This window comes from Sorex fumeus, unplaced genomic scaffold (assembly GCF_029834395.1).
Source record: "Sorex fumeus unplaced genomic scaffold, SorFum_2.1 ptg000020l, whole genome shotgun sequence".
Taxonomy (NCBI): domain Eukaryota; kingdom Metazoa; phylum Chordata; class Mammalia; order Eulipotyphla; family Soricidae; genus Sorex; species Sorex fumeus.
Window position 1 is genome coordinate 3,851,190 of NW_026606077.1, and position 144,179 is coordinate 3,995,368.

At 40.0% G+C, this 144,179-nt stretch overlaps 1 protein-coding gene and 1 non-coding gene across 4 annotated transcripts; one reads left to right on the forward strand and one right to left on the reverse strand.

The window, feature by feature from the left end:
- Positions 1–4,003: 4,003 nt before the first annotated feature.
- On the reverse strand, positions 4,004–111,775 carry HERC4 (HECT and RLD domain containing E3 ubiquitin protein ligase 4). 3 transcript variants are annotated; one of them, XM_056113403.1, is made up of 26 exons: positions 111,691–111,775; positions 110,493–110,523; positions 109,561–109,865; positions 85,248–85,407; positions 78,798–78,874; positions 73,821–74,042; positions 70,837–70,928; positions 70,018–70,148; positions 65,160–65,320; positions 57,508–57,584; positions 57,139–57,263; positions 55,852–55,911; positions 55,622–55,733; positions 54,985–55,174; positions 53,504–53,676; positions 41,305–41,424; positions 34,273–34,296; positions 31,412–31,510; positions 29,776–29,943; positions 29,450–29,593; positions 28,025–28,191; positions 26,932–26,998; positions 17,144–17,226; positions 9,433–9,616; positions 6,977–7,079; positions 4,004–5,231 (listed from the first exon to the last, which is right to left on the reverse strand). In XM_056113403.1, exons 3-26 carry the CDS (start codon positions 109,784–109,786, stop codon positions 5,023–5,025), a joined length of 3,174 nt encoding a protein of 1,057 aa, XP_055969378.1. In that variant the 5' UTR covers positions 109,787–109,865; positions 110,493–110,523; positions 111,691–111,775; the 3' UTR covers positions 4,004–5,022. The 3 variants fall into 3 exon arrangements, with proteins under 3 accessions (XP_055969378.1, XP_055969379.1, XP_055969380.1); XM_056113404.1 differs by lacking the exon at positions 34,273–34,296; XM_056113405.1 differs by lacking the exons at positions 110,493–110,523; positions 111,691–111,775 and adding an exon at positions 103,667–103,798 and having other exon boundaries at positions 109,561–109,699.
- LOC130022750 (U6 spliceosomal RNA) lies at positions 81,433–81,539 on the forward strand. Its single transcript, XR_008792289.1, has one exon. It is a non-coding gene; the product is annotated as a U6 spliceosomal RNA (small nuclear RNA).
- Positions 111,776–144,179: the final 32,404 nt, after the last annotated feature.

Consider the following 144,179-nt stretch of genomic DNA (forward strand, 5'->3'; position numbering starts at 1 on the left):
ATTTACATGCTTACAGTATTAATGCCGTGCAGATTTGTATAGCTTTGAGAAAATCCAGTTAGAATAGTACTTAACACATGGATCCGTGTACCAGCTTTTCAACAACTAGTACTAATAAGAGTTGAACTTCAGTCTTTCTAGCCTAAGGGTCCAAGACTAAATCATGACAGACAACCAGCTCATTGGGATTTGGGGTCAGTTCACGCAGGCGGTGGGGGGTTGTGGGAGGGAAGAGAGAAGGGAAAAGCAGGGGCTGGAGTACAGCAGGTTAGGTTCATGTGTGCAACCAAAGTTTGTTCCCTGGCACCTCTTATGGTCCCTTGAGCCATGCCAGGAGTGATCCCTGGTGCTAAGCACAGAACAGGGAGGGGACGTAATAGGGTGAAGCCAGGTTATCCTGAAATCACCATTTCCCATGAATCTCTTGACATCTTTAATAAAAAGTGAACATTAACAAAGGGTGTCATGTGACTGCTCACAACTTCGGCTCCCGTGTCCCCCACCATCCAAATAACTTGTGAATTAGGAATGAAAAATTGTACTGTCCTGGTATATCCTGTTAACACACTTAAGGTCTGAAGGTTAGGTCACGATGTGTATAGAAAGAATGAGGAAAAGTCATACCTTAAAGTGGAGGTGATGCCAGTGTAAGTTTTTTCATTTTTTTTCATTTCATCATCCTGTTATTCGTCGATTGCCTCGAGCAGGCCCCAGTAACGTCTCTTTCGTCCTAGCCCTGAGATTAAATTCAAGGCTCTTTAGGAGAATGAGACCCATCATTGTTACTGGTATTTGGCATATTGGGTACGCCACGGGGAGTTTGCCAGACTCTGCCCTGTGGGCAGGCTACATTCGATAGCCTGCAAGTTTGTCCAAAGTAGGAATGAGACAATAAGATGTCATAAAAAGATGTCCTGATAAGACGTCGCGTGGCTGCAAATGCCGCAAAAGTAGTTATTGTCTTGATCAAATTTGAAATTGGCATATGGGTCTGGAGCAAAAGTACAGCAGGAAGGACGTTTGCTTTGCACGCAGCTGACCTTGGTTTGATCCCTGGCATCCCACATGGTCCACTAAGCACTGCCACGACTAATTCCTGAGTGCAGAGCCAGGAGTAACCCCTGAGCATTGCTGTGTGTGACCCCCACAAAAAAATGGCATGTGGGGCTGGAGAGACTATGCAGGCCACCCTCTTTCACCCCAAATGGTCTCCAAGGATAGTCAAGAGTGATTCCCCAAGTGCCTGGAGTTAAACCCTGAGCACAGCTTACCGTGCTCAAGAAACCACACACACAAACAGCACTTAGTTTGCGACCACTTCTTTTTATATACTTCACTGGTTATTCTACCCTAATAGGATATGCGTTAAATTTACGCAATTCAAATGAATACAAATATTAAACCTATTTAATATTTCTCTTAGTACATAAAGCAATATGCCTTTAATCTGTTTTTGCATCGTAACCTGCTATCTTGTGATATATTTTTACTTGAAACACGTTTCAACCTCTAGATGTGTAATCTTTAAGAGCAATGCGTAAGATTTGAGAGGCCTTTGGTCAACAAAGTGCAAGAAAAGATGGCTGAGAAGAGAGTTCCTTTCAGAGTCTGCCACCATATGCTCTGCCAAAGGCCCTCTGTGTATTACGCTTTTGATTTAAAACTTTTAGGTAAATGAAGTAATAATCGTGTACAATAAAGCCAGAAATTATTAATAGTGGGACTGAAATGAGAGTAAAAGGGCAAAGGACTTCCCTTGCATGCAGCAGACTGGGACTTGGGCCCTGGCAACCATGTGGTTCCCCCAAGCACCTTCAGGAATGATCCTTGAGCACCACCAGAAACCAAGTAGGGGAGAAAATCCTAGCAAGAGAATCTTATAAGCCTTATAAAGCAGGCTCTCTGAGAAAGCTTGGACTCAGATCTTAGGCGTGTCTCGGTTCTGCTGCTGGGGAATGGTTCAGGATCACGACCACGACCATCCTGTTGTTCCTCGATTGCCTCGAGCAGGCCCCAGTAACATCTCCTTTGTCCTAGCCCTGAGATTTTAAAAAAGTGTCATAATCAAGGCTCTTTCAGGGTTAGGATTGTTACTGGTATTTGGCATACTGGGTACGCCACGGGGAGTTTGCCAGACTCTGCCGTGCGGGCGAGATAGTCTCAGTAGCTTGCCAGGCTCTCCGAGAGGGGCGGAGGAATCGAACCTGGCTCGGCCAGGCTGGCTGCGCGAAAGGCAAACGCCCTACCGCTGTGCTATCGCTCCAGCCCCCAGATGGTAATTTTCTTAAAAAGCAAAAGACGATGAAAAACCTTCAACATTAATTCTGAATCTTCCTGCTGTTAATCTGCTATAATTCTGCATCAATATAGGGAGGGAAATAATATCAGACTTATCTAAATTAAATTTTGTATTCCTATATAAGGTGCTAGGTCCTTTTTATAAATGTCTGTTCAATAAACTCCCATCTGTATTAACCCAAGCTGTTAATTCACAGATCAGCTTCTGAGCACACACGTTATTAAGAAAGCATCTGACACAAAACATCTACAAGTTTAAAATATGAACAATTACTACCCTCAAGGAATGGTTGCATAGGGAGACAGTATGGGCACATGGGCACAAAGGAAGGATGAATGTTGCTTTTGGGGAAAAGTAGGTGAGAATGAGAACATCGTTTCTGGGCTCCCATCTAAAAAAGACATCTATGAGGTGCCATAACTTGTCTTGTTTTGGGGCCTCAAGTACCAGAGTCAAACCAGGGTCAATGGGATACAAGGCCTTAACCCCTGCACCACCTCTCTGGCCCTGTCACCGTAATTTTTTGTTGATTTATGAGCACTTAGCAGTTACTCCCAAGACAGTTCTCAGGCAGGGAATGCTCCTTCAGGAGCCTGTGATACTTGAGATCAAACCCAAGCTTCTTGCAAACAATGTGTATTAACCCTTTGAGCCATTTCCGGCCTGGTACCCTTTAAGTTAAGCTACTTACTACACAGTACAAACCCACACTTTTTTTTCTCCCCCTTTTTACGTCACACCCTGCGATGCACTGGGGTTACTCCTGGTTCATGCACTCAGGAATTACTCCTGGCTGTGCTTGGGGGTCCATATGGGATGCTGGGAATCGAACCCGGGTTGGGCGGCGTGCAAGGCAAACGCCCTACCCACTGTGCTATCACTCCAGCCCCATAACCCAACACACTCTTATCCAAAACCTTGGGCACATTTGAATTTTGGAGTTATAAGTGTTTGAGAACTTTTCAAGGTCTGTATTACACAGCATCCCACGAGGGCCTCAGGGAGCAACTATATCAAGCACAGTAAGTATTCAAACAACCCCTGGGGTCAGGGAGATGGCTCAGGTCAAGCACACGCCTTGCCACATGTGAGGCCCAGAGTTCAATCCACGACAACCCATCGCCCTCATGAGCCCTGTTATTTAAAAAATACATTTATGTCACAGTAAGATACTGCAAATACAGGCATACTTCAGGGAGAGTGCAAGTTCAGTATCAAAATACTGTAAAAAAGCAAAAAATGAATCTCTGGTTTCCCAGCGAATGTAATTTGTTTACAGAATATTAAATGTGCAATAGCATAAAAATACACATTTTTAGTTGAAAATGTTTTATTGCTAAAAAATGCTCACCATCACACGAGCTGTCAGAAAAATAGTACCAACAGACTTGTTCAATGCAGGGTCGCCACAAACCTTCAATTTCTAACAAGTGCAATACTTTTGTGAAGCTCAATAAAATGAGGCATGCCTGTAGTTCCATTTAATGTGATGAACGGCCTTACCAATTCAGATCAGATTCTGATGCAGAAGGAGGTTGTGAATTCGTTTCAGAGTTGTGGATTTAGAATTACAAATAGATGTGTATACTTCTATAAATAAAACTAATTTGTATGGGAATGGTAAGAATCCAAAATTTAAGTGACATTCCCTGAGAAATTACTCTGAAGACTTTTGAACCTTACATGAGAACCACTGAACATTAATTATTAAACCAATAATCTTTATTAAACAGTTTTCACGGCATTTTTAAAATAAATTTAAAAAATAAATATTTGCATTATAGCATAGAGTCACAGGTGTTGCATCAACTTCACTTTTACAATTTAATGACACAAGATAACTAAGCATCAGCACCATTAGATTTTTTTTAAAATTCAAGGAAATAATTCTACAGCACTGAAAATTCTGATTAAGTCCCAACCTGTGGCATGAATAGTTTTGAAAGCTAAAATCCAGTGACTGGTTCTCTTAAAAGTCAATGTTTATCCCTGGCAATTGTAGAGCAAAGTCCTCCCATTACGAAGTATTAAGCTTTCTGATAACATCCCATTTATCAGTAGCATCTCAAGATTCACAAAGAGGAGAAAGAACTGTGAAGTTATTTAGGTTTGCATGAGAACACTGATTCTAGCAAGAAAGCAAAAGACATTTTCATCATGCTAATTTTTTACTTTTATAGGTTCTTATAGTATAAGATTTAAATCATAATTTTAACCCTTATAATTATGGTCAGCTCAATTCAATTACAACCATAGAAACACTACTGGTATCAGAACATAACTATTTTATTACAAAACTTAACATTATTTACAAAATGAAAAAATAATCAAATGACTATTGCAGGTCAAAGTTAAAGACTTTTTACCCAGTGATTGAAGAAAAAAATTAAGCAACGGTTCCATGCACTTACCAGATCACTTGTGAAATATGCAAACCCTTAAAATTCATGTTAGTAAAACTTCAATGTATTCACAATACGTGTGTTTATTGGAAGATGGCAAAAAAAATTTCATGGTTCTGTACAATAAGTTTAATATTAACACAGTCTGTTCATTCATTTTCCTTTAATATTTGGCTTTCATGAATATTCTGAGTATTGAACATTTTGCAAGTAAGAATGATACTGGTACCTTTTGTCACCTTGCTGAATTCATCACCACAAGAAAAACACAAATAATTAGTTTAATGCTTCTGCAGTCAACTGAATGTTGTAACTCCAAAGTTATATTAAACTGAAGCCTTCATTGTGATCTATAGCTTGGATCAGTTTAGATCGTAGAGTTTCTTTTTCTGAGTATTTTGGAAGATCCAGAAGATTAAAACAGGTATGGGAAACAGGAAGGTATTCCTCACCGCCTCCTGTTGACTGGATGACTAGTTTCAAGCTCTTCATGCCAAGGATAGGAATGCGATCGCTACCTGTTAAAAATACTACCGAGAAGAAACAATTATGTAGTCAATCGCTCCTCAACAAAACAGAGTGAGAATCAGGGTATCTACTACACTAACTACACAAAGCTTGGCATTTGACCCTTGCTCTGAATGTGGAAGCTTATCTCAACGATCTGTGGTGGCACAGATTTTGAGACACATCAGTACACTTACACCAATTTTTCTTTAGAAGTGATTTAATTACAACAATTATAAAAGGTAAAGGCCCTCCCGTTGATCGTCGATTTGCTCGAGCGGGCCCAGTAACGTCTCCATCGGAGACTTTGTTGTTACTGTGTCTGACATGTTGAATACGTCACGGGGAGCTTGCCAGGCTCTGCCGTGCAGGCGAGATACTCTCGGTAGCTTGCCGGGCTCTCCAAGAGGGGCGGAGGAATCGAACTCGGGTCGGCCGTGTTGGCTGCGTGCAAGGCAAACGCCCTACCACTGTGCTAATCTTAATTATAACACAAGTGGTGCCTAAAAAATGTTTGATGAATGATTCCCATGATCCACCCCTCCCCCCCAAATACTAGAGCTAATTTATAAATCAAACATAAGATTCCCTTTTGATTTTTTTTCCCTTCTTTGTCTTTTTTAAAAAATTGAGTCTTGGGGTTAGAGAGGGAGTACAATGGGTAGAGAGTTTGCCTTGTATGCAGCCAACATAAATTTGGTCCCCTGATCACTGCCAGGAGTGATCCCTGAGTGCAGAGCCAGAAGCAACCTCTGAGCAATGCCAGGTGTGGCCCCCAAACCAATACACATATATAAACAATACGTATGATGTATATAAAACACACACACACACACACACACACACACACACACACACACACACACTATACATATATATACTGAAGTTCTCCCAATCGTGAACAACTTTGTAACTGGGTATTCTCATGGTGATTCAATAAACATTATTTCAAATTAAAGGAAAAAAAAACCCTAAAAATCCACAATGAATTTCAGGATGGTTTCTGTCATTTTATATAAAAATTGTATTTGGGGAACCAAAGTTCAAATTTAAAAAACTGTCATCCTTATACTATTCAAAAGGAAGCTTCTCCTATCAGTGATCAGAAGGAGACTGAAAAGAAAAAAAAACATTCTTGGCAACAAGAGAAGTATTGAATGCCATGGATGAAGTTAAAGTTCTTCACACTTTTCATTCCCTTGGCACCATCCAGGGAGATGGTAACTATCTCTGGTGCAAGAGTGGTAGTGGAGTGTGGGGAAGGAATAGACTTTAAAATTTCATGGGGGTCCCCCTGGGGAAAAATGCATTTAGAAGCATCTGATTTAAATACAAGGATTTTGAGTTCATCTTTAAATAAGTAAAATTTCAGTTAGAAGATAAGTTTTAAATACATCCAAGACATAGTTATCGATAACAAGTCCTGGAAAAGAACAGTTCTATTTTCTAGAGCAGTTCCCGAAATTCTGCTGTTGGAGTGGAGAATAAAAAGGAAATGAAGACTGAGTGCAGAGGAGCTTTACCCCAAATATTTTTCGTTTACTGTAGTGAGTACTCTAGGATTCTCATTTCAAAGAATTAATTCTACTTGGGGCATTTAGCTTTCAACATAATATGTAATGTGGATTAAGAAGTTTTCAAATTCTAATTGAAAATATAAACAGGGCCAGAGAATAACAATACAACCTATGCAAAGTGAATCAAACTTCTCTGAGAATAAGTTTCTTAGAATTCATTCTTACAAATCACAGGAGTTAGAAATACTTACACAGAAACTGTTTTTTCTTTTCCAATGGTAATTCATGAAATACTTCCCAAAAAATTTTTATTGTAGGATGCTCTGCCCAATATTCCCCTTTATATTCTGTATTCTAAAAGGACAATAAAAATTGTACTTTTATTAATATTGAGAGTTAAACAGATTTTTATATAACTTGAGAGTTAAACAGATTTTTATATAACTTTCCTTTTATTAAAAAAATGGTGAGAGAGTGAGTGAGACAGAGAGAGAGAGAGGGAGGGGACAGAGAGAGAGAGACAGGCTGGGGATGGGGTGGGGGGTGATGGGTAGGAAATTGGGGACACAGGTGCTGGGAAATGGACACTGGTGGAGGGAGGGACGGGTGTTGAAAGAGTGTATGACTGAAACCTAATCAGGAAAAGCTCTGTAGGGGTCAATCTCATGATACAATAAAAATGAATAAACATAAATAAATGATACCAGGAACAACACCCTATTTTCTGTGACAGTTCCCAAGATGACCCCCACTGCTACCTCTTCCTACTCAAATGCTATTTAAATAGTCCCTTTCACAAAGAATAGGTCTTCTGATCTCAGTATGATACTGAAAATATGAGAGATACATTATTTCCGAGTTTAAATCATTAGAAAATTCTGTGGCTTCAGTCTATGACTGAAATTCGGGGGAAAACCAGTTGCTAATTCATGAGCACTCAAACTATAAAGAGGTATTTTTGGTGAGGTATTCCAGTCTTTGACCAATAAGTGTGAATGAGCCTACTTGGAAGGGAATCTCAAATATAAAAGTTGAATTAAGTCCCAATTAATGTGTTGATTATAACCTCATGAATAAACTTCTTCACTGCCGTTCCACAGAAACTGTGAGAGAGTATTGTCATCCTTAAGTTTTAGGCGTAGTCTGCAGCAAAAACTTGTTAGTACTGGAGCAATGTATTAAAAACCACCAACAAAAAACCCTCACAACACTTTTGTAGTCTTACTGCTTATGTAGCAAGTGTATACTTCATAAAAAAATGTCAAGAGGTTTGCTATACCATTTAAATTTCCACTGACAATATATGAAGAGTTTCCAATGATTCAGATCATATATGCTAGCTTATTTATTTAGGGCCACAAACAGCAGAGCTCAGGGCTAGCTTACCAGGGGCTTTGTGTTCAAGGGGCTTTGTGTTCAGTCCTGATGGGCTCAGGGGACCATAAGGGATGCCTGGAATTAAACCCAGGTCAGCCATATGCAGGGCCAGTGACCCACTGTACCAGCTCTCTAGCCCCATGCTAGCTAATTTAATATGTGCACAGTATAAAACAATACAAAAATGCCATGAGAAGCAGATAAGATTACCAAGACGAAAATATTTATAAGTAAACTCTACATATCTTTCTCAAAAGTGAACATATCTTGAACTGTTTTGATGGGGTGCGGGGGGGGGGGGGGGGAATTGGGCCACACCCAGCAGTGCTTGGCACTGTTTCCATTGATGTCAGGGATCTCATCAGGCTTCCTGCATGCAGAGCAGGTCTTCTGCCCAAATCTAGTACTTTTAATTGTTTACTTGAAGAATTAGCAGAGAATTACTTGCATGGAAAAGAAGAGAAAAGGTATTTAAAAAGTTACAAATCTCCCTAGAATTTCCTTTATTATGGTACCAGTCATGAAGTACATAAGCATCATTTATATTCTGCTGAAACAATGGTGAAAAAGGGAAGATCAATTTTTTTAGTGTAGGTTGCCTGATTTTATTTTTTTTTTGGCTTTTTGGGTCACACCAGTGATGCTCAGGGGTTAGTCCTGGCTCTGGAGTCAGGAATTACTCCTGGTGGTGCTCAGGGGACCATATGGGATGCTGGGCCCTGAATTTGGGTCAGCTGTGTGCAAGGCAAATGCCCTGCCTGCCTGCTGTACTACTGCTACAGCCCCAGTAGCGTGCCTAAGATTTGAGGAAGAATGAACAAGCGTTCAACTTCACCAATTCAATTTTCTTCTATCCAGCCACTAATAAAAATGACATTTTCTATGTGATCACCACTACTACCACAAATAGAAAAATACTATCCTTGGTGTTGGAGAGACAGTACAGGTGACAGGGCTCTTGCCTTGCATATAGCTGACCTAAGTTTAATTACCAGCACCACAGAGGATAGGGATTTTGCCTTGAATACAGCTGACCCAAGTTTAGTTCCCAGCACCACACAAGCCTTGCTAGGAGTGACCCTCTGAGCACAGAGCCAAGAGCAAGTCCTGAACACTGCTGATTGTGACCCCCAAAACAAGCAAGCAAATAAAAAAGAAAGAAAAATGCCATACTTAATTCATCCACAAAATTCACTCATGACGGAGTAAAGAGGGACAGTACTTTCACATAAATGAGAGTTAACAGTATAAAACAAAACAGGAATTTGGGGCAAGAATTCTAGCAACAATTTTTCTTCTTAAATAATACCCCAGATTTGTTTTCCCCTACCTTTTCCAATTCCTTCCAATCGTAATTTGTATTTCCAATAACCATTGCTTGTAGCTCGTTAGGCTGGAAGAGCTGAAGCACTTTTCCTCCACAAACCTTATGAAAGCCCGCATGGAAAGCATCAAACAAGGAAGCCACTGATTTGTTGAATATGTAATCCACATAAGCATCAACAAACTCCTGCCTGGAAAAAACAACAAATAGATGCACAAAACATAAATGATAATTTTCCCTGGAGACTGCATATTATATTCCTATTAAAATTTTTCAGTGCTCTTAGCCTTTTCACTACTTATTACAAAACAAAATTTGAGAAGGGATCAAAGGAGACAGTTTTTACGGAGTTTATCATTTGTTACAATTTCAAGTCTAGTATACCTTTGAAGTATTGTAGAATTTATCATTTGCAGCCTTTGTAAGCTATCCCTAAGTAAAATGTCATTTCCTACTAGGAAAAATGATGACGTAAACATCAAAATAATTTTAGATCATCAATTATATACTGCTCTACATGCATACGTTAAGTGATGAAAAGATGAAGAATAAAACATTAGTATTGTACATAAACCTTTATATTTGATTTCTCAATCTTTCTCAGTACCGACCCGAGCCCCTCTAGTCATGTTCCCTCGGAAAGATTTTAATGCTATTGTATAGATACAGCGTCCCTCTGAAGGCTGTGTGGGTCAGTGTCTGATGGAGAAGCGTGGGATGACAAGTGTCCACTCCCTCTTGGCCTTTCTCTGGTCCCTTCCCCTAGGGCCGTAGCTGATAAACCAAGAGCACTTCTGTGGCTTGTTTGCTCTTGGGTGTGATGTGGTCGTCTTTACTGTTATTTGACGGGAGATTATAACTTATTTCTGACTTCTGAGTACCTCATAGTCAGGAGCTTGTGGTCTGATGTGGTGGCCCTCAGTCATTCGTGCTTGTTTCCCTTTAAATAAATTAAAATTAAAAAGCAAACGGTCCTAAAGTTCGTATGGAACTACAGAAGACAGTGAGTGAATAGTCAAACTAATCTTGAGGAAGAGAATAAAGCTGGTGGATACATATTCCTTGATATTTCTAGGGTTATACTAAAACAATATGGTCTTAGTGCAAAAACAAATGTTGACCAATAAAACAATAAATAACTCCGAAATAAACCTACACATCCAAAGTCATTTAATTTATGACAAAGCAATCAAGAATATACAATAAAATGGACAAACTCTGCAGGATATAGTGTTGGAAAAACTGGATGACCACATGCAAAAGAATAAAACTAGAAAATAAAGGAATTTTAGACATGATTTCATTTTTTTGTTTTTTTTGCTTTTTGGGTCACACCAGGCGATGCACAGGGGTTATTCCTGGCTCATGCACTCAGGAATTACTCCTGGTGGTGCTCGGGGGACCATATGGGATGCTGGGAATCGAACCCGGGTCAGCTGCATGCAAGGCAAACACCCTACCCGCTGTGCTATCGCTCCAGCCCCGATTTCATTAAGTTTTTAAAAAATTATAGTATCTAGCAGTACAGCATTTATTTGCCTTGCATGCAGCAGGCCTGGCCGACCCAGGTTCGATTCCTCCGCCCCTCTCGGAGAGCCCGGCAAGCTACCGAGAGTATCTCGCTCGCACGGCAGAGCCTGGCAAGCTCCCCGTGACGTATTCGACATGCCAAACACAGTAACAACAAGTCTCACAATGGAGACGTTACTGGGCCCACTCGAGCAAATTGATGAACAATGGGAGGACAGTGCTACAGTGCTATACAGATCCAGCCAACTCTGCTCTTAATTCACCAACTGTAACTGAATATTCATGTTTATACATAGACTGCTATCTCTGTCATAGAATCTCCTTTTAGCTTTTACATTTTCTTATGTAAATAAATGCAGTGAAGTTAAATGTTTAGGAACTCCACCTTTTAATTTTACTTTTTTGAGTCACACCCGTCAATGCACAGGGGTTACTCCTGGCTCATGCATTCAGGAATAACTCCTGGCGGTGCTCGGGGGACCCATATGGGATGCTGGGAATCAAACCTGCAAGGCAAACGCCCTACCCGCTACGCTATCACTCCAGGCCCCCACATTTTAATTTTGCACAAAAACTAACCATTGTGATCCCTCATTTGTTACTGATAATTTTAAACTGAATATACAAAAATAAAGAAATAAAAAGTCCATTGTAAAACAGAAAAATGGGAGAGCCTACGAACACCATATCCACTAGGTTCTGCTAAGAGTAACTTGGGGACATATAATTTTATAATTAACCTAGTTATAAAATCAAATTTATCTGGGGCCAGGTAGTTCAAGAGGTAGGGGCTTAGCTTGTGTGTAGCTGACGTGGGTTTGCGGGGTTACTCCTGAGCACAAAACCAGGAACAGTCACCAAGCATCAACAGGTTTGGTCCCCAAACCCAAACCACTCCCCCAGCAAAAAAAAAAAAATCAAATTTATCTAACTACACTAAATTATTTTTGTGTCACACCCAGCCGTGCTGGGGGATCAAATGTGACACCAGAGACTAAGCCAGAGTTGGCCTGAAGCTATCTCTCTTCAGCACATAGTTACATCTCTTAAGCAAAAAGAACTACATCATTTTATGTGGTAATACATTCTTCATGAGCAATATGTTTATTATCTAACTAGGCAGTATAAAGGTAAAAATTATTAAAATTACTTCTGATATAAATTTTTAAACTTTAAAATCACTTTATATAAATCGACTTTATATAATTAAAATTTATAATTAAAAGCAAAAATACCTAATTTTTCACATTATTTTTAAAATAGGCATTATTTTTTTTCAAAGTAAAACATGCAGTTTTTAATGTCAAATAGTAATAATTAAAAAAGCTACGTGCCGCCAGCAGATCAATCTGTACCTGTGAGGCGAGTGCATCAGCAGCCTCATGGCGCCTTCAGACCTCCAGATACCCCAAAATTGCTGCTGTGCCTTTGGCCAGACCCCAAAATCTTGGGGCAAAGTTTACCAAGAAAGTAAACGGCCAAAAGTTAGGTATGTGGGAAACACACCCACAAACCACCTCCGGCTCAGCTATATAATTGGAGACATGGCCTCTCTGGTTCCTGCTCGAACTGCTTAACTCTGGGATCTGGCCATGATCCCAGAGACTCAGAAACGAATCTCAGAACCCAGCGGCTTTTGGCAGAAATGCGTCCGGACCCCGCAGTAGATTACTGTCGCCGGGCCACTCCAGGGGGGAAAGGGAGCTGTCCCTCCGCCTGCTCCCTCTTGGTGGCTTGGTGGCAGCCATCCTCCAGAAGCACTGGACCGTCAGGTTTGGTCCGGGTGACAAGACACCCGGAGCCTCATGGGATGGGGGTGGAGCCGGCCCTTTCCCCACTCCGTCCCAATGAGACCCCAAGTCGCCACCCACGAACGGCCTGTCTGGCTCCTGATCAAGCTGCTTCACGGCCATGATCCAAGAGACTCAGGAACAAATATCAGAACCCAGCAGGTTTTGGCAAGAAATCCCCCCAGATTTGTTAAAATTTCAAAATCGCGCGGCCACTACAGCAGCCACGTGACATCATATGTTATTCATAACCAGCAACAGAAAACAAATTGTCTACTGTTGCATTTTCTGCAGATCTGAGTGTTGGGGTAAAATCCCAAATAATAATGGTGGGTCTGGTGTCAAAATATTGAATGTAATCGAAGTAGAGAGTAATATGGAAATCATCTGCCCCGCAGGTAGGGGGAGGGTGTGGTATGGGGGTATACTGGGGTTTTTGGGGGTGGAGAATGGGCACTGGTGTTTCATTGTATGACCGAGACTTAAACCCGAAAGCTTTGTAACTGCTCTCACAGTGATTCAATAAATAAAATTATAAAATATGGAAAGAAAAGGGTGGACTTCATGCACAGTTCAATCAGCCTAATCAGTGGCTGAATAAATAGCAGCACTCTTACATAAAAAAAATAAATAAAAAATAAAAAAGCCAGTATTCATTGGGCACATGTAGATGCTATTTCAACATATTAAAATTTTTTGCTTGATTTAATCCTGAAAATAATCTCACACAGTAGGTATAATTCATCTTATTCTACAAAAAGGGGAGATTGAGACATACAGAAATGAACTAATTTACTTAAAGTCATACAACTTCTAAGCAGAATCAGAATTATAATGACTGAGATCAAGTCTGTGGCAACGGTCTTATTAGTTAGCTTGATTAAAAAAAAAAATCTAACAAAATTAAAAGAAACAAATCCTAGGGGCCAGAGCGATAGTATAGTGGGTAGGGCATTTGCCCTGCACACCGCCAGCCTGGTTCGATCCCCAGCATCCCATATGGTCCCCCAAGCACCACCAGGAATGATTCCTGAGTGCAGTCAGGAGTAACATGAGCATTGCAGGGTGTGACCCCCCCAAAAAAGCCAATAAAATAAAATGAAATAATAAAAGCAGCAAATTTTGTGTCCTGTAGCAGAAATTCCCATTTGAAGATAACTATATTAAATACTTTTGCATTGTTAAGGGTTTATCTCACAGTGACTCAACACAAAATTAAAAAAATAAATCCTTTTGCTTCTTATAGTTACCTTCAAACTTTAACAGTATAATTCTACTGTTAATCACTTATCAACTTAAAATATTACCTAATCTACTGGAATATCTACTATTAAAGGTGAGGATTTACCTCTCATTGACTTGCTCCATCTCACATTATAATTTCAGGGCTGATGGTCATTGCTAACACTGTGATCGGGAGCTGGAGAGATAGTGCAGTGGGAAAGGCATTTGCCTTGCATGCTGCCAACTTGGATTCGACCCCAGCATCCCATATGGTCCTCTGAGCACTGCAAGGGGACCTAAATTCCTGAGTGCAGAGCCAGGAGTAGCCACCCCTGAGCACTGCCAGGTGGGTGGCGAAGAACCAAAACACCATGATTATAATAAATGTTCACAATTAAGCTATAGGTTATTCTGTAGTGACATGAATGAGAAGGCGGGGGTGCATCTTGGCAAACACATGGCAGCGTCCAGGGACAGGATCAGCTGGCTTAAGTGTCTTAGCCCCTGTCCTATTTCTCTAGCCCTTAGATGACCATTTCTTCTTGAAAGAACTATTAATTTCTCTTTGTTCTTGATTTCACTTGATATTTCATTCTAATTAAAATGAATAAATTGATTTTTGATAAACTTATTTGACATTTAAAACATTTTGGTATTTTTGGTACTTAAATTTTGATATTTAAAGAATCTCTTTGCAGAGGTTGACCCTATATTGCAATGATCCTCTTTTTGTTAATCCTGTATCTTCATTTTTCCACATTTTCTCAATTTATCCTCCAGTTTAACTACCTGAAAAAAAACACACTGAAAGTAAACAGCCTGAGCACATAGAGAAACCATGCAAGAACATGCTTTCTTGTTTTAAAACCATCCCTCTCCAGTTCCCTTCGATACTGCTGAAGGCTGCCCTCTCGTGGCTGTGGTGCGCACGCATTTTTAGCTGTGGCACTTGAGAGGGATGGTAGCACCGGTTCTGATGCCTCCACACTCAGCCGCAGTGCTCCCAAGGCTTATTAAATTCCTTTAGTTGTGGTGTCTGTGTGTTTCACTGTGGGTCTTACTTCTTGGCCATGTCACTCACACAGTTTTGTTCAGCTGTGATATTCGCTGGTGGTTACACCCTAAAAATATTCTTCTATACTCACATACATACATCTTTTCTTTTTTGCTCAGGGGTTACTCTCATGCACTCAGGAATTACCCCTGGCGGTGCTCGGGGGACCATATGGGATGCTGGGAATCGAACTCAGGTCGGCCAGGGCTGGCTGCCTGCAAGGCAAACGCCCTACCTGCTGTCTATCACTCCAGCCCCTCACATACATATATCTTTGACAATTTAATTTAAAATGATCGCACAGGCCTTGATTTTGATAGCTTCAGTGTCATTATTTATTCTGTTTGTTTTGCTGCAACATTCAGTGATACTGGGACCCATGCAGTGAAGGGCTCTGGAATATAAAGCATGTTTTTACATTCTTTGAAATGTAAAAAATTACATACTTTTACCAGTTCTTTGAACTATCTCTCAGACCCTTCAATGGCATTTTTGCAAACCTAATGTCAGATTCTTAATTATTATTATTATTATTTTTGCACTTTGCGTCGTACCCAGCCGTGCACAGGGGTTACTCCTGGTGGTGCTCAGGGGACCATATGGGATGCTGGGAATCAAACCCGGGTCAGCCCACGTGCAAGGCAAACGCCCTACCCGCGGTACTACTGCTCCAGCCCCTAATTCTTTGTATATTGTCTGCTCTTTGCATCCTGGAAGATTTCAGTTACCCTTCTCTTTCAGATTTCTGGAATTTTCGTGTATTTTGCCTTTGGTGTGCATTTGTTAAATGTAATATTCCCCCCACCCCTCCTGCCCCCCAGATACATACAATACAGTTTTTCATCTTAAACAGCATATCATTAAGTTTTGGAGTTTCTTGGTACCACTGTCAAATTGCCTTTAAACCATAATTTTTTTTTGTTTTAATACGTATGGTAGTCATCTGTCTGAGGATACTAATTTTTAATTTCTTTTGAAGCTTTGACTTCATCCTAGAGTTTCTTGTTCTTTGGTTTTTGACTGTTTCAGTTTTTCCATTGACCTCTGGCCATTCATTCATACTTAAGTTACTTTACAAAAAGAAAAATCCTCCAAACATACAGTGTAACTGCAGCTAACTGCAGAATCTCAGTCTTCCTCTTTTCTTCAGCCCCTGGCTGTGCATACCAGTCCTCAAATTCACAGTCTCTTTTAATTAAGTCTTTTCGGAAGGTAGATTTCTGGTTTTCAGTTCACCGTTGAGAGGTGAAATTGCTAGATTACTGGTATAAGCAAAGCGGTATTCTTTTTTCTTTTGGTTCTGTTTTGTTTGAGGACAACACCCAGCTGTGCTCCAGGCTTACTCTTGGCTCTGCACTCAGGGATCACTCCAAGTAGGGATTGGGGACCATACTGGGTGCTGGAGGATCAAACCCAGGTTCAGTAATGTGCACGGCAAGCATCTTACCCACTATCCCAGGGAAAGCAGAATTCTAACTGCTTGGACATCAATTTTTGGCTCCAGCTCCACTCATACACATTCTAGTTTGTTTTACTGTACTCAATGCCTGAGCCTTTGCTCTGTACTAAGAACTGGCTCCTTCAAGTTCATTTTATGGCTAACGGCGATCTCTGGTTGGCTACCATGGTTTGCAGTTTCTTAAAATGTTTGCGCTGTCTTCTCTTTCCCTTTACTTTATTCTTGTTTATGGTTTTCGTTGCTGCTGCTGTAGTTGTGTTCTGTCACACCCAGCAATGTTCACAGCTCAGGGGACCCCTGGCAGTGTTCAAGGAACAACACGGGATGCCGTGCATCAAACCTGGGTCAATAACATGCAAAGCAAGCACTCTACCCGCTGCGTTCCGCCAAATGGCGCCGCCAATCGCACTGTTTTCTTCTTTCAACTTTAGGTGTTGGCCTTGAAGCCAGGTCTTATACTTGCATAAGGCTTTGCCAACGAGCGAATCACTTTCTTCGTTTCTGTTTTTGAATCCCTTTATTGTTTCAAAAGGACTTCAAGGAAAAAAGGCAAATTATTCACAAGTTTTATCCAGTAAAAAAGTTGGGACCTGTTTCTAAATAACAAAACTTCCTACTAAATTCTTCTGACTCCCTTCGATTCGGGTACAATTCACTCACCGATTCTGTTTGTTAACGGCCGTGTCTGCACCATTGGGAACCAGCTCCTTCACTTCTGTCGCACCAAAGTTTTCCACTGTGATCTATTAATTTATTTGAAGAAAGTCAATGTCAGACTCAAATTTACTATGTTACTTTAATAACTTATTAAACACTATGTTTATCATTGAATATAAGAATAAGTCTGAGGTTAAATTCTACCATAAACTTAATTGTGAATTTTAATCTGTAACTAGAAATTTTCATTCTACTAATAGCTTTAAATTCTAAATGCTTTCAAATTGATTATAAATTTCCAAGTGTTTCACTAGTTAAGAACAAGAAATATGAATGCTGATTGTACAAAAACTTTACGATGATCGTTATAGTAGTAAAATATTAGAAAGGATATATTTTTAGGCAAAAAATAGAATCCAAGAGTGAGAATGCATTCACCTTAGAGGAATCATGATTTCCATATGACAACTGCTGTTTTTGTATTCCTTGTAATCTGCTTTGTAAATCTGATCCCATTTTTTAATTATGCCATTACTTTGGCTTTAAAAGTTATTTTTATTTTAATCATTAATTATTTTGCGGTTTCAAGTATAAACTCTCTACCACCGAGCCACATCCCTGGCTGGACAATTAGGTATTTTGAAACCATTTCCCTTACTAAGTCTTTCCTGTAAAATTACTATTCCCATCTTTGCATTATTTCTCTCTTCCATAAGAAAAACTTTTTTTTAATAACACTATGATTGAAGTAGGATGAAAAGAGAATTGAATCCCTGCTTTAGAGTTTACTGTCAAATAAAGAGAAATGTTGTAGATGGGTCTTCAAAAACTAGAAACTGAGCTTCCACATGACCCTGCAATACCACTTCTGGGAATATATCCTGAGAGTGTGAAGAGGTACTGTAGAAATGACATCTGCACCTGTATGTTCACTGCAGCAGTGTTCACAATAGCCAGACTCTGGAAACAACCTGAATGCCCGAGAACAGATGACTGGATAAAGAAACTATAGCACATCTACACAATGGAATACTGTTCAGTTGTTAGGAAAGATGAAGTCAGTCATAAAATCTGCTTATGAGTGGATGGACATGGAGAGTATCATGCTAAGTGAAATGAGTCAGAAAGAGAGGGACAGACACAGAATGACTGCACTCATTTGTGGAATATAAAGTAACAGAATGGGAGATGAACACCCAAAGATAACAGAGAAAAGGGCCGGGAGGATCGCTCCACAGCTTGGAAGCCAGCCTCACTTGCTGGGGGAGAAGGCAACTGGAATAGAGAAGGGATCACTAAGACAATGATGGCTGGAGGAATCATTCGGGATGGGAGATGTGTGCTGGAAGAAGATAAAGGAACCAACACGATAACCGTTCAGTTATACAGATATACAGATTTTGCAAACCATAATGCCGAAAAGTAGAGAGAGTGAGTATGGGGTAAATTGTCTGTAATGGAGGTGGGGGGAGTGCTGGAAAGGGAGGGGTATATACTGGGACACTGGTGGTGGAGGATGTGCACTGGTGGAGGGATGAGTTTTTGATCATTGTGTGACTGAAACTCAAACACGAAAGCTTTGTAAATTATTTCATGGTGATTCAATTAAACAAAAAAAAGAGAGAAATGTTGTATGTAAAGAACTTATTACACTAAAATAATGCAATAGACATAAACAAAATCAGACCAAAGAGGAAAAAAATTACTTCTAATTGGAGGAAGTATAGAAGACCTTGAAGAAAATCAGATGAAAATCACCTGAAAGAATGAGTAGGGATTTGAAAAATTAAAAAGGGTAAGACCTCTGAGCATACAGAGAGAACTAAAGAACAGATAATAAAAAAGAAACAAAAACCCAAAAACTGTGATCCTAAGAAACCATTAAGGCTACTAAATGACATGACAAAATCTAGTGTGAAAAGACAGAATGAAGTGGGAAAGAGAGTTCACAGATGGTTTTGAAGCTTATTCTAAGACTATTATTCCGTAAGCAATAAAAAGTTACTGAAAATTTCTAGTCAACAAATGGTACTTAGCAGGCTAGAGGGATACTGCAGTGGGTAAGGCGTTTGCCTTGAGCAGGCTGACTTGAATTGAATCCCCAGCATCCCGTATGGTCTGCTGAGCACTACCAAGACCAGTTTCTAAGTACAGAGCCAGGAGCAATCCCTGAGCATTGCCGGGTGTGGCCCCAAATTTTAAAAGGTACTGAGAAGAAGGGCGGACCCAGGTTCAATTCCTCCGCCCCTCTTGGAGAGCCTGGCAAGCTACTGAGAGTGTCTCGCCTGCAAAGCCTGGCAAGCTACTCCAGACATATTCATATGCTAAACACAGTAACAAGTCTCACAATGAAGACGTTACTGGGCCCGCTCGAGCAAATCGATGAACAACGGGAGGACAGTGCTACAGTGCTACTGAGAAGAAACGCTTGAATCAGTATAGATTTTGAGGATGTTAGTAGATGGTAATAAATCTGATAACTGATAACAGTTGAAACAGACTGAAATGGTTTGAAATTGAAATGATAAATGAAGACTTAAAGATATGAGGCCTGGTGTGCAAACAGCAGCCTCCCTAGTAGAATTGATAGCATTTTACTTGTATAGGTGTCCCCCAGGGACCTTGGAGAAAGCCCCTTGCGGTGGTGAACATTCCTGACTGTCCTTAGACTGTCCCAAATGAAGGGTATTCAGGGTCCCTTTGGAAAGACCCAGACTGGACATAGTGATCAGATCCACACTGGTCAAGTCACCATGTCCATTCATCCAAGTAATGGAACAAGGAGCATGTGACTGAGATTCTATGTAGGGCCAAATCCAAATTCGATACCAGAATATACAATTTCTAAGAAATTTAATATGGATGAAGACACAGTAGTTGAAAAGTTGCTTAATCCAGATGATTCTGGGTTCAAATACACTCCTAATCATGGATCCCTGGACAAATGGTGTGCCCTACACTCAAGAGAGCCTCAAAGAAACTCACTGTTCAGTCACCTGACTCATAAAATCTAGTTCCTCTGCAAAACCACAATAAAAATGATAACTAATATGCATAAAAGTCAACAGAAAAGGAAAACGGAAATTCCATAGCAAGAAGAAATAGTCCAACTGTAAAATCAATTTTTCTCATTTTAAATCTACCATTTGTTTTGTTGGCATGGGCGTCCGAAGATGGCGATTTCCACTAAATTTCTCTGTTTCATGGACACTACTTCCACTACCCAGCCGTCGCCACACTCCAGGACGCTTTCCGGACCCGCGCGGCAGCTCCGGCCGAGACCCACGCACAACTGAAGACCCACAGAACAAGGTAAGCGGAACTCTCTGAGACCTTGGACTCCAGGCTCGGCAGACCCAGGGACAGAGCTTCTCTGCTTGCTCCCACCACCACAGGTGACAAAGGGATTCTAATTAGGAGCCCCACCCTACCCTGCCCTGTCTGCTTCCATCAACCACCCAGGGATCGAATTGTGCACAGGAGACCCACCCTACCCAGATAAATATCCCACTGGCAGACTTCCACTCTCGACACTACTTCCACTACCCAGCCGTCGCCACACTCCAGGACGCTTTCCGGACCCGTGCGGCCACGACACATCATAAGACACTAAATACCCATCTTCCGGAATTGTCGTACCATATTTGATAGGGTTCAAATATGGTAACACCTACAAGGGTGATTAGAGGTCACCCCAAAAGCCTCTATACCTCTCGGAAAGACTGGCAAGCTACCGAGGGTATTCCGCCCGCACGGAAGAGCCTGGCAAGCTATCCGCTGTGTATTCGATATGCCAAAACCAGTAACTACAACTGGTCTCATTCACCTGACCCGGAAGGCTTCACCGACATGGCAGCACTGAGAAGGACGAGAAAGGAGAGGCCGACAAAATCTCAAGGCCGACCTAGGCTGCCACAACGAAGGAAGACAAAAATGATCGTCTGTACTTTCAATGCACGTACGCTAGTATCAGATGCATCCATCGAGGACCTGATGGTACAAGCGCGAATGATCAAGTACGACATCATTGGTCTGACCGAGACAAGAAGACACGAATCTCACCATGCCGTTTTCGACACTGGAGAAGAACTGTTCCTCGGAACATGCGATAAAAGAGGTGTTGGAGGCGTCGGTGTCCTTGTCAACACAAACTTAGCCAAGAGCATTGATTCATTTGAATGCCTAACAACCCGAATCGGACGTTTACATTTGAATAGATGTGGCTCACTGCCTGCAGTTTCTATCTTCGTTGTCTACGCACCAACATCTCATTATGATGAAAGAGAAATCGAGAAGTTCTACATGGAGCTAGAGAAGTTCTATAAAGAAGACCACACCTTCTACAAGATCATTGTGGGTGATTTTAATGCCAAGATAGGACCGAGAAGATCAGCTGAAGAACTTCACATCGGAACCCATGGCCTAGAATGGAACGAACAGGGTGAGAGACTGTCTGAGTTCATCATGTCGACCAAGACCATTCATGGTAACTCACAGTTCCAGAAGGCAGAATCTAAACGATGGACATGGGAGTCTCCCGGTGGACGATTCCACAACGAAATAGACCACATCATATTCAATCGACGGTTTTGCCTGACTGATGTCGCTGTTGTCCCAAAATTTCGAACGGGATCGGACCACCGTCTCCTTCGTGCAAAATTCTACTTCACAGAGCGGGGAGAAAGGGCTGCAAAGTTCAAAAAGAGAACTCCCAGAACGACCACCAACTGGGAACTCTTTGGTACTATTGCGGCAACATGGGAAGATGCCATTGTTGACAACATTGACGAGGAATACGATCGACTGGTTCAGCACCTCCATGAATGTGCGAGGAACGCCAAGAGAGAGATAGCCACAAAAAGTCGCCTATCTTCGAAAACTCTTGAGCTAATTCGCCAGCGTGGTTTGGCGCATGCCTCAGGCAACCGCAAGCTAACGTCCGAGCTTGCAAAGCAGTGCAGAGATGCGATCAAGGAAGACCTCAAAGAGAGAAGAGCAGAAGTACTGGTAGATGCGGCAGAAGCTGGGAAAAGTATTCATAACGCCCGCCTGTCCTTCGCCAACTATAAGACCAAGATGACTGCCCTCCGACGTCCTGATGGATCCATCACATCCTCCAGAACGGCAATGGAGAAGATTATCCATGACTTCTACTCAAATCTCTTCGATAGCCATGTCCACTTGCCGACATACCAAATTCCACAGGATGGGTATGTCGTTCCCAACGTTCTCCCTTCCGAAATCCGACACGCCATTTCGTCAGTAAAGAAGCAAACAGCACCCGGCCCAGACAAGGTCAGACCTGAACACCTGAAGAACCTGCCGTCAGTACTCATCAATACACTGGCTCGGCTCTTCACTCGCTACCTGTCTGAATGCAAGGTTCCATCTCAATGGAAAACCAGCAGGACCGTACTACTGTTCAAGAAGGGAGACATCCATGACATTGGCAACTATCGCCCGATCTGCCTATTGTCTGTCATCTACAAGTTGTTCACTCGAGTCATCCTGAATAGGATTGGCAGAACACTAGATGAAGGACAACCATGTGAGCAAGCAGGGTTCCGCAAAGGATTCAGCACCATCGACCATATCCACACGATAACCAAGCTCATTGAGGTTTCTCGGGAGTTCAAGATGCCGCTCTGCTTAACGTTCATTGATTTAAAGAAGGCCTTTGATTCTGTTGAGACGGAAGCGGTCATTGAAGCCCTAGCCAATCAGGGCATTCAAGCCCAATACATCAGGATCCTCCGTGAGCTGTATTGCGGATTCACTACCAGGATCTCACCATTCTACAAAGAAGTGATCGTTGATGTCAAGAGAGGGGTGCGGCAGGGTGATACCATTTCACCGAAACTCTTCAGTGCCACCCTCGAGAACATCATGCGACGACTGGAATGGGAAGGAATGGGAGTGAAGATAGATGGCCGGCAACTACACCACCTCCGCTTTGCTGATGACATTGTTTTAATAACACCAAACATCAGCCAAGCGGCACAAATGCTGGCCGACTTTGACTGTGAGTGTGGAAAGGTAGGACTACAGCTGAATCTTACGAAGACAATGTTTATGAGAAACAGCCTAGTTCCTGACGCCCCATTCGCTCTCAATGGAACGACCATCTCCGAATGCAACAGCTATGTGTACCTAGGTCGAGAGGTCAACATGACAAATGACCTGGCACCTGAGCTGCGCAGGAGGAAGAGAGCGGCTTGGAACGCCTTCAAGAACATCGAAGAAATAGCTAAGAGGACGAAGAACCTCCGGCTCCGGGCACATCTCTTTGATTCCACTGTTCTTCCTGCATTAACATATGCCTCAGAGACCTGGGCCCTACGCAAACAAGATGAGAACGCCATTCAGGTCTCCCAAAGAAGAATAGAAAGAGCTATGCTTGGAATATCACGTTTCACTCAAATGAGAGAACGAATCCGGAGTTCTGACATCCGTCGACGATCAAGGATCAGGGACGCTGTCTCATATGCCAAGGTGTCGAAAATCAGATGGGCTGGTCACGTAATGAGATTTAAAGACGACCGTTGGACTAGAGCTGTTACTGATTGGATTCCACGGGATGTCAAGAGACCGCGTGGCCGCCCACCTACCAGATGGTCAGACTTCTTTGTCAAGGTCATGAACGATCGGTTTGAGGCCCTCCATGTTCCCGGAGTGAAGAGATGCCATTGGGCTACACTAGCACGCGACAGGGACAAATGGAGACGTTACTGGCGCCCGCTCGAGCAAATCGACGACTAACGGGAAGTTAAGTGATTAAGTGATAAGTGAAATCTACCATATTTTTCTTAATATAGCAGAGCATGGGGTCATCTGGTAGAGCACATAAATCGCTTGTTTGAGGCATCAACACGTGCAGCCCTGATGTCCCCAAACCCTACTAAGTGTGGACCTATTAAAAAAAAATTGAATCATATACCACTTCTTTTACTTCACATATTTTGAGCCATTTCTGCTACTCTATTTAAAATGCCAATTCTTGAAAAAAAATTGTTTGAAAAAGAATAGCAGAATCTTTTGCTTATATTGACCACAGGATTATAAAAAGGAATGAGGTGGAACATAAACAAATGTACAAAAGTTTAAAAAAAATAAAACAGAATGTCTTACCATTTTCCCAAGAATCTAATTTATAATATTCAGGTTATATACTTGTGAAGTAATTTAGAATCATTGCTAATTTTTCCTTCTTCAATTGTACACTTGTGCCTGATGATTCTCATTTGCCAGTGGATTTTTCAAGTTACTAGTTATTCAGGATCTCTTTCAATGAATTAACAAAATTATCCACCTTCCACTTTTAATTCTGCAGGTCTAAGAATCAAATCCAGAGCCTCATTCACGTGAGGCATGCTGTCTACTGAGTTATACCCTTGGCACCCAAATTCTGTTATCCTTTGAAAGATATGCAATTTAATTTTTTAAATAACCTTCTGATGTACTGTTTATACTGTGATAGCATTTGTAATGTGGCATTTGACCCAAAAATAAGACAAAATAAACATAGATGAATGAAACAAAAAAGGATGAATGAGTGAAATCAACTTTTTAAATTTGTCTTGGGGCCACACTGGGAGTGCTCAAGGCTTAATGTTGGCTCTGTATTCAGGAATTACTTCTGGCAGTGCTAAGGGGAACTTACATGGTACTGCTACGGGGGATCAAACCCAGGTCTGCTGTGTGCAAGGCAAGTGCCCTACACACTGCACTATTTATTTAGCCTGGGAATTAACTTTTGAAGTGGTTAGTGAATATTTTTATGTTATAATAACCGTTTTTGCTTTTTTTTTTTTATTAGTGAAACACCATGAGGTACAGTTATAGACTTACAAATTTTTGTGCTTGGGTTTCAGTTATACAATGATCAAGTACCCATCCCTCCACCAGCGCCCATCCTCCACCACCACGGGTCCCAGCATCCCGCCCACCCCCCATCCCCCCATCCCACCCTGCCTCTGTGGCAGGGCATTCCCCTCTGTTCTCTCTCTCTCCTTTCGGGTTCTGTGGTTTGCAAGAGAGGCATTGAGTGGCAATCATGTTTGGTCTATAGTCTACTTTCAGCATGCTTCTCCCATCCTGGGAGGATCCTCCCAACACCCTTTATTTGGTGCTCCCTTCTCTGAGCTGCGTTTTCCCCTAGCACGTGTGGTTGGCCTCCAAGTCATGGAGCAAAATTCCTGGTACTAGTCTTGGTCACTCAAATGGGACTATCTTAAACTAAGAAATTTCTGCACCTCAAAAGAAACAGTGACCAAAATACAAAGACAGTCTACAGAATGGGAAAGGATATTCGCCTTTCGTATACACATATTTGTATACACATCCGACAAGGGGTTGATATCAAGGATATACAAGGTACTGGTTGAACTCCACAAGAAGAAAACACCCAACCCCATCAAAAAAATGGGGCGACGAAATGAACAGAAACTTTCTCAAAGAAGAAATCCGAATGGCTAAAAGGCACATGAAAAAGTGCTCTACATCATTAATCATCAGGGAGATGCAGATCAAAACAACAACGAGATATCATCTCACACCACAGAGACTGGCCCACATCCAAAAGACCAAAAGCAACCAGTATTGGCGTGGATGTGGAGAGAAAGGGACCCTCCTTCACTGCTGGTGGGAATGCCGAATGGTTCAGCCCTTTTGGAAAACAGTATGGATGATTCTCAAAAAATTAGAAATTGAGCTCCCATTTGACCTAGCAATACCACTCCTGGGAATATATCCCAGAGAGGCAAAAAAGTATAGTCGAAGTGACATCTGCACTTCTTTGTTCATTGCAGCACTCTTTACAATAGCCAGAATCTGGAAAAAACCTGTGTGCCCGAGAACAGATGACTGGTTAAAGAAACTTTGGTACATCTACACAATGGAGTACTATGTAGCTGTCAGAAAATATGAAGTCATGAAATTTACATACAAGTGGTACTACATGGAAAGTATCACGTTAAGTGAAATGAGTCAGAAAGAGCGGGACAGACACAGAAAGATTGCATTCATCTGGGGAACATAAAGCAACATAATGGGAGACTAACACTGTTTTTGCTTTCTTAAACATTCCTGTAATTATAGACTTAAAAAAAGCACAAACAAACCCTGTACTTCAAAAACGTGTACCACGAGCCACCTTCTCCCCCATGGGGATGGGACGCGCCAAGGGGAAGGCAGCAAAGTGGGAAGGTAGCGTTTCACCCCCAAACAGCACATTGGGACCCGGACAGGGGCTTTCAGTGACAGGTACAGCATGCATCCTTTATTTTATTTTTTTGATGCAAAAAAAAAAGTATACCCATGTAGTTATAAAGAAAGCAAGATAAAGCACACAGATTTTGATGTAATTAAACACTATCTTGACGTGTAATGAGTTTAGTTTGCTTTTTGGGTCACACCCGGCGATGCTCAGGGGTTACTCCTGGCTCTGCACTCAGGAATTACTCCTGGCAGTGCTCAGGGGACCATATGGAATGCTGGGAATCGAACCCAGGTTGGCTGTGTACAAGGCAAACGCCCTACCCGCTGTACTATAGCTCCAGCCCGTTTTTGATTGTAATTCAGTTTTTTATCTATAAATGAAGTTTAGCAATACCAATCTCATAGGGCTGTTACAAGGACTAAATAAAGTAACGTATGCACTGTGACTAGCATATAGTAAATGCTCAAAATGTCAAAGGGCTTATGACTTTTGCCCATGAAGATAAAACTCATAAATACAGTCATTAAATAAAATGAATGAGCGTATCAGGCTAGTCTATGTCTTTTCATCTTACCGTAAAATTAAGACAAAATGTTTCCTCTATATCATCTTCTGGATAATCTAGTAACTGCTGCAAGCTTCTGCAAAACAATATAGATACACATATTTATAGATAGAAATAAATTCTTCTAAAGCAAAACATTATCAAGTAGGCTTGACTAGTTTATGAACAAATATACACTTTTCATTCATGATAAAAATCTCTTATTAATTTGTACTTTCATATTTGTTTCAGAATGGTCAATGTACACTGTTCAATTTATAATGTTAAGAAAAAGAAATTCACTAAAGTTTCTCTCTTTTCCTCTAACTATAAAAGCCATGCATCCAACCACTTTTAACACTGTCCTTATACAGAATTTATATTACATTTTATGTAACAAAAACAAATCTTACATATCCCAACCAAGCAATAAATTGTTCAAAAGTAAGTCTAGGGGGCTGGAGCTATAGTACACCGGGTAGGGCATTTGCCTTGCACATGGCTGACCGGGTTCGATTCCCAGCATCTCATATGGTCCCCTGAGCACTGCCAGGAGTAATTCCTGAGCGCAAAGCCAGGAGTAACCCCTGTGCATCACCGGGTGTGACCCAAAAAGCAGGAGGAAAAAAAAAAAGTAAAAGTCTAAAAAAATTACTCACAGGAAACATTACCTTCTTAATATTATTTTATATTTGCAACATTCATTAAATCATTAAATATTTAGAAAATTAGCAAATTATTTTTACATAGGTAAAACTTACACTAGAAAATTTTGGATCTGAGAAACAATTAATTTTCCTGTATAAGAAGGTTCTCTGTATATAACCAAAGACAATTATTCCTAAGTAGAAACTTTTAGGGCCTGAGGGATAGCACAGCGGGTAGGGTGCTTGCCCTGTAGGCATTTGCCTTGCACACAGCCAACCCGGATTCAACTGGCACCCTATGTGGTCCCCCAAGCACGGCCAGGAGTGATTCCTGAGCACAGAGCCATAGTAACACCTAAGCATCATTGGGTGTGGCTAAACAAAAAACAAAAAAATTTTTTAAAAACTTTTAAAAAGAAACTTTTAGTAAAACCCCCATTTCCCAAACCCCATGATTGCCACTTTTTTCAACTAACCTCCCAATATCAGGCACTAGTTCTTTCAAGTCATCCAGGGATGGCTTCTTTTTCAGCAATTTTTTATATAACGCCAAAGGAAAGTGAAGGTCCACGATAGTAAAGTTATAAATTGCTAACCCACAGATAACACCAATTAGATGGAACAAATCACTGTCTTCAAATGTCTAGAAATATAAAGAAAATAAAGGTTTGTTCTCCATGTTAAAACAATTAACTATCTTTTTTAATTATAAAAGTTAGTGATCTCTTATGAGAAGGACTTAGTGTCCTCTGGGTGAAAAACAGCAATCTCCACACTTTTTCCTCCAAGGAAACTTTTTAATAGCATTTTTAGCAGTTTTTCATAACAAACAATACAAAATAAATTATTTCGGTTCTGTTTTGAGGTAGGTGTTAAGGTTCAGGCTGGAAACATCTGAAATATGGTAGTGGGATTGGTGTTTGAATATTCAATGTATCAAATATTATGAACTACAAAAAACATTTTAAAAAAGCACATACTTTATAGAAGAAAATTTATTAGACACAAAATAAGAAGAAAAAAGTTCATTGCTCCTACCCATTATATTAACAAATAAAATGATTACTGAAACTCAAAATTTGGGAAACAAAGTAAAAGCACAGAAAAAAGTATGCTTTTAAAAAGTGTGTGTGGTGACAAGGATTGAACCTAAGACCCTTTTATTAAAAAAAAAATTGTTGAATGATGATGAGCACTAGCAAAGGATAGCTTAACTTCTCTAGGAATGAATGCATAAAGTTTTTAGAAACAATAATAGGCATTTCAAACAAAGTTCTAATACTAAATAATAAAAGTATTAGTAAAATGTATTTACTATCTGTCCCCACACAGAAAAACTGTTCCTATACAGAAAAAATTGCTATAAAAGGACTGATGGCAAATACTGTAAGCTTGCTGGTCCTAAGAGTCTCGAGTTTAAATACCAAACTTTGCCTATGCCATTTGCAACCAGAATGTAATCAAAGACAAAAGGTAAATCAGTGCGCATGACTTCATTTACAAAGACGTATCAGAAAAAACTTAGCTCATGGACAATACTTTACAGAGTAGTTAACCCTGCCATAAATGATTAGGAAAAGATATCAATAATCCTTAGTGAAAAATAAAAAATTATTCCCAGAAGAAAAACTAAGCTAGTAATTATTGTTCAACTTCCAAACCAAAATCAAAATAAAGAACATCATCCTCAGGCTGCTAATAATTTTGCTTGGCTCAACTGAAGAATGGGGTGAGCATTAAGCGTTATAATGACTAAGTCTAAAAGTCTGTAATTGTTAGGTTTCAACAAAACAGGTGTCTGTATAAAATGTTAAGAATACTCTTTTACTGAGCTAACTTAATATATATGGTGTAAATATAACAGCATTAATAGAAGCAACTTAGATGATTGGACTTTTTACCTTATCAGAAAACCAAATGAGCCTGGAATCTTCATAATACCTAAACATGCCATATTTAGGATCTAGTAATTCCCTCATGATGAGCAAGAAAAATTCTTTGCGCACTCCTCCTGCATCAACAGCATCTTCTCCAACAAATATAACCTAAAAGTAGCATAATACAAACACTGAACGTAAAGGAAAGTATAGTCTGCAGACCCAATGCTGTTTATTACAAATAAGTGCTAAGCCACAAAAAGGATTTAATTTTACTTAGTTCCAAAGACATACTTCACAAACAAGGAAACTTCAAATGTCCTAACTACACAGAGAAAATGTAAAATTACCTTGAGAGGCTTTTTGTAGTCTATATTCTTGGTTTTCCTAAGGACTTCCATTGCGTCCCCTACAATATTCTCTCTACGCACTACTAGAATCAGGCAGGGATTCACAGATTCAATCACTGGGAGAAAAAGAGAGGAGACATTCTGTCTGTGGGCCTGGTCAATAGCCATCTAGAAAACAAAAGGTTAAAACTTTGATAGTAATGCTGTACAGACAGTATCATGGATAAGCTAACCTTTACCTACTACACTCTAATTCCTGTATCACCAAATTCATATAAGAGCTTAATAACTATATTCCAAACATAAAAATAATCTTTGATGAAGCATACATCAAAACCACTAAAATCAACATTAAAGCAAGCATGGAACCAAAACTACAATAATTAAACCTAAAAATGTATTTGTTAAGGAGATGGGCTATGGAGTGGGAGTAAACCTGGGGAAACGGATGGGAGGACTCTTGACAGTTGTGGTGAGATTGGAGTTGAAACATTAAATGCCCAAAACTGTCATTATTAACCGTTTTTTACATCGCAGTGCCTAAATTGAATACATATTACAATTTTGAATTTGTACTATTTGTATTATTTGTATTCAATTTTGAACATATAACAGCATTAAACAGGAAATGGAAAAATACTGCTTAATCCAAGCACTATTATTTCCCTTCTACCACTCCCTCTCTCTTTCCCTCCCCCCCACCCAGAGGTGCTCAGCACTTACTCCTGGCTCTGCATTCAGGGACCACTTCTGGTGGTGCCCTGGGAACCATAGAGGGTGCGAGGGAGCAAACCTGGGCCAGCCATATGCAAGGCAAACATCCTACCTGTTGAACTCTATTGCCCCAGCACTTGATTTTTTTTCTCAAAAAAAAAAAAATATTAAAGGGGACTGGAGTGATATAACACAGCACGTAGGGTTTTTGCCTTGCACACAGCCGACCTGGGTTTGATTCCCTGCATCCCATATGATCCCCTGAGCACCGCCAGGAGTAGTTCCTCACTGCAGAGCTTGGAGTAACCCCTGTGCATTGCCGGATGTGACCCAAAAAGAAAAAAAAATTCAAGAAAAAGAAAAATGAATTAAACAAACGTGTCTACAGAGAATAACAGCCCAGCTAGGAAGGTACAACAGAAATTCACCTGATAGAAGGGCCACCATAAGCACTACTCACAGACCAAGCACTTGGCTTTTACCAGGTAAAGACTTTGTTCTTTTCATATAATTTTTTTGATTTTATTCTAAAACGAAATATCCTTAATTAAAAGCATAAGGTTATGGGATGGAGGGGTAGTACAGTGGGCAGGAAGCCTGCCCTGGTTTGATCCGAGCATCCCATATGGCCCCCCAAGCACCACCACTAGTGATCTCTGAGCACAGTCAAGAAAAAATAAGTCCTGAGCACTGGGTTGTGGCTCCAGAACAACAGAAAAATAAAATGAAAGCACGTGGTCACAAACACTATTTTAACAAAGACTGCCCCCCCCCCCAAATTTAACACCTGTTGACCAGCTCTTAGTATAGAACCCTACAAAGGCATAAAGATTCTCCAAGCTCTCTAATTAGAGACCAATTTAAAATATTTTTTAAAACATCACAGAAAAAATTCAACAAATCAGAGTAATATAAATATTACCTGCATTTGTAAGACTGCGTCTGTTTGTAACAGGGTAGTTTTTGCTTGGGCATCAAATACAAATGGATATGTGCAAATTGTAACAGGGACATCTGCCAACTAGAAATTAAAAGTAACATATTAATACATACTGATTTGCAATTTTTTTCTTGTACATTTCTTTCACGGTTGATCACTTTTTTGTTTACTCACTTGCGTTGCTCAGGTATTACGAATTAAAAATTTTTATTCATAAGTAATATTTACTAATAATTAAGATGAATCATGGTCCTCCCGTTGTTCATCGATTTGCTCGAGCGGGCCCAGTAACGTCTCCATCGTGAGACTTGTTGTTCTGTGTTTGGCATATCGAATACGTCACGGCGAGCTTGCCAGGCTCTGCCGTAAGATGAAGTACTGACATAATTTCAACTTCCAATTTTAGCAGGGAACTGTTTACTAAAAATCCAGAAAATATAATTACAAGTATCTTATGCTTACTATAGTAACTCTCAGTTTCAGTGAATTAGGTTAGAAATTTATTCTAAAACTGGTTGCCTCTCTATTACAAACACAACTAACTTCTGACAGGTCATGGCTATGGAGATCAATGATAAGCATTCTGCTTATCCACTTAGTTCACAGACATTACTGCCCACCATAAGGGTGCCAACATTATGACAAGCTTAACCTGTTCATTCATACAAATTAAGCAACATGTTATTCTGGTGACCACTGGAGTTAGAAATATTATGATTATCAGACTTTAGTCACCTTACAAATATTTATCTTAGTAGGTAAAGCAGTGGATTTTAATGGATTTTAACAGTGAAGAATACTAAGTGCTATGTATTTTCAGTCTCAGATACTTGCAGTTAGTTGAGGGACATATTCCTACTATCTACACAACATAAAAATTTTTGTGCCAGTCCTAACAGAGAACCCTTGGACATCTCCCAGGGACGACTTAATATAATGAAACAGCATTCTCCCCTGCCAACCCAGTATCGGGGATCAAACTGAGGGTCCCCACAAGCAATGTAAGCACTACATCCCAGAGGTTAGGGATGGGGTGGGGGAAGTGCCCAATTCTTTTTAAAGCACTTAGGAGGGGCTGGAGCGATAGCACAGTGGGTAGGGCGTTTGCCTTGCAAATGGCTGACCTGGGTTCGATTCCCAGCATCCCATATGGTCCCCTGAGCACCGCCAGGAGTAATTCCTGAGCAACACTGGGTGTGACCCAGAAAGCAAAATACACACACACACACACACACACACACACACACACACAAACAAAAACAAAACAAAACAAAAACCCCAAAAATTACAAAGCAAAACAAAAAAACCCCAAAAATAATAATAATAAAGCACTTAGGAAGTTCTCTAAATCTGTATTTCCAGTTGGCATGTTCTGTATTTGTCTTAATTTTACCCTGCAGAAGAGTGTAAATTCTTTAAAACTTTTCAAGTCCCCATGTTCTCTCTCCCTAAGTTTTTTCCCTTACTCTAAACACTCCATTTTCTCCAGCCATTGACAAAGTAATAGTCACTAGCTTTTTCTCCGCTTAACTGCTTCCTCTTAAATGTTTTTCAATTTGTCTAAATTTCTTTTTAACGAAAACCAGTAAAACCAAACAAAATAACCCAATAGTGCTAATCAGTGAAGAAGACAATGATTCTTCAGCCAATGAATTCAACCATGTTGAATTCTTTGCCTCAAGGGGCCCAGGATACAGGCTCCTTGGTAATGTCTGCAGGTTGCTGCTTGGATAGGTTGCACTAAGGGTCTCCGAGACAGCCCTTGTGGTAGACATATTTCTAACTACTCCTGTGCTGTACCAAGTCTTAGGTTCTGGACAGATATTCAGGCTCCTTTTTCTTTCTCTTTCTTTCTCTTTCTCTTTCCTCCCCCCTTCCTCTAATCATATTTCCCTGGATATATGGCAGGTCTTGCATTCCTGAGAGCCTCTGAGCTTCTCCATAAGTCCCTATTGTGACCTCCAATAAATCTTGCTTCCTAATCAAAAAAACAAAACAAACAAAAAAAAGAGAGAACATACAATAAAACAATCAGCTTTTTGTTCTTACATATACGGTAACAAGCTATACTCTATTTCAACTTAGAGTAAATTATTTTCACTAGAAAATTTTTACCCTCATCCTGTATTTGATGGACGGTAGAAAGTCATTTCACTACTCAAACTCAAAAGTATTATTTTTAAACTAATGTGCCTAAAACATTGTAATTTCATACCACTATGAGCTGATACTATTTGAGGATGAGGAAACAATATTAAACTATAATTTAATATTAACTCTAAATGCTTCACTTGTTAAATCTAAGAATAAAAGCAACAAAGTCTGAAGTCTACAACAAACGAAAGAAGGTGGTTTAGTTAAGTCAACATGTTAGAATTATATGCATTAAGCAGTACAAGAGACCACGTGAGGAAGATCATACAAAAATGTTTAATGTTATGATTACTGCAAATACAAATTATTATTTTAATATATTTTTAAAACTTTAAATACTAAGGCAAACTTTATACTTTCAAATATAAAGTAGTTTCTGCTTTACTGAGTAGACATTTTTGGACTTTAAAGTTTAGTGAGGATTTACTAAAGTTTATACTCAAGGTTTTAGGAGGATAAAGAACTATTTTAAAGCAAATATGCTGAAAGTCATCATATAATGTTAACTTAAACAGGTTGTGTAAACTTCAGAAACTGTCTCGAACTAATACACCAGAAAATTTCTATTTACTCATCTCAAAAATCACACACTTCACTTATCACACAAAAGAGGAACACCTTTGGCTCTTATCACTTAAAAAAAATGAAGCATAACTGACTCTGAATACAAGATTTTATACCAAACTTACCTCAGTTAATCCATGGTTGACATCCTAAGACAGCAATGCAGAACGTAATAACGAGGAAAGAGCAACGTTAGTTCCAAAGTTAAGTTTCTATTCAATTTGCATCTCGTATCTTTTTGCTAGAGCACATTAAATAAATGAGGCAGACCAAAGTGCGAGATCTACACTAAAACTTACCCTTTCTACATGCACCTTTTATGGAACTTCTGTTTTTTTTTTGGCGGGGGTGGGTATTACTCCCAGTTCAATGTTCCTGGAGGTGCTTGGGGGATTCTGCAATGCTAAAGATGCAGCCCGGGCCTACTATACACGCAAAGCCCTGGTCCAGACCTTTATTTCAAGCGCCCTGCAGTAAGATTATTGGAGGCTCGAACACAAAGGGAACTGGTTCCAGCAACTAAGCACCTCATTTGCATGATGAGAAAAGGGAGACTAATCATAGAACTAACTCATTTTTGAAAGAAGTATCTCTGGGGGCACGCCAAACGGTGCCTGAGGAGCCACCCCCAGTGATGACTGAGGGATCATGCAGTGCCAGGGACAGGCAGCGTTCCGACATACGCGCACGCACCTCAGCCCTTAACACAGCTCAGGTTTCCTTGCGTGGAAAATGAAAATATTCCCCCAACTTTGAAACTTTAGACATTTAGGATTTTTTTTAAATTTTTTTTTAGGATTTTATTTTTTTGTTGTTTTGATCAGGAGAGCTCGGGGTTTTATTTTGCTCTGGTTTCCTCCACCCCCTTTGGTTTTTGTGCCACACCCAGTGGTTCTCAGGGCTTACTGCTGGCTCTGTGCTCAGGGATCACTGGTGGTGGGCTTAGAGACCATACACTGTGCTTGGGTTCAAACAAGTGGGGTCAGCCACATGCAGGTACCTTTCCCCCAGGACTATCTCTACAGCCTGTGCTGTTTTTGTTTGGGGGGCCGAATCAGCAATGCTCAGAAGTTACTCCTGACTGCACTCAGGAATCCCTCCTCGTGGGCATATGGGACAACATAAGGTGTCAACGGAATCCGGGATGACTGTGTGCAAGGCAAATGCCCAACCTGCTGTATTCTGGCTCCAGCCACCCCCCAAAATATAAAAAATAATGGACATGTGAAAAACCTGAAGGAAAAAAAGACACTAGATATGAAGCAAAAAAAATTTATATATATATATATATATTTTTTGGGGGTCCACCTGGCGATGCACAGGGGTTACTCTTGGTTCATGCACTCAGGAATTACCCCTGGCGGTGCTCAGGGGACCATATGGGATGCTGGGAATTGAACTCGGGTCGGCCTCCTGCAAGGCAAAAACGCCCTACCCGCTGTGCTATTGCTCCAGCCCCCAAAAATATTTTTAACTCGAAGATGTATTACAGGGAAAACCAGATTATGATTATTACTAGGCATTTCAATTTAAAGGTTAATAATCTTAGGCATTTAGAAGCTGAAACATTTAGAGCCTTGATATTGCTCAGAGGTAGAGCATTTGCTTTGCACATGTGAGGCCCAAGGTTTAATCACCAACTCCAAACACGCAAAAAAGCTCAAACATTTGAAAAATATATAGTTGTTTTTATAAAAAGCAAGGATAAATTTATGTGGGCAATATTGGAGTTGAAAGTTGTTCTATTAGCTGCGGTCGAATTAAGAAATATTTCCAAAAAGTGGCCTGTGAGATAGTACAGCAGGGTAGTGCGCTTGCCTTCACATGGCAACGTGGATTTGATTCTCTGCATCCCAGAGAGTTCCCTGATCTCTGCCATAGTAATACCAGGAGTAAGAGTGCAGAGCCAGAACTAAGTCCTGAATGTCACCAGTTGTGGCCCTCAAACAAACAAAAAGAGTTTTAGAAAACTCACAAAACCAAAAAACTATTTCTAAGGAAAATTTTAAGTGGTAGTACAGAGGGTAGGGTGTTAGTCTTACACACAGTCGAACTGGGCTTGATCCTGGCACCCCAAATGGTCCGCCATGCACCACCCAGGACTGATCCCTGAGTACAGAGACAGCATTAAGCCTTGAACACCCCCCAGCTCCCCCACCCCCAGTGGTGTAGGGCATTAGGAAAATATTAAATGAAACATGCAATGTCAATTGAAAGTCTACTACTAAAAATTTAACATATTTTTCAATGTGTATGACCTATGACTGCCTCCATATCCACATACTCTAGTACCTTTGACTGTTTTTAGACTGAGGGCCCTTAGAACTAGGTCATACCTAATTTTGTACACACAATGCCCTAGAAGCGGAAGTGAGAAAGGCCTGAAAAAGTTCAAAAGTCAGAGTCTCATGGTACAAATCAGACTTCACTGATTATTTAGACATATTTTTTTAAATAACTGTATGTTCTACCAAAGGATATTTTAAACTTTTACAACGCAGCAATAACATTATTTTAAGGTTATATATGTTTTTAGATTTGTATTGAGGGGCTGGAGCAATAAACAGCACAGTGGGAAGGGCGTTTGCCATGCACATGGCCAACCCGGGTTCGATTCCCAGCATCCCATTTGGTCCCCGGAGTACCGCCAGGAATAATTCCTGAGTGCAGAGCCAGGAATAACCCCTGTGACCCAAAAAGAAAAAAGAAAACAAAAGCAAAAGAAAACCACCGAATAGGGCTGGAGCGATATCCCAAACCCTGCCAGCAGTAAGTCTTGAATACCGCTGGGTGTGATCCCAAAACAAACAGAAAAAAATAAATAAATAAAAATCTAAATACAAGTCATTTATAATTATAGTACCAATGCAAATCTCTAAGAATTACAATGATTGTGATTTTAATTAAACTGGTACTAAATAGGATCTCTATGTGTAGGACTTCATATACATAAATAAGCTTAATAAATAAAAGCCAAATGAATATAACACAGCACTCTGAAAACAAATGTTTCCTTGTAGTGATGGGCAGAGTAGATTTCAGAAACCTCAAAATATAGGACACTGTCAAATTAAAGTCTATGTTAAAGCACCCAGTAATTAATAGCAGTACCTTACAAAAATTTAACTATATGCTAAAAACTGCACTGAACAACTGAGCATTCTAAGTACTTTAATCTTTTCAATTACTATATGATAGGTCTATCACACCAAATTTATATAAGCAATTTCTTTAATGACATTGAGTGAATAAAATGGGGGAGTTTGAACCCATGTGGTCTATACTACATTCATCTGAGATTCTTGCTAATTAGAATATAATGATCCTCTAAAATAAATTATTATTAAGTTTTAAAATTTGCAAAATTGTTTATAAGTAATTTATCAATTTGTTATGGATTTTGGTTTGTTTTGGGCCACACCAACAGTGCTCAGGGGTTAGTCCTGGCACTGCAATCAGGAATTATTTCTGATGGTGTTGTGGGACCACAGGGTGCCAGGGATTGAACCCAGAATAGTTGTGTTCAAGGCAAATGCCCTACCTACAATTCCTAAATTCCTAAAGCCACAAATTTGTTATGGCTTTAGGAATTTATTTTGTCTATTTTTCTGGGCCTCCCAAGCAACACACAGTGGTCCAGGTTCTAGTCCTGGCAATCCTTGGGTAACAGGGGCCAGACGGTTCAATGCACGGGACAGGTGATGGGATGCTGCTTTGACACAGCAACTAGGCGTTTTCAGGGGTACACGTGATAGTGACCAGGGTCCCTGTAGTGCACGGGACAGAACTTGGGGCTTAATGAGTTCTGACGATCTGAATAATCGCCCCAGCTTGTTTTTTTTTTAAGTCACGGACCAAGAATTTCTGAACTAATATTTGTAAATATTGAATAATCAATACATGAAAATGAACACTGGGCTTAAGAAATTATTTTACTTTAAAAAGGATAATTATTTAAAATTACTTTACTTCATTTATCAGTATAGTTTCAAAACACTGCTCAAAGACCTAATGAATTCCAGGTTGTATGTGAAAGCTTATATGCAAAATATTAAGATAAATATAGTTCATTTTCTAAAGCATCTATTTTCTTCAATGACACTTTAAATTGTTTTTATACTGCAATAAATATTGTCTAAAATGTTTTGAAGATAAAATATATATAACTTCAAACAAGTCTTGCTGAAAATTACAGACCTCAAGAAATGAGTTATATTCTGATGTTACAAGTGTCTGGACTTGGGGCCAGAGCTATAGTACAGCAGACAGGATGCTTGCCTTGCACGCAGAGGACCCAGGTTGAATCCCCCCAGCTCCCATATGGTCCCTCAAGCACTGCCAGGAGTAATTTCTGAGTGCAGAGTCCGGAGTAACCCCTGAGCACTGCCAGGTGTGACCCCCCCCCCTCAAAAAAGCAAAAACAAGAAACAAAACAAAAAACCCAAATGTTCTGGAAAAGCTTTGCCTAGGAGAGAGATTTAAATATAAAAGGAAAAATATTTAAAACATTCCCAAGGGGCTGGAGTGATAGCACAGTGGGCAGGGCTTTTGCCTTGCACGCGGCCAACCCAGGTTCGATTCCCAGCATCCCATATGGTCCCCTGAGCACTGCCAGGAGTAATTCCTGACTGCAGAGCCAGGTGTGACCCAAAAAGCCAAAAATAAAACAAAAACAAAACAAAACAAAAAAACCCACAAAACATTCCCAAGGCCAAGTATTTTCTTTCTTAACATGTCTCAGATTGAGGGCAGGGCACAAGTCTTACATAAACCTGACACAGGTTCAATTCCAGGCACCACCTTCCCTCTCTCCCCTCAGCAACCAACTATATGGCTCAGGAGGGCCCTGGTGATCTCTGGCACCCCACGGCCTCAGCAGCATGGCAGCCTCTGGCCTTCATTTTGGGCAAGTCTCACCAAAAGTCATCCTTGGATCCCCTGGGCACTGCTTTGGAAGCAGCAACCACCACACCCAAACAAACAAACAAACAAACAAACAAAAAGTATTGTGTCTTGAATCCAGTTTAATTACTCCCCTTCCTTCAAATTTTTCTAAGTGTATTTTACCCGTGGGCTGGAGCGATAGCACAATGGGTAGGGCGTTTGCCTTGCACGCAGCCAGCCCGGCCGAGCCGGGTTCAATTCCTCGTCCCTCTCGGAGAGCCCGGCAAGCTACCGACAGTATCTCGCCCCTACGGCAGAGCCTGGCAAGCTCCCCATGATGTATTCGGTATGCCAAACAGAGTCACAACAAGTCTCATGATGGAGACGTTACTGGGCCCGCTTGAGCAAATCAATGAACAACAGGAGGACAGTGACAGTGACAATGACAGTATTTTACCCTAGACTTGCATTACTGGGTTACCAATAATAATAAGTAAAGCAATCCAAACTACCTGTTCAAGCCCATGCTTTTATTCCAAATACATTTCCTTTTTCGATTTGCTATTCTAGTCAAATCCAGTGCTTTTCCCCTAATCTATTAAAGCAGCTTTCTTACTAACCTCCCTCTTCACTTTTGCTCCACTACTAAGTACCTGACAAAAGAAACAACTGCTTAAAATTATGATATAGTTCAGTGGTAGAGTACATTGCTCACATGTATAAGGACTGGGATTCAGCCCCAGAAGCTAAATAAAACATAAACCACAATGTATTCTCGCGAACTAACTATCCTCCACTATCTTACCATAACACTTCGGATAGACTCCAGATAGAATCAAAGTCCCTGTTCTAACTGTATTAAGCCTTCATGATTTGCCATCTGCCCTTTTCTTGGATTCTTCCCAGAAGTCCCATGCCCATATTATTAGCTATTCTGGCCTCTTTTAATCCTTCAGTCAAATATATTTTCACTTAAGGTCTTTTACAAATGTTCATTTTTCCTAAAATTCTCTCTGCTCTGCACTTATTAAGGCTTTCCATTTAGACTGCAATTCACACATATTTTACTAGGTAAGGTTTCTGAATACCCAACGGCAAAAAACATCCAGTCTTATACTCTAATATTTTTTGCATTACTTGATTACTGGTAATTTTGCCCATACATCATTAAGTTCCATGAGAACAGGATCTCACTATATTTCCAATAACTAAATAAATGCCCATTATACAAAAGATTCTTTATTACTTAACGAGTTATTAGATAAACATGTGAGTGACTTAAATCTCTAAGATGGTTTATAGACTTGAATTAGTAATTCTGAGGAATAAAATCTCATCCAAACTAGAACCAAATACCCAGGGAAGCAAAATGACCTTGTTCCTAGAAAGTGAGACTATTCTAAAAACACTCAAAATTTGCTTTCTTGGTGCCTACTACACATTTCAGGCACTATTAAAGGTATGAGGAATTCGCATCAGAAACGGAAGGTTAAGGACCCTTCCTCAACTGGTGATTGGGCCTAAATTACCTATTTTGAGAACAGAAAACACTGGTTGGCAAATCAAAGTATTAAACTTAATACTTAGTTGCTAGCCAAGTTATATTACATTCAAATTATGAGTGCCTAATTCATGTTACAAGAGAATGCTCCTCTTTTCATATTTTGGGGTCACACCCATGATGCTCAGGATTACTCCTGACTCTGCTTAGGGGACCATATGGAAAGCCAGAGACCGAACCCAGGTAGGCCAAGTGCAAGCGCCCTATCCACTGTACTATCTCTCTGTCCCCATGCTAGTTTATTTTAATGGGAGATAAAGTGTCTTGTTATCACAGACTTAGCCATGTGGAAAGAAGTATGTATACCTGTGGATGCTTGCCAGAAATGTGACATAAAATTCACACACAGAAATGGAGGGAAACAAAAAGAATTGAAGATCCTGGGGTCTCTTCTGATAGCCACAATGAGATCATAATCACAACAGTTATACATTCTTCGGTTCCAGTATTCTCAATATTAGAAATGAAGAGACAACCTCATAGGAAGGAGGTGCGAGTTAAAATCCATGATAGATCTCCATTCTTCTTTAGAAAAGTTTAATGTATCTCTTTGGTTTGGATTTTTTGGTGTAAGAAACATTTACTTACAAATGATGTAGCTACTCCTGCGTTGTGTTATTTATTTCAAAAATTAGCTCTGGGAAAAACTGTGGTATTTCTTCTGTATTACAGAAGATTACATAAAAGCAAATTAATGCAACAAGAAACCTACCATTCCATAAGCCTGTTGTTGGACCCAGTTGATATAATCATTCCTTATGTCTATCAACTCTTGTACTTCATGTATATAAAATTTGTCATACTGTATAATCTGTCCCGTTCTTTCATTTACCTACAAAAAAGTGCAATTAACATTAATTAACGAATTCTGACAGAAACTGAGAAACATTTAAGTTAAAAAATGGTTTCATTTCTTAGTGATTTTCTCTTCCAATTAAAAATAATTTACTGAGTGCCGACTACATACAAAACGCTAGCAAAGCGCTATGGTAAACACACAAATTTATAAAATACGGTATCTGCACTCAGTACCTCATAATCCAATAAAGAAGTAGTTACATAACCATCATACAGCATGACACGAGTACCATTAAAACATACACATAAACCAGAGGCTATAATGGCTGATGAATGACAACAGTAAACAATAGGAGTGTTTGCTGAATGTCACCATATACTGACAGATCACTGAACTAAGAATTGACACTTTGGCAAAAAAATTAATTACCATGCTAGAAATTCTTATGACAAAGGTTTAAAAATCAAATCACCCCACTCCCAATTTTTGAGCCACACCCAGTAGTGCTTGGGAATCATTCCTGGTGATACTGGGAATCCAACCAGGGGCTACCATATATTATAACACATGTGCTCGAGCCCTTTGAAATATTTTCCTAGTACAGTATAAACAAAGCTTTACAGTAGAAAGCATCACCTTATCAACTCAGCCAAGTAATCAAAATAACAATTAATCCTGGAACAATCCAGTTATTAAGTTCCTGCTGGTATATAATGCGAAAGGTAGCACTCTCCTCCCATTGTTCGATTTGCTCAACCAGGCACCAGGAACATCTCCATTGTGAGGGTTGTTGTTATTGTTTTGGCTATCAAATACGTCATGAGGAACTTGCCAGGCTCTGCCGTGTGGGCAGGATATTCTCAGTAGCTTGCTGGGCTCTCTGAGAGGGACGGAGGAATCGAACCTGGGTCAGACATGTGCAAGGCAAACGCCCTACCTGCTGTGCTATCGCTCCAGCCATGCAAAAGGAACATATATATTATGTATGATGTAGGGAAAAAAAAACCCTAAAATTGTTTAACCGGAATTTAATTAGTATAGGAGCAAAATTCCAGCTAATAAAATATACGAGTGATAGAAGAGCAAGGTTAAATTTCATCTTGAGAAAATAATAAAATGTAAAATTCTAGAACTTCAAAAAAAAAAACTGGTTACATGGGACTCTTCAGAAAGCCAAGGTAGTAAGGTAAAAAAAAAAAAAAGATGGGAATTGTTCTAAATTACAGGACTTAAAGATTCTGGTGTCTGATATAGCAGAGCAGTTTATATAAGATTGATGATCTTCTGATAATAGCAATTATAAACTGGATTAATATTAAAAAAAATCCCTCCACTATCCTAAAAACATTGAAGAACATCAGGAAATAACAGGAATAGACATTTGAGACCCACATTTTTCCCCACAGAAAGACTTCCAACTCTGTATAACAAATACAGTTCAAGCAGAAAATAATGTTATCAAAGAAATCATAATTCAAAGATTGGGACTGCCAAAATGCTTAGAAAGTAAGAAAAACTCATAGAAATGGAAAAGTCCCAAAATCTTTATGCAATTTTCCCCTACATTTTGGCTAATTTTCAAACAAATAACAAACATGGTTGGGCTGGAGCAATAGCACAGCGGGTAGGCGTTTGCCTTGCACATGGCCAACCCAGGTTCGATTCCTCCATCCCTCTTGGAGAGCCTGGCAAGCTACGGACAGTATCCCGGCCCTACGGCAGAGCCTGCAAACTCCCTATGACATATTCGACATGCCAAAAACAGTAACAACAAGTCTCACTTCGTGTTCCTGGAGCGAGCAGATGCCATTGGGCTACACTAGCTCACGACAGGGACTAAAGGAGACGTCCCTGGTGCCTGCTTGAGCAAATCGACGAACAATGGGATGACAGTGCTACAGTGCTACAACATACGTGGTTATGCTACGGGTTTCAAACAAAAAAGCAAACAGAAAGAAAACATGGCTAGACAGAGGACAGGGTGCTGGCCTTATACACACCCAACTCCTGTTCAATCCCTGGCATTTCACATGTTCCCCCAACACCGCCAGGAATGATTCCTGAGTGCAGAAAAGGAGTAACCCCTGGGCACTGCTAAGTGTGACCCCCAAATTAAAAACAAACTAACAAAAATTTCCAAATCCCCCCACCCCATCAGAAGGCAACAACTACAGGGCTATATATTTTGGACGGACAGAACAATACCAGCATCATAGTTGGAAATTTAAGCACACTAGTCTTTGTAACTAGTTTTCAAAAAGACAAAAATGTCTGAGTTTATATTAAAACATTTTTTTTAAAGTAAAACAGATTTTACTCGGAGGGTTTTTAGAAGGGGAAGGAGGAAGAGAAAGAGAGAGAGAGAGAGAGAGAGAGAGAGAGAGAGAGAGAGAGAGAGAAACGCACTCAAGAGAGACCGTGAGCTTCTCCAAAGGTGGAGAGAGCCCCTACACACATACGAGCATTAGATACAAAAGCATCAAAGTACACATTCTCAAGAGGGGAGATGTGGGCAACACACGTGCTCAGACACATGGGCACAAGCAACACATGGGCTCAGGCAGCACATGCATGCTATATTTAAACATTTTCAATTTGAGCTCACTATCATAAAACATTCTACCCAGAAATTATATATGGGATATTGAGAAAAGAAAGCCATATGTGGATCATTAAACAAATCTTAATAAATACATAAAGAATCCAAAGTATACAAAGTGTTCTATCTAACCATACTTAGAATAAAACTAAGTCAGCAACAGAAAGATATCTGTAAAATTCTAGAACATTGAAAAACACCTTTAAATTACCCATAACTTTTCTTGAATTAACTAAAGAACTAAAACACAAGATAACCAAGTAGCCTAAATTCCAAGAATAGATTGTACTTCCAAAGATAAACAGGATTTCAGAAGCAGTCTCCTTAGAGTTTTGTGGCAGAGTAAGAAGAAAATCATACAGCAGAGAAGGGTCACTTCAAACTGTCAGAAATTTCTTCAGGCTATAAGATGATATAAAATTCCTGGATGACCCTGATAGTTTGCACCCGCTCGTTTTCCTTTTTCCAGACCTTCACAGCCTATGATGATGAAAATGAGCAGATCAAGAGCGTATGGTGTAAGAACTGGTTGTCACTATGAGAAAGGAACAAGGACTGCCATGTGATCTAGATCCTTCTTTTGTATTCACTGAGCAAACGTCATAGATCACTGAGGATAGGGAAGTAAAGTCTATGTCCCCTTCCCCCACTCCGCTCCCTCTTTTCTGTTATTTAACGGAAGGAAAAACAAATTCTTATTCTTAACAAGCCTAGATGCCCCCACAACTGCTGGAAGAAAAAAAAAAAGCACAACACTGCCACTAAGTTCCATGTATGAGCTACAGGCATATGTGATCCATTGAAGACGGAGGTAATATGACTGCAAAAGAGAACACTATCCCTCTTCTTTCTTTTTTGGTTAGGAATGATGTGGGACCAAATCCAGTTGGGGCTCTGACATACAAAGCATTCAAAAAGCCCTTTGCGCCATCTCTCTGGTCCCCTTCTACCAATCTTGAAACAACAACCACCACTTGTTTACCTCAGACGTGGGTCAACTAAAGACAAAAACCTTTTCCTATGGAGCAGGTATGCAAGCATGCAAAGTGAAGCACAAACACGGAGAAGAGCCCTTTGATATTTTTAATTCCATCCTAGGCATATGGCAACATTAGAAGAATCTGAGGCATCTGTTCAGCGAAGAAAAATCTAAGGCACCTGTGTAATAGTTGAAATCTACTTCATTCCCCAATATTTTATAGACAATCAAAATTATGAATCAGATCAAAAGGCAAATAAGCCAAATAAGGTAAAAGACAAAAAGTCTATAGACTTTTATAGTGATCAGTGACATTTCAATGTCATAGAGAGAAAACAGCAACTTTTTCTATCCAAAGCAGACACTGTTAAAGCGGAATACAGAAATATAAAATTAACTATCATAGTGAAAACCAAAGAAAAGTAAAAAATCAATGATCAGCTTCAGCCTTTTTTAAAAACCTAAGATGATGAAGTGAAGAAAAAAATCAGAGCAAAGGAAATGAAGAGCAGAAACTGAAAGAGGAAAAAAAGAGGAAAATCAATGAGGCAAATTTTATTGGTTGTATAAGACTAGTAAAACTGATATGACTCTAGCTATATTGACCAGTAGAAAGACAAAAATTACCATTACTGAGAATAAAAGAAGCAACATTATCACACAGATTATTTTACAAAGTTGACAAGAAAACAAAATGAAACAAAAAAAAACCTTAGTTACACAGTATTTCTCTTTTAAATAATAAAATATTTCCCAGAAGATAACCCTGAGCCAAGATGGCTTCATTTAATTCCATCACAAGATGGTTAGTTACCATATGGAAAAAATATTGTCTATCTTAAACTCAGAAAAGAAAGAGAAGTCATTCCTGGACCCACTTTAGAAAGCCAGAATAACCCAATGATACTTAAAACTGACAAGAAATACAAGAAACAAAAATTACACCTTATGAATACAGCCATAAAATCCTCCACAAAATAATGGCAAATTAAATCTAAAAGTATGTATAAAGAGTTATAGTGTCCAAGGAGAATTTATTCCAAGCAATGCAATATTTAAATATTGACAATTTCACTGTATTTGAAAAAAAATTTGTTCACCTTAATCAACTTCTATTTCATAAACATTAGCACCCCTTCATAACATGCAGCAAACCAGAATACACAAGGATTTCTTCAAATAGTCAAGCAAATTTTTTTTAATTAAAACTAGAATCTTACATTTACCATTATACTTACTAAAATTGATCCCCCCCATTAAGAACTAGGTAAGAATGTCCCCTTTAACCATTTATAATCAACACTGAGTCGTAGGCAATCAAATTAAGCAATAACATGATTGTATACAGAAAAACCCAAATGAATCCATAGAAGAATTATTAGAATTAATAATTTACCAGCATCATGGAGGGCAAAGTAAATACACAAACCCTACAAAATTTTTCTGTAACAGCAATAATTAAAAAAGAAATTTTAAAAATTATCATCTATGATACCACAGAAACAAATATTTATTATTATTTGGGGAGGAGAGTTGGGACCAAATCTGGTGGCACTCAGGAGCTACTCCTGGCTATACCTGAGGAACCATACACAGGGTTGTTGGTGGATGCGAGGCAAGCTCTTAACCCCGTACTATCTCTCCAATCCAGAAACAAATATTAGGAAAAAAATTAACAAATGATGTGCAAAATCTCTGAAAACTATCAAAACAGTGCTCAATGAAAATAAGGACAGCTACATAATACAGAATGAGAAAAAATGCCTTTGTGGACAATAGATTTCAGTGCATTCTGTTGCATAGCATTCTTATGACAAGAAACGAAGGATACACAGGGAAACAGTTTTGGGACAACAAATGATACACAGAGACAGAGTGATACTACCCCTCTCCCCCTTTTGTGGGCTTCTGGGGATGCTCAGGGGTTGAGGACGCTCAGGGATTACTCCTGGTGGTGCTCAGGGGACCATATGGGATGCTGGGGATCGAACCCAGAATCAGCCACGTGCAAGGCAAGTGCCCTACTTTCTGCCCTACCTTCAGTATCCCAGAATGATGCTTCTCATAAAAAAGTGATTGTTAGAAAAGTGAAATATAATTTAAAACAAGTGAGCACAGAGGCAGATGGTACAGGAGCAAGGCACTGTCCAGCATGTTGCTACGGAGGACACAGCTCTGTGATCCCCAGCACCACCAGGGGTCATTCTGGAGCACAAAGCCAGGATTACCCCGAAGCACTGCCCAGTACGGCCAAAACTTCCATTCACCAGCCCGTGGCATCCCACCTCCCCATCCCAAAGGGGAGGGAAAAAAAAAAACCACAGCAGGAACTAGAAGAAAATGAACCAGAATAACAAATATTCAAGGTAACTAGGTAATAAGAAATAACGCAGAAGTCAGTATTAAAAAAAAAAAGGGTCAAAGACGAGTTCAACATTTCAAGCTCAAACAGCCTAACTTTAAAAAAATAAATAAATAAAGCACTACATACACACACACCCCTAAATTTGGGGGTGGAGGAAAGATGGGCCACGTGCTGGGGGACTGGGTCTAGGTAAGCTGCTTACAAGGCAAGTGCCTTACCTGCTGTGCTATATTTCCAGTCCCTTTAAAAAAAATTTTTTTTTAAAGTTAAAATACTATCCACTATCCTATAGACTCAAGAGAAAGAAAGATTTGCCTCAAAGACTAAGACTATTGAGAATTATTTTCCCGAGGAAACAACTCAAAAGGCTGTGGCTGCTGGTGAGAAGTAGGAAGAGTAAAAGAGAATGGGTCAAGTAGACTATTTAAGAGACATGCATATTTAGAAGAAATTAAACCATCAAGAGAAAGAAAGAAAGGGCCAGATATGTGGCTCAGTCATAAAGTGCATGCCTCACATGCATGATACCAGGATACTATCCTATCCAGGATACTAAACACACACACAGTTGGTCCAACATACAGACAAAATAAAACTAAGCTTCTATATAGAATAACAAAAGCTGTTCATAATTTAAAAAAATCATATAAGTACTATTTGAAAAGGAATAAAATGAATCATCGAATACCTAGCTTCTTAAACTGTGAATCGAGACCCCGTAATAACTTATTATCAGTAAGGTAAAGGTAAAGGTAAAGGCCCTCCCGTTGTTCGTCGATTTGCTCGAGCGGGCCCAGTAACGTCTCCATTGGAGACTTTGTTGTTACTGTGTCTGGCATATCGAATACGTCACGGGTGGCCTGCCAGGCTCTGCCTTGTGGGCGAGATGCTCTCGGTAGCTTGCCGGGCTCTCCGAGAGGGCCGAAGGAATCGAACTCGGGTCGGCCATGTTGGCTGCATGCAAGGCAAACGTCCTACCGCTGTGCTATCGTTTTATATATATTATTTATATAGCTACATGTGGGGTTATACAAAAATTTCTTGGGGGGGTGGGGAATAGTTGTGGGTGGAAAAAAAAATTAAGCCGTAACCTAGCGAAGGTATAAATGTACCAGTCCTTATATCTAATTAGGTGCTAATCAGGCAAGAGTTTCTTCCCCCAGGTTTTGTTTTTGTTTGTTTAGGACTCACACCTGGCAATGCTTAGGGATCACTCCTTGCAGGGCCAGGGTAGCATCCAGGTCAGCTGTGTGGAAAGCAAGCATCCTCCCCCAGCACTATCAACCTGGCCCCTAAATTTCTGGTCAAGGTATCTATTTGAAGAAACCAAGCAGAGTAAACTATTATTCCTTGCTTTCAAAGAAAATAAAGATACTTAAAATTTATAAACAAACTGAAAAACTTATTGCTGAGCCTGTGGGCTAAATTCTGCCCATAGACTATTTTATAAATAAACTTTTATTAGGAAACAGTCAATGTCACCATTTATATACACCATACACAGCTACAAGATGAGAGTTGAACAGTTCAAAAAAAAATCCACATGGCTTACAAAACATTTAATATACATCACATTACAGAAAAAGTCTATAGACTCTTGTTCAAGTTTTTAAACTTTCTACTAAAATTGTTACACTTTAGATAAAATTCTTAGAGTATTTTCCCTTTCTAGAATTTATGTTTATAAACATCATGCTTATTGAATTCTGAAAGTTAGAGACTTGTAGTAAATGACTCATGCGTGCCCTATGGTAACCTCTTTTTACCGTCTTAAATAGCTGGTGTGTGGTGGTGGGGGAAGAGGGGCGGTGTAGTGGGGGGGGGGGGTGCACACCAGGAATCAAATTCAGGGCAAGCACTCGATCACTGAGAGCTATGTTCTGCAAAATATTTAAGATTTTAAAAGGTAAGTTGTACAGGGGGGTGGGTGGGTATGGGAGGGAAATGGGGAAATTTGTGGAGGGAGGTGGACAGTGGTGAAGGGATTGGTGTTGGAATATTGTATGCCTGAAACTGCATCACGAATAACGTTGTAATTCACCATGAGTCAATAATTTTATTTTTTAAAAAAAAGGTAAATTATAATTCCTTCCCCAACAGCAACTGTGTCAAGTTTTTGAGAAGAGACTATTAGAATAAAAAATAACATTTCACAAGACAAGTTTCACTCAGAAACAGACAAATTTCACACTGAAATTTGGAGGGAAACTACAGCTAAATCAGCTGCAATGATTTAATAACTAAAGAGAAAAATCAGTTAACACTGCTTTCAAAGATAGGGAGAATAGCCACCAAATAGAAAATCAGTTCAATAGCATACAGACTGATATATGAGATTTTTAAAAACACATAAAAATACATTTGTATGGAAGATAGTTTCTTCAGGCAGCCTTCTTGAATCCTTCTGATTTACATGTCACCATCATGTTATTTGTTTTCATAACACCCTCCTAATTTCTCTACTCTTAAGAACTTACCATGCTATTATCACAAGTGCTTATTTACTTGTATGTATACAATCATTCTACATTTTTAATCTTAACAAGGTCAGAAAACACTTTTCCTTATCATTGACTATACTTAGGCTTTAAAATACATTGATAAGCACATAGTAGGCACTCAGTAAATATTTGTAAAATGAAAACAAAATAAAATCACATGGTAGAAGCGAAAACAACCTAGACATTTAATATTAACGCGCAAAATGTACAAAATAAAACCTACTTGGTCATAACACTAAATTCACATTTTAATCAGTTTAGTAATCTAGTTTAAAAACCTTAGTTCAGAGGTTATTAGAATATGTTATCTCATTTGTTGTGTTTATTCAAGGGTTCCTTGCCAAAAAGCTTGCAATCCACTGCAATTCAGAAGATTAGCGTAACATGTAGCAATTACGCTAGTTAGGTTAGCAAGTGTTTTCTTCATCCTATCACTATCTCTATAGTATACTACAGAAACTCAGAAAATACTAGCCAACAAATCCTGGTAATATATCCATTCCTGACAGCAGGTACTGAAATGATGCCATTTGGAGCACTAAAAATGGTTTTTTTATCCAAAATCTTTCCAAAGGACATGACATAAGGGAGGAACAAATTATCCATAAATCCTGAAATGATTAGGAACTAGAATCCAATTCTCTAGTTTCTAATCTTGCTCCAGGAATAGGTCACAAAGGGAATTTCCCTATTTCTGACCAGGGAGTAAAGAAAAGTGAAATATACAGCTTTAAGTCCTAAAAGTCATTGAAGAAAACAAAACAAAACAAAACAAAAAACCCCAAACATTTGGTAAGCAATTGTGTTTCACTAAATAGAAAATGAATCATGCCTGAATTAAAAATATGTACATACGAGAATTTATGGCAGATTAAAACCAGGGAAATTTTTCTCCGAAGTAAAAAAAAAAAAAATAACCAACTACCCTAAGGACTCCCAGTAACAGATGCTTAAAAAATGGATACCATTGGGACTAGAATGATAGTACAGCAGGTAGGGCACTTGCCTTGCATGCGGCTGACCCAGGTTCCATTCTCCTGCATCCCATATGGTCCCCCAAGCACCACCAGGAGTAACTCTTGAGCACTGATGGGTGTGGCCCCAAAATAAAAACTGAACAACAACAAAAAGAACTTCTATACCATTATCGTCCTGCTTTAATAAATAGAATTTACACTCCTTATAAAATCAATAAATCAAGTTAAAAGCGGCAGTTCCTATCCAAGTGGTGGTGTGATAATAAATCCACAGCCTTATTAAGATATAATCTGAAATATATCAGCAGTCCGAGGCCAGTGTTTTAATCTTATGTCATGGTAACTCTTCATTTGCATGAGATAAAAGACTTATTCAAATTCACAGATAGGAAGCAGCAAATGGTTTTTAAAAGTTTTAAAAAATATGATGCTATATATAATTGTGGAAGCATTATAATAACATAAAACCCCTATTAAAATGTAAACTATAGTATCTGCTGCTGTAAAAGCATACAGAAACAGCAGATCGGAGGAGATTTGTATTTCAATTTTGCTACTTAATTATGACCTTTGACACTGAGATTCATTTTCCAGACTACATGGGGGGCAAAATATAAATTTTGCAGTTAAAAAGGTTAAACGAGAAATAAATGCAAAGGATTCACATGAATTTATGTATAAGGGCAGATCTAATTGTAGCTACCAAAAAGCAATAAATGCTAGATTATTTATCCTTTTCTTTACGTTGCAAAAAACTAACATACTTAGCATGGGTGGGCCTAGCAAAAAAGATTTCTGGAGATAGAATTCCATGGATTCTTCCTCCTAAAGGCCAAGGTTTTGACATAGGAAGTTACTTGCTAACGTTCTGTCTGTTAAAAAATGAGATTAAATGTGTAAACATAAGGTCAATTTATTCTCATCTTCCCATTCATTTGTGGCAAATCAACTGAAAGAAGGGAAAAAGAAATAACAGAAGCAGACACGGGAGAAAGGGAGAGTACTGAGTAACTTTAGGAATTGGGTATAGACTGCTCAGTAGGTACAGAGAAGAGGAAAAAAAAGGTCTAACTAATCCCTTGACTCTTACACCTCAGGTACACAGAAGAGGAGAAATACTTGTCATCAAAGTAAAGAATCTTTGCTTGCTTGCTTTATGTATTTGCTCAGGGGGCAATGCAGCTCTGGGATCAAACCCAAGGTTCCCACATGTGAAGTAGGTGCTTTAACCCTTTGGGCTATCTTTCCATTAGAGAATTTTTACTAATAGTTACTGCAGAGTTCAGTTAATCATAAAATGCTACAGCAAATCATGTTCTAGAAGGCTAAAAATAAGAATTGAACTATTTCCTCAGGAAAGAAAGATCTTTCATTTCTTCAGTTTCAATGAGGAAAGAAATGGCTTGCTTTTCTAGGATTGTTAGAGATAATAAAAAGAAAACAGTTTAAGATCAAGAAATAAAGGGTGTTGGGAGGATCCTCCCAGGATGGGAGAAGCATGCGGAAAGTAGACTATAGACCAAACATGATTGCCACTCAATGCCTCTTTTGCAAACCCCGAAAGGAGAGAGAGAATAAAAGGCAATGACTTGCCACAGAGGCAGGGTGGGATGGGGGGGATGGGGGATGGGAGGGATACTGGGACCCGTGGTGGTGGAAAATGGGCACTGGTGGAGGGTTGGGTATTTGATCATTGTATAATTGAAATCCAAGCACAAAATTTGTAAGTCTACAATTGTACCTCATGATGTCTCACTAATAAAAATAAAAATAAAAAAAAGTAGTTGAGAAAATGCATAGGAACCCCCAAAAAGAATAAAAAGAAAAATAAATAATTCACAAGGATTCTTTATTACATGAAAGGACTCTTTTTTTGTCTAATTATCATATACTTCTTGATTATCATTAACTTTATTTACTAGGCAAGATACTAAAGTAAAAAGACTAAAGAAGCCAAAAGGAGCAGAAACTGAGATTATGGATTCATATGGATTTTCAGTTATTCCAGTGGCTAATAACATGCTTCTCCCTTAGGTCATGTCTCCCAAAATAGTATCTCAAGATACCAAATGGCACAACTGAAATATACCTACCAGCTGTCAGGGATGTCTCAAATCCATCTTTAATGAACAGTTGAGACTCTACTTCTTCATGTAACTTTGAACTGCTACAAAGTGTGTAAAAGGTACTATTTCTTACACTGGGAAGAAGGGCAGGAAAGAACAATAGGCATATTAATGAATTATATATGGTTCCAATTTCTAGTGAAGTCAACAATGACTAATTGTCTCAAATTAATTGCTCTATTTTGATTAAAGTCAGTAGTTAATAGCAAAAGAACGTGAGTTTTAAATGGTCACAGTCAAAACTGGGAAGTACTCTCATAACCAAAAAACATTATTTACAATGACAAATTAGGTGCTTCACAATAAAATATACGATTTCTAACTCATTAGTATGCTATTGTTCTGCCCGACTATAGAAAGTCCAAACAAGGCCAGAGTCAAATAAGAACAAAGCTCAAAACTATAAATTATTTCTTTTAAAGAAAATTTAGATATTTTCCCCAAGTTCCTATGTAATTATATTTTATACGATTTTAAATCTATATTATATTAATGTTAAAATACACAAATCAATCTATTAGTAGCAATGGGGAAAGAGGAAAAATAAAGGAACTATTGGACATACCCTATGCAATATTTCTAAAACCTTTAATGCAGTATGAAGAAAACTGTTGAAAATTCTTCTTTCAGAAGGGGGAATGCCGATCTTGTAGAGTTTCAAAAGATGTACCACAACTTCCTTAAAAAGTTCTACTATCTTGAGGAATAGTGGAGGTTCAAGTACTGACCACCAGTTTTCTGTTATTAAAGGGTGAACATGCAAATAAAATGAATTTTTAAAAATCACAATTTTCAAAATCACACTGACTTTGCTTCTAAAGCAGTGGCTTTTAATCCTTTGAAAAGTCTAGGAAAATACACATACACAAAACTTTATGTAACATTTCTAGGGTTTAGAGACTTTGTCCCAGCCTCAAGTTAAAGAATGCTATTCCAAAACTCTCAAAAGCAAATATACATATTTATTCAATTTATAATCTTGGTTTCTTCAATTATATTAAAAACTCACCAGTTACGACCATTATGGAAACCAGCTACTAAAAAAGTTTTTGAAATTAAATTTTTACTATTTAAATAAAACTTTAAAATATTGCTCAAATACTCTTAAGTAAGGATCTCTTCAAGTTTTACTTTCAATTTTGCAAAAAGTTAAAACATTGTTAGGAACCTTTAAAACGCAATACTACTGAAATTCGAATACAGAATCTGTATAATAAATATAAAGGATAATGTCTTCTGTCCTTTCCCACATTCACTCTCTGAGACCAGTAAACCTAAATACAACAATTCTATGAAGTAGAAAAAAAAATTTTGACAAAAACACAAACCCTTTTGTGTTTTTACTTCACACTTCAATAGCTGTCTAATTCCCTCAAATTCCACAATTCTACCATTTGCTAGTTTGTTCTGGTCATCCTTAGCCTGGAATATTTTATACTGATTCTATTATTTCTATATATCTGAATAGAAATACAGTTACAAATTAGAAAGAAAAGCAGTTGGATAAATGTCGTTAAACCATCTATAACTATAAAGGCCAAGAGTTAGAAAAGAAATGCAGAAGTAGAAAATGTATAGAGAGGAAAAATCAAAGGTGAAAAAATCAGAGCAGAGAGAGACAGAACTTTGTACAGTCACATGAGGACAATCTCCTCTATATGCAGAGAAAGCAAAATCATCGTGAAATTAGCAAGTAGAGAAAATACAAGGCACAGTTAATAGAGTTTAAGAAGGACTCAATACCCATGCTTGTTCAGTTTGAAATACACCTCCTCTAATAGCATGACCGCTCTAGAGGGACTCAAGTGAGAGGAAAATGTTTTCTCTTTTCTAATGTTTTTTCTGCTGTTGTATTCAATTATAGTTTTAATATTTAACATGCCCTTCCTGCAACAACTAGCATCAGATAAATAGAAAAAAGCAACAAAAGGAAAAAGAGGTTTACTTTATCCTAGGAAATGCAAAATAATCTGGGTAGCAAAATTTCAAATGACGAAAAAAGTAAAAACTTCTATTAAATTAGAAAAAAAACATTAAAATGCTTACCAAGTACTTTCAGTGGTGCTTTTTCTAGATTCACAAGAGCTGTACCAAAGGGAATTGCTATTGTTGTGAAATTGTTGGAATCACTCATCAGGGGACATTCTGGTAGAGTAAGATAAAACCTCAGTGCTTCAACATCAGGTAAGGAGCTAGTCAGTTTAGGAATAAGATTCTTTTCCAAACTAGCTGCCACCTATATTTTGACAAAAAGTAAAACCTACTTCATTTAAAATGAATGTACTTTTCGGAAAAGAGAGAAAAACTGATACTACAGCAAATGTGATTTGGGAAAAAAAAAGTATCTTACAAGAAATGAATTAATGCACTTAAAAAGATAATAAGAATGCCAAAAATCATCTTAAAACAATTTAAAAAAATCTTGTGTGCAGGTCTTCATTTAAACTCTCTACTGTGATAACTACATACTTAACCAACATGTTAATATTAAACATAACATCTACTTCTACAATCTAGCAAGATTTATATATACTTTAAGCAAAACCTTATTATAATTCATTAGTATATTTAAAATCACATCATACACATCTAAGAAAAAGTATGAAACTATAATTAGGCTATTAGGTACATCAAAGTAACAGATGAAATAAAAAACAAAAAACCAAAAGCTTCAAAAACAAACCTGTTGAGATATCTGAGGATGATCAGGCTGTATAAGTTTGTGAAATAAAAGTCTAGCAGCATTCATATCAACTCCTGAAAATCTGGTTCCTGTCCTATAATGATCATCATTACTTGGGAAAAAAAGAGGCAGAGAAAACAATAAAGATTTAAAATAATTTCATTTCTGATTTAACATATATTTAATATGATGAATTAGAAAATTCAGCATAACAAAGTATTGCCACTTACCTAATAGCTAAAAAACTTCCATTTAGGCAGCCAGAAGAAGAAAACGTCCCATCTATTTCACTAGAAGAATTAGAAAAAATTCCCAGTAACAAAATGAGAAACTAACATCCTTTTAAATAAAAACTAAAATATTTACTATAACAAAAAAGCTAAAGAAAACTATTCAAAATAATTAAAATCAGAATTCCAAAAATTAATAAAGATCAGCTTGTGATAAAAGCACTACGATTTACATTTTCTCAAATATTAAACCCCCGATTTATCAAACAAATCAAATGCTCTTAAAATTTTTTCTTTATAGGGGCTGGAGTGACAACATAGCAGGTAGGGCATTTGCCTTGCATGTGGCCAACCCGGGTTCGATTTCTAGCATCCCATATGGTCCCCTGAACACTGCCAGGAGTAATTCCTAAGTGCAGAACCAGGACTTAACCCTTGAGCATCGCCGGACATGACCAAAAAGAAAAAAAAAAAAAAAAACCCAAACAAAAAAAAACCAAAACAAAACCCTTTATATAAACATGCACTTTTTTTTTCATTCCACGGAAGTGGTTAAATCTAATCTGGGCTGCAATTTATTTATTTTTTTAGCCCCAGCAGTACTCAGTACTCGGGGATTACTCCTGGCTCTGTGCTCAGGGATCACTTCCAGGGATCACCTCTAGCAGTGCTCAGGGGACAAATATGGGGTCCAGGGATCATTCTCAGGTCTGTAGCATGCAAAGCATATCTAATGTCTGCTATTTAAAGTCTCATCTTTGAGCTTTCAAGAAAAAGAAAACTTAGTTTGGGAAAACAAGCTATAAAAAACAACTGATCAAACAGTTGCTCATTCCAAACACTACCACAGCCATCAGCAAAAACCCTTTCATATTAAACAAGTTAATCTGTAGGCAATATACTCAAGTAAGCAGTATTATTCTAATCTTCCAGGGAGTATGAGTTCAAATACACTGACCAGTATGAAGTCAGAAGGAACATATTTCTAACCCAATCCTAAAATAACTATACTTAAAATATTAAGTTATTTAATAATTATATAAGTAACAACTCATATACATTTAAATGCAAGACCTTTAAAATATTCTTATAAAAAAACTTTAGGTATTCAAGTTAAAAATTTAGGCATTCAAATTTCTGTATTTAAAATAGTGAATGATACTGAATGATTTATTTAGATAAAAACTCAAACATAGGTTGCTCTACCGCTAAGATAAAAACTTATGGGATTTTTTTTTTGTGTGTGTGTGTATGTGTGTAAATAAAATATTGTGTGGGTTTTTTTACTTGGCTATCTCCACAGGAACCCTGCCAGAGGGGTAGCTCAGCCATTTTTGAATTAGAGCTTCATTCACAGTCCAGATTTGCTTTGAAGGATCAGGACATCTAAAGTCATCTGGTGGTCCACAGTTCTAAATTTTAAAATAAGTAGATTAGTCAGAGAGAAGAGCTATTATATATAATGTAATACCACTAACCACTAACTTGTGTTTTTGCACTAGAAGTAAATTTCTACTAAACACTTAACAAATAAAACAAACTGTGTTTGGTACATTTGAAAAAAAAAATTAACCTACTGCTTTGTAACAAAGAACATTAACGCAAGTTCAAAATATTCCTCAAAATTATTTGGGCTTTATATTTGACTATAGTTACCTGGGGATTAGAGTAATGTGAAAAGCTTTGATCTCCACCTGAAAAAATTCTTTTCACACAGAAATGTTCTTCAAGATCTGTAATAAAAATAAAATATAAAGGAATTCAAAACATTTTCAGAGCACTCGACATATTATTTGTTTCTGTTATGTAAAAGCAAGCTTTCATTCATAAATTCAATGACATAAGTTGACTTGGAATGCTCTGATTGCTATGAGAATGAGACTGCCCAAGTATTGGGTACTAAATGATCCCTCAATGTTGTAAATTGATGTCTTCCTTTTGTATTTACAATAAAAAGATGTTTTTAAAAATCTGTTAACAATGCATTATATAAAAACATAATCTTTTTATGTCAAGCTTTAAACTGAGATCATGTAAAACTGGAATGAAAAGTGTATGAGAGTTCAGAAGTAAATAAAAGCATGAATATTCTTTTAAAAATAACAAAAAAAATGAATTTAAAACTATAATTGTTTCAACACGCGCGCGCACACACACACACACACACACACACAGTCACTGTCCTCCCATTGTTCAGCAATTTGCTCGAGCGGGCCCAGTAACGTCTCCATTGGAGACTTTGTTGTTACTGTGTCTGGCATATCGAATACTCTCGGTAGCTTGCTGGGCTCTCCGAGAGGGGCGGAGGAATCGAACTCGGGTCAGCCGGGCTGGCTGCGTGCCCTACCGCTGTGCTATCGCTCCAGCCTCTGCTCCCCCCCCCCCCCCCCCGGCACACCAAAAAAATAAATAAATAAAACAGAGTACAGATAACAGTTTGCTGGCAACAATTTATTAATAAAACTGAGGCCCAGACTAAAACCTGGGCCTCAGTTTTATTAATAAAGGGGGGCGTTCCCAGCTCGTCCTTCACGCCCTACCGAGGTCACGAGTTGCCCCCCACGAGCGGCTCTCCGGCACGGCCATGGCTCCAGAGCACAGAAACCAATCTCTTCTTAATTATCTGACTCTCAGCAGAAATACTTCCAGGGTTAATAAGTAAAATAGCAGAAATCCAAAACCGCGGCTGCGCGACATCATTTAATTCTTGAACCCAGCTGCAGAAAGCAAATCATTTCACAATGCCTTTTCAGCATGTCTGATTTGGGGGTGTAAACTCTAAATAATAAGGGTGCATCTTTTATCAAAACAATGAATCTAGTCAAAGTAGATAGAGTGTTAACTAGAACTCATCTGCCTCACAGGCATTGGGAGAGGTGGGGGGTGGGGGTTTATTGGGGTTCTTTGTGGTGAAAAATAAGTATCGGTAAAGGGAAATGTGTTTGATATTTGCATGACCGAGACCTAAACCTGAAAGCTCTGTAACTTTTCCCACAGTGATTCAATAAATAAATAAATTAAAAAACAAAACAAAACTGAGGCCCAGTCCAAAATTAGAAAATTTAGTAAGCAAACTTGCAGTAAGGTACAATACAGTTCTTTTTCAAAAAGATATTTAAGGGTTAGAGATGGAACTCTGTGTCAAAGAGATCTTGAGGGTAATACGCTGCAGGTCTGATTCTGGGTACTGTCCCACATTACCGAGTACGATCCCTAGTGCACCACATCCAAGTGTGTGAGAGTCAAAACCAAATGTGGAAGCACTGATAACCACAAATATGTGCAACTTCAGGTGTAAGGGAAGCTTTTTCCTTTTCCTTCTCTGTTTTTGTTAGTCAAAATAAGAAGAAAATTAAAGTACTTTAATATCTAGAGTCCTGCCCGGGAGCCAGAGAGATAATACAGGGGTTTAAGGCCTTGCAAGTTACAGAGCTCAAAGTTCAATCCTTATTACAGTGAGTCTCCCAACTCACAGCAGAGTCAGGGACAGCTCCTGAGCACTGAGCACACTGTTTTGTTTGTGACCACACCCCACGGTGCTCAGGGCTTACTCCCAGCGTTATACTCAGGAATTACTCTGGTGAGGCTCAGAGGACCTTATGGAATGCTGGGAACTGAACCAGGGCCTGCCGCATGCAAGGCAACCGCCCTACTCACCGTATGATTTCTCCAGCGTTTGACCTCTGCCATTCAATTTCTGATAGTCACCCTTTAATTTCACCTTGAATTATGTGTGACTATGACTCCCACAGATTACACACACACACACACACACACACACACACACACACAGTTTAAGGAATTTGAACGACAATATCAAATGAATGAACATTTATGTTGCAGGAGATCCACGAGACAGGGTGTGAGAAAAGTTATTTTTTAAGAAGTAATAGCTTGGGGCTAGAACAATAGTACAGCAGGTAGGGCGTTTGCCTTGCACATGGCCAACCTGGGTTCAATTCCCAGCATCCCGTATGGTCCCCTGAGCACCGCCAGGAGTAATTCCTGAGTGCAGAGCCAGGAGGAATCCCTGAGTATCACTGGGTATGACCCATAAAAAAGCAAAATAAATAAATTAAAACAAAAAAAGAAAGAATGGCTTGTCATGGCAATTTGGTAAGAAAGGAATATTACGGAAACTCAGATCAGCAAAGAAGCCGAATGCTCACTATTTATGACTGACATGATCCGGTAACTAGGAAACTCTACACCTAGAAGACTCTACAACAAAAAGCTCCTAGAAGCAAAAGGCTTGTATGTCAAGTGGCAGGCTACAAATCCTATGTGCATAAATCGAAGGTTAATATGAGGCAAAAGACTTATATAAGGAGAACTATAAACCAGTAATAAAAGAAAAGAGGGTGTAAGCAAATAAAAATACACCCAGTCCATGAATTGGAAGGGTATCAGCAAAAAAGCATTATATAGATTTGATTTAGTCTCTAGGGGGGAAAAAGAAAAACTGTGATATTTTAAAGACATAAATCAAGCTCAACTGAAATTTTTACTGAGTAATAAACAGCCCTAAATAGAAAAAGTAATGCTTGGGGAAAAAGGTGGATCTCTCTCTCTCTTTCTCTCTCTCTCTCTCTCTCTCTCGCTCTCGCTCTCCCCCCTCAACTTCAAACTATGCTACAAAGCTATAGAAATTAAAACTACATAGTACTGAAATAAAGACAGACTCTTAGACCAATGGACAATCCTCAGGTATATTTGACAAAAGAGGAAAAAGTATTATTAAGTGGACCAAAAAAGTGTCTGCTGGGAAAACTCCTCACTCACATGCAAAAAAGGAACTCAAGCTCCCTTCTAATGCCATATACAAAAGTCAAATTGAAATAGATTAAACCTTTATCAGGATATCAGGGCCAAAGAGGTAATACAGCAAGTAGGGTGTTTGCCTTCACATGACCGACTTGGGTTCAATTCCCGGCATCCTAATACGATCTATAAGCACTATAAGCACTACCAGGAGTAATTCCTGAGTGCAAAGCCAGTAGCAACCCCGGAGCATTGCTGAGAGTGGCATCAAAAGCCAAAAAAAAAAAAACAAAAAACAAAAAACAAAGCAAAAGCTTGTTAGTCAGTCTGGAATTCATAAATCTTGTGCATCTTCTGTGGCCAAGCAAACAGAAGCAAACAGATGAAAAATAAGACTCCCTGTGATGTACTCGATAGGCCAAACACAGTAACAACAAGTCTCATGATGGAGGTGTTACTGGGCCTGCTCGAGCAAATCGATGAACAACGGGAGGACCGTGACCGTGACAACAAACTAAGAAGCTTCTGTTCTGCAAAAAGAAACAATGACCAGAATAAAGGCAGCTACAGACCGGGAGAAAATATTTGTGCATCACTCATCTGACAAAGAGTTAATATTCCAGATATACAAAGCACTGATAGGAAAAAAAAATCTGATTAAGAAAATGAGAGGAAGAGATGAACAGAAACTTCCTCAAAGACACAAAGGTATACGCAAAATTGCTCTGCATCATTTATCATCAGGGAGATGCAAATCAAAACAACAAGATATCATGTCACACTAGTGAGAAAGGTACACACTGAAGAACAAAAACAAACAGTGTTGGCATGGATGTGGGGAAACATGTCAACTGGACACTTCTCAGCTTCCATATGACTCAGAAATCCCGCTTCTTGTCATTTATCCCGAGGGCCCAAAAACTATTCAGAAAAGACTTTGTACCTTAAGTTCACTTGTAGCACTATTCACAATAGCCAAAATCCAGAAACACTCCAAGTGTCCAAGAACAAATGATTGGATAAAAAAAAACCTGATACATATACACAGTGGAATACAACTTATAAGGAAAAATGATACAATGCAACTTACAGTTATGTGGATGGATGTGTAGACTGTCATGCTGAGTCAAGTAAGTCAGAAACAAACGAACAGATACAGAATAACTCTCTCATATATGGAAAGCTGGTCTGTACAACTGAGTTGACCATGATGGAGAATAGAGGGGTAGAGGTGTGGGGAGGAGGAAGCGAGGAAGAGAGGAGACGGGGGAAGGGAACTCTGTGCTCTGGGGCAGGGTGTGGGGTGTGTGTTATAGGTATGAAACCCCATCACAATATGTATCATGTATCAGAATGTCCCCCAAAATTAACTTTTTGCTTTATTTTTTGGGCCCCATCGGGCAGTGTTCAGTGTCCCTCCCAGTGGTGTTCTGGAGGTCAAGGGATGGGGGGGGGGGGGGGGCTCCGGAATGCAAAACATATGCTGCAGCCCTTCGAGCTATCTTCCTGTCTCATGAGACTACTACAACAAAATGACTAATTTTCAAATTCCATCTCCCCGGGGACACAGAGATAGCACAGGGGTAAGGTGCTTGCCTTACACAGTCTATAACCCTAGTTCAAGCTTAGCATTTCAAGTGATCCTCTGAACAGCACCAGGAGTGATCCCTGAGCACAGAGCCAGGAGTAAGGTCTGAGCACCTTCAGGTATGGCCCAACTTCCCCACCTCCAAATCCATCTCCTTTCCCATTTTAATGAAATATTACCAAATTTTAAGGGTGAACAAATAAATCAATAACTAAACTTGAAAATACACAATTTCTTATAGTAACCTTCCCGTTTAATAACAAATCTCTTTACTATCAGTAGTCCTGTGTGGGAGAAACAGGACTAAATGCCAATAACATGTTGATGACACATGAAAGGCAGCTCAGCTAGAGAAGGGAGCACCAAAGAAAGGGTGCTGGGAGGATCCTCCCAGGATGGGAGAAGCATGTCGAAGTAGACAAGAGACCAAACATGATTGCCACTCAATGCCTCTTTTGCAAACACCCAAAAGGAAAGAGAGAACAGAGGGGAATGCCCTGCCACAGAGGCAGGGTGGGATGGGGGGGTGGGAGGAATACTGGGATCCATGGTGGTGGAAATGGGCACTGGTGGAGGGATGGGTACTTGATCATTGTATAATCGAAACCCAAGCACAAAATTTGTAAGTCTACAACTGTACCTCATGGTGTATCACTAATGAAAATTAAAAAAAAAAATTATACATAGAAAAATAAATAAATAAAGAGCAACACAGTGCTACTAAATAAATCCATGTTCCAAACCTATGAGTAACTGGGAGGAAATGACATCATATTCTAAGCACAAAAATCAAACAAAAACAAGAAAAAAATAGTCTGTATCCTGACCTTTTCTGAAATAGCCTTTTCAATTATTATACCATATATGAATTATGAACATATTTATAGCACTGTAGAACTATCCTCCCGTTGCTCATCGATTTGCTTGAGTGGGCATAATAACGTCTCCATTGTGAGACTTGTTACTGTTTTTGGCATATCGAATATGCCATGGGGCGCTTGCCAGGCTCTGCCATGTGGTCGGGATACTCTCGGTAGCTTGCCAGGCTCTCTGAGAGGGATGAAGGAATCGAACCCGGGTTGGTTGCATGCAAGGCAAATGCCCTACCCGCTGTGCCATTGCTCCAGCCTGAACATATTTATATATCTTTAAAATTATATTTTAAGTTTTTAAGTAGAAAAGAGTGACTGACATCTCTCCAAAAGAGCATGATACCGCGGAGTCGTCCCAGGCAGACCCGTCTGGGCTGATTGCTCTGGGGACTTCTTGGAATGGGGGCAGGCAAAGTCCCCTTCGGGCTGAAGGCACAGCTGCCTGCAGCCACACCTGATAGCAATCCAATGAGAAACAGCCTAGTTTCACAACTGAACCTCATCAAACTGCCGAGACACCAAATTTTTCCAGATCTACAGCTGCATATGTCTGAACATCTCAAAATTTCATAGTATTGGCAGTCCAGTAGGATCACAGCAAATCTGATCAGAAAGTTGCATAGAAGACAAATGAGCCTAAATAATACCACAAAAGGCTCACCTAGCACTAACCGGTACAGTAGATCCTCAATGACTTTAGTATGAGAGAGAACTATTATCTCAAATTGACATTTAATGATAAAGATTTAATAATTCCATTTACCTTTGTGTTGTAAAAAACAGCAGTATGAAGCAAATCTGAATAGAAAGTTGTAGAAGAGACCAAAGAGACTAAACAGTTAACACAGAAGGCTCAGCTAGCACTAACCAGCATTGTAGATCCTCAGACAATGACGTTAGCAACATCACTGTGAGATAACAATTATCGCAAATTGACTCAATGATATAGATTTGATAATTCCATTTACCTTTGTGTTTAAATATATGTATGTATATGTATATGTGTGTGTGTATATATATATATATATATGAAGTAAATTTGATTGCGCCTGCCAAGGGGCAGACTGGGGTGGAGGGTGGGAAAATGGGGACATTGTTAGAAGGGAGCCCCACACTGGTGGTGGGACTGGTGCTGGACCCACTTGGTAAGTCACAATGTTAAAATAAAAACTTTTTTAAAAAAAGATCATGCAGGTTTCCCTAAAGGAGGAACATTGGTGGTGGGGAATATACACTGGTGAAGGGACTGGTCTTGAGCGAAAACCTATCATTAATAACTTATTTAACTGTGTCTATCTCACTGTGATTCAAAAATGAAAAAAAGAAATTATATTTCCAACTTGGGATGTGGAAATTCAAAAAAAAAGCAGGTTATTCATAATAAAAATTTTGGGGCCCTCTTCAAAAGTCAATGATTACACATGCTTGTCACTGAATAAACCTTAATAGACCAAAAAAAAAAAAATCTCAAAGACAACCAATTACCAATAAATGGGCAAACAATTCTGAGGAATAGTCTAGACAGCAGACTTCACATCAGACACTATTATTAGATATGTGCAGTTTTTCCCAGACTAAGCAATTCTATGACACAAACTGAATGTTCTATATCAAACACAGTTCAACTCAAGTTATCTGCTTGACCATAACATCAGATCTCACAGGTTAGGGTTCACTCCTCCAAGACTCCCCAGCACAATTCAGAAGCCAGAGGCAAGCTCAGGTAGGCCCAGGAACTGAGGGAAAAAGAACAAATATTTGACAAAAGATGCTCCCACTGTCATTCCGGAAATTCCAAGGATTGAGGGGAACTATGAGACAAAAGATGTTCCTTCCCATTACTATGATGGCTCAGGAAATTTCAAGGGTTTTGAAAATTATGAGCATGGCGACTAAATATTTCCAGTATATTACAACACTGCACATACATAAGCAAAAATAGATACTGTTCTGTATCTCATTTTTACAAATGCATCCTGGAATTCCTTAACTTCAAACAGAAACTATTGAAGACGAACATAATTTAAGACTAAATTTTAACAATAATCTAAAAGTATGAAACAAAGCTTGAATATGAAAAAACTTACCAATACCTGGCACATACTGCCCATTATACGGGAACCAATTTCCTTTTACAGTGAAAGGACTTTTCCGGTTGCTTGTTGAACCAGTTCCTAGCTGCCCATTACCACCTAGTCCAAAAGAATAAATTCGTCCTGATGAAGGAACAAAAGCAGAAGTGTGCTGCCTAGAGTAAAATAACAGAAAAATCAGACTTAATGTTTCCATCCAAATAACTGAAACTTGAAAAACAGACAAATATTAACAGGTATAACTTCTTTATAAAAATAATCAGAACCGTGTGGTTGGAGAACCAGCTTGGGATGGGAGATGCGTGCTGAAAGTAGACTATAGATCGAACACAATGACCACTCAATACCTCTACTGCAAACTACAACACCCAAAGGGGGAGAGAGAATAAAAGGGAGCCCTGCCACAGAGGCAGGGGTGGGGTGGGGAGGAATGCCGCGATCGTCGGCGGTGGAGGGTGGGCACTGGTGCAGGGATGGGTACTCGAGCATTGTATGACTGAAACACAAGCACGAAAATATGTAAATCTGTAGCTGTACCTCACAGTGATTCACTAATAAATTTTTTCTGAAAAACTAATAAACAGAACAATCATTGTTGATTTTTGTTTTGTTCTTGTTTTTGTTTTTGGGCCATGCCCGACTGTGCTCAGGGGTACTCCTGGCTCTGCACTCAGGAATTACTCCTGGCAGTGCTTGGGAGATCCGATGGGATGCTGGGCATTGAAACTGGATCGGCCATGTCAAGGTAAGTATGCTACTCACTGTACTATCTCTCTGGTCCCAGAACCGTTATTGCTTTAAAATTTCTATATAAAATATGCGATTAATATTACACTACGCCCAATGAATTCTGTACAACATAGGCAGGCAGCATAAGCACGGCAGAGGAAAACTTACAGGGGATCGAAGAGAAAGTACAATGGGGAAGGCTTTGCCCTGCATACAGCAGACCCGGTTTTGCTCCCACCACCACCTATTGTCTCCTGGCCAGAAACCAGGTGTGACCAAAACAAAAGAAAATTCACACAAATGTCCAAATTTTTAAAGTCCACTACATGATGTTATCACTTAAAATAAGTAATTTGGCAATATAATCAGCCTCTAACTATGCTCTTGGCGCAAGGATGTTTCTTCCCTTCATTCAATGTCAAGTTCTAGCCTAGAACTATGAATGGTCTATGAAGGCTCACCATCTGAGAACCTAGCAAAAGTTTCAGGGTAAGAATTGAGCAAATATCCTGTACCAATCAGAAGATACAAACACAGATAAACGAACACACACACCTACACAAATTTTCTTCCTGAGAAACTGATCCTAATATATGGACTCAGACTTGTGCAGGAAAACTAGAGTAAAAGTAACATAAATGTTACAGAACACGGGACAAGAGTGATAGTACAGTGGGTAGGACATTGCCTTGCACACGGCCAACACGGTTCAATCCCTGGCAGCTCATATGGTTCCCCGAGCTCAGCAGAACTAATTCCTGAGCACAAAGCTAGGAGTAACCCCTGAGTATCTCCAGGTGTGACCTGAAAACATCACTGTCACTGTCCTCCCATTGTTCATCGATTTGCTTGAGCAGGCCTAGTAATGTCTCCACTGTGAAACTTCTTGTGTTTGGCATATCGAATACATCACGGGTAGCTTGCCAGGCTGTGCCATGCGGGCAGGATACTCTCTGTAGCTTGCTGGGCTCTCCGAGAGGGGCGAAGGAATTGAACTTGCGTCGGCCGGGCTGGTCGCGTGCAAGGCAAACACCCTATCCACTGTGCTACTGGACTGGAGTGATAGCACCTAAAAACATCATCATCATCATCATCATCATCATCATCAATCTCCCAATTTGATAAAACAAAAATATAAACACCCAAGTACCTCAACAAACATCAGTAGGATGAAGCCACCGAGAATACACAAGTAAAGCATGAGCTGCGTACTTGTGAGTTACATTCCTGGCACTACTTCAGGCTACCAGATTTCTAAGCAATGTTATTTTTAAAAATCACTTCAAGGGCTGGGAGATGTCTCAGTGCCCAAAGCGCCCACCTTCCAGGCATGAGGCCACGAGTTCAATTCCAAGTGTTATCATATGTGGTCAGTACAGCCCTGGAAGCACTGTCTTAGGTACCTCACACCATGAGCAATTTCTTTCTGCACTGTAGCTAGATCTATGTGAGCCTACAGCTAAAGGGTATCACCCTCGTCACACTTCACAGCTAAGATGTTCAAGCACATGGGCCGGGAGTGCCATCGATAGCAAAAACTACCATCAGAATGTGCATAAGCACAAGTTAAGCGCACAGTCCCTGGCAAACATGTTTACAAGCATTGCAACTCAAGCTGAGAACATGACCACCACAACCAGATGTACAACTCCCCAACTCACCCAGAGAACACCAAGTGTGCGCGAACTTCCCACCCCTGACTTAACAACAGCAACAGAGGGAAGGGAAAGGAGGAAAATAAGCACTTTTTTTAAAAGCCCTTACTTTTAACCAGAACCACTAACTTCAGGTGATTCATGAAAATCACCAGCACAAAGAAAGAGAGGAGTGCCAACCCTTATTTAACCTCCAGTCCTTTTTACAAAATATCAAATTATTCCTTTGGCCACATACAGTCAAGTCTATGAGAAAAGAACAACTGTTAAGTGTCAAGGAAATAACATTTTTTAAAGTAATGTTTAAAAAAGAAATGCTCCACTCAGACGGAGGTGGGTTGAGTCTCCCTCCCACTCCAAAACTCCAGCAGCAGAAAACCTCCAGAACCCAACCCTACAAGGGGGGTTCTTTCACAATAGGTGGTGGTGGGGAGCAAAACCAGGTCTGCTGTATGCAAGGAAAACCCCAACATGCTCAAGGCCACGCTCCACAAGCTCAGACGAGCCTCACCTACAAGGGAACCTACAGAAAAACCCAGATATGTGGGACCAGTGACTGAGATCGCCAGCTCCCTAACTTTCCAGTAGCTTGGCAGTCATACCCACAAACTGCCCCCAGTGCCATATAATCTCATCAAGGGCCAAGATCTAGAGACTAAGAAATAAAGTTTCCAGAAGAGAGCAACATAAAATGTGCTGGAGCGTGCGGCCACATTTGTGGCCACGTGATCTATTTATACCTTAGCCCAGTGAGGTACCAAAAGTAGCACACATTTGTTTGGGTTTAACACACATGCTTGCAATCTCTTATACAAGGGCTTAAATGGCTCCAGGATGAAATACACAATCTTCACACATGTTCCTCTTATGGTGGAGGAAAGTTGCACAGTGGTGGGATTGGTGTTTGAATATTAACTGTAATAAACTATTGTGAATGACTTTATAAAAATTTTTTAAAAAATTAAAATAAAATAAAAAAGAAATCCTCATAAATGTCACCACTGGCACTATTGTGAATAAGACAAGACTCTTAGCCAGACAATAAGCATTCTAAACCAAAGCTGCATCTTAAAACATGTTAAGAAAAAATTAGAAAAAAGAAGCCAAATGTTGGGGCTGGAGCGATAGCACAGCGGATAGGGCATTTGCCTTGCACGCGGCCGACCCGGGTTCGATTCCCAGCATCCCATATGGTCCCCTGAGCACTGCCAAGGGTAATTCCTGAGCGCAGAGCCAGGAGTGACCCCTGTGCATTGCCGGGTGTGACCCAAAATGCAAAAAAAAAAAAAGAAGCAGCCAAATGCCCAGAGCCAGGAATGGGTGATTACATTCAATATTCCAACACCAATCCCCCACCTCCTTGCGCTTCCAGTACCTGGCAGTTACACCTACAAACTGCCCTTGGCGCCATTCAAACTCATTAACAGCCATGATCCAGAGACTCACAAATAAACCTAGGAAGAGAGCAACACACTGCAGAGAAGCCACGGGACCCCATGCCAGGCTGCCTCATTCAGGGCAATCTGGATGGGGGCAGGTGAGTCCCACTGCCTTTCCCCCCAAAGAAGCCCTGGCAGCCAACAACCTCCAGAACTCAATTGCCAACATGCTCATGGCCGATCTCCACAGGCTCAGACAAGCCTCATCCATAAGTGAATCTGCTGAAAAAACCAAGCATGTGGGACTTGTGACTGAAATCTCCAAGCTTGCCCAGAGCTGGGCATGGGTTACCCGTCCTCATCTCCCAGAGCTGCCAGAAGCTGGCAGTTACACCTACGAACCGCTTTGGGTGCCACTTAAGCTCTTTAATGGCCATGATTCAGAAAAAGACAAATAACCCTCAGAAGAGGAAGAAACATGCCACAGAGATGCCTCCAGACTCCCAAGTCACCACTGAATTCCTGCTTTATCAACCTATTTAAAATCTTAGACTTTCTGGAACCAAGAATGCAGCTGTGCAACATCTCATACTCTATATAAGGGCTTAATGGCTCCAGGGTGAAACAAGAATCTTCACTCATTTTCCTCTAAGGAAACTTTTTGGATCATCTTTAGCAGATTACTCATAACAGGCAATACTAATTATTATGCTTTGCCATGGAGGCAGGCTTTGGGGATTAGTGTACAATAATTTGAAATATTGTGGTGTGAAGATGTAATGGTGGGGGGATTGGTGTTGGAATATTGAATGTAATCAATTATTGCGAACAATTTTATAAAAAATAAAAAGCCAAAGAGAAAGGTATTTTGTTTTATAAGATGTGATCATTTTCTACCCAAATCAGCACACTTTGTGAGACTCAATGGAAAGGAGTCTTAGCCTAGAACCCATTCTGTATGAATTCAGTACAAATGGACAAACACACACATATACAAACACACAGAGGAAAATTTTAAAAAGACTACTTAAAAAAATCTTAAATGATTGTGTTACAGAGACCAAAATATTCTTTTATGTAATAGCTTACCTTCCACAAGCAATCTGAGTGACAATGCTTCCCATAAGTTCAAAAACTTTCCTGGGATTTATTTCATGACTAGTAGAGTTATGACCCAACTGACCATACCCTCCAGCTCCAAAAGTAAACACACCACCTTCCTTTAAAAAATTAAAAGTAAAATTCTTTAGCATTAGAGGTCTAAAACAGAGAACAATCATCACATCACATTTTTTACATCACAATTCAGTTTATAAAATTAAAGTTGAAACTAAAGGTGAATTTTGTGTCTTTTTTTAAAATTATGCATGCAACACTTGGGGCTGGAGCGACAGCACAGCAGTAGGGTGTTTGCCTTGCACGCAGCCAACATGGCCAACCCAAGTTCGATTCCTCCACCCCTCTCGGAGAGCCCGGCAAGCTACCAAGAGTATCTCGCCTGCACGGCAGAGCCTGGCAAGCTGCCCATGATGTATTCGATATGCCAAACACAGTAACAACAAAGTCTCCAATGGAGACGTTACTGCACCCGCTTGAGCAAATCGATGAACAACGGGAGGACAGTGACAGTGACAGTGGCATACAACACTCAGTAGAAGTGGTCGGAGGTAGGAAAGACTCTGCCTGCAGTGACAGAGACTATGTATTACTAGAGATCAAACTTTTACCTCATATATACAAGCGCATGTTCTACTACCTTAAGGCACCTACCTAAGGAAAATGGCTTTGAATACAACAAGTAGTAATTTATTTTCGAAACTAACACTCAAGATTTAATGTAAAAATAGTGAAAATATTTACTGAAAATAATTACCATGAGAATAGATAAATTTTTTAGGATTACAATACCTTGGTAAGTGCAGCAGTATGGTCTTCTCCACAACAAATATAAACTATTTTCTGAGTTCTTAATGACTTCAGTAAGTTAGGAACATATCTATCTGAAAATGCCAATAAGAGATGTTAACAGTACTTTTAAAATTCGAAACTTCTAAATGTGTGTATCCTTTCAAACTTTCTAAGCTCAGCAAACAGTTGCTAAATAACTGTTTTTGTAGTTGGATTCCCAGATTCATATTACTATAATGAAGAACAAGTAAAAAAAAAATAGGAATGTGCTTAAGAGACTAAACAGCAATTTGCAGAAGACTCAGAAATCAAGGGATTTCAATTTCACCTGACTTATTTCATTATATCACATCATGTAATGTATTACAAAATTTCAATTGATATTAACTTTTTAATAATTCTGGGAGTTGACTGAAGCAATAGACAGCGATGGCGCATTTGCCTTGCATACAGCCAGTGGGGCTGAGCTGGGTTCAATTCCTCCACCCCTCTCGGAGAACCTGGCAAGCTACCCATGACGTATTCAATATGCCAAACACAGGAACAAGTCTCAAAATGGAGACGTTACTGGGCCCGCTTGAGAAAATCGATGAGCAATGGGAGGACAGTGCTTGCGTGTTTTGTTTGTTTGGGAGTTGACTGAGTTCTACTTGGCAGTTCTTATTTGAAACTTGCAGTTGTAGTGGCTAGATTAGAGTAACTGCTACAGTTTCTTCACGTAAATGTTGTTTTATTCTTTTCTTTATATAAGACTACCATCTTCATGGGCTGGAGTGATAGCACAGCGGGTAGGGCATTTGCCTTGCATGCAGCCAACATGGCCGACCCGAGTTCGATTCCTCCGCCCCTCTTGGAGAGCCCGGCAAGCTACCGAGAGTATCTCGCCTGCACGGCAGAGCCTGGCAAGCTCCCCATGACGCATTCGATATGCCCAACACAGTAACGAGTCTCACGATGGAGACATTACTGGGCCCGCTTGAGCAAATCGATGAACAACGGGAGGACAGTGACAGTGACCATCTTCATGTTGTAGGGGCATATGTTCTAATACCACAACCACCCCAAAGTGTCAGTATCTCTCCAACATAGCTTCTTCCTTCTTGATAACCTCAGTTTTGTGGCTCTGTGTTAATTTGACATTTTCCTTCCCTGGATTATTTTCTTTCTATGCCACATACAAAGTGAGATCGTCTCCTTTTGACTTACTTTGCTCAAGCATGATGCCACCCCAATCCATCCAAGATAAGGGGCTAAAGCAATAGGATGCTGGGTAGGATGCTTGCCGTGCCCAAGACCCAGCACCACACACGGTATCCTGAGCCCATCAGGAATGATCCCTGAGCAAAGGGGTAGGAATAAGCCCTGAGCAAAACTAGTTGTCCCCTACACCCATGAAATGTAAGAGATTCACCCATTTTAGAAAAAGGCAAGGCTTCATATGGTTTGTATTAGCGGAGTATAATTTCATTGATACAAATAACTTCTTGAATTCTCTCTCATAACAATGTACACAGGATCCTACTAAAAATTTGAAAATTATACTTTTTGCTCTTTTGTAGTAGAAAAACTTAGGTCCTAGTTCTACATTATTCCAGATGTAGAACAAAGTTTTTAAAAAGTATTTCTGAGTGTTATTTGCTAAATATTAACAGCTGCTACTAGATCAACTCACCTTTGCCCATTTAAATCATCATTGTTAATTTTATTTCAAGTACTGGCATTTTACCCAAAGTGGTCATGAAAAATTCCATTTCCGAGATTTCAAATTTTTAAAGCAGTTTTTTTGTTTGTCTGTTTGTTTGTACCACGGGGAGGGGGAAATGCAACACATGATGGTACTTAGGGATGACTCCTGATAGGGAGATGGGGATCAGGAGATCACAGAGTTCTGGGGATAGAATCTGGGTCGGTTGCATGTAAGGTGCTCATCCTGCTTTGGCCTCAGCAGTTTCTTTTTCTTTTTCTGGCTTTTTTTTGGGGGGGGGGGGGTGTCACACTCAGCAATGCTCAGGGTTTACTCCTAGTTCTGCACTCAGGAATCACTCCTGGTGGAGCTCGGGATATGGGATGCTTGGGATCGAAGAACCCGGGTCAGCTACATGCAAGACAAACGCCCTACCCACTGTACTGCTGCTCGTCTCAGTTTCATATTTTTTAAGAAATTCCAAATACTGAGGCTGGAGCAATAGCACAGCAGGTAGGGCATTTGCCTTGCACGCAGCTGACCCAGGTTTGATTCCCAGCATCCCATATGGTCCCCTGAACACTGCCAGGAGTGATTCCTGAGTGCAGAGCCAGGAGTTAACCCCTGAGCATCGCCAGGCGTGAGCTAGAAAGCAAAAAAAAAAAAAAAAAAAAAAAAAAAAGAAATTCCAAATACTTATTTTAGGGCTGAGATACAGCTTAGTGATCTAGCAAAAACAGCACATATAGGAGATCCTATATTTGATCCCTGGCACCCCACTTTCAATTAACTTTTTATTTAAAAAAATTCTTTCTTTTAGGACATCAGTGTTAAAAATGAAGCTCAAATTAAAAATTAACTTAATGACTCAGATTATTAAAATATTCCTTAAACAACTAATGTATTAGCACTTCATATTAATTTCCAGAATAACTTTAAAGCTTCTTTCCACCACTGGTGATTAAAATCACAGTTATCAAACTTGGTTACAATAAATAGCTAACAACAAAGTTTTTTTTTACCTGATTGATTTTCTATAGTTTATTTTACAAAGTGATTGTAATTTTGCCTTCTCACTATCCCCTAATATACTGCTAAATAAATCAATTTTAAATCAATTTCTCACCCACACTCCCATGCCCTAGGAAGATTGAGTTGCACTTTCTCTTGTCCATCTCCAAAGAGCATCGTTCTTTAAAAGAGCAGCACTGCACTGTAGCACTGTCCTCCCGCTGCTCATCGATTTGTTCAAGCGGGCACCAGTAACATCTCCACTGTGAGGCTTACTGTGAACACCTACCATTTTCATCATTAAGTCCAAGCTGACCAAACTTGTTGCGTCCCCATCCAAAGATAGCTCCAGAAAGTGTGAGTACAAAACTATGGGCTCCTCCTGCTGCAACTTGCATGAAAGGGATTCCAAGTAAGGATTTGATCAGCTGTGGCGAAGTCTGCTTTATACAGTCAATGCCTAAACCCAACTGGCCATATTTATTCTGTCCCCAGCAGTAGACTTCACTCGCTGTAGAAACAAAACAAAACATAAAATCAAACAGGTTCAGATATAAAGTTTTCTGTTCGAAGATTACAAGTTATTTGGGGCATTCTTTCTCCCATCAGATTTTTCATCAGAAATACACACTGACTGGAAGAATACTCTATTGTTTCAGCTTTTCTGACTATACTGATGGAATGAGTTATCCCATATTGGGAGTCATCTCATTTCCTTTTGCTCCTCAAGACTGGATAGTTTCTCACTGATATTCTCATCTCATGTTTATTTTATTTCTTCCAAGAAGTACTCATCCAAGTTTAAGGCTCCAGTTATCAACTAAAATTATATGTTTTCATATTACTAATACAAACTCCTGAACAATAAGCCTCTACTCTATGTTTAAGAATTAACCTAATGTCTATACTAGACCGTTGCAAAGGCACTTCCACTTCCGAGTGCCCTGAACTCTATTCATGACCCTCTACAATCTACCTTCCATACTTACACCTCTTTCCAGTATTCCCCAACTCAATAAATGATTTCACCAATTCAGCAAAAAGTCACATATATAGTCATTTTTAAAACTTGTTTTGTGTGTGTGTGTGTGTGTGTGTGTGTGTGTGTGACACCTGGCAATGCACAGGTGTTACTCCTGGCTCATGCACTCAGGAATTACTCTTGAGGGTGCTCAGGGAACCATATGGGATGAGAGGGACAAACCCAGGTTGGCCACATGCATGGCATATGCTGTACCCACTGTATTATCAGTCCAGTCCCAATACTTGTTTTTTGTATATATATATTCATAACAATTTATAATCTATCACCCAAATTATATACAGCTTTTCTGGCTATACAAAGAGGTATCCAGGGGCTACTCCAGATTCAGTGATGAAAGTCACTCCAGGCTGTGTTTAAGGGACCATGCAGTCTAAGGGATTGATTCTGGGCCTTCTGTGTGTGGAGTATGCACTCCAGTTCACTGCGTTATCTCTCAGGGCTTTATCTATAGTTTCCTTTCTATATAAAATATGGCAAATAAGTCTTTCCATCATCTAACCTGGTTTATATTACTCTGTCACTTTTTTCCCCACTGCCACCCTGTTTCTGTGACTTTAATCTTTTAGTTTCTATTACGTATCTGGGACCAAACTAGAAACAGACATACCTATAGTTAACTTTTAATATTTATACTATGAAACAACCCAAACTTCAAAGTAAATTTCCCTCCAAAATCAGAGCTCCAGTTGCTGGAGAATAGTACAGCAGGTAAGGTGCTTGCCTTGTATTCGGCTGACAAGTTCAATCCCTGGTATATGGTTCCTTAATCCCCACCAGAAAAGATCTCTGAGTAGTCAGGTATGACCCAAAAACCAAAATAAAAAAATAAAATTAGAATTCTAATTCCTTTCCCAAAAGATAACTATTCAACAATTGCTAATAATAAAAAAAAATATTCTGTGCACATAATAGCAGACCTTTTATATAAACATTATAAAAATGCATATTTAGGGCCAAGAATATGGTCCGGTAGTAAAATATCTGTCTTGCACGCATGACACCTGGGTTGATGCCTAACACTGCCAAACAACAACAACAACCAACCCAAACCTGCTCACCTGAAATAAAATAAATAAATAAATAAATGACAGTGCCTTCTCCATGCTTTGGCGATAAACAACTTTAGTATGGACTATAAAGAGACTCTATAGGATCCACCAATGTTTCCGAGCTTGTTTTATACCACTGTCTTCCCTCACTCCTTCACTCCTTTCTTTATATTCTAAAACATCAACTTCTTACAACATTTACTGTTCACACGGACGCAATCTAACCCTCATCTTTGTCATTATTTCTATTCTCTCCCAACAGGAAGCTCTTTTTGATCTCACGGATTAAAGTGTAGTCCTGTTACATGCTTTTTGCTTTTGTTTTGAGGCCATATCCGGTTGTGCTCATGGACCATTCCTGGTGGGACTCTGGGTGCTGGGGATCGAACCCAAGTCTGCTACATGTAAACAAGTGCCTAACTGCTGTACTAGATCTCCAGCCCTGTTACATATCCTAATACCGTACACTATTATCTTTAAAGTCCATTCCCACAGTATGCAATAATGTTATTTTTTAGTAGCATATAAGCCGGCAGTATACTACTTTCCCCTTGCATTCTATGTGCCCAATTGTATCTATAGAGTTCAAAAAAATTCACGAAGATACCTATATAGTATTAAGCTGAACAAAAGAAAACCTCTAAGGAAGAAAACTGCCTTCATCCTAAAACTTAAAGGTTTCGATTTATCTTGGATCTACCTACCTACCAAGCTCGGGGGTTGGGGGGAAAGGGCTGGAGAGGCAGGACAGTGGGTAAGCAGCTGCCTTGCACCCGTTGCACTGGTTTAATCCCTGGCACCACATACAGTCCCTGAGCCCGCCGGGACCGGCCCTGATGGAAGAGCCCAGAGAAAGCCCCGAGCTTGCAGTCAAACAAAGAAAATAACGCAGGGGATGGGGAGGCGGGGTGGGACGTAGGAGTGGAGGGAGATGGACACATAAACAAAAAAAGACGCCAGGTTTCCTTTAACTAGAGGAAGTGCAAGTTCCTTCATAGCATTCCTTAAAATCCAGAGTAACAACAGAATTTTATTTCTATTCAAGCTGAGGTAGCCTCAAGACCCACGTATTCAAAATATCCACAGAAAACTACTTAATACTACTATGCACTCAAATACGAAAAATACTTATTCGATACCTTTTCCTGTACCTGTCATCTGGACAAATTCTCAGCGCTGAACCTAGCCATTTCTCAAAATTCTTCAAATTCTAAATAAATCCTACTTATCTTTCAAGATTTGAATCAAAACTAATCCTCTCCTTGTTACTGTCTATTGATACCTGCCTCTTTCAGATGGCACGATCCCTGTAAATATCTGTATCCCTATCTATTAAGTTCCAATTTAAACCCAGCTCTTCACCGTGCATCATTTACAGACACTGAATAAATTGAATAACAATTAAGCCACTGGAATTTGTTTTTTAAAATGGTACAAAACAAATAGCAGGCTAACCCACATCCAAAGACAGCACATGAAGAAGCTGCATGAACAACAACAAAAATAAGAAGTTACATGAACAAATATATTTAACAGTGCTTAGCCTTCAGTTTTCATTCATAAAAAATTTATCTGAGAGGTCAAATAAAACTGGATAAATTATAAACTTCCCCAATTTTGAAAGAACAGTTTAACAGACTAAAGAAACATTAGACACAAAAATCAATTTAGGGGGCTGGAGTGATACCACAGCGGGTAGGGCGCTTGCCTTGCACACGGCTTACCCGGATTCAATTCCCAGCATCCCATACAGTCCCAAGCACCACCAGGAGTGATTCCTGAGTGCATGAGCCAGTAGTAACCCCTGTGCAATGCTGGGTGTGATAAAAAAAAAGTCAATTTATCTTCTACATACTATTTTTCCACCCACCAACTGCCCCCGGTGCCGTGTAATCCCATCAATGGCAAAGACCCAGAGACTATAAAACCCAGCTCCTGACATCTTATTATCTAGTTCTTACTCTGGAGAACCCAGCAGGATACTGAGAGTATCCTGCCCTCATGGCAGAGTCTGGCAAACTCCCTGTGATGTATTCAATATTGCCAAAAACCAGTAACCATGATGGGTCCCATTTCCCTGACCCTGGAGAAGCCTCGAATGTGGCACTTTCTAAAATCTCAGGGCGAGGACAAAGGAGACGTTACTGGTGCCTGCTCAAGGAAACTGATGAACAACAGGATGACAGTGATACTATTTTTTCAAATAACTTGAAATAATATCTACGAACAAAAAATTTCAAATACCTGAAGCCACAAAATACTTGAGGCCAGAGCAACAATACAGAGGGTAGTGCTTGCCTCGTACATGACTGGCATCCTATAGGGTCCCCTGAGCCCCACCAGTAATCTCTGAGCAGAACCCAAAGTCAGCCAGCCCTGAGCACTGCTGGGTATGGTCCCAAAAGAAAAAAGAACATGACAACAAAGCACTATTATTAACAAAAGTGTAAAGATTTAGATAAATGAAGGAATATTGTATGTTCATTAACAAAGGACAATATTCCAGGCAGGGGTGATAGCTTAAAGGACTGGAGCGTATGCTTTGCATGCTGAAAGGAGTCATATAGGTTTGATCCCCAGCACTTAACATACTCCCTGGATATATAATTAAAATCTGAAACAAAACAAAACAAAAAGCTCAATATTATAAATATTTCCCACAAACTGATTTATATATAAAAACAATACAATTCCAGGGTGTTGGAACATTGCACAAGTGAAACCCAATCATGAACAGTTTTGTGATGGTCTATCGCAAGATGATTCAATTAAGGAAAATAAAAAATACAAATTCAGTTAAAATCTTAGAGGCTCCTATTTGTGTTTGAGAAATAAAAACCTAATTTTAAAATGCATATGAAAATAAAAAAGGTATGTTTCAGAAGCCCTACAAGTTTGTGAGGTAGTACGGCGATTAAGATGCTTGTACTACATATGGCCAAATACAGTTACATCGCGAGCACCATATACAATCCCCCTAGGAGTGCCTAGAGCGACCCCAGAGCACAGAGAAAGTAGTGCCTGAACACCCTAATGACCCAGAGTCCACCCCTGAAAAACATCCAAACAAACAAATAAAAGCCGGGACAGTAGTAAGAACGAAGTTGGAAAACTTTCTGCTCCAAGTTTCAAGAATTAAGAATAAAATAGGGAAGAAAATAACGATGCCTACCTTTAGAAAGTGCAAGTGAATGATAGTAGCCACATGCAACTTGTACTATCTGAATATCGGACAAACTTTTTATATTCCTAGAAAATAAAGAGATCAGGTTTAATTAATTATATTTCACAAATGGTTCTTAAATCTTATTTATGCTACTTACTGAACATATAATTCCTACCAATATAAAATTTCATGTTATTTTTATATAATCTAATTCTCAAAAATTATGCCAAAATCAGTAAATAAAATCTAAGTGTGAAAAAAATTAAGAGGTGTGACGAGAAATTACTTTGAAAGGACAATACTTAAGCAAAGTTTGAAATTTAGAAATGTAGTTGTAAAACAAATGTACGTGATTTAATTTATCTAAAATCGGTGTATGGTCTACCTTAATATATATTCTTCATCAGTTACCAATAGGGATTGCTATCATGTGGTGCTATCAATTTACAAATTGTTGAGACCTATTGCTTTTTAACTTATGTTTATGGTTATATTTCACATCTCAATAAGTGATATTGAGCTCATTTATTATCAAATTTATTTGTCACATTTATTATGATCACTGATACACTGTTATATTATCATCCTGTGTTTTCTTCATTTTTATAATTATATACAAACACACACACATTCTCTCTCTCTCTCTCTCTCTCTCTCTTTCTCTCTCTTCAGATCATTCCTTAACCACAATGCAACTATAAAAGCTAACTTATTTATTTGGCTTGGGGGCCACACCCAGCAGTGCTCAGGGCATACTCCTGGATCTGCACTAAGGGATCACTCCTGGTGGGCTTGGGGATCATATGTGGAGCTGGGAATCAACCTGGCATTGGCCACATGCAAGACAAGCATCCTACCTGCTGTATTATCACTCCAGCACCTGTAAAGGCTAATTTTTTAAGGATTATAAAAATCAAGTAGCTGTTTAACCTTACAGGTTTTCCTACATATATTTTCACCTGATGATATTCTTTTTCTAAACGTTTTTTTGACAATGGGATTGAGGGGAAGATATACAATAGAATGTTTTATTGTCCTTTACCTGATACTGCCACCTGACCTGATTCTGCCAAATGAGAGTCCAAAGCAAGTTCTGAACAGAGTATCAATACACTTGATTTTCAGGAAGCAGCTTCAGAAAATTAAAATTTTGAACAGGAAAAATGAGAGTTACTCTAATTCCATACTGCTGTATTAAAAAATATTTCTATCTAGTGGGATTGTGTTCTTAACTAGAAAATCTGAAAGTTTTTGGTGTAATGGGTTAGCAGAGTCAAGTTAGCGAGATCCAATAATACACCTTCAAATTTTTGAACACAGTAAAAATGCCATTTTTTTTTGTAATTAGCAAAATCAAACACTGGCAATCAAAAATAGGAATAAAAAAATATATAAATACACAAATATGTACACTGGCACCAAAGCTATCAAGCATTAGTGCCACTATATTTATGTATATTAGGTATGCTACCCAATAAACTGCATTAAATACGTTTTTAAACTGGGAGCTGGAGAGATGGTACAAAGGGTAGGACACTTGCCTTGCATGCAGTCCAGCTGGTTTCAATCCCCAGGACCCCATGTGGTTCCCTGAGCCCACGTGGAGTGAACCCTGGAGTAAACCCTGAGCATCACCAGATATGGTGCAAAAATCAAAATAAATAAAATTTAAAAACTAACAGTTTCAGTTATCAAGTTCAACTTTTAAGACCAAAAAATATTTCAAAGTACTACATCCTCGTAATGTCCTTCGCTTTTCTATTACAGCATTTATCACTACTGATTACTAATAAACCTTTTTTCATCTAAAATGTTCTTAAATGCAGATGCTATTACCAGGAAGAAATTATAACATGTTAAAAACAGAGAAATTGGCAGGAGAGATAGTACAGGTATGGCCCATGCCTAGTACGCAGGCAAACCGGGTTTGATTACCAGCACCATGTATGATCCTCCAACCACAGCCAGGGGTCACTCCTGAGCACAGAGCCAAGAATAGTCTCTGGAACCCACCAAAATAATTTCACAAAATTAAAAGAAGAAAAAGATTAGCAAACTATTAATAAAACTATTCCTTATTATTTATTTCCTTTAATTTTAATGTGATCTATACTAGCTTTATAAACTTTTTATCTATTGGTTTTGTTCTCAAGAAAGTACAGCCCCAGGGGCTGGGGTGATAGCACAGTGGGTGGGCGTTTGCCTTGCACGCAGCCGACTGACCTAGGTTCGATTACCAGCATCCCATATGGTCTCCCGAGCACCACCAGGAGTAACCCCAGTGCATCACCAGGTGTGTCCCAAAAAGGAAAAAAAAAGAAAAGACAGTACAGTCCCAGGCTGGAGAGGTAGTACAGAGACTAAGACAAAATTAAGCCTTGATCCCCAGCATTACATATGGTCCCCTAACCAATGCCAGGAGTGATAGCTTTGCACAGAACCAGGAGCAAGCCCTGAGTAGAGCTGGCCAGTATGGTCCCCAAACCCCACTCCTTCCCTCAAAAGAAAAGAAAGTATACTCTATGTGAATGTTCACGTTTCTAATCACTTATGTGATAGTCATAAAACACTGTTTTGCAATAAAATGGTATTTTTTTCCTGGTGACAGGGATTGAACTCAGAACCACATAAAGTATGTATAGCGCTCGCTTCGGCAGTACATATACTAAAATTGGAACGATACAGAGAAGATTAGCATGGCCCCTGCGCAAGGATGACACGCAAATTCGTGAAGCGTTCCATATTTTTAAGCACAAAAAATTGTAAGTCTACAACTGTACCTCATGATGTCTCACTAATAAAAATTTTTAAAAAAAGAGTAAAAATAAAATAAAATAAAGAACATAAAAAAGTATGTATATGTATATAAAGTACTACTGAGTCACTTCTCCAGCTAAATACCAATTTTTAATAAAACAGTTCACAAATATTGGAATTTCCTCCTATTCAAAACGTCTGTGAATGGGGCCAGAGTAATAGTACAGCAGTTGAGCAGTTCTTTTGCATGTGGCCAACCGGGGTTCAATCCCCGGCATCCCAAATGGTCCTCTGAGCACCACCAGGAGTGACTCCTGAGTGCAAAGCCAGAAGTAACTCCTGAACATCACGGGGTGTGACCCAAAAAGCAAAAACAAACAAACAGCAAAACAAAAACAAATGTCTGTGAAAGTTTGATCACATCTCCAAGCATCTGAAAAAGTCCTATATCTTAAAAATGACTCGGAACTCCAATACAAATAAAAAAGATCACTGGCAGACTTTCACAAAAATATTATTTCTGTGCTGGAGAGATAGCTCAGTAGGGAAGGCCGGCCCAGGTTTGATCCCTGGCATTATATATAATTCCCCAAATCCATTAGGAGCAATTCCTGAGTGCAGAGCTAGGAGTAAGTCCTAGCACTGTCAAAAACCAAATAAGTATTTTTTCTAGGCTTAGAACATACTTCAAATGGTGGAACACATAACAGAATTATAAGGTCCTCATTTCAATATGCAGTATCATATGCCCCCGGCCCCCTACCTCTGCCACTCCCTGCCTGCCCAAGACCTGCAGAGTGTAGCTCTAATGGTCCTTGCGCACTGCTAGGCTGAGCATTTAATCACAAGGGCCACATCACTAGCAGGAATACCGCCTTCTCATCATAGCCCAGCATTACTGAAGTGATCCACATGAAACATAGTTCTACTGAAACATTATAAAGGCCTTTATAAAAAATATGAAAATGTCAATAAAAAGCTAGGGGTGAATCACAACGGACCAGTCCATGGAAAACTGAAAAGGCAGTGAGTTGAGATAAACAATAATAGCTTATCTATAGGACAATGGAACAGTTTTTTCCAAATGATTAAGGAAAAATTTTACAGAAGGTACTACTTAGCTTTCAGGCTTAATAAACAGATAATATCATGTACTAGTAGCACGAGTTTTAAGATGACTGGCTGTTCAGTTAAGGGGGAGTCCAAAGGTAAACAGTTTCATATTTGGTTTGGAGGCCCAGAAATTCATCAAACTCCCATCTTAACGCCACAATCTTTAGCATATTGGCTTCATTCATTCATTTATTCATTCATTCATTTTCAGTCTCAAGGTTTCAAACTGATGGCCACAGCTGCAACCTCTCTTTTCGCACAAATCCTTCAAATTAGTACGGAAGGTAAGGAGTAAAGGCTTTCCCATCTGTTTTCTTTCACCCAAGAAAAACCTTTCCCAGAAGAGAAGAGATGCTGAGGACGCAGCATTGCACGTGCTCACAGCCGCCTCTGCTCTTCCTCATGGACAGCTCTCAGGACTTGGCCCATTCTCAACGAGTATTTGGAACATTTAAGCCCTTATCTAAAAACCCACCCGAGATCACTTACAATCTCTCATTTTTAACTCAGCCATTCCTATTTATTGCATTCAGTGAATCCTTGAGCTTAATGCCACTTGTCGTAGCATGTAGTGATTTTGTTTCAGGAATTACTGAGCTCATGTTGCCCCATTTAAATCATAATATTTGTACAAGAAACCTAAGTTTCAGTTTGGTTAGGTGAAAGGACACTAAGTTTATCCTCTCTTCATTATACCGAAGTACCTCTGTACCACCACAGTGGTTCTATATGTGAGTTCTGTGGGGAGGTCAACTGGGATTCTCTCAAGTCAAGGACTCTCTCCCTTATGCCTTATGAAAGGTCACATGCTATTACTGGAAAAAGAGAGAGGCATGTGTGAAGTGTGCGTGTGTTGGGGGGGGGGGGGGGGGAGAAAAAGAGAGAGAGAGAGAGAGAGAGATTACACGGAACTTGAATTGCAAGAAAATGTTGCAACGTGCTCCCTGTACGTATCCTTTCAAATAAATATTCTGCAATAAAACTGAACTGACCACCCACCACCTGTCTTCTTCCAAGGGCTTTCCAAAGATGAATACTTCAATCAAGAGCTGAAGTATCCAGTTCTGACAATTCTTTCAAGTCCTTTCATGACACCCTCTAGAAGTCAGGGTTTGTGTCTTTCAACATTTTTGTTTTTACAATTTCCCCTTCTAATAACCTCGGAAGTTACAGTGGCGCGAGCCTTGAGTCCCTCTATTGCTAGGTTTTCTCTTGCTCCTCATGCACCACCTCTGTACAACCTTATCTGCTTTATTCAGCGTCAAAAATCCAGCTCAAGAGGGGAAGGTGTTGAGCACATGGGTGGTGCTGAGGGAAGTAACAGTATGCACCAAAACCGAAACATAATGGGGGCAGGAATAGGAATGTGGAGAATCCTGGGCTGTGCAGTGTCTTTGGAGGTCAATACCAGAAACCTAAACACTAAATAACCTTGTCACTGAAACTATAATAGAAAAAAAAAGTCTTAAAAGTTTTTAAAATTCCCTTTTGTGTTTTGGGTCACACTCAGCACTGCTTGGGGGCTACTTCAAGGTGCTCAATGCTTCCGGACCATGCAGGAACCAGGGAGTCCTGCACATGAGTTTGAGCTCCAGTCCTTTGAGCTATCTCGTTGGCGTCAAAACACAATGTCTATAACTACACTATTTGGGAAGCACATGATGAAGCTTGTCTGATCCATCCCGGGCATCTTTTACCAGCTTCCTGTCCACACACATTTGCTCACTTACGGTTTTATTTTATTTTTCTTCTTCTTCTTCTTCTTCTTCTTTGTTTTTGGGTCACATCAGGTGATGCTCAGGTGTTACTCCCAGCTCCACACTCGGAAATCACTTGGGGGACCATAAGGGACGCCTGGGATCGAACCCAGTTCAGCCATGTGCAAGGCAAACCCCCTACCTGCTGTACTATAGCTCCAGCCTCTTATTCTTCACAGTTTTATTTTTAGGGAATGGGGCCACACTCAGATGTGCTCAAGGCTTATTCCTGGTGGTTCTCAGGGGGACCAAATGCTGTACCAAGGATGAAGCCAGGATTTGCTTGCAAGCACCTTAACCTCTGTACCATCTATCTAGCCCAACAGTTTTTAATATTAAAGTAATGGTAATACCCTATGTAAATCTGTAAAACTATAGCATTGATAAAACATTATTTCCGAATTCTGAAATAACTCCGTGGTGTGTTATTGGCTAACAAATTAAACTGAAGCCACTGCTATGCAAAAAAACCAGAATGAGACTGAATCATTGTTTTAAATAGAGAAAGGAGGGGAATGAGGAAGGAAGGAGGGACAGAATGTAATCAACATTTTAAAAATTAGCTGAATTATTTTACCCACTTAAAATAATTTCATAAGAAATTAAAAGAATACGTACTCCAGTAATCTTTTTTATAAATAATTTTGAAGAAATATGGAGTATATAAAAAATTGTATTCAACCCAAATTAAAGACAAGACCCTTCTGAAAGTAAACTAGAGAAAGGTAATTAGGTGTCAACTATGACATACTCAAATACGCAGAATAATTCAGATAACAAATTGATTATAAAAGATATTTCAGGACCTCTTTTTGGTCACCTTTGTTACCTTGGTACTCTGATACATTCCTCTGATCCTAGCAGGCCAAGTTGTCCATCAGAATCGAGACCCCAAGCATACACCTGGCCCTTGTCATTTAGTGCTAATGTGTGAGCTTCTCCACATGAAACAGCTACGATATTTTGAGCATCCAGGGCAACAACCTGCTCTACAGAAATCAGAAAGAAAGATATTACATTCAGTTTTAAACACCCAAGAATAAAATACAGTCTATTTTCTGTACCCCGCAAAAAGCTAAGGAAATACTTAGGGACCAAGTATAACTTCAAGCATTCTGAAAAATCGAAAAGATATATTTTCCATACCAATTCTCAAGGTGGTAAATACATTTATACACCATAAAGAGTATATGACTTAGCTTAAGTTACTGGAATATTTTGTGCTTTTCACTCAAAGCTGTTACTAAAATATAGTAATATGGTTAAAGAGAATCTTTTGAAAAACCTGGGCTGTTTGCCTTAAGTATAAAATCATACTTGACCATTACTATATAGAGTCTATCAAGCAATGACCCTGATATTAAGTCTAACCTGGAAATTTCTGATAGGAAACAGATTTTCAGATCTCATAAACAAAACATTTACTGAATATGCTGAAGAGAGTGACTATATTAAATTGGTTCTGGTTTATAGGCTGAAATTTTAATATCAAAGATATAAATTCCACATGTGGTTAAAATGAGATCAAGTTTTAAAGCAAAAATTAATTAAAAGTACTGGCCCCTCCTAAGATTTTCAGTAAGAAAATGATTTAAAAAAAAAGTGAAAATGTTTTCTAAATCTCTCTTAAGATGTATAGTGTCTACGACCTGTTTACTATTACCTCCTACAAGATTTTTTCTTTTTATTACAGTGACCCCTACCCCTTTCTCTCAGCTCTGTGATGTGGTGAGTGCTTGGGAATCACAAAGTTAAACCCATCAAGACTGACTTCAGTCTCTGGGATACTAGGCATATATGCACCAGCTGAGCTACTCTCCCTGACCCTAAAAGCTTTATGAGTCTACCTTTTATTCTTTAGGTTTGTTTGTTTTGGTTTTGGTTTTAGGGCCATACCCAAAGGTGCTCAAGGTTTACTCCTGACTCTGTGCTCAAGAATAACTTCTAGTGGGGCTCAGGACACCATACTGCCCAAGGGGCCCAGGGAACCATATCATCCATGCGCAAGAAAATCGCCCCACCCACTGTACTATACTCCAGAGACACAATTTAAAATACAACTTTCTTAGCTTAAAAAAAAAATTATTTCTCTCCAATAAACTAAAAGCCTTGTGTTAAAGAGTTGTTAAAACTAAATCGGGTTTCTTTAGAAGGAACTTAATGAAACAGATTACATTAAGGAGTTTTAATTCTCATGCGTAGAGAAATTCACATTGTTTCTGAAATTCACGAAAAATTCACAAGAAACTGTTTTTGACTATCCTACATTTTCACATTGCATCTAGGAATCCATACAACAAGTTATTTAAGTACTTACCTTAAAAACTCTGAATTTATTAACACGTGAAGCTGGTAATCAGTAGATGCTCACTTCATCTCTTTTTTTGTATATTCTAAAGTTATTCTGAATATACCCCCAAAAAGGAAAACAAAATAACACAATGTTCCCCATCCCAATCCCCCCCAAATCCAACAAGATAAAGGGATTATAGGCATAGTATCATTTGTTCATACAAAAACATTCCAAATCTTAATTACAAAGAAGTAAATACCTCAAAGGTCTGCTGCCTCACACAGAGGCCACAGGAATAAGTCATTATTTCTCTAAGACAATCCTCAAAGGAAATGTAGTAAAGAGCAGAAAATGATAGGATGATGTCAAAAGACTAGCTGGTTCTACAAGGATGAATACAAAGATTCTGAAGTTTACAGCCTACAGAAAAACAGGCGAGATAAGGATTGTGACTAAATACTGAAGACGTACAAAAAGTGCCTTAGGAATGTAAGATTCTAAAATCTTGAAAGACATTAGAAGACAGGATTGTTTAAGCTAAGTTTTGTACCAGGAAAAAGAGGAAATAACTGTATGTAAACAAACACAAATTCTGTTACAGCAAAACAAACTAAAAGCAAACTGGATGATGCAAACCGAAACTAGAAAAAAAATGCTCCATATCTCAAAAAAATTAAGCACCCCAATTTTTAGAGATTCACTAAGAAAAAAAAAGAGAAAAAATAAGCAAATAGGCAAAAGATTTAAGCTGTTCAGAGAAATAGAAATGATTATATACAAAAGAAATTAATCATATAAAAATCAACTTGACTGATGAAATATAGCTGTGAATCTGAAATCTCAATTAAAAAGTTTTATTAAAAGTTTGCATTTAATGAAACACCAAGATAACATTTTTCATTTGCTAAAAATCCAAAAGTTTGATAGCAATCTGTTGTTGGAAAAGCAATCTTGACTACTGATAACAGAAGAACAAAAAACAATCCTTATAGACAGGAACATGGCATTACCTAACAAAACATATTTAGTTTTTGTTTTGTTTGCATTTAGTTTGGAGACCTAGTCTTTTACTTACCAGAAGGGAAAGCAGAATGCAGAATGTCAACTCAAAATATGCCAATTCGGCATAAGAATTATTTTGAGCTGAAGGCCGTAAGAAGCCAATCACACTCCTCCTATTTCCTGAAAGCAGGACATCAACTTCTAAGTTAACCCACTCCTTCCCTTTACTAGGAAGAACAGAAGCTACATACCAGAGACTACTGTGAATACTATCACTCAGAGACAGATGGTATCAAGTGCCATCTTACTAACTAGCTCTATTTATTTACAAACTAGTTTAAGTCTTTCATTAGTTCCCTATATTTACCTTTCGACAACCAGCCATCTTCAAAACTCCAAGTCCTTTTGTTTTCTTACTTGTCTGAAATATTGTTCAGTTTGCAAAAAAATTTTATTCAGTTTGCAAGCCTATGTATTATCCCTCATTAAATTTCTCATTCTGAGTATGCTCCATGTGCTAGTTTAAGCATCATGCAAGTGTTAAATAAATTTTGTTTTCCTCTTGACAATCTGTAATTTATCTAGACAAGTCCAAAATGAAGAACTTAGGCAGAGAGAAGAAAATGATTCTTCCCTCCAAACCACATAAATTCCTGTATGTGTATAAATATATATATGTATATTTACACACACACACACACACACAAAGAGCTGCATATAACAGAAGATTGAAATGTCCTATGTAACCACCAATAAATAATTCCATCTATTTGCTGTACACACTGGAGAGTCTTTACCACAAAAATGAGAAAACTGGGCTGTGGACTGGACAGATAATAAAATGGGTAGACTGCCTTCCCAGCCCAAGTTCAATTCCTAGCATCATGTATAATCCCCCAAGACCCCGCAGATGTAAACCCTGAACACAGCAGGGTGTAGCCCCCCCACCAAAAAAAAAAACCTCCAAAAATATAGAGAAAAAGAAAACTATATTCACTAAGTGAAGAAAGATCTTAAGGGTGCTTAATCAAAGGTGAGAGGGGTGGGAGAATTAAAATAGGGTGGTTAGATATATCAGTTTCAATGCATATACGTATTATTACTTTTAACCATGTAAATATAGTCTATGCAAAACAAAGTTAAAAATACACCACTAAATAGTTAAAGCAATAGATAAAAAGTTCCACACTGAAACCAATATAAGCTCTCTTTAATTCTACATAATAAAATTTAAGAAAACAATTTTAGATCTTTTAGAATTTTAGTCCCATTAAGTAATTGATACCTATTTGAGAACAGATAACTATTTCATAAATACAGTATTAAAGAAATAACTGTACATCTTAGGAATAGTACCCTTACTAGGCTTTTCAGAAAATAACCAAAACTGATGCCTTCTCTGTATAATTTTCCTTAATTAGTTTTTTCCAAAAGCCCATAAACAGCCTCAGCCATTTCCCGAATCATTTCTGCTAGAAAGCCAGATTGATGTTGTATGAGAGTTTTACAGCCAGGTCAATTCTGGTTGAATAGTAATAACACCATGATTTGAAAGGAGAATAGGGAGTGATAGTACAAGGAGAAGGTTCTTACCTTGCATGAGGCAACCCCAGTTTCATCCCCAGCACCCCAAGACTGCCAGGAGTGATCCCTGAGCACAGAGTCAAAAGTAAGCCCTGAGCACTGCCAAGTATGGCCCAAAAACAAAATAAAAGAGAGTAAATGAAAAGCAATTATGGGGGGTAGGGGGGGATAAAAATCCCAGTAAAACAAAATGTATGAAAAGGCCTGGCTCAGTGATTCTCTTTATGAGAAAGACAAGGGCTAAAAAGTACTTACTGTGTAGTAGGGACTACACCAGCTCTATAGGGTATGTGGTGCTTATATTTATTTTTCGTGTCAAGGACTGAACCCAGAGCCTCACACATGTGAATATGCTCTACTACTAAACTACATCACTGGTAGTTTAGTAACACTTTTACGTTTTCATCATCAAGCTCTATTTGCCTTTCAAGCGCAGAGAAAAAAGCAGTCCCCGAAGAAGGATGGGTGTGGTCAAAATGAGAAAAAAGAGAGCAATGTCAGAATTGTGAATGCAGGGTTGAAACAATGGAACAGCTGGTAGGCTGCTTGTTCTTGCACGCAGCTGACCCAGGTTCAATCCCTGGCACCCCATATTGTCCCTTGAACATCACCAGGAGTGATTTCGGATTGCAGAGCCAGGAGTAATCCTTGGGCATTGCCAGGGCTCTGCCCCCACCCCACCCCCCCAAAATCTGTGAGCTTGCTCTTCAAGCTTCTGTTCTTTCTCGAAAATGTATCTCTCACTCTCTCTCTGCTTTTTCCACTCTAAAAGTATCTGTTCTCACAAGAACACATATTCTTCTTTATCTTTCCTTATATCTAAAAGATAAACTTCACTCAGTAAAAACTTTCTTGCTTCATTTAAAAAAAATGTGATAGTACAGTGGGTAGGGCATTTGCCTTTCACACAACTGACCCGGTTCAATTCCTGGCATCCTATATGGTCCCCTGAGCACCTCCAGGAGTAATTTCTGAGTGCAGAGCCAGGAGTGACCCATAAACATTGCTGAATGTAACTCAAAAAGCCACCCCCCCCCAAAAAAAAAACCCATGTAAAAATATAATACTAATCTTCTTGGAAAAGATTTAATATGATCATTATAGACCATGTAGTTCATTATAATTAAATAATGTACATGATTCTTTTTTTTCTTTTATTCTTTTTTAAAAAACATAAATACAGATAAAAACTTGGAAAAAGTTAGCTGTTGGTCACTGTGTAGTTCTTTCAATTCTTTATGCTTCAAAATGTTCCTTTAAAAAGTTTGAGAGAAAAGGAGAGAGAGAACAGAGGGGAATGCCCTGCCACAGAGACAGGGTGGGATGGGGGGATGGGGGGTGGGAGGGGTACTGGGATCCGTGATGGTGGGAAATGGGCACTGGTGGAGGGATGGTATTTGATCATTGTATAATTGAAACCCAAGCACAAAAATGTGTAAGTCTGCAACTGTACCTCATGATGTCTCACTATTAAAAAAATTTTTAACAAAAAAAAATAAATAAATAAAGTTTGAGAGAAATAGCTTTGTTTTCCTATCAGTACTTATGCTCATAACATTTAACTTCAGGAAAATATAAAAGGAACATTTAGTTTTAGGAGGCACAAAAAGGCAATGAAAACATAAGTGATGGAAATTACCTTGGGAAAGATTCAACACATTTTTCAGAGATAGAGAGCAAAAGCACCGCTAAGAGTGATCCATGACCAGAGAGCCAAGGGTAAGCTCTGAGCATAGCTGGGTGTGGTCCGAAAACAAGAGAAAAATTTTACATGACTTTATTGGGAACAAAGAAAACATCTTCTGTGTTCAATAAATGCAACGGTCTATTTTTTATGTATCAAAACCAACTGAAAAGGTCGACTTGGGGCCAGAGAAATAGTACAGCAGGCAGGGCACTTGCCATGCACGCCGCCGACCCAGATTCCATCCCTGGTTTCCCACATGGTCCCCTGCAATGCAGAAGTAATTCCTCAGTGCAGAGCCAGAGTAACTCTCGGTGTGGCCCCAAAACAAAAACAAAACAAAATGTTCAATCTAATGATGGTTTTTATTTCTACATTTTTATTTCCTCCCAACTATCTTTACACACATACGCACGCACTCACACAGACACAGACACACACACATACACACACACACCCCTTTAGTATTTGTTCACTTACAGTGTCAAATAAAATGTGCCATATAAACTTGATATTAAGAATACTGCTGCACGACCACAACACCCAAAAGGAGAGAGAGAACACAGGGGATTGCCCTGCCACAGAGGCAGGGGGGATGGGGGGATGGGGGTGGGGGGATATTATCCATGGTGGTGGAAAATGGGTACTGGTGGAGGGATGGGTATCTGATCATTGTATAATCGAAACCCAAGCACAAAAAATTGTAAATCTACAACTGTACCTCATGGTGTTTCACTAATAAAAAAAAAAATGAACACACACACACACAGACACACACAAAAAGAATACTGCTGCACATCCTTTAAGCAATACAAGATAATGAGATTCCTGTTATGAAACACTGCATGATGGTGCATTTCTCATTCTAGGACTCATCCGTGTCTCAGTCTGAGATGTTTAAGCCCTTTCTTTTACTTTATGGTGTAACTCACTCTTGGCTCTGCTCTTGGAAGAAAGTCACATTTTCACTTAAAGTCTGTTTATCTCTCTCCCCCACTCATACTATCTAAATAAAACTTTTTTTTTCAAAAGACCACTTTTATTGGGCTGAACAGTACAGCAGGTATGGCACATGCCTTGCATATGGCCAACCCAGATTCAATCCCCAGGACCCCATATTAGTCCCCCATCCCCACCAGGAGTGATCCTGACCACAGAGCCAGAAGTAAACTCTGAATATTACAGGTGTGACCAAAGAACAACAACAGAAATAAATAAAAATATTTTATTTCCTAAATAACACTATTCTAATTCACAGGGGAAAAAAACTACACAATGAAATTCTTCCTGCTGAATTACTGACTGTATAAGAGTTCTTTTGAATGCTCAGTTAGCCATCAATTCTTCAGTCCAACATGTAGAATATGATCTCCAGAATCTCCTGTTTAACATCTATGATTAATTTTTTATATATATATTTTTTGCTTTTTGGGTCACCCCGGCAATGCACAGGGGTTACTCCTGGCTCTGCACTCAGGAATTACTCCTGCCGGTGCACGGGGGACCCTATGGGATGCTGGGAATCAAACCCAAGTCGGCCGCGTGCAAGGCAAATCCCCTACCCACTGTGCTATCATTCCAGGCCCCAATTTTACCATTATACAGTGATCATACTACCTACATTTCCCTTCTAATTTGTCTAATAATTGTGAAAACTCATCTTGTGTTAACTTTGTTCTGTTTGTCATTATGGACAGCAAAGAAAATGTCTGCATTCTTAACTGTGGTCACTGATAGCTACAAAGACAGCAACTCAAACTTCTTTCCTACCTTCTTCAGATGATATAGGTGTGGGGCTGAGTGTAGATCACATGTGTCTGTCTGTCTGTCTCTGTCTGTCTCTGTCTCTCTCTCTCACACACCCACACCACAAAGTAAATCAAAGAATGCGAAACATTGATTTATTCCACTATTGCATCATCTTTCTAAAATAATCCTATAGTTTTGTCCACTTAAAATATTGGATTTTTTCAACTAAGTCCAGTTGCGAATACTATCAATTCTAGTTACTCACAGTGAGATTCTCACATGCCATGTTTTAGCACATAATCATGACAACCACATCACCGCTACATCCTGTCTTTTGTGTGTTTTTAAAATACTGACTCAATAATAAATAAAAATTAATAAAAATAAAAATTTAAAAAGTAAAAAGCATCACATAGTGCCTGCGCCCCACCTATTTGGGAAAAAACTAAAAATAGAAAAAAAATGGGACAAAATCTGTGATAATTATGCAGTGAAAAGTATATGTGGGATTGGTTCCAGTATCCTAATGATAAATAAGATCAAGGATGCTCAAGTATACATTCAAAAAGACAGCTCAATGTTGGACAGCACGTTTTACATGGGTTCACTGGGTTCACTGCCAGCACTAGACAGTTCCCTAAGCTGCACTAGGAGTGACTGACTATCCAAGATAGTGCCTATGAGCACTAACAAGTGTCACCCCAAACAAACCAAAAGAATGTTCAAGTTTCTTTTATATAATGGTACAGATGCCAGGAAGAGCACTCCAAGAACTAGAGTAGAAATCCTGAGTTTGATTTGCAGCACTGCCAGGTGTAACTTAGAGGCCTCCAAGCACTAACATCATCAGCAGTACCCTGTAGGCCCCTAAGCATTGCTTAGGAGGCCACAAACCACAATAACTAAAATAAATGGTATGGTTAGTTTTCACATAGACTCTATGCACATCATCCCCTATTCATTTCCAGATTACTTGAAAATACAAAATAATGTAAATGCTAAATAGTTGCTATACTTCATTGATTAGGGAACAACAAGGAAAAACACATCTATTCATGGTCAGAGTTAGACTGATAGCCAACATAGGCCTAACGACATGGCATGTATTTTTTTGGCCATGGGGGCGGGGGTGGGGGGAGGTTGGAGCCACAAGTGGTGTTGCTCAGAGGTTACTCCTGGCTCTCACTCAGAATCACTCCTCATGAGCTCAGAAGATCATACAGGGTGCTGTGGACTGAACCTGGGCTGGCCACAGGCAAGGGGAGCGCCATGTCCATTGCACTACAGCTCCAGACCCATGGTCCGTTTTTCTATCGAGTAGGTTGAATCCGTATACACAGAACTTACAGGTGTTAAAGGTCAACTGTAATTATGTTCTATAAAGACACAATTATTCGGCAAATACTGAATTACCTCTAGTAAGAATATGGACAGGGGTATCTGTTCATAACATTTTCATTCATTGATCTTGTTTTGTTTAAAGATATCATAACATATCACGGTCACGGTCCTCCCATTGTTCATCGATTTGCTTGAGCGGGCCCAGTAACGTCTCCATCATGAGACTTGTTACTGTGTTTGGCATATCGAATACGTCACGGGGAGCTTGCCAGGCTCTGCCGTGCGGGCGAGATACTCTCGGCAGCTTGCCGGGCTCTCTGAGAGGGGCGGAGGAATCGAACCCGGCTGAGCCGGGCTGGCTGCATGCAAGGCAAATGCCTTACTGCTGTGCTATCACTTCAGCCCATCATAATATATATTCCTTTAAATATTGAATTCATTTGGCAGTCCTATATATTATGCCCTTATAGTTACATACTATAGTAACTATAGTAACTATAGTTAGTAGTAACTACATACTATAGTTACTATAGTAACTAATAGTTGCTCTTTGGCACTATTGCGGCAACATGGGAAGATGCCATTGTTGACAACATTGACGAGGAATACGATCGACTGGTTCAGCACCTCCATGAATGTGCGAGGAACGCCAAGAAAGAGATAGCCACAAAAAAATCGCCTATCTTCGAAAACTCTTGAGCTAATTCGCCAGCGTGGTTTGGCGCATGCCTCAGGCAACCACAAGCTAACGTCCGAGCTTGCAAAGCAGTGCAGAGATGCGATCAAGGAAGACCTCAAAGAGAGAACAGCAGAAGTACTGGTAGATGCGGCAGAAGCCGGGAAAAGTATTCGTAAGGCCCGCCTGTCCTTCGCCAACTATAAGACCAAGATGACTGCCCTCCGACGTCCTGATGGATCCATCACATCCTCCAGAACGGCAATGGAGAAGATTATCCATGACTTCTACTCAAATCTCTTCGATAGCCATGTCCACTTGCCGACATACCAAATTCCACAGGATGGATATGTCGTTCCCAACGTTCTCCCTTCCGAAATCCGACACGCCAGTTCGTCGGTAAAGAAACAAACAGCACCCGGCCCAGACAAGGTCAGACCTGAAGAACCTGCCGCCAGTACTCATCAATACACTGGCTCGGCTCTTCACTCGCTACTTGTCTGAATGCAAGGTTCCATCCCAGTGGAAAACCAGCAGGACCGTACTACTGTTCAAGAAGGGAGACATCCATGACATTGGCAACTATCGCCCGATCTGCCTATTGTCTGTCATCTACAAGTTGTTCACTCGAGTCATCCTGAATAGGATTGGCAGAACACTAGATGAAGGACAACCATGTGAGCAAGCAGGGTTCCGCAAAGGATTCAGCACCATCGACCATATCCACACGATAACCAAGCTCATTGAGGTTTCTCGGGAGTTCAAGATGCCGCTCTGTTTAACGTTCATTGATTTAAAGAAGGCCTTTGATTCTGTTGCGACGGAAGCGGTCACTGAAGCCCTAGCCAACCAGGGCATTCAAGCCCAATACATCAGGATCCTCCGTGAGCTGTATTGCGGATTCACTACCAGGATCTCACCATTCTACAAAGAAGTGATCGTTGATGTCAAGAGAGGGGTGCGGCAGGGTGATACCATTTCACCGAAACTCTTCAGTGCCACCCTCGAGAACATCATGCGACGACTGGAATGGGAAGGAATCGGAGTGAAGATAGATGGTCGGCAATTACACCACCTCCGCTTTGCTGATGACATTGTTTTAATAACACCAATCAGCCAAGCGGCACAAATGCTGGCCGACTTTGACCGTGAGTGTGGAAAGGCAGGACTACAGCTGAATCTTACGAAGACAATGTTTATGAGAAACAGCCTTGTTCCTGACGCCCCATTTGCTCTCAATGGAACGACCATCTCCGAATGCAACAGCTATGTGTACCTAGGTCGAGAGGTCAACATGACAAATGACCTGGCACCCGAGCTGCGCAGGAGGAAGAGATCGGCTTGGAACGCCTTCAAGAACGTCGAAGAAATAGCTAAAAGGACGAAGAACCTCCGGCTCCGGGCACATCTCTTTGATTCCACTGTTCTTCCTGCATTAACATATGCCTCAGAGACCTGGGCCCTACGCAAACAAGATGAGAACGCCATTCAGGTCTCCCAAAGAAGAATAGAAAGAGCTACGCTTGGAATATCACGTTTCACTCAAATGAGAGAGAGAATCCGGAGTTCTGACATCCATTGACGATCAAGAATCAGGGACGCTGTTCTGTTTGCCAAGGCGTTGAAAATCAGATGGCTGGACATGTAATGAGATTTGGAGACGACCGCTGGACTAGAGCTGTTACCGACTGGATCCCACGGGATGTCAAAAGACCGCATGGCCGCCCACCTACCAGATGGTCAGACTTCTTCGTCAAGATCATGAACGATCGGTTTGAGGCACTGTGTGTTCCTAGAGCGAACAGACACCATTGGGCTACACTAGCACGCAACAGGGACAAATGGAGACGTTACTGGCGCCTGCTCGAGCAAATCGACGATTAACGGGAAGTCAGTGATCAAGTGATAGTTACATACTATATAATGGTCCCGTAACTGTAATACATTTTTGGAAAGGTGTATTAAGTTTTCTTGTGCTTATCAACACCAGTCCTCAACCTTTTTATACTTGTAGACTAGTGCCTGTCCTGTATTACCTGTCCATGATGTTTTAAATAAACCAGTATACCCATGGTTTTCAACCTTCCTAATATCTATGAGCAGATGGCTGAAAACTGCTGCTCTAGACAGCAATTCAAGCACTCTCTTCAGGGTCACTTTAAACAACAAAATAATTAATAAAAATTACATAAATGCAAAGTACAGGAATACACAGCAAAAGGGACTCTTGTTTTATAGTGTGAACTGAAATAAGCAAGCAGAGGTTCCCTGCTCAGTAGGGAATGTGTGAATCAGGAAGCGCAAATATTTTCTAGCTCTGTGCATATGCTCTGTGCATATGCATGTCCAAGAATGACCAAGAAAAGAACTATGAGCTCTATGACCCAGGCTGATTTAATAATCAAACTCATAAACATTACTCCTAAACAACTAGCCACAAAATATACAAGATGGCCTATTTGGAAGTCTCATGCTAATCAGGGTTTAGACCCGATAAGAAGATATAATTATCCATAATAATATCCCAAGAACATTGTAAACAAAGAAAATGGCAAAGAATATTCTTTTTTGGAGGGGAAGGGGGGTTGCTTACAATATTCTCAGATCATTCTATTACTCAGCAAACAAAGATACTGAATAAAGATATTTTCGTACTCAAATCACTCCTGTCAATTAGCCTACAGTTGTCATTGGTTTTAAAGTTAATTCAGAAAAAAAGAAATATCTTAATCACATATAAGCCTGATTTGTGAAATTCAGGAGTTCCTAGTTCATAATAGTTCATGGTTCATGATTTCCACATGAAAAAACTTTTTTTAGTGCCAAAAATATTTACATAGTTAATAGCATTGTAGCACTGTTGTCCCATTGTTCATCGATTTGCTCGAGCGGGCACCAGTAACGTCTCCATTTGTGAGACTTGTTGTTACTGTTTTTGGCATATCAAATACACCACGGAAAGACACATTTTTCTAAATCTTTAAAATATAACAACAACAACAACAAAAAACCTTTAGAAAGTCAAAACAGTACAGCAGTTAAAAGCCCAGCCTTGCATGTGCTCCACTTGGGTTCCACCACAAGGGCCCCCCAGCATTGCCAGGTCTAGCCTTGGAGGACCCCTGAGCACTGATGGGGTGGCCCGCCCTGGGTAGCCCCAGAACCATAGGGCAGAAGTAGCAACCTCAGGCCCCTGGTGCACCCTCCCCCCCCCGCCCCGTGGATCTCCTAAATCCTGCTTGAGAGCATCCTCCTCCTACTTACAAGAAAATCTTTTGTAGAGAGCAAGTTGGCATAATAAAATATTCTAAATATGCATGCCCTCCAAAAACTTTAGGAATTTATTATACAAGGTAAAACAAACTACTTAATCACAGTTTATAGTTAGAAAACAATAGATAATAAGGTAAATAAATTATGGCTATCAATGAAACTGATAATTCTACTAAGAATTATTAACCAGGCTGGAGAGATAAGGGCATAAGGTGTTTCCCTCATATGCATCGAACTCTGGTTTGAATCCCTAGAATATTTGGTGCCTGCCCCAACCACCACCAGGATCCCTCAACACAGAGCCATGCAAAGTCTTGAGCATGGCCAGTAGTGGCCCTAATCCCACCCCATAATTATCCATAGTTAATTTTATCTCCACACACATGAAGGTACTGGCAGAGGGACAAAGCCACGCGGGTTCCGGGGCCGAGATCTCCAAGCCTACTCGGATTGGAGTCGAGCATCTTCCACCCAGATCCTCCAAATTCCAGTAGGCGGGGGTCACACCCACCACCTGGCCCCCTGGCGCCGTGTAATCCCATCAGCGGCCAAGACTCAGAGACTATAAAATCCAGATCCCGGAACCTCGCGGCCGCATTCATCTTATCAGGACATCTTTTTATGACATCTTATTATCTCATTCCTACTTGGACAAACTTGCAGGCTACCGAATGTAGCCTGCCCACAGGGCAGAGTCTGGCAAACTCCCCCGTGGCGTACCCAATATGCCAAATACCAGTAGCAATGATGGGTCTCATTCTCCTAAAGAGCCTTGAATATAATCTCAGGGCTAGGATGAAGGAGACGTTACTGGGGCCTGCTCGAGGCAATCGACGACGAATTTTATCAATTCCCCAAAAGTCATTAAACTTTTTCTAAGGCTTCTTTAATTAATATTATTGCAGGATATACATCCTCCCGCTTATGTACAAATGTAGTTATTAGAGCCAGAAAAAAGCAGTCCCAGAACAGGCTTCCAAACTCTTTGAGACTGCCAGTCTGTCTAGTCACTTGGCTCTGGAGGAATCACCTCATCCATGGAGAAAGGGGATATACAGGACGGCGAGGGATGCTTTAAGCTGGCAACTGGGTGCCAGGAAACCAAATGAGCGCCATCTCTTCTAGCACCTTCCACCTCTGATGGTGAGGCCAGGGACACCCACCTGCCTTCCGGTGACTAGTGAGATTCCTTTGTTTCCCCTCTTTTCCTGTCTTATGTACTCACCCCTGGAGTTCACCTTGGAACGAGGGTAGTTTAGAAACTTTGGGGAGCCAAAGAGATAGTGGGTAAGATGCCTGTCTCACACAAGGTGGACCTGGGTTTAACCCCAGCATCCCACACAGTCCCCTGAGCATCAGGATTGATTACTGAGTGCAAAGTCAGAAATAACCCCTGAGCTTTTTCAGGTGGGACTCAAAAACAAAACAAAAAACAAACAAAATAAATAATTTGTGTCCCTCTGTGTTAAGAACCGGCCCAAATACAAATGGAAGAATGGGTAGAACTGACCAAAGGGGGAATCCCGTAACTATAATACAGTCCAACAATTCTATTTCTTTGTAAACAATCTAAGGAAGAGGCTGAAAAAGCCTTATGTACAAGTATCTCCAGTTCTCTGTTTTCAATCTTGACTGCCTGAAGACAAGAACCTGAGAGCACTGTAATAGAAGTAACACTAACTGTCAAATTTAACCAAACTACTCATCCAAAGTTAAGTACAGATCCATGCAGTCCATTCCTTTTCATTGCCTAGTTATGACATTGCTGTGTAGTACCTGGACCAGAAAATCAAAAAGTATCTATTTGCTGATGAATTTTCGGGTCAACTGTGGGGATCAATCCAAACTATACTCATATTATACCTGTCACCCTCCCCAACCAAAAAAAAAAAAAAACCCACAAACTTCCTTTGGGAGGTAATGGGGAAAACCATAAACTTCTAACAACTTATAGTCAAGGAGATTAAACATTCCTTCAACTGTTTTCAGATGCTCCTTAATTCAACTCCACAGGACCTACAATGTTATCCTGTTGTACTCCCATTTCCCTTTCGAAGAAGCAACTCCCCTATCTCAGAGGGCATAATTCCAGGGGCTCTTGCCTATATCCCAGCACTTAACAAAACTCATAATTACAATTATTTCATCTATTAGCAGAATCCAAAGCAACTTCAATGTAAGTATATCTTGTGACTTCAAAAGCTTTGTTCCCAGTAAAACCTAGAAGGAAGGAAGCTTTGTTTCCAGTAAAACCCAGATTTTCTTAAAACCTAATAAAGTCGGACATAACTAACCAACATATTTGTGTTAGTTAAGCAAAAATAAGCAAACCCTATTAAAAAAAATGCATAGGAACAAGGTAAGACGGGGCAAGCAAATGTTTTAACTTTATACGAAAAATACAACTTTAAAAATAGAGGAAGAACAGGCAATCATTTAGATCATCTAAAATTTACAAAGGTGTTATATATGTGCAGGTACTTTAAATGGTCTCTCCAATTCACGAAATTAAGTATAGTTAATGAACTATTAATTACCTGAATTGTAGGGAGAAAATTACAGTTAGAAAGTTGACCTAATTTGAACTGAAGATAAAATAAAACCAAAAATAAACATTTTATGCCTCTGACCCTGATCTTTCTCCTGACCTAGGGTATTGGATTTCTTACAGGTCACAGAATATTGTTTTGCTATCAAATTTGAAATAAAGTTCACCCACTAGCCTTTCATTTCTCTTCTGAGAACAAAACAGCCTTACTCCTCTTTCTGGATACTCCATTCTCATTAATTTCTGAGTCCACCGAGGATCAGACCTGGCTCCTCCCTTTACTTTCATCTGCTTACTGAAGTCAGTCATCTATTCCCCTAATTTCTCTCTGATCAACTCTCCTTGATCCTTTCTTTGTTTTAAAGACTTCACATGTAATTTCTTTAACTTCAATTCTCTTTCCTCCTTTACAAAAACCTGACATTTCCCATTAGAAACTATCAGCAGCACTGTAGCATTGTCCTCCCACTGTTCATCAATTTGCTCCATTTGGCACCAGTAACGTCTCCATTGTGAGACTTGTTGTTACTGTTTCTGGCACATCGAATACGTCACGGGTACCTTGCCAGGCTTTGCCGGGCGGGCGCGATACTCTCGTCCGCTTGCGGGGCTCTCCAAGAGGGGCAGAGGAATCGAACTCGCTGCGTGCAAGGCAAACGCCCTACCCACTGTGCTATGGCTCCAGCCCATCAGCAGATATTCATTAAATTCAAACTCCTTAATTTGACTAATTATATAATCTGAATTTTACCTTTCTTAGCTTCCTACATACTACTTTGTGGGTATTTCTAGTTAACTGGTATATTCTTCCCTTAAGAGGTCTCAAATCTGCTATTGCTAGTTCAGTTGCTTCACATATGAAGCATTTATCATTTTTTCCTCCTTGAAATATGACACATTCTTCCAGTTCATGTGCTATCCTCCCTATAGAAATAAACCTATCATCGACTCCATCACAGATCATTCAACTACTCATCTCTACATAGAACTCCGTTTGTGTATTTATAATTTTATAACTTCCAATTTTATATGTATTTCTATTTATTTGTGTGGTCTTGATTTTCCCTTCTAGGTTGCTAAGTGACATCAATCCCACAATCCTCAAAAGCATGTCAAAATAATGCATTTTTAAAAATTGCATTTATAAATAATAAGCTTATCAATTATCCTTTTTAAATTCGCTAAAATTAAAGATATTCTTTTTAAAGAAATAAACATGCAAATAAAGACTAAATTGGTAAGTATCCTCATGACATTACTTTATAACAAAAAATCTGGAGAGTAATTTTTAAAAACAGGAGAACATTTAGGTGTATTTTTGCATACTAAATGATTGTTAACTGCCATTAACAATACACCTAATTATTTTATTATTATTTTTGCTTTTTTGGGCCACACCTGGCGATTCACAGTAGTTCCTAGCTCTGCACTCAGGAATTACCCCTGGCGGTGCTCTGGGGACCCTCTGGGATGCTGGGAATCAAACCCGGGTCGGCCGTGTGCAAGGCAAACGCCCTATCTGCTGTACTATTGCTCCAGCCCCTATTTTTTAAAACATGGTAAAATGCTCCCTGATTTAGTCCATTACTAAACTAAAAAGAGTTGAGATACGAAAACAAACTTTCACTCTAAATCTAAATAAATCTATAGTCTCAAATGACAATGGAATTTATCAAAATTGTTTAAAGACTAAGTCACCAAATTTAAGAAAATGTCTTCATTATGCCTTTTTGTTTCTTTTGAGGGCCACACCTGCTAAGGGTTTACTTCTGGGGGGATTCAGAGGACCATATGTGGTACTGGGGATTCAGACTGGGATCAGTCACATGCATGTCCTATCTCTCTGCCCCCAGAAAATGCCATTTTTCCCCTTTCAATTTCACTCCCATTTTTGTTTTGAACAAAAAAGAATTCAAATAAAATAATTAAACACAGCACATTTTTTCCTGCATATAAAGTAGTAAAGCACTGACATATAAGAAGTATACAGTCTTTTTAATTCCACCAGCATGGGGAAAAATCAATATAAGCATACAGGTAATAAGTCATAGGATCATTAATACGGAGTCTTCGTTAATATTTCATTTTTTACTCACTAACACAACCTTAGCCCAAAGGAACCCTTGTAGCAAAGTTTAGTACAATTTTTCTAATAATGTTCTTTAACATGTATCCCAAGTACCTCCTAAGCTTTATACCCCCAAAAACTGCCTAGTGAGACTATTTCTTCAAAACAATTCCTAAACTATTCAGTCTTTCAGAAATGAGCCTCAATAACAGCGCTAAATTGGCCTGAGAGAGATACGGAAGTTAAAGGATACTCAGTAAGGAGATGACAGAGAAACTAGACCATCGAGGCTGTTGTCTATGGCAAGAATTCTAGTAACTGCCCTCACTGTGAAACTAAAATAGGCCCTATTTCTGTTCTTTCAAAGAAAGAATGTGGCTCATTTTCAGTGAGGCAAAAGATACTAACGTACTAAACACAAAGAGAAAAATCAATGATCCTAAATTCTACTTTAAGAAATCCTCTAGTTGTTGGACTGCTCAGATACGGCGCCTACGAATACTACTGTCCTTTTCTGTGGGCTTCAGGTTTTATTAAGCAGCCCCATACCAATGCATCTGCAGAGACATGGCAGACTAGGTACAACACAACTAAAACAAGTTCAAATGCCATCAGATCAATTGTGCACTGCAGCTGCTATGGACCGTACATAGTTGCACAGCATAGAACAGACAACAAAGGGAAATAGGATATGATATAAAACAGAGGAAAGAGAAGAAGATTGAGTGTTACCGTAAGTTTTTGTTCATTTGTTTAAATAATCTTCATACTACACATGGCTATTAGGAAATACCAAAATGGTATCACAATGTAAGCATCTTGCAAAATATCTGAAAAAGCCGGTGAAAAGAATGGCAAAGGAAAAATCTGTGCATTACTAGATTTTGATCTGCCTCAAACAGATTATAGTAATGAAAATAATTCTACACATAAGCACAATTTAGTGAATAAGTAGGAGACTGGTAGACAAATTTTCAGATTCAATTTATAGATGTTCACCAGTCACCTGCTATTTAGACAAGTTACTTACCAACTTGTGCTGCCATTTCTCCGTAAATTTATCCCCTAAGATGAGGATAATTCTTGCAAATTTTGTCACAAGCATTTGAAAGGAACCATGAGTTATTGTGTAATGCTCTTGAAATTCCTCAGATGTAGGGTCCTACACAAAGTAAAGTATTATTATACATCTCTCTAACAGTAGTCATCTGCATTATGATCTTCCCTACCCTTGACACAGTGATTCTTGGGCACTAGTTTTTCTCAAAGTAAAGAGTCCAAAGCAAGCCTCCATTCCTGACCCAAGAAATTACTCTTTTTTTTTTCAAATCTTCCTATCATCCATATCCTCCTCTTCCTTCAAATGTGTTACAAAAATCAGGAGTTATAAAACATACTAAGCTTCTTTGGTATTAAGATGCTTTTTGTTCAATGAGATATTTGTGATCATTTTATATCCTCAATTTCGTGTGAATAATTTTATTTCTCATGTTAATAGTTTTGCCCTACTGTATGTTTTAAAGTTCCACTATTAAGAAGTTCATGTCTAGTTTTATGTTTGACAGAGAGAGAGAGAGAGCAGGTTCAGAAAATGAAGCAGCAAGAGGGACAAGCAAGTAATTACTACTATGTGACCAAAATGCGTTTTTTAAATGACCTAATAGTAGAAATTACTATTTTGGATACAGAAAAAAGGAATCAAAGTTCATAATCTTTACATCTTTTATAGAAGAATTGAATACAAGCTACAATAAATTTTATATTATTCAAAGCTTCTATGTTTTGCTAACTTTGCTAACCAGATGATCATCAGTTAAAAGTAACCTCTATATATTTGAAATTTCAGTTTGTTTTGATACAGTATTTTATTTTGAAAACAGTACTTTTAACTTTCATATGTGATTCCTAACAGCGTTTTTCTCTAAATAGCCTTTTTCCCAGGTGAATAAAAATGCATCTACCTTCTAAATATAGCAGGGGGAAACTCTGTGGAGTAAAGGTTAAATCACAGCATTCAGCGTGGTCTCAACATCTACTAGTCTAGTAGCTGTTAATCTCCTACTCTCATTCAACCTATTTCCTGATCTATAAAATGGGCAGTATAGCACCATAGCTACCATACAAAACTCTTTTGAGGATTAAATAATATATCTGAAAGAACGTAGTAAACCAAAAAACCTATCTAAACCATCATTCTTAAAACTTACCATATTGGTTACTAAATATGGTCACAAAATAGTACTGTTTCTAACATGAAAAACAGAAATAGATGTGCAAAAGATACATTTAGAACTATTCACCAAATTATACCTATAATCATAGTCAGTAAATGTCTCAGTGAGACATACAGTGAGTAAATTACATTATTAAACACACTCCCTTCAAACCTTCGGAAGTGAATTTGAAAACAAACACAAGAGTAATCCTGACAATCTATTTGGACGGATTAGCTGAGGAAATCAGAGTGAAATTACCTATTAACTATGAATTAAGAAACTGAGAGCCAGTCAGACCAATAGCACCGTGGGTAGGGCGCTTCACTTTCCTGGCACACAACTGACTCAGGTTTGATCCCTGGCAACCCCCCCGCCCCTCCCAGCACCACCAGGAATGATTCCTGACGCAGAGCCTGGAGTAACCTCTGAGCACTGCTGGGTTGGCCCAAAAAAAAAAGAGGAAAAAAAAAAGAAAGAAACTGAGAGCCAGTGACTATAACAAACAGTCTTAAGGGGCTGGGGCAATAGTAAAGCAGGTAAGGCACTTGTCTTGTATAGGTGGCTGACATCCCAGGCATCCCACATGGTCTTCCCGAGCACTGCCAGGAGTAATTCCTGCGTGCAAAACCAGAAATAAACCCTGAACGTGGCCAGATGAGGCCCAAAAATAAAAAGTGTTAAAAAAATTTTATGGGGTTTAGATAGTACAGAGGTTAAAGCACTTGCCTTCCACGTGGCTAGCCAGCCCAGGTTCAAGCCTGGGCATCATATATGGTCCCTCAAGTGTTCCCGGATTATAGTCAGGTGAGTGAGCCCTGAGCACAGCTGGGTGTGGGCCTCCCCCCTCAAAAAAAAAAGTTCTTATAAAGGAAAAACACATACATGGAAGTGTAACAGGTCATCAGTTCCGGGGGAAAAAAGTGAACTAGAAGTGATAACAAGAGGCATATACATGCATGTATGTATGCAAAGATGAAGATGATCATAATCTTTACTTTTAGTATAAAGATACAAAGGAAATCAGCTAAAACAAATACTCTTACGTTGTTTAGAAATGTCAAGAATAGAACTCTCAAAACGTCACAGAACAAACGTCTTTACTATTCTCTTATAGTGAATATATCACTCTTTTTAAAAATCAGTCCTAAATGTTAAAAGTGCTAACCTACTAATCCATCATGACTTTCAAGAAGAACCTCCTTTAGGGGCCAGAGAGTCAGTGCAATGAGTAGGGCTTTTGCCCTGCACACAGCTGACCAGGGTTCAATCCCCAGCTCTCCATATGGTCCCCTGAGCACCGCGAGGAGAGACCCCGAACAGTCAGGAATAAGCCCTGGTGGGGCCCCGAAAACAAACAAAAATAACATTCTGTAATGATGTGGCCAAGATTTTTCTTTTACTTCCTATTACACAATATTTAATGTTTACAAGGCTGAGCTCTATAACAATTCTTAGCCCCCTTCACTTCTGAGTCAATGCTAACGCTCTGATAAAGTGAATTATAAATATTCCACTGTCTAGAACAAACAACCAGAGTCAATTATCAGATGACTTTAAAATCAATTAAAAATCTTATTTTAGTCCCAAACTCACATAAAGTTAAGGACAAGAGTAGAGAATATAAATCATTAAGAAATTATTTTTTAATAATTTAACATCACTAAAATTTATCACTCAAGCATCTTAAACCTAAACCCAGAGGTTCAAAAACAAAAGTCCCTAGGCTAAAAAGATGGCTCCAAAGATGGCACATTTAGTGGGGGAAAGCCCCAGCCCTTTCTATCCCCTGGCACAGCATGGCCCCTGCCAGCACCACGGGAGACAACCTCTGAAGTGTGGTGAGCAACCCTCAGCACCAACAGATGAGGTCCATAAATAAATCAATATGAAATCCCTTTCACAACAACTAGCTTCTTTTGAACTTCTCATTTATTCGATCTTCTATGTATACTCACATATCTCACTGACCATGGATTTGTAATAATAAAAAGCTATATTTAAGGACCATGGTCCCCTCCAATAAAAGCATGATATTCCAGGCATCCATCTGGCTATATGATCGATCACTTTTCTCCCAGAAATCTTCAGATCTAATTCATGATGCACATCATTTACATTTTCTAATTTGTAAATACATAGTGTGCTATGTCAAATTTTAATTCTCCAATTAGTTATATTTGCCTTAATCATTTTTATACCACAGATGATAGAATCTAAATAATGAGGCAATCCTAAAGAGATTTTCATTATATATATACATATATATATGTCACTCTGTATCCATCCCCACCCCCAGCAATTTACATTCCAATCAAAACAAATAAATGGAAAGTACACCAATCTGTACCCAAGGATTCTTTTCGACCCCAGAGAGCAGTCCAGTCCTCCCAGGGGCAATTGTCATCTAACCACTTTGTTAAACAATGAGCTAGGTAAACCCATCTTTCCAACTTGATTATCAAATGCTTCCAAGATGAATCAGTAGATGTTACAACAGAATCATCACAAAGTCAAAGTAACCATGAAGAGTCTTTTCTGGCTACATAAATTTTTCTCAGAAACGTATCTACAATGTTAAAAGCTGTCCCAGGCAATATAATCATTACACTATTAAAATCCAGTCCTATACCTGGCCTGGTCACAGAAAAGTGTTCAATAACATTAAAAATCCTTAAAACTTCGTAAATTTTAATAACTATACTGAAAATTTCTCTGCTGGCTTTATACTTTCTACTTGTTCTACAGCCTCTCAGAAACTACGAAAGCAATACAGAGCGATGTTCAGTTATTTCTGAGGGGCATGTTAAGTATAAAAATAGCATCAGCCCCAATACCATGACAATCTCAACCAGAGACAACATCCCAAGCTAAGCAAAACAGGTCATTCTGCCTCCGAAGCAATGATAACAAATACATGATCAATAACTTATAAATTATTTCCACAAATATGACAATCTCAGTGTTTGAGATGAAGAAAATCTGCTAAGTGTCCATAAAGTATTGCTGGTAGAAAGATGCCTTTGAGTACTGCAATAATCAAAGCTACTATTTTAAGAATCCCTACCACTCTTCCAAAAAAACCAAATTACAAATTAAGGCAGACGTAAAGATATTTAAGACCCTAAACAAACAAGAATAAAAACTACACAATAATAAGAAGTCAGAAAAAGTGAAGTTTGGCATGGTGGTGAGATGCTACGCTAGATCAATAATATACTTTTATTTAATACCTTAATATTTTATACCTAAATTAACCTCTCAGGAGCTGACTTATAACAAACACTATTTAAATGGAGTGGTTAAAAAAATAACTGCCACAGAAAACATTTAATGCCACTCCTGTTAAAAGAACTACAAATCTACTCAGTTGCAAATTTTCCTTACAAATTAACCTTTGGTTGTAACTGAAAATAAAATTCAGCCCATAAAAAGAACATAAAACCGAATCTGTGGTTGGTACTTGCCTTGCCCATGGCCCACCCAGGTTAGATCCCCAGTGTCAAATTTAGCATCTCATGTGGTTCCCAAAGCACTGCCTGGCCTAATTCCTACGTGCAGAGCCAGAGCATCACAGGGTATGAAAAACAACCACAAAAATATGATCAAATCCATTCAAAATTCTCATTATCCTAAAAATTGTTTTTAACAATTTGACTTGGGGGCTGAGTGATAGCACAGCAGGTAGAGCGTTTGCCTTGCACGCGGCCGACCCAGGTTCGATTCCCAGCATCCCATATGGTCCCCCGAGAACCGCCAGGAGTAATTCCTGAGTGCAGAGCCAGGAGTAACTCCTGAGCATCGCCAGGTGTGACCCCCCCCCCAAAAAAAAAAAACACAAAATAAAATTAACTTGGAGGGCTACTACAAAATCAAGACATCTTATATTTATAGTATTTTTTCCCTTTTAGGTGTCAGGGACCAAACCCTGGGTTACTTGGAGCACTACCAGTCAGTGCTGCTACTTGAAAGAAGAAAATGAGGAGAAAAAAAGATTATTTCCAATTAAAAAGATAAAATTCTATTTTAAAAATATAACCAAAGGGTGGAGGGAAAATAGCTTGGACATATATATATATTTAAATTTAAAAGATTTAGGATTATGGGGGCAGGAGCAATAGTACAGCAGGTAATTTGCCTTGCAAATAAATGGCTGACCAGGAGTTCCGAGTTCCCCAGCATTCCACATGGTCTCCAAGCCCACTAGGAGTGATCCCTGAGCACAGAGCCAGGAGCAAGCCCTGAGGACTGCCAGGAGTTGCAAAAAGAAAATGAAAGATTATTTTAGACACTTAAGTAAAAAAGTTTTTCTTTCTTCCTGAATTATGTAGAACACAGTAAATAATGCACATAAAATCTGCCCAAGGTAACCAAACAGAACTTAATACAATGGGACCTACACACTATACATAAAACCTATACATTCTACACCAAAGAAAATCTATACACCAGAGTGTGTTTTTTTCTAATTTACATCACCTTAATTGTGTTGACACCAAAAGTTCATACAGTAAGAACATAGAATAGTAACAGTTGAAAGAAACCACAAGTTATTCAAGTACTTAGAACATAAAGATGTCAGAGATGTGCTAAATTCCAGTCTTCTTTTTTAAAGCTTAACTCAGAAAACAGAAGTTTAGGATGAGAGAAATTATTTGGCATTTCAAACTTAAATACCTACAGAAGAGCAAACAAAAAAATATCAACTTACCTGGTTTCTTTCTGGACTTTTCATGCCCTAGTTGTCCTAGATCATTACATCCACAAGTGTATACTGTTCCATCATCCAGAACAAACACCGTGTGTCTCAGTCCGCATCCTACATCTCGGACCTTTTTATTTATAAAAAAGTCACTTTTCCTGGGCTCTAGTACAATTTCATCGTCAATTCCACCCAAACCTAGTTGTCCAAAAGATGCATTTCCCCAGCACAACATGTTTGTAATCCTTCTGGTCTTCCAGTTTCAATAAAGGATTCCCTTCTGAAACACTGGAAAGATGGAGGGATCCCTATGTCTGAGAGATAGAAAAAAAAGTTAGTGTGACGTCAAAGGAAACATAGTATATAATTGCTCTTTCAAGTGCTATGCTTCAGTAATTACATAGTAAACATAAAATCTATTTTAGAACGTGTTTTGTATCATTCAGTTTCGAAAAGGAATCAAGGGAACAGCATCTAGTATAAAGTGCTAGTCTTGCACTAGGAAAATCCCGGTAGCACCCCCAAGGTGTATGGTCCCCTCCGAGTACTGCCAGGAGTGATCCCTGGGTCCATGCAGGTGTGGCCCCAAAACAAACGCAGACAAACAAGCATACATCAAAATGGGCGTTTTTTAAATGATGACTAAGTACTGTATACAGACATTTGGAGAGAATTTATGACTCTCCCTGATTCTTGGCAACATTTTAAAACGTCACTGCTTTAGACTTCTTGATATCACGTTACAGACGTACTAAGCACCTCTGCGAAGTTAAATTCCATTATTCTTGGCATTTCACTCTAAATAATTTTAAGGGAATCCGAACTAAGACGTCCTCCACTGCCCAGCCCCAAAGCAAGAGAAAAATACTAATCACCGACAGAAATATAAGACCTAGAAATCCCTCTTCAATCACAGCATAATCCAGCTTTCAAATACCTACCTCCACATCAACAGAAAAGTGAAGTTCTTATCTGCAACAGAAATAAAACCAACAATGGAAACTTGAAATCTCCCATAAGGTCAATGACAATCCCAATCATCCACACCAATGGGGCCTCAGACTAAAACTGACATGTGCTCTAGTCCACCGCCTTCGAAGAGCTCCAGCCAGTCCCCTTGGAAGATCAGATTCTACAAATCCAAACACTCACTGCCGACCTCTGGGCAGAACTAAATCAAGGCACCTAACCGGAATCCAAAAAGATGCCCTTTGCGGGATTCTCCCCCCAAAGTCCAACCGCGACCGGGGTAAGAAAACAGAAAAAAAAAAAAATCCTTAAATCAGGGCGATCTGCAACTCTGATTATTTGCAGATCGGGGGGAGGGGAGGGGCAGAAAAACGAGACTTCAACCAAGCCCAGCGCTGCCAGTGGCTCCAAAAGAGAGGAACGGGGAGGGTCGGGGCGCACGCGTCCGCTGACGGCATCCGTCGAACTTTCCAGCCCGCTGGACGAAGAAGGCACGCGCTGGCCCGCTTGGAAAGAGGCAGCTAACAAAGAGCGGCGGGCCCGGCGCCCGCACGGGCTTTCCCCGGAGCGCGGCTCGCACCGTCGCGGGAAGCGCGGCCGCCGGCCCGGGAGCCCCGCGTTCCCCGCGCAGCCAGACCGGCCGGGGCCCCGCGGCGCGACCCGCGCTCCCTCCCCGCCCGCCGGGGCTCCGGGCCGCGCTCCGAGGGGCGAGGGCCGGATCGCGCGCGCGCGGCCGCCCCCGCCCACCCCGGCCTTGAGGAAAGAGAAGTCCTCCGGGGGGCGCGGCGCGGCAACAAGTGGGGCGGGGGTCCTCCGCCCACCTGGGCTGGCTGGCGGCGGCGCCCCTCGCCGGCACACGCGGCCCGAGCGGCGGCGGCGCGCGGGGCCCCAGCCCGAGGCCCGTCCCCGGGAGCCGCGCTCAGCCGCCCTGGGCCCGGGTCCCCCGCCCCGCCAGCCGCGCCGGGCCCGGCCGTCCCCGCCCGGCCCGGCCCGGCCTCCCGGCCCCGCCGCCGTCACACAGCCCGGCCCGCCGGGGCGACGTCTCACCCGCGGCCGCGAGGGGCAGCCGGGCGGCGGCGGCGGCCACTCCCGGCGACCCGGACCCTCCCTCCCGCGCGCGGCGGCGAGCACGCGGGGCTCCTCGGCGGCGACGCGCCCGGGAAACTTTACCCGGCTCTGGGCGGGGGAGCGCCGCCCCCGCCGTCCGCGTCCGAGACGGCCGGCAGAGCCCCCGGGACCCGCGCGGGAGGCCGAGGCCGCGGCGGAGAGCGCCAGGGGCGGGGAGCGGCGCGGGGCGAGACCGGGGAGGAGGAGGAGGGGGAGGAGGGGGCGGGGGCGAGGAGGAGGAGGAGGAGGAGGGGGGAGGAGGAGGGGGCGGCGGGCGAGGGGGCGGGGACGGCGCGGGGGGAGGGGGAGGGGCGCGCCGGAAGTGGCCTCGGAGCACGCGCCCGAGCTGCGCCCACTTCCCGGCCCGCGCGCCTGCGCACGAGCCCGCCCCGGGCGGCTCGCCGGCCCCTGCGCCTGCGCGCTGGGCGGCTGCGCGTCGCTCCGGAGGCGACGCCGAGCCGGTCGGGGGAGAAGACTGGCGCGGGTGTGTGTGTGTGTGTGTGTGTGTGTCTGTGTCATTCGTGTTGTGACAGCGGCTCGGCGTGCGTGCGCGAGGGCACGTAAAGAAAGTTTCTGGAGGCTTCTCGTTAGAAAAAAAAGATGAAAGAGACAGTTCTTCGGGTATTGTTGCTTCCTGTGACAGAGATTTCCAGATTTGACAGAGACTGCTGATTTTGGTCTTTTTTTTTTTTTAAATCCAAGGGGCATTTGAAATAGCAGAGGGAAGAAAACGAACATGACCAGAGGCAAGTGTCGACCTTGTATACGATGCCTCCACCTCACGAATATGACTAGAGGCACGTGTTGACCTTTTCTGTGATGCCTCCACCTCAAATCGGAGCTCCTCTCAAGGAAGGAGAAAGACAACCAAGACTGAACGACTGGAGCTGATGGGACGCCCTCCAAACTACTGGAGTTACTAGGAACACCAGCCACGGGCTCAGACTCCCTTCGTTTTCTGAGCTTTCTCTCTGAGATAAACTTGCAATTCAGGGTCTCCTTTACTCAGAGGAAATTCCTTCCTAAAAACGAACTCTGAGTTTCCTGTGCTGTTTGGATTCCATCCCCAGCCCCCCCCCCCCCCCATGTAATCTGAGCCCCGCTCAGAGCCAGGAGCAAACCCTGAGCACCACCAGGTGTGGCCCCAAACCCCAAAATCAAACAAAACAACAGCACACCCCCTCCCCTTGCAAAAATAACAAAAACAAAAAGGAAAACTAGAAGCAAGGTACTTGGGCGATTCTATGTTAGACTTGGCTAGAAGCAGCTTCAGAGTAAAACTTGAGAACCCTTGGGGCTAGAGATGGTACAGCAGATAGGGCGTTCGCCCTGCAAGTGACCAACTCGGGTTCAATCTCCAGCATCCCATATGGTCCCTTGAGCACCGCCGAAAGTTAGCCCTGAGTGCAGAGGCAGGAGTAACCCCAGAACACTGCCAGGGGTGGCCCTAAAGCAAAAAGACAAAACCTGAGAATCCAGAAAGCGGTCCCAAATTGGCTGTACTTTATCTTGCCGCAAAAGTGTCTTTCAGGCTAGGAAGTATCTATGATGTCTAAGTATGTTTATGCCTTTCCGAAGGGTGCGATAGCAAAATACCACAAATTGGATGGAGAAAGACAAATCTATTCTCTCCTAGCCATGGAAGGCAGAAGTCTGAAATTGAAGTGGTGATAGTTTGGTTTACTCTTAGACTCTGAGCAGAAGAATTTTCTTTCCATACTTCTCCACTCGGTACTAACAATCCTTGGCATCCTGCGGTTTGTAGGTACATCACTCTAATCTAATCCCTGCTTCACGGTCCACTTGGTGGTGGTCTTGGGTTTCTGTGTCCAAATTTCTTTTAAGGAAACGAGTCATTCTTCCATGGTGCATTATGACCTTTGAACTGGATCTAGGTTACATTAGGTTTTCAACATTTCTCTTCAGGGAACCAATTTCAACTCCCAAGTATGTGTCAAATATAAAAGTAAAAAACAAGATGCTTAAGAACGGAAAGGGGGGTGGGGATCCACAGTTTCAATGTTGGGACAGGTGGCAATGCCCACAAAGTATAATTTATTCTTATTTTGATGGTTTCATTGTTCCTGTATGTTTCATTTTGCGTTGGTTTAGGCTTGGGTTAGGGCCTGGGGGCCACACCTGACAATGCTCAGGGGCTTCTCCCAGCTTTACACTAGGGGATTGCTCTTGGCGGTGCAAAAGGAACTATGGGAGTTTCAGAAACTGAGACAAGCTCCAACATACCAAACATAGGCTCCACCTTGGCCTCTCCCACCCACTGCAGAACTTTTATTGTCTTTCACTCTAAAGACTTGATGTCTCAAATATTAAAGTGCAAGTTTGAAGTTGAGCTTTCCTCCCCACCCCGACCAGGGCTCCGGCAGCCGAAGACCTCCAGGACCAGCCACCACCATGCTGAGACCACTCTCCGCACACATGAAGGTACTGGCAGAGGGACAAAGACACGCGGGTTCCGGGGCCGAGATCTCCAAGCCTACTCGAATTGGAGTCGAGCATCTTCCACCCAGATCCTCCAAATTCCAGTAGGCGGGGGTCACACCCACCACCTGGCCCCCTGGCACCGTGTAATCCCATCAGCGGCCAAGACTCAGAGACTATAAAATCCAGCTCCCGGAACCTCGCGGCCGCATTCATCTTATCAGGACATCTTTTTATGACATCTTATTATCTCATTCCTACTTGGACAAACTTGCAGGCTATCGAATGTAGCCTGCCCACAGGGCAGAGTCTGGCAAACTCCCCGTGGCGTACCAAATATGCCAAATACCAGTAACAATGATGGGTCTCATTCTCCTAAAGAGCCTTGAATATAATCTCAGGGCTAGGATGAAAGAGACGTTACTGGGGCCTGCTCGAGGCAATCGACGAATAACAGGATGATGAATGATGAATGAAAATGAAGTTTGAAGTTGGAGTCTTTAAGATATGAATTCTGTACTATAGCAATTTAACACTAAAATCTGAGTTATAAAGCATAATTAAACTATCTTTCTTAATCTTTAACTGGATATTTCTAGTAAGTGAAAACTGATTTCTAGAAATTTCGGGAGATGACAGTTTGGAAATCATCTTAAAACCCTTGTCTGGGTGCTGTTTATCACTTGTGGTCAGATAACACTAGCAAGAACTATACGTCTAGATTCAAGTGGGACAAGAGACATTCCTTTGTTCCCATATATTAAATATTCTAGAGAAGCAAAAAAAAAATTGGGGTCACGTATTTCTGCTACATGAAAGGATTTCTTTTGGGATATTTTTAAAGATAGATCTTGCTTATAGAAAGTGCAAAAAATTCCTGTATGTTCCTTTATATATGTTAAATCTCTGATACTGTGTGGTGCAACAAAAAAAAAATACAGTAGCTTCTGATAATCTTTAAGATGAAACAAGTACAGTAAGTATTCACTTAGAGTTTTAATAAACTGACTTTAAGCCCCCCAAAAATATCGTGAAAAGGCATTGAATAATCTTTTTTATCCAACATTAATTTTCCTTTTTTCTATTATTGCTAGGAAATTGCATTAATTGAGAACCTTCTATATAAGAACGCAGGATTATTAGATAATATAGACTAGCTGTATAAAGGCAACATAAGATTTAAAAATATGATCTCTAATGATAGTTTGTCTAGATTAAAAATTTAAACTTATAGGCCATATCATACCTTTGTCTTATTTTACCAAACACACCTATAGTCATTTACTAAGGATTTATTTTACAAAAAAAATTACATCTTGGTTTCTATAAATAGGTGTGTTGATAATTGTCAGCTGGTAGTTATGGGAATCTAATAACTTGTGCAGTGCAGATATATGACAAGCATTTCATAAGGGTTAGCGTTTTATCATTATTAGTGTTCTCAAGCAAGTAGTAAAAACATTTGGGAAAGCAAACCAAACCACCAATAGTAAAATTTAATTTAGAACAAAATATTTGCCTGAATTATTTTTATTTTAAAAGTAATAATCAAGAGCCAGGGAGATAGGTCAGCCCTATCTGATAGGGAAAATTAACTTTGAAACCTGGCACCACATGGCCCTCTGCCAATTCCACAGAGGAGGCCCTAGTGGTACCTGAGCACTACTGGGGTGATTCTGAAGCCTCCTGGCATTGCAGGGCCCAAGCAGCTTCATATATGTGGACCCTGCCTTTGAACTATGCTACTAGTTGGCTGAGTATTTTCAGGAGTGAAATACAGAGCACTGCTTAGAAATCCCCCCCCCCAATAAAATTTTTTTTCTTTTTGGGTCACACCTGACGATGCACAGGGGTTACTCCTGGCATTGCTCAGGGAATCATATGGGATGCTGGAAATCCAACCCAGGTCAGCCACATGCAAGGCAAACACCACCCACTGTACTATCGCTCCAGCCCCCCAAAATAAAATTTTTAAGACAATTAAGAGACCACTTAACTGGTACTTCATTGTCCACTCTTCCACTGGCTTTCCTTCAAGTTATTCCACTCATGCTGAACCTCACCTCACTTACTTCATTTAGATCTCTATTCATGTTACCTCTCCAAATTTCCTTGATCACCCTTTCCAAACAGCTACCTTCTCATTCTCTAAAAGTTACCTGCTTTCGTGGCTCTAGAGCCACAGAAGCCAGTCTCATAATTATCTGACTCTCGGCAGAAATACTTCCAGGCTTAATAAGTAAAATATCAGAAATCCAAAATGGCGCAGCCGCAATAGCGGCTGTGCATCATCATTTGATTCTTGTAACCAGCTATAGAAGCAAATTATTTCTGAATGTCTTTTCAACAGGTCTGATTTGGGGGTGTAAACTCTACATAATAATAATGCATCTTTTGTCAAAACAATGAATCTAATCAAAGTAGATAGAGTGTTAACTAGAATTCATCTGCCTCACAGGCATTGGGAGGGTTGGGAGGGAGGTATATTGGGGTTCTTCTTGGTGAAAAATAAGTACTGGTGAAGGGAAACGTGTGTGATGATTGCATGACCGAGACTTAAACCTGAAAGCTTTGTAACTTTTCCCACAGAGATTAAATAAATTAATAAATTTTTTTAAAAAGTTACCTGCTTTATATCTTTCCTATTCATTAACATGTATATTCAATATTTAACATATAAATATATAAATCATATCACTTGTTATCATTTATAAATATAATTAGACAAATATGTAGCTCCTCTACTGTAATGAAAACTCATTAAAAGGCAGAGATTTCATCTGTGTTGCTCAATGCTCTATTCCTCAATATCTTCAACAGTTCTTGGCCATCAATTTGTGCTCAAAAGTTAATTGAATTAGGGGCTGGGAAGATAGTATAGCAGGGAGGTCGTTTGTCTTGCCAACTTGGGTTCAATCCCTGGTATTCCGTATGATCCTCCAACACCACCAGGACTAATCCCTGAGTTCAGAGCCAGGAATAAGCCTTGAGTACAACTGGGTCTGACCCAAAAACAAACAAAAAGAATTAATTAAATTACTTAATTTATGGGCTTGAGCGATAGCACAGAGGGTAGGGCGTTTGCCTTGCACGTGGCTGACCCGGCCCACCCGGGTTCAATTCTTCCGCCCCTCGAGGAAAGTCCAGCAAGCTACCGACAGTATCTCACCTGCACAGCAAAGCCTGGCAAGCTCCCAGTGAAGTATTGGATATGCCAAACACAGTAACAATAAGTCTCACAAAGGAGACTTTACTGTGCCCGTTCGAGCAAATCGATGAACAACGGGAGGACAATGCTACAGTACTACTTAATTTATGATGCTAATCGCATTGTAAGTCACCTTTTTTTTCTTTGGAATTCAGTAAAGCAGTTGCAGGGCCACACACTTTTCCAGTCCCTCTGTGAGCTCTTTTGTCAGAGTCTTCCGTTTGCCCTTCTATTTCCCTGTTTTACAGGTAACACAGTAATCTTTTCTCTTGGAGTTTGACCTTATATTATGACCTTTTTTCTGAAATGTACAGAAGGCAGTCAGATGGTTTACAAAATTCTTCAGGAAATATTTACTGAGCACTTACTCTGTGCTGCTCTCCCAATTCTAGTAGTGTATATAGAAATGTATAAGCAGCAAATAAAAAAATATCAAGTTCTGGGGGATGAGAAGGTACCTAGTTATAGAAGATAGTTGCGTCTTGGTAGTAGTTGTGCTATAGTGACAATACATTCCTAAAATATTGTTGACACTATTGTAATTCATGCTCCTAAATTAAAAAAAAAAGTTGTAATAAGCACCGAGGAAATAAAGGGTAAAGATGTAGATAGATGAGAATAATAAAGACTTTGAAATAGGCAGTGGAGACCTCAGTAGAGGAATTACTATAAAACTGAAAACAAAGAGAGAAGGATCAAACTCTGTGAATAGAGGCATGAGAAAGTATTCTAGGCAGCGGGAACTAAAAGGAAAGCCCTTGAGATAGGAAGGATTGCCTATCATTTTCCAAGGACTGAAAGAAAATTGAATAGATGGAGAGTAGGGGGCACTGTTTATACTTGATGATCACAAATCATCACGACCATCCTGTTATTCGTCGATTGCCTTGAGCAGGCCCCAGTAACGTCTCCTTCATCCTAGCCCTGAGATTTTTAAGAAAGTGCTATATTCAAGGCTTTTTGGGAGAATGAGACCCATCATTGTTACTGGTATTTGGCATATTGGGTACGCCACGGGGAGTTTGCCAGACTCTGCCATGTGGGCAGGTTACATTCGGTAGCCTGCCAGTTTGTCCAAAGTAGGAATGAGATAATAAGACGTCATAATAAGATGTCCCGGGAGCTGGGTTATAAAGTCTCTGAGTCTTGGCCATTGATGGGATTACACGGCGCCAGGGGGCCAGTTGGTGGGTGTGATCCCCGCCTACTGGAATTCGGAGGATCTGGGTGGAGGATACTCAGCCCCGATCCGAGTAGGTTTGGAGATCTCAGCCCCTGGCGGGACCTGCTTGCCTTATTCCTCTGCCGGTACCTTCAGGTGTGCGGAGAGTGGTCCCAGCATGGTCTCAGCATCATACTTGATGATAAACAATCAGAAAGTCAAGTAAGGCACATTAAATAATTTCGTTTTTTTCTGACTTAGAATATTTCAACCACAACTCTTTTACGTTATGATAATACCAAAGTGATACACATTTAGTAGATATCATACCTCAAAATTTGAAACTGAGTACTTTTGTCCAATTTCATTACAGTAATCAGCAATGAGCTATTTAATATTTTATTATAAAATAGGCTTTGTGGAGGTTGAAGGATAGTACAGTGGGTAGGGCATTTGCCTTGTACATGGCCAACCCAGGTTGTAGCCCAGGCATCCCATTTGGTCCCTCAAGCACAGCCAGGAATAATTCCCGAGTGCAGAGACAGGAATAAGCCTTGAGCATCACAGGGTGTGGCCCCCAAAACAAAAATAAATCATTTTTAAAAATAGACTTTGTGTAAAGTGATTTTGCCCAACTTTAGTTAATGTAAGTATTCGAAGCACATTTAAGGCAGGCTAAGGTAAACTATGATGTACAGTAAGTAAGGAGATTTGGGCTTGGGGTCACCCCCAGCTGTGCTATTTCTGTCTATGTGGACAGGACTTGCTCCTCACGGCCATAGAGGAACAAACGGGGTGTTGGGTATCGACCCCAGTTGGCCACATGCAAGACATGTGCCCTATATGTTGTGCTATCACCCCAGTCCCATAATTTTAACTTACAATTTTTTAAACTTTTGATGAATTTGTTGGGACACTGTTAGGTACCCGAAAACCAGACCTGGAGCCAGACTGCAACCATTTGCCTTGTACATGGCCAACCCAGGTTCTAGCCCAGGCATTCCATTTGGTCCCTGCTACAGCTAACGTTAAGTTTTGACTAGGCCTAAGTTTCTGTTTCCCAGAAATTGAACGTGCAATTTCTGGTAAGGAACTGCTAGATCATCTGGTCATGAGGGGTCACTATGTCCTTTTTTTGGAACAACCAGAAACTCACAGTCACTATGTTCGGTTTTTTTTTTTTTTTTGAACAACCAGAAACTGACTGTCACTATGTCCATTTTTTGGAACACCCAGAAACTGACTGTCACTATGTCCTTTTTTTTGGAACAACCAGAAACTGTCACTATGTCCATATTTTTGGAACAACCAGAAACTGACTATTATCAAATGTTGACTAATCACTGACAACTCTTGCTTGGTCACTGTTATCATAGCGCTTGCTCAACCTTGGAACCTAAGTAAACTGCTTGCACTTGGAGGTCAGGGTCGCTATCAAGATACCACTTGTGGGTGAGATAGTTGACCCCAGATAACTGGAATAAAACTCCTTCGCACTTGCGTTACTGTCTCTCTGACTGTGTCGTTCATGCTGTGACCTGAAAACCCGGGTACAACAACTTTCTATAGATTGAGAAAGGCCTACTTCTGCCCAAGAGTTTTAAATGAACAGAAAAGGAAAATGTTGTGTATAATAAGAAAATTATTTCTTTTGCTGCTGAGCTGGACAGGAGGGCTATTATTAGGGGGGAGTGGAGAGGGAATGAAGGAAGTTAAATTATTTAGTGGGGGGAGGGGTTGCAATAATCCAAATGGAGATTCCAGTAGTAAGGAAATGGGTGCTTGTGGTAGAGATAAAGTGAAGAAGGTAAATTTAAGAACAGAGGGAAATAAAAAATAAAAATAAGGTAGATTCAAAACAACTTCAGAGAGTACTATTAAGAGGGTTGTAATAGATAGTTTGTGGGGAGTGGGAATAGAAGGAATCTTGGGTCTCCGCTAGTTTTCTGACTGAATGTCAAAGATGAGGATGACAGGTGAGGTAAGTGGGAAAAGATCAGATTTTGATAGAAAAAAATCAAGTGTTCTGTTTTAATCAAGAGATCAAGAGTGGATTTCTATATTAGTTTCCTGTAACTACTACATCACATACCAAATATCAAAGACTGGTTTGGAAATTCATTTTGTCACGCTTATGGAGGCTAGAAGACAGGCTTCACTGGTTGGTAGGGTGGATTTCTTCCAGGAATTCAATGGTCACCTCCCTTTTCCTCACTGTGTGAGTGTGTGTTTGTGTGTGTGTGTGTGTGTGTGTGTTCTCATCTCTTATTATATGGACACTAATCTTATGTTGGCATCTACCTATTTAATCTCTTTTTACTTCAGTTACCCCTTTGAAGTTCTCCTAGACAGACTCTATGGTACTAGGATTGCACCATATAAATTAGGGGAGAGGTAGGAAGACACAGCCCAGTCCATAACAGTTCTTCTTCATTTTTCTTTGTTTTACATTTTTAAAATAATGTTTGTTGGTTATGGGGTGCTTTTATTGTTGTTGTTTGTTTTGTTTTATTTTGTCTTTTGTTGTTTTTTGGACCACGCCCAGTGGTCAAAACTCAGGGCTTACTTCTGGCTCTGCATTCAGAGTGCAGTAGGCCTTCTGGTTGTTCTCGGGGGACCATATGAGATGCCAGAGTTTGAACTTGGGTCATCACATGCTAGGCAAGCACTCTACCTGCTATAATATTGCTCCAGTCTTTTTCTTCACTTTTAATGACATTTAAAGTCCTAGGGACAGGATGATATAACCATGGTTAAGATGCTGGCTTTGCACACGTTTGATCCTGGTTCAATTTGCCAGCACCACATATGAGGTATCCTGAACACTGCAAGGAGTGATACCTCAGCACAGAGCCAGGAGTAAGCCACAAGAACACAGTTGGGTGTGGCCCTAGCAATCCCTTTCTCTGTCTGTCTCTGTCTCTGTCTCTGTCTCTCTCTCTCTGTCTCTCTCTCTCTCTTTCTCTCACTCTCTCTCATACACACATATACACATAAAAATTAAAAGGTCCTTTCTCTGGTATGCCAGATGGGTATGGGCATAGCCCAAAGAAGACTAAAATGAGAGAGAAAAAACCTCTTCTGCCACATAAACATAATAGCACAGTAGGAAAATTAGGATTTCTTTCTAGTAGATGCAAGCAAAACAATTTTAATAATATTACAATGTGGTAGTCTGCTTAATCTATAATATATAGCATAGCAATCCTGAATTTTTATTATAAAGTTTTTCTCAATGTTTACTCTAACAATTATATTAACAAACTTCTCTACTCCAAATTTGTTTTCAGCTTGAAAGTCTTTCTCAAAATCCCAGTGGGAAACAATAATGATATTTGTGTTATAAATGCCCGAAACGTGTTTAAATGCTCTCTTTTTGTTACTCTGTAACTTCTTTGTTTTTGCCTTTCATAGGAATTCAACAGGCATTCAAATAAGCCTAACTCTGAAAAATCCCCATGTAATGTGGGCCTTGACCAGTGTGTGGGGATATATTCAAGCATTTGATATTACTGTGTTTACTCCAGCTACTGCATTTCTGAATAGAGAAAGTACTAAAAATACCTTGGTTTTTGTTGCAGCAAAGAATAATTACAAAGAACAAATAAAAAACAGACAAAAAAAAAAACAAATAAAAAACAGATTTAGCTGCATGATCAAATATACTTTAAAATTAATATTATCTCACAGCAATCATGAGGGTCCAATGATTTCTCACTAATAATGAACATTGCCAAAGTAATACTATACATATTTGAATAATTTGAGTGTTTGTGTTTTTCTTTTTTTTTTATTTATTTTTTTCTTTTTGGGTCACACCCAGCGATGCACAGGGGTTATTCCTGGCTCATGTACTCGGGAGTTACTCCTGACAGTGCTCAGGGGACCGTATGGGATGCTGGGAATCGAACCCGGGTCAGCCATGTGCAAGGCAAACGTCCTACCCGCTGTGCTATTGCTCCAGCCCTGTGTTTTTCTTTTAAAGAAAATCATTAAATAGAAGGATTTAATCATTAAACAAGAAGGATTTATTAAAGCCTAATGGTCAAACTTTTGGATAGAAAAATATTTTGTTGCTATTGATATCCAACGTCTCAAAAAAATAACTAAAGTTAAAAAGTTCTAACTTGACATTCAAAAATATTGAGTCTGTGAAGTTTGATTTATTTTAGCCTTATGCCAGATCCCTTAGCAACTTTGTTCAAGACAGCCATATGACATTCATAAAATCAAGTGATATTATTCATGAATATACACATAAAATTTATATACACACAAAAGCACAGGTACTTATATATTTATGTTTATACATATATGTATGCATATACATACTTAGCGGCATGCCTCCATTCTCAGTTAGAGTCAGGACTAAAACTAGTTTTAATTACAGGTCTTTGTCAAATTAAAAAAATTAATTTATTTAGTTCGTTAAATAAAAAATTGCTGTAACATGATTGCTATCACAGTCATGGTCCTCCCGTTGCTCATCAATTTGCTCGAGTGGGCCCAATTGTGACACCTGTTACTGTGTTTGGCATATCGGTAGCTTGCCGGGCTCTCCGAGAGGGGCGGAGGAATCAACTCGGGTGGGCCATGTTGTCTGCGTGCAAGGCAAACGCCCTACCCGCTGTGCTATCACTCCAGCCCGTGATTGCTATCAATTGTTTAAAAAATTTTTTATTGGGTTCAGGGTCATACCTGGCAGTGCTCAGGCTTACTCCTGCCTCTGTACTGAGGGATCAGTCCTGGGGGTGCTCAGAGGACCATATGCGGTACCAGGAATAGAGCCCAGGTCAGCCATGTGCAAGGTGCTTATCTGTCAATTTTTATAAACAAAACTGACCTAATATGATTCTTAATTAGTATTTAAAATATTACAGTGAGTAAAGCGTTTCCTTTCATGTAGCCAACCTGGAGTCAATTCTCAACACCCTCAAGCACCACCAGGAGTAATTCCTGAGTGCAGAGCCAGATATTATTATTATTGGTGTTGCCTCCTCCCCCCGAAATTTAAAAAAATAAACAACTTACAGAATCCTGCTGGGAAGATCGGTCAACAGGCTAGTGCATATGCTTTGCATATGGAAGTTTCAGATATTTTCCCCAGCACCACCTGTTCCCCCAAGGACTGCTAGGAGCGATCCTGGAATAACACACCAGGAGTAGCTCCTGAACACCAAATGTGGCTCAAACCAAAAAAATTACACTAAAATCGTACAGAGGATCATGAAGGTGACAAGACAGGGAACCTTCTTAAGGTCCCTTCCCCCACCACAAAATACCTTTGTGCATTCGAAATTGGACTACTACTTGCCTACATATAAATTTTACACATATTGGCTGCAAAAAAATTGTTTTGCTGTGTACTACAACTCATGATTTTTTTGAAAAATGAGAAAGAAAAAGCCATAATAGCTGAAAACCATAACTATATCAGACATTTTTTAAAAGGCTAACTTTCACTGGAGTGAAAAAAATATATTTTTAGACTCAATGTAATATCTGAACGCCTAAAGGAGAAGTTGAGCAGTAGTGACTAGAAAGAGAATTTTCCCAGAAGAGAAATTATAGTTGCCACCTCCACATTGCCTAAACACAATTTAACTAGATTAAAAAGACAAAAATATTTGTCCAAGAAAAATATAATGAAGTTCAAACTATCTAACTTTTTAACACAGTGGAAAACAATTCTTTGTAAATAAAATATTGAAAATTCCAAATTGAAGTGTTGTGTATTGTTCACTTTCAACAACTTCAGCTGTTTAATCTTTTAAAGGAAATATTAATCAGCAAGCTGACTTCTTCAGAACAGCTTTCAGTAGTCTATGGACCGAACATGATTGCCACCCAATGTCTCTTCTGCAGACCACGGCACCCAAAGGGAAAGATAGAACAAAAGGGAGTGACCTGCCACAGAGGCAGGGTGGGATGGGGGGGTGGGAGGGATACTGGGATTGGTAGGGGTGGGGAATGGGCACTGGTGGTGGGATGGGTACTCGATCATTGTATAACTGAAACCCAAGCACAACAACTTGTAAGTCTACAACTGTACCTCATGGTGTTTCACTAACAAAAATATATATATGACTGAACATTTATCTCTGAAAATTAAGAGGTGCATATTACTTAAATACTAAAAACATAATAAATAAAAATGACCAACAAATAGAAAAAAAAAAGAACAGCTTTCAAATTGCTCCTACTCACAAGCTCTGATACTGTTGACAATAAAATATAAATCTCTAGAACATTGAATGCTAAATTTGTTCTTAATTAGGAAACCATCTTTCTCGGGTGAAGGATAGGGCTCAGGGGGGCACACCTGGCAGTGCTTTAGGACCTATTCCTGACACAGTAACTCAGACGTCACTCCTGGCTCTTTACTCAGGGGATCATATACAGTGACAGGGATTGAACCAGGGTCAGCTGAGTGTAAGGCAAGTGTCGTGAACCTTCGTCCTATCTCTTCCAGCCCAAGGAAACTATTTTTTTTTTAATTTTTATTAGGGAAACACTATGAGGTACAGTCGTAGACTTACAAATTTTTGTGCTTGGGTTTCAGTTATACAACGATTGAGTACCCATCCCTCCACCAGTGCCCATTTTCCACCACCACTGATCCCAGTATCCCTCCCCCAGCCCATCCCACCCTTCCTCTGTGGCAGGGCATTTCCAATGAAACTATTTTTAAAATATCAAAATTTAAAGTAATGTATCATCAGATTGGAGATAACATAAAGATGTCAGAGTTTTGGACAGTTAGGTGGTGCAAAGGTGAGATAAGTGTACATTGAAGCCATAAGAATCAACACTATTATAAAACACGTGCATGAGTCAAACTATTATGAACAGTTTTGTGGATCATGATGCCTAAAAAAATGAATAAAGTACAACCTCATCAGAGAATTTAATTTAAACAGGAAATGTTTTATCTTTCTCTTAGTTACCAATAGTAAGAATGAATTAGAAAAATTCCTAAATTTAATAGAAATATTTTGTTCAAAAGTTAAATTGGTTATTATAGAAAACATTTATGAAAATAAAATTTTCGGGCTAGCAAGCATATGCTTTTCATGCAAGAGGCTCAGGTCTGATCCCCAGCATAGTATGGTATCCCCATGCACTGCCGGATATGGTCCCTAAACTTTAAAAAAAAATTTTTTAAACTTGAAAATTTTTTTCTTTTACATTTTTGGTTTTTGTGTGCTACCCTGTAGTTTTCAGGACTTACATCTGGCTCTGGGCATCACTTCCGGCAGGCTCTGGGGACTATATGTGGTACCAGATATTGAACCTGGGCTGGCATGCAAGGTAAATGCTCTACCTGCTGTACTATCTCTCTGGCCCCCAAAATCAATTTTTTAACTAAATGTTTTAAGTTTTTAAATGTTAATAAAATAATTAAACAGTTTAATAACAGAAAATAACTATCAGAAATACCACCCTATGGGATATATAACACTAATATTTTTATTGAAAATCATTCAACTGTTTTTTCCAACATTTATTGTACATACCCAGAGGTACTATAAATTTACCCAATGGAATTTTATAACTTTTTTACTCAAAAGATGCTGAAGATCTCATTCCTATTATTTTAGGAGCTTAGTTATGTTCATGTAAGCAATATTTCTTGCCAGGTTAATAGGACTCCCCCAATGGGCCCCAGGATATTCCAAGAGGGCCACAGATGGAAAACCACAGTACAAGACTAGGAAGGGGTTCAATCAGTAGGACAGTGGAACCTAGAGAAAGTGGAACATAGGCGATTGCGGTCTGAAAAAGATTAAGGAACACTGACGCAGAGGATACACCTAGACCATCAACATACAAGGCCAGTTATCTAAATATGTAAATACAAATTAAGTCTTATTAATGTTCCATTAGAAGTTTTCCAGCATTATTGATATGACTGATAGATAATACTGTGTAAGTATATGCATGCATATCATGATTTGAAACATGTATATATTGTGAAATGATTGCAATGTGAGGTTAGTTAATATTTATGTCACTTCAAAATGTCTTATTCACATGAATGTATTCAACTATGGCTTAATAGACTGATAGTTATCAGCTGTGTTTTGACTGCCTGGACTGACTTCTCCAGGTTCATCTACATAAAACAGCAAAATGCTTAGAGAAATTTAAGGAAAGCCCTGAGTTATGTTACTTTACATATCCATTCTTCGCTTTCATATCCTACTCTTTTTTGGTTTTTATTAGTGAGACACCATGAGGTACAGCTGTAGACTTACAAATTTTTGTGCTTGGATTTCAATTATACAATGATCAAATACCCATCCCTCCACCAGTGCCCATTTCCACCACCATGGATCCCAGTTTCCCTCCCACCCCTACACCCCCATCCAACCCTGCCTCTGTGGCAGGGCATTCCCTTTTGTTCTCTCTCCTTTTGGATGTTGTGGTCTGCAAAAGAGGCATTGAGTGGCAATCATGTTCGGTCCATAGTCTACTTTCAACATGCATCTCCCCTCCTGGGAGGATCCCCCAAACACCCTTTATTTGGTGCTCCCTTCTCTATCTGAGCTGCCCTTTCCCCTAGAATGCCCGGCTGGCCTCTAAGCCATGGAGTAATCCTCCTGGTACTGATCTCGGCTATTCTTGGGTATTAATCTCCTATTTTGTTACTTTATTTCTCCCAGATGAATGCAATCTTTTTATGTCTATCCCTCTCATTCTGACTCATTTCGCTTAGCATGATACTTTCCGTGTAGTACCACTTGTATGTAAATTTCATGACTTCGTCTTTTCTAACAACTACATCATATCCTACTCTTGAAGTTAATACATTAATTTATGCCAGCAATATATCAAAACATAATTTCTTTGCCTTGAGACTATAATTATTTCAATCTTCAACTTTCCCACAAGATACAATATCCAGCCTGGACATTTGCCACAGTTCACACATTACCTGTAGTCTTCATTCTTTGGTCCAACCACACAGCCATTGTCAGATGGGGTGGGGAATCTTCTAAAATGGATATTTGATAAAACTTTTCCCAAATCTTCATTATTGACATCCTATGTAATCATCTTTATTCTCTTCAGCTACTCCATCTCTCCTTGCAATATGCCCCACATGATATCTTTGTTTTATAAGCTATGACATATTCGTGCTCCTTCCCACGTTTTCTTATTGTTTCTTCAGCCAGTGGGATTGTTCTTTTTCAGGACAGCCCAGACAGTTACGAAGACTGACTTGGCCTTGACACCTGGGAGACTCCCTCCATCCTCATGTCATTCTCTGCTGTAGAACTTGCTGCATAAAACATCATCAATTGCCTGTCTTCTACATTAGACTGCAGCCCAGGAACAGGAATTTGGATATTTCTGTCAGTATATGTCCAGGAATGAACAAATACAATTTGTTTCACAACAGTAAGAAATCCTAGTTGATGAAAATTTTACATTTGATTTAGAAATGTGGCTCAGAAGTAGAACATGTGCCTTGCATGTGTGATGCTCTGGTTCTAACCCCAGCACTGCTGGGTACAATCGCTGGTCCTAGACCCCCCCCATCTTCAAATAATAAAATATGACAAATAAAGTCATCAAATATTGTTTATTCAAAATATTTCAAAACTAATGTTTCTGGAGATAAAATAATAAGAAGCCCTCAATGGTAAAGACTGAACATTTGTATAGTAAATATCCATTAAATATTTGTTAACAGGTCAATTGCTCCTAGTTTAGTTATTTGGGCTTTTTTCCATTCATTTGTTTTTAGGACACACCTAGCAGTGCTCAGGGCTCTTCAAGGAACACTTCTGATGGGCTCATGGGACCATACAGGTGCCAAAGAACCCAGTTAGGCCACATGCAATGCAAGAGCTCTACCTGCTGTACTACCTCTCCAGCCCAACTGTTCCTAGTTTCAGTTGCAATCTTTCTAAAGGAGGAATTTAATATGTGTAAATATACATATAGAGATATGTTATATAAAAGATATATTGTCAATATATATATTAAATATCCCCTCCAATAGTAGCAGACACTAAAGTTAAAATAATCTTAAACCCATTTTTACTGATTAACTGAATGGTAAGTCCATTCATTCCATCAAAACTAATCCTTAAAGGAACGTATAAGCCCTGTATCTTTGAATCTCTGTGCATATTGAGCTCTTTGAGGATAGGAGCTTTACCTAATTGATTTTTATGTTCCCTGATCTTTAATGGAAAGCATCGCCTGAGAGTGGAATTTTGACAAGCCTATTATAAAGTTAAATAGTGAAACACAGACCCGCTTTACTCATCTTTGTGGTCTGTGACCTAAGGCACAACTTGCCCATAGTAGAAACCGAATATAAATATTAGTTAGATGACTGTGAATTTGAAATCTGGCTGCTGAGAGATACAATTAAGGTCTCATACTAAAAGTTTTCCCGTCCTTTGGAATCAGAAACAAATTTAGATTAGAACGAACATGATTTATTTACTACAAATAGTTCAAGGAAGGGAGAAGGAGAGAAATTGGAAACAAGTAGAGCTCACAGGAGAAAATAGCTCCTCCGAGGGGAGCCACATGCTCTGATACCCATGGCAGCCGCATGAGGAAGCAGCCTAAAATTAGCAAGATGGGCAAGCCCGGGAAAGGAAAGCTGTGGCAATTTTCCCTGCCCTCAACAATGAGGTGAGGGACAGGGAGCCCCAGCAGAGCCCTTCTTGGCCTATGGAGCCCCTCTGTGATTTGTGCCAGGTAAGGTCTTCTCTCAGAACTCAGCTGGGAAGCACTACAAGACATTTCTCAGAGAGATGTCCATACATTCAAAAGATTTCATGCCCCTTTTAAAGAAAGGCATCCAGAAATATGAAATAAAAGTTTTCTTGCGATCCATCCTCAGCCAAGGCATTATTGGAACTACCTCTTTTCACTGTGTTGAACTGGGTATTTCTAGATTGTGTCGGTGTTATTTTTGGATAGTAATGGAGTAGACTGGCTTGAAATTTTGTAAAACCAAGTGGAAGAAAATTGAGGAATGAGTACCTTCCAGAATAAATGGGTGAGATACTACAATCAAAAAGGAAAGATTAGAAGTATCACAAATAGATCCAATGGGCAACTGTACTTTTTTTCAAGGACAAAATACAGAGTAGTAGAGTTGTTCAAGGACAGACAATAGAGACCTGAAAGGGAATAGGATTTTTCTCTTTTGGTCTTTTGGTCACACCCAATGATGCTCAGAGATTACTCCTGGCTCTGCACTCAGGAATTACTCCTGGCAGTGTTTAGGGGACCAAATGGGATGCCGAAGATCAAATCAGGCCAAACCCGGCCAGTCACATGCAAGGCAAGTGCCTTAACCACTGTACTACTGCTTTAGCAACAAGGGATTTTCTTCGTTGTTTTTTCCATCTAAAACTAGAACAGTGATTATCCTACGGTGCCTGTGAGTTCTTCCCAGTCAAGGTATTTTCACTCGCCATGGTTTCTGTCTTCTGTACTGTAATTCACTTCAGATTATCCATTGCTTTCTAAAGTTACAGTTCATCATTAGTGGTAAAAAACCTTCAGTGACAATAAGAGGATGCCTCAGGCCAGTGAGGTAACTCAGAAGGCTGAAGTTCAAACTTTGCATGTAGGAAACTGGATTTAATTCTTCACACCACGTGGTCCCTGAGCATTGAACGGGACAGGCACTTATGCACCACTAGATGTGGCCCCAAAACAAAAGTTATAAAACTAAAAACAGCAGCAGAAACTTGTACAATAACAATCAAAAAGGGGGGTGTCTCACAAGGTCAATCAAAAGGATTTTTGCAATTGGACAATTCAGGACTTTCGAATACTTACAGTAGTGGGGCAGGAGAGAGAGCACAGCAAACACGGTGCTTGCCCTATTTTCAGCATCCTCCAGGAGTGATCCCTGAGCGTAGAACCAGGAATAACTCCTGAGCATTGCCAGATGTGACCCCAAGACAAAAAAAAAACCACAATGTTACTGGGATATAACTCACATAGCATGCAATTCACCAATTTCAAGTGTACAGTTTAGTGCGTTTGATATATTTAGTTTTGCAACCACTGTCACCATCACTTTGAGGGTATTTTTCATCCTACGTCAAAAAAGCTCTTATTGGGAGCTAGAGTCATAGCACAACGGGTAGGGCGTTTGCCTTGCACGCGGCTGCCCCGGGTTTGATTCCCAGCATCCCATATGGTCCCCTGAGTACCGCCAGGAGTGATTCCTGAGTGCAGAGCCAGGAGCAATCCCTGTGCAATGTCCAGGTGTGACCCCAAAAAAAAGCTCTTATTGAAAAAGTCACTCTCCTTCTGCTTCAGTACTCCCTGGCCCACAGGCTGAAGCAACTGGTAATCTACCTTTTGTTTTTATAGATTTGCCTATTCTGGACATATCACATAGATGGATTTATACTATATATGGTCTTTTATAAGTTTTCTTTTGTTGGAAATGCTTGTCTGTGTAGCAATTGAGAGAGACCGTTGGAGAGATAGTATCCTAGCACCCTACTTCTGCTGAGCACCATTCGGGAAAAACCCTGAAAATAGAGAAATATCATTACCTCCAGTCTCAATTTTGGGTGCTTTTATAACCCATTACCTTATAATTATTCAATTATAGTGGCATTCCAGTGATATGCATGATTATATGATTAATTAATTCTAGTAGTGATAACTTATTTCATGATAATCTTAGTTAAGATCCAATAAAATTAATTTTTGTTTTGTTTTTAGGGTCACTTCTGCAGTGCTTGGGAGTCACTCCTGAACATCTGTTCTCTTGACTTAAGCCTCAGTTGCCCTTACTTCCTAGTACTTCAAAAGCGGGGTCTCGATGAGGGACTGGATGGACCCAGGGTAAGCTGTGAGCTACCCTGGTATTGAAATGGGCTTGGCCAAAGTGCGATCATACTTAAATATAAGTTAAGAGCATGGTCATGGTTTCATCATGATCCAAAAAGTAACATCTAGATAGGACCCTGCTAGGGTTAGGAAAGATTATTCTGGCAGGAGCACTGTAGTCTGAAGATCTATAGTGAGATGTACCCAGGAAAGTCACTCTATAAGCTTAATGCATCTCTTACTGTGTCCATACAAAAGGACTAATATTAAGAAGTAGAATTAAGATGTTAATTAAGTTATTGGACTAAGGAGAGGAGAAACACCCCTAGGTGGTATTTCCCCCCGCCCCCCACCTTGAGCCTGATGGGCAATCAGGAAGGGCTTTTGATATGTTGATTGTGCTACAAGACATGATGTGGAGGCTACCCCCAATGCAGGGAGTTGGGGAGAGACTAGAGAGAGACCAGGGCAGCAAGATGGAGTGTGGAGAGACTATTAAGGGGGACAGAGGGAGAAGAACATAGGGGAAGAATCAGGAGCAGAGGAGACAAGAGACGCGACTGCAAGAAAGAGTGCAGAGTGATAAGCGGGAGAGACAGAAGGAGAGGAGACTGAGGGGCAGTGTGAGACTAGAATGAGGAGCTCAGTGAGACTGATTTCTTGGGTTTTACTTTGATCAAACACTGGGTCTCATGTGGGGCATGTGCCCTACCTCTTAGCTACATCCTCAGTGCTATCGTTTGCTTTTGAATGACAGTATCCTCCTCTCCCCTCTCCTCTTCTTTTTTTCTCTCTTCCTCCCTTTCTCTCTCTTTCTTTTCCTTCCTTCCTTCCTTCCTTCATTTCTAGACTCTCAATTCTATTACACTGATCTATGTATCTGCTATTATTTCAATATAATGCAAACAATTAATTATTAATTAATCTGCTATTAATTCAGTAACAATCAAACAATTTTGATTGTTATAGCTTTGTAGTATAGTTTTTAGGCAGTTCTGAGGATCAAATTAAGGATCTGACACATGCAAAGTAAGAGCTCTGATGATGAGTCATATCCCAAGTCTTTGTAGTATAGTTTGGAGTTAGGAAATATGATACATTCATTCTTTTTCTCAGGACTGGCTTTTGTTGTTCCATGCAAATTTTCTTTACTTTTGTTCTGTTTCTGAATTCTATTTCCAATTTCCTTGTGTTCTTTCTATACTGGTTCTAGTAAAAGTTTTCTTGATAAATAGATGTTGAAATGCTTTCTCTGCACATGTATGAGATCATTTTTCCTTTGTTGATGTAGTATTGATGTAGGCAGATAGATAGGGAAAGGCCCTTTGCAATGAAACAAAGTTTCATGGAAGAAGAATTCTAGGAATGACCCACCTTACGGATACAAAAAACAAAGGCCTGATAAGACCATCCGCAGACCCTCAGGATATAGACCTCCCCTTGAAATTTCTCTTTTTGGACCTCCCTGGTAACCTCCTTAGCAACGGACTTTTACCTGGGAAGAAGCCACACGTGGGGGCAGGTTGGAGAAACCCTATAAAGGCCACCTGGAACAAAGGAAGGGCGCGCAGATGCTGCCCGAGCCCATGTGTGCTTGTGCCCACGTGGCTGAGCACATGTGGTGCCCGAGCACATGTGTCACCCGCATTGAGATGTGTACTTTCATGCTTTCGTGTCTAACTTTACTCTCTCTCTCTCTCTCTCTCTCTCTCTCTCTCTCTCTCTCTCTCTCTCTCTCTCTCTCCCTCTCCAAAAATTCTCCAAATAAAATCTATTTATTTCACTGCTTGTCTACTCCTGAAATTCCTTTCTGCAAGGCGAGACAAGAACCCAGCAACCCTGGTTCTGAGTGGCAGAGGCGGGTGGGGAGAAAGTGACCGTCTTTCTCCTCCCCGCTTCACATAAGTCACCCGTGGGGCCCACCGACATCAGTATGTCATAACTTCTTGTAGTTTGTAATGACCCCTGATAAAATCGCCAGATTCCATTGCCTGATATTCAGCTGTCCAGACTCCCAGAAACATAATTTTAAAAAAAACTTCAAAAGTAATCCAGTCCTTTAGACAAGTACTTGCATTATCAAACTCCTAAGAGAATAAAGCAACAATAACCAGATTACAGTTTGTTTTTTTAAAATGGGGGGTGGATGGCTTTAGAATAAAACCAAATGTCATGTTCTTTTTTTAAAAAATTTTATTAGTGAAACACCATGAGGTACAGTTTTAGATTTAACAAATTTTTGTGCTTGGGTTTCAGTTAGACAATGATCGAGTACTCCACCAGTGCCCATTCTCCACCACCACTAATCCCAGTATCCCTCCTACCCCCCCACCCCCCCTCCATCCCACCCTGCCTCTGTGGCAGGGCATTCTTTTTTGTTCTCTCTCTCCTTTTGGGTGCTGTGGTTTGCAAAAGAGGCAATGGGTGACAATCATGTTTGGTCTATAGTCTACTTTCAGCATGCATCTCCCATCCTGGGTGGATCCTCCCAACACTCTTTATTTGGTGCTCCCTTCTCTATCTGAGCTGCCTTTTCCCCTAGCATGTGCGGCTGGCCTCCAAGCCATAGAGTAAATTTCCTGGTACTTATCTTCGCTATTCTTGGGTGTTAGTCTCCTGTTTTGTTACTTTATGTTCCCCGGATGAATGCAATCTTTCTGTGTCTATCCCTCTCTTTCTGCCAAATGTCATGTTCTATCAACTTATTTATTTATAAGTAGATTTATTTATCTACTTAATTAATTTATTGTTTTGAAGGCTATGTATGGTGGTGCTCAGGGGCTATTCCTGGCTTGGAATTGCCTCTCTCAACAATGCTTGCAGGACCTTGCAGTGCCAGAGATGAACCCAAGCCTGACACATATTAGGACGGTGTGTCCTCCATTCCTTTGAGTACCAACTCTGAAATCTAATTTTTTTTTCTTTTTGGGTCACACTCGGTGATGCACAAGGGTTACTCCTGACTTTGCACTCAGGAACGACCCCTGGCGGTGCTCGGGAGACCATATGGGATGCTGGGAATCGAACCCGAGTCAGCCACATGCAAGGCAAACACCCTATCCGCTGTGCTATCGCTCCAGCCCCTGAAATCTTTATTAAAACAACTAAATTTTAAATGGGCTAAGCTCAGTCTTTGCTTGTGGGAGGCCAAGGTTTGAGTCCCATGCCCCCAGAACCAGCAAGAGAGACCCCAAGCACTAAGTAGGAAGTAGCCCTCCAAGTACTACCAGAGGGGCCCCCAACCAAGCAATACTTGCAAGGGGAGAACTTTTAGTACCAGGGATGAAATCCACGGCCTTGCGCTCTATCGCTTGAGTGATCTCTCTAAGTCTGGAGAATATTTTTTAAAAATAGAATTATTATCCATGGCATTTATTGGGGGTGGAGGGAGGTGTGGATTGGACAACACTCATATGCTCAGGGTTTACTCCTTTATCTACACTCAAAAAATTACTTCTACTGGTGCTCAAGTATCAAACCTAAGTCAGCCACTAGCTAGCCAAGCACTTTAGCCACTGTACTATCATTCCAGCCCATACATGACATTTATTATATGTGGAATGGGTTCACCATCTCTCTGGATCAGACTATTCTATTTTTCTATTTATCTTAGTTTTGTTTTTGGCCACACACACACAGCTGTGCTCAGGGCTTACTCCTGGCTCTGTGCTTAGTCCTGCTCTGGCTCTTGTAAGAGATAGTATTTACCCTGTGTACTATCTATCTTGCCCTCTGGGAGTTTCTTTTTAATGAATACAGAATCTGAGTTTTGCAAGATGAAAAAAAGTTGGAGGAGATGGAAGTCAGGAGGGATGGTTTCCCAACATGAAAGTATGTGATATTATAGAAATGTAATGTAAAAATGGTTAAAATAGTAAATTTTATTACATATATTTCACAATAAAAATATATTTAAGGGGCTGGAGCAATAGCATAGTGGGTAGGGCATTTGCCTTGTTTGATTCCCAGCATCCGATATGGTCCCCTGAGCACCGCCAGGAGTAACTCCTGAGCGCAGAGGCAGAAGTAACCCCTGTGCATCGCCAGGTGTAACCACACACACAAAATAAATAATTAAATAAATGCATGTATATATATATTTTTAAAAATTGTTCAGGGTATCACTGTCACTGTCACTGTCCTCCCGTTGTTCATCGATTTGCTCGAGCGGGCCCAGTAATGTCTCCATTGGAGACTTTGTTGTTACTGTGTTTGGCATAGCGAATACATCACGGGTGGCTTGCCAGGCTCTGCCGTGGGGGCGAGATACTCCCGGTAGCTTGCTGGGCTCCCTGAGAGGGGCGGAGGAATCGAACTCAGGTTGGCCAGGTTGGCTGTGTGCAAGGCAAATGCCCTATCTGCTGTGCTATCACTCCAGCCCGCACATGTTCAAGGTAAGCTACCTATAAATAAAATTTCAAAGTAGACTTTTTTAAAATTTTATTTATTTATTTATTTGCTTTTTTTAAAAATTTTTTTATTAGTGAAACACCATGAGATACAATTGTAGATTTACAAATTTTTGTGCTTGGATCTCGGTCATACCACGATCAAATACCCATCCCTCCACCAGTGCCCATTTTCCACCACCAGGATAATATCCCTCCCCCCATCCCCCCCTGCCACTGTGGCAGGGCACTCCCTTTTGTTCTCTCTCTCCTTTTGGGTGTTGTGATCAGCAAAAGAGGCATTGAGTGGCGAACATGTTCAGTCCAGTCTACTTTCAACCTGCATCTCCCCTCCTGGGAGGATCCTCCAAACACCCTCCATTTGGTGTTCCCTTTTCTATCTGAACTGTCCTTTCCCCTAGAATACCCGGCTGGCCTCTAAGCTATGGAGTAATTCTCCTGGTGTTGATCTCAGCTATTCTTGGGTATTAATCTCATATTTTGTTATTTTATATCCCCCAGATGAATGCAATCTTTCTGTGTCTATCCCTCTCTTTCTGACTCATTTCGCTTAGCATGATACTTTCCATATTGTACCACTTGTATGTAAAGTTCATGACTTCATCTTTTCTAAGAGCTACATAGTACTCCATTGTGTAGATGTACCAAAGTTTCTTTAACCAGTCATCTGTTCTTGGGCACTCAGGTCTCTTCCAGTTTCTGGCTACTGTAAAGAGTGCTGCAATGAACAAACAAGTGCAGATGTCACTTCGGCTACACATTTTTGCCTCTCTGGGATATATTCCCAGGAGTGGTATCGCTGGGTCAAATGGGAGCTCAATTTCTAATTTTTTGAGGAACGTTCATACTGTTTTCCAAAAGGGCTGAACCAGTCGGCATTCCCACCAGCGGTGAAGGAGTGTCCCTTTCTTGCCACATCCGCGCCAGCATTGGTTGCTTTTGTTCTTTTGAATGTGGGCCAGTCTCTGAGGTGTGAGATGGTATCTCATTGTGGTATTGATCTGCATCTCCCTGATGATTAATGATGTAGAGCATTTTCTCATGTGCTTTTTTGCCATTCGGATTTCTTCTTTGAGAAAGTTTCTGTTCATTTCATTCCCCCATTTTTTGATGGGGTTGGATGTTTTCTTCTTGTGGAGTTCAACCAGTATTTTGTATATCCTTGATATCAACCCCTTGTCAGATGTGTATTCGGGAATATTCTTTCCCATTCTGTAGACTGTCTTTGTATTTTGGTCACTGTTTCTTTTGAGGTGCAGAAGCTTCTTAGTTTAAGATAGTCCCATTTGTCTATCTCTGTTTTCACTTGCTCAGCCAGTGGCGTGGCATCTTTGAAGATACCATTAGCTTCAATGTCATGAAGGGTTTTGCCAACTTTGTCTTCAATGTACCTTATGGTGACTGGTCTGATGTTGAGGTCTTTAATCCATTTTGATCTTACCTTTGTACATGGTGTTAGGCAGAGTTCTGAGCCCATTTTTTTGCATGTAGCCGTCCAGTGATGCCAGCACAATTTGTTAAAGAGGCTTTCCTTACTCCACTTCACATTTCTTGCACCTTTATCAAAGATTAGATGATCATATGATTGAGGGGAGATGTCAGTGTATTCAACTCTGTTCCATTGGTCTGCAGTTCTTCAAAGTAGACTTTTAAGTAAGACCTTTATTCATAACACAAAGATTTATGTTGAGGCATCGCACATTTATTTGCATGAATTTGATTCATAGGTGGGCAAAACATACTGCATCACATCATGCTATGTATATGGACACAAATTACCCAAACTTGAAGATAAATAAAATAGCGATTTACTCCAATGACAGTTTTGATTCTCAGATTTGTTTCCTAGTATTGTATCTCAAACAAGTTAATTATGCTTTCTGTATGTCAGTTTCCTCATACATAAAGCATGATTATTAAAGCGTATCTGTTGACAGGACTCTAATGAGAAATAGCTAATAAAAAACAATAAAACATTGGGCTTGAGGGATAGCACTAGAAGTAATTCCCTTGCCTTGCATGTGGCTGACCCTGGTTAGATGTCTGACACTGCATATAGTACCCAAGTTCTCCCCAGGGGCCAGCCCTGAGCAGTGAGTCAGGAGTAGCCTTGTAACACGTCCCGATGTGGTCTGAAAACCAAAAACCAAAATCCTTTTCAAATTAAAGTGATGCTTATGTGGTTGCCAAGTGCATTCAACATTAGTCTGTAGATTAGTCTGGCAAAATCATGAAGAGTAAGATATATCTCTCTTCCCTAGACTTCTTCTCTAAATCACTTAACCTTAACAATTGTTTTGTTAGGCTGTTAAATATCCATTTTGTTCTGACACCCTTTTGTAGTTCAAATAAAAAATAAGATATTTACCAGTAGTTTCCATCATTATTTTCTCATCACAAAACTCCTAAGGGCTCAATGGCAAAGTACTTGCCTTGTCTATGTGAGTCCCAGGGTTTAATTCCCAAACTTAAGTAAATAAATAAATAACTCATAACATATAATGGATATACTCTTCTGATATTTGTCACCACTCTAATTTGCTCCAGAAGTCTTGTTTGATACCTGGTTGTCAGATCAAATTATAATTTAAATCCTTTAGCTATGTTTAGCCACTTGGCAATAGATAAGTTGAGAATTTAGAATTCAGAAGCAGATGGTTCAGGAGCTTGGTAACTAGATATGAAATGTTTGCCTCTCTCTGAACCCGGGTGATTATTATTGGTGTTCTGTGTAAAAAGTAAGTTATCTGATTTGAATTTCTAATAAATAGCTCCCATGTTAAAAAAAAAAATCCTCATCACTCCTGGCACTAATTGGCAATCTTGTTGTCAGCGTCAGGCTAGAAGCCAAGGTCTGAATCAGTCTGGAAACCTGAACTGCCACTGTCTGAGTCATCAGTCTAGGGGCCCATTCAGCCTTTGGCCTTTCCTGAGAGTTTACAGCTCAGCACAACTATGTATACTTCCCTTCCTATGACTTCACAAAGCCAGATTAAAGGGTGCTCTTGTGTGTGTGTGTGTGTGTGTGTAGAACAAGATAGTTTTATTAAAACTTATTTAGAATGATGTGAGAGGAGAGAAATACATGTTTGAGAGGGAACACAGGCTTCACAAACTTCTCCAGAGTTAAAATAGTAAATTTTAACTATTTAAAAATAGGCAGCATGGGGCTGGAGCGATAGCACAACAGGTAGTGCATTTGCCTTTCACGCGACCTACCCGAGTTTGATTCCCAGAATCCCATATGGTCCCCTGAGCATCGCCAGGGGGTAATTCCTGAGTGCAGAGCCAGGAGTGACCCCTGTGCATCGCTGGGTGTGACCCAAAAAGCAAAAAATATATATATATAGGCAAGCAAAGGAACAGAGACAAGCAAGCAAGATAAGTGTTCAAGGGAGAACACAGGCTTGAAGAATAACATGCTTGCTTCAAATATATTTTTTAATAATAATAATGGATGGGGGGCTGGAGTGATAGCACAGCAGGGTAGGGCATTTGTCTTGCACATGGTCAACCCAGGTTCAATTCCCAGAAACCCATATGGTCCCCCAAGCACTTCCAGGAGTAATTCCTGAGTGCGGAGTCTGGAGTAACCCCTGTGCATTGCTGGTTGTGATCCAAAAAGAAAAAACAAACAAAAAACCTGGGTTGACTACCTACAAATGCCCTACATGCTATACTATCCCTCTGGCCCCCTCAGAAGTATTTTCTAAAACATTACAAATACCTTCTCCAAGTCCTGCACAAAGTTCCTATACAAAATAGGCAACTTTCAAACAAATTACAAATTTACAGTATAAATTTTCTTCAGAAAGAAGGAAAGCTTAACAGAAATTTCTGAAGGCCTCCAGAACCAGCCACCACCATGCTGAGACCACTCTCACACGCTTGAAGGCACCGGCAGAGGAACAAAGGCATGCGTGTCCCGGGGCTGAGATCTCCAAGCCTTCTCGGATTGGGGCTGAGCACCCTCCACCCAGATCCTCCAAATTCCAGTAGGCAGGGGTCACACCCACCAACTGGCCCCTGGCACCGTGTAATCCCATCAACGGCCAAGACTCAGAGACTATAAAACCCAGCTCCCGGAAGCGCGCGGCCACATTCGCGGTCATCTTATTATCCCATTCCTACTTTAGACAAACTGGCAGGCTACCGAATGTAACCTGCCCACACGGCAGAGTCTGGCAAACTCCCCGTGGTGTACCCAATATGCCAAATACCAATAACAATAATGGGTCTCATTCTCCTAACCCTGAAAGAGCCTTGAATATGGCACTTTTAAAAAAAATCTCAGGGCTAGTACGAAGGAAATGTTACTGGGGCCTGCTCGAGGCAATCGATGAACAACAGGATGGTTGTGATCATGAATAATGGAACAATAGTGATTAATATTTATTGACCATTTTTTAGGTGTCAGGTATTGTTCTAGAGTATCAAAGTAATCCCATGATGTTGGTTTATTCATTTTTCATATTTTTTAAGATAAGACATTGTGGCACAAAGAGATTATTTCTTTTTATTTTATTTTTTAATTTTTACTTTTTTTTTATTCGTGAGACATCATGAGGTACAGTTGTAGACTTACAACTTTTTGTGCTTGGGTTTCAATTATACAATGATCAAATACCCATCCCTCCACCAGTGCCCATTTCCCACCACCACGGATCCCAGTATCCCTCCCACCCCCCATCTCCCCATCCCACCATGCCTCTGTGGCAGGGCATTCCCTTTTGTTCTCTCTTATTGGGTGTTGTGGTTTGCAAAAGAGGCAATGGGTGGCAATCATGTTTGGTCTATAGTCTACTTTCAGCATGCTTCTCCCATCCTGGGAGGATCCTCCCAACATCTTTATTTGGTGTTCCCTTCTCTATCTGAGCTCCCTTTTCCCCTAGCATGTGTGGTTGGCCTCCAAGCTATGGAGTAAAATTCCTGGTACTAATCTTGGCCATTCTTGGGTGTTAGTCTCCTATTTTGTTACTTTATGTTCCCCAGATAAATGCAATCTTTCTATATCTATCCCTTTCTTTCTGAGTCATTTCGCTTAACATGATACTTTCTATGTAGTACCACTTGTATGTAAATTTCATGACTTCATCTTTTCTAACAGCTACATAGTACTCCATTGTATAAATGTACCAAAGTTTCTTTAACAGTCATCCGTTCTCGGGCACTCAGGTTTTTCCCAGATTCTGGCTATTGTAAAGAGTGCTGCAATGAACAAACAAGTGCAGATGTCACTTCGACATTTTTGCCTCTCTGGAATATATTCCCAGGAGTGGTATTGCTGGATCAAATGGGAGCTCAATTTCTAATTTTTTGAGAATCGTCCATACTGTTTTCCAAAAGGGCTGAACCAGTCGGCATTCCCACCAACAGTGAAGGAGTGTCCCTTTCTCGCCACATCCTCGCTAGCACTGGTTGCTTTTGTTCTTGTGGATATGGGCCAGTCTCTGTGGTATGAAATGATATCTCATTGTGGTTTTGATCTGCATCTCCCTGATGATTAATGATGTGTAGCATTTTCTCATGTGCCTTTTAGCCATTCGGATTTCTTCTTTGTGAAAGTTTCTATTCATCTCATCTCCCCATTTTTTGATGGGGTTGGATGTTTTCTTCTTGTGGAGTTCAACCAGTACTTTGTAAATCCTTGATATCAACCTTTTGTGGGATGTGTATTTGGTGAATATCCTTTCCCATTCTGTAGACTGTCTTTGTATTTTGGTCACTGTTTCTTTTGAGGTGCAGAAGCTTCTTAGTTTGATAGTCCCATTTGTCTATCTCTGTTTTCACTTGCTTGGCCAGCGGTGTGACATCTTTAAAGATACCATTAGCTTCTATGTCATGAAGGGTTTTGCCAACTTGTTCCTCAATGTTCCTTATGGATTCCTGTCTGATGTTGAGGTCTTTAATCCACTTTGATCTTACTTTCGTACATGGAGTTAGGCAGAGATCTGATGTGGCACAAAGAGATTAAATGACTTGCTTAAGGCTTCTCAGATAATGAGTGGAACAGTTGGAATGTAGTTCTAAATACAAATATTCTCTGCTTAATTATAACATTTGAGTTCTTTCACATGTACATCTGCAGTAGAATAAGATGATATGTGTATACTAGAAGGATATATATCAATGTCTCAGCCTTGAAATTTTTCACAATCCTGTACTGTATCACTGTATCACTGTCATCCCGTCGTTCATCAATTTACTCAAGCAGGTGCCAGTAACGTCTCCATTCATCCCAGCCCTGAGATTTTAGCAGCCTCGCCCTACGTGTCTTTTCCAATGCTGCCATAGCACAGCGGTAGGGCGTTTGCCTTGCACGCAGCCAACATGGCCGACCCGAGTTCGATTCCTCCGCCCCTCTCGGAGAGCCCGGCAAGCTACCGAGAGTATTCGATATGCCAGACACAGTAACAACAAAGTCTCCAATGGAGATGTTACTGGGCCCGCTTGAGCAAATCGACGATAAACGGGAGGGCCTTTACCTTTTTACCTTTACCTTATATGTTGGAGGCTCTTTCAGGGTCAGGGGAATGAGACCCATTATTGTTACTGTTTTTGGCATATTGAATCCTGCATCATTTTTTATTATTTCTTCGGAAACACTTTCATCTACCTTAAATTTGATTTATATGCATCATTATTCTAAGATTAATATGCATAAAGATCTTAATTTTACAATGGCTTTCTACTAATCTATTTTTTCAGTTGATCTAAACATTACCTACACTTATAAATGTTTCCTTTCCTTATCTAACTGCTCTGACTAGGTCTTCCAATACTATGTCGAATAATAGTAGTGATAACAAACATCCTATATTATGGCTGATCCTAGAAGAAAACTGTTCAGTTTTTTTTACCATTGAGAATGAAGTTAGTAAAGGATCTGTCAGCTCTTCCTTTTACTATGTTTATGTAAAACATAAGGCCCCAAAAGCCTCTATCCCTCTAGGAAAGACTGGCAAGCTACCGAGAGTACCGCCCGCACGGAAGAGCCTGGCAAGCTATCGCTGTGTATTTGATATGCCAAAACCAGTAACTATAACTGGTCTCATTCACCTGACCCTGAAGGCTTCACCGACATGGCAGCACTGAGAAGGATGAGAAAGGAGAGACCGACAAAATCTCAAGGCCGACCTAGGCTGCCACAACGAAGGAAGACAAAAATGATCGTCTGTACTTTCAATGCACGTACGCTAGCATCAGATGCATCCATCGAGGACCTGATGGTACAAGCGCGAATGATCAAGTACGACATCATTGGTCTGACCGAGACAAGAAGGCACGAATCTCACCATGCCGTTTTCGACACTGGAGAAGAACTGTTCCTCGGAACATGCCATAAAAGAGGCGTTGGAGGCGTCGGTGTCCTTGTCAACACAAACTTGGCCAAGAGCATTGATTCATTCGAATGCCTAACAACCCGAATCGGACGTTTACATTTGAATAGATGTGGCTCACTGCCTGCAGTTTCTATCTTCGTTGTCTATGCACCAACATCTCATTATGATGAAAGAGAAATTGAGAAGTTCTACATGGAGCTGAAGAAGTTCTATAAAGAAGACCACACCTTCTACAAGATCATTGTGGGTGATTTTAATGCCAAGATAGGACCGAGAAGATCAGCTGAAGAACTTCACATCGGGACCCATGGCCTAGAATGGAACGAACAGGGTGAGAGACTGTCTGAGTTCATCATGTCGACCAATACCATCCATGGTAACTCACAGTTCCAGAAGGCAGAATCTAAACGATGGACATGGGAGTCTCCCGGTGGACGATTCCACAACAAAATAGACCACATCATATTCAATCGATGGTTTTGCCTGACTGATGTCGCTGTTGTCCCAAAATTTCGAACGGGATCAGACCACCGTCTCCTTCGTGCAAAATTCTACTTCACAGAGCGGGGAGAAAGGGCTGCAAAGTTCAAAAAGAGAACTCCCAGAATGACCACCAATTGGGAACTCTTTGGTACTATTGCGGCAACATGGGAAGATGCCATTGTTGACAACATTGACGAGGAATACGATCGATTGGTTCAGCACCTCCATGAATGTGCGAGGAACGCCAAGAGAGAGATAGCCACAAAAAATCGCCTATCTTCAAAAACTCTTGAGCTAATTCGCCAGCGTGGTTTGGCGCATGCCTCAGGCAACCGCAAGCTAACGTCCGAGCTCGCAAAGCAGTGCAGAGATGCGATCAAGGAAGACCTCAAAGAGAGAAGAGCAGAAGTACTGGTAGATGTGGCAGAAGCAGGGAAAAGTATTCGTAAGGCCCGCCTGTCCTTTGCCAACTGCCAGACCAAGATGACTGCCCTCCGACGTCCTGATGGATCCATCACATCCTCCAGAACGGCAATGGAGAAGATTATCCATGACTTCTACTCAAATCTCTTCGATAGCCATGTCCACTTGCCAACATACCAAATTCCACAGGATGGATATGTCGTTCCCAACGTTCTCCCTTCCGAAATCTGACACGCCATTTCGTCGGTAAAGAA

Coding starts and splice junctions, on each gene's coding strand:
- HERC4 (XM_056113403.1), bottom strand. CDS start 109,786: ATGTTGTGCTGGGGAAATGCATCTTTTGGACAACTAGGTTTGGGTGGA. Junction 78,875..85,247: donor GAATGTATCAGAGTACCAAG/GTAACAAAGGTG, acceptor TTTATTTTCTAG/GAATATAAAAAGTTTGTCCG. Junction 9,617..17,143: donor GCCGTTAACAAACAGAATCG/GTGAGTGAATTG, acceptor TGTTTTTTCCAG/GCAGGAGTTTGTTGATGCTT.